Here is a 144,179-nt window from a genome sequence, read left to right as displayed (position 1 = left end):
CCCCACCATGGGCAGGGACACATTCCAGTGGATCAGATTGCTCAGGGCTCCATCCAACCTGGCCTTGAACACTTCCAAGGATGAAGTATCCACAGCCTCTCTGGGCAACCTGTTCCTCTCACAGGCACATCCATTCAGGAGCTCAGCTGTGGTGTGGGTGGCACCAGTTCAGTGGCAGCAGCCCAGTCTCCAGCCAGGCAGCACAGACAACCTGCAGCTGGCTGTAACCTGCCTGGGAGGGCAGGTACCCTCCCTCAGGGCTGCACCAAGCACCCTCCACCCTCAGGCCAAGCTCTTGGCAAAGCCCCCCTCACGTGTTAGCTGTGCTCACAGGCAGGGCTCACATGCACAAACAGCAGCATAAATCCAGCAGCTCCCAGGGTGGGTGAGGTGTCTGCTGCTCTGCCCTAGTGGGACATTGCACACCAGAGCAGAGCAGAGATCTGGCTGGGAAAAGGCTGCTTCAGACAGTGGAGGGTCAGTGTGCTAGGGCAGCCAGCCCTCCTCCAGCAGGGAACCTAGAGATGGGGACAGTCTGATGTAATTGTGACCACAGGACTGCTGCCTTTCCCTGGAAAGACAGGCCTGTCTGCATGCCAGGCCCACCACAGCAGCAGGCAAGCTCATCCCTTACAGTGTACAGACAGCTAGCATTGGACTCGAGGGCTTTGTGGCCACCCAAAGGTGAGGATTCAGCCCTGAATCCATAAACCTAGATGTTGCCTTGAAAATAAAGCAACAATGTACCCCCTCCTCAGGGAAGATGTGAGCTTTGCCATGGCTGACAGCACTGGCTTGTCAGAGGCCACCTTCCTCTTATTTTTAGCGGACACTCAGCTCTGTCCCAAATGTTTGCCTCCTCCTTGAAGGTTTATGGAGAATTGGGCTGGGAAACCTGTATGGTTTCACCTCCAGCTTAGAAATGCCAGAACTCAGACTGCACCAGCTCTGACAGCTTAGCAGGGAGCAAAAGCGCTGAAAATCATTTCTGTGGCTTTTCAGAAGCAGGCATGAAGGACATGACGTGCTTTAGGATTGCTGTCACAGGGGGAAAGGCTGCCTTCATGTCAGCTTAATGCTGGAGAAGCCTGACCAGGTTTTATCGTTGCCCTCAGCACAGCACAAAGTCTGTGCTGCTCTGCCCAGGTGAGAGGTGGTTATTCATTCACCAAACTTCAGATGCTGCAGGAAAGTCATTTAGCCCCCGAGCACATGCACATAAATCAGCAGCCATGTTAAAGAGTATGAGGAGTTTTAAAAAGCACCTTCCCTCCTCCTTGGTGCACAGCAAAGGCAGCACCAGCCTTTGATAAGCATAGAAAGCAACAGCTGGTACAGGCATTGAGTTAATTCTTGGCTACCAGCTTCAGCCCCAGGACTCCACCTTACAACACAGCTTTCTCCTTCAGCCTGTGGAAGCAGAGAGAAAAGAAAACCAAAGTGTTATCCCAGTTTTAATGATAGCCATACCTGGGGGAAGTCTCAGACTGAAGGGAAAGAGCATGGAAAATGCAAGGTGCACCTTCAGGACAAGGTCCCCAGTGCATGTGTCGTAATGACAGCGTGCTCTTGGATTATTTGCCATGTCATTGCTAATGTTACTCCTGCTGTGTCTTCTGCATTGCAGAAAATAAGGGTGGTCTGCAGAAATGAAGGTCACAGATGGGTAGCAGATATCTCTGACACTTAAAGCTTTGGTAGGTGTGAGTGGAGATGGCAGAGTTAGGTGGAACTACAGCATTACAACACTTTCCCTCATCCCACCCAGAACTTATCAGCTAGAGTAGCCTTACAGCTCCCTTTGCCTGCAGGGAAATGTAGCTCTGCTAAAAGGAATATTTTTTACAAGGGCCAACTGCTTTGGTGTTGTTCCCACATTGGACAGCCTTGAAACAAAGTGCAAAACCAGTCCCAAGAGAAAGTTGTTCTGTCTCTGTGCACAATCCAAAGGCCCACTGCTGAAAGCAGGGAACCCCCCCAAAAGCCTTCTGCAGATTTGAACTGAGTTATTCAGGAGAGAGAAAAATGGTTATTTCCATGCATCAACTTCTCCCTGTTACATGGGCAAAAGGTGACAAATAAATCTCCATAATGGCACAACCACCTACATGGCACCCCCTCTTTGACTAGAAAATCATCCCTTATGGTCTCTGCTTTGTCAGTGGCTGAGAACAAAATAATAGAGGCACAGTAGGATGTCCCTGCCACCCAGCTGGGTTATGGCTGACCAGGGCTATTGCAGAAGAGATGGAGGGTTTATGGATCAAATCAAATCCTGCTTCTCCTTACTCAAGGCAACAAACCATCCTTACTCTGAGTGACGGAGAGGAAAGATTCCAGATGTCCAACTTTTTTGTTTCTTGGGAAAATTTTGCCTGTAGGAGCTCATTTTCCCACACAATTAAACTTACGGCCTTTATAGTTTAGGTGTCATTCCCTCTATGGGAATTTCAGAGGACTGAAGGGAAGATGAAAATAGAATGAATCCCGTAGGCCAGGGAGGAAGCCAAACCACGGTTGTGTGACAGCAACTTTCTTGGCACTCACTTGGATGTGAGGAAGGTCTTCTAGACAGAAAGCAAGAAGTGCTCTAATATTCTTGGCAGTGTTAGGTTCATGGTTGGACTTGATGATCTTAGATACCTTTTCTAACCAAAATAATTCTATGATTGTATGAGTGTAAGAATTTGGCATCTACTACTGCACCCCAGAAAACCTCAGCTCTTCCAGCTGGTAAACTGGCACTCCCCATATGCATAATATAAAACAAAGCAGACCCTTTCTGAGGGTGGATAAGGCTTTCCACACTTTTCTTCTTCCCTCTGTTGTCACAAAATCATAGAATACTTTGAGTTGGAAGGGACCCACAAAGATCACATGTCCAACTCTGAAATGAATGGCCCATAGAGGGATCAAACTCACAAGGTTGGTGTTATCAGCACCATGCTCTGACCAGCTGAGCCAATCTCAGTCATGATAAAACCAACCCAGTACCTCATCTCCATGGCTTTTGTGTTTGACAGTAAGCATCTGTCTACATATCTCAGCTGAAGAGAGGTTTTTCTTCCTGTCAGGCTGGCTATGTACAAAGGAAAGCTTACCCGGGCCTTTACAGGTCTTCATTTTTCTGTTACACTTGCAATATCACAAGTTTCATCACTAAACCAAAACCCAAGGCATTTCTTGTGGCATCCAAGCTGCAAATTGGAATGTCAAGTAAAATGAAGACTTATAGGGTTGTAATTCCCCAGGACAAAAGAGGGGCCGCTTCTACAAAGCACTTCTGTCAGCTCCATGGAAATCCTTCCAGCAGGCTTAGCCTATGAAGGAGGAATTTACAAGCGGGTGGTGATTAAAAGCCAGAATTGTGAAAACGGCAAGCCGGCCTTGCTTAAGGGGCTAATTTGATCCAAGGCAATAATAGCATATCTAATGGAAAGGCAGTTTTTATTCAATACATCATTCCATCCTCTCTCAAAAATGCAGGGATAAGCTCCACCACAATTCTGGATACTCATTCTGATCACAAGTTGCAGATCTGTCACTCCACATCAGCACCTATTACCTCTCAGATTCCTTTCCAAGGAATATTTGGGGCCTGGCACATACCTGGTTAACAGTGCGAAAAAGGGGAGAAATACAAAACAAATGTCCAGATTCTGCCTTCCTTATATTCAGGTCTGGTTTCAGCACTGAATAAAGGAGCAGAATCTGGCCTTGGGGGTCTCAAAAGTACTGCAAGGGAAGGCAGAGCCTGAACTGACTCTACCCACTGCTAGTTTCCTTTGCATGTGACTGCAGTCATGCAGTGTTCCCCAAATAGAAGTTCATACCTTTTCACCTTCAGAGCTGGCCTATTTCTGCTCTCTGGTACTCAAAAACAAGTTTCTCTCCATCCCAGGAAGGAGCCATGCTATAAATATCTCCAAGTAAGTTTCCTAAGTCCCAATGTTTCTCACAGAAGGGTGCAGCTCCTTGTGCAGAAGCGACAAGCCTGGCTGGGTTCTGCAGTGCCTTTATTAATGTCCTTGTGCTGCTGTGGCTGCAGAGTAGGAATGGAGACATGGGCAGGAGCAGTAGCATTGCTGTAGCCATGGTGGTTTAGACACCAGCAAGACAAAAGTTAGGAAAATCTCTTCAAACTTAATCAGCACTGGTGGGGCCACACCGAGAGCCTTGGGTTCAATTGTGGGGCCCCTCACGACAAGAAAGACATTGAGGTGTTGGAGCATGTCCAGAGAAGGAACACATTGAGGTGTTGGAACTTGTCCAGAAGGGTCTGAAGAACAAGTCTGATGAGGGACCTGGAGAAAAAGAGGCTCATGGGGAACCTTCTCACTCTCTAGAACTCCCTGGAAAGAGGTTATAGCAAAGTGGGGCTCTGTTTCTTCTCCCAAGGAAGATGCGACAGGACAAGAGGGAATGGCCTCAAGTGGCACCAAGAGAGGTTTAAATTGTACATTAGGAAAATTTTCTTCCCTGAAAAGAGGGTCAAACATTGGAACAATACCCAGAAAAGTGGTAGAGTCATCATCCCTGGAAGTGTTCAAAAGACACGTGGATGTCTGTAGGGGGATAGAACATAAGTAACTAAAGGTAGCATAGAAAGTAATCTTAACCCCTAAAGAGTTGCAGCTGAGCCAATTAATAAAGATTAGGAGCAGGCCTGATGTTAACAGGCCACACCTGTAGCCAGTCAGCAGAGTGTTATAAAAGAGTGGATTGGGTGGCTGAGGGGAACTGGAGTCAGTGGCTGCTGTGAGGGCAAGGGAGAGTCAGTGCCTGGAGGAGATGCCTACAAGAAACATCAAGGAGGTATGGAACTCTGGCAATATGGAACCCTTGCAATGTAATGACTATAGAACTCTTTTGCAATATGATGACAACAGATGTCCTGCATCCACATTAGGTTGGGAGCATGGTTTAGCGTTGGACCTGGAAGCATTAGGTTAATGATTTGACTCCATAAACTGAAGGGCCCTTTCCAAGCTTAATGATTCTATGCACTTTAATAAATCAGCTCATACAGGAGGAGGGTTTGGTTGTGAAAAGTGCATTGCCTCAGTGTTTTTAACTGTGCCTTACATTGGCCCTTCAGAAAATAAGACACCAGTTTTCTTAAGAACCTGTTAACTGATGGAAACATTCAGAATCACCTGAGGGGAGAAGGGGCCTGAAGGGATAATATGTCTTACCCAGGGAATCAGCAGCAAGCCCAGGAGTACAGCAGAAGCCTCTTAATGCTATGCAGCAGTGCAATAGCAGACCACACTTTTCTTGCCTGAAAGGGGCTTATTAAAATAATTAAGCAATATAGACACTGTAGAAACAGTGATGCAGGCACATATGAGATTGTAGCCAGTCCCACTGGGGAGAGAGATCAGCTAACTGCTGCATGGCACCTCCACACTCTGAGACACACTGGTAGTGCTATTTCAGGGATTTCTAAATCACCTCCCTGCTTCAAACACTTTTCACATGAAGCTAATCCCAGTAGTATCCATGAGCCAGGCCTGCCAAGAGGGATGCAGATCAGAGCAGATGTTCAGGGTGGCTGAGGCTGTTAGACACAACCAAGCCAATAATGAGGAACTTTTATAAGGAACATTAGCCCTACATCCTTGAGATGTGAAGAGATTGAGGGGGCATTTCACACCCCACTTATTTCTCCTGAAAAAAATGTCTTCACCAGCAAACCCTCCCACCAGCACCTCAGCATGTGCTGCAGTGTCAGAGCCTGTGACTCAGTGACAGCTCCAGAGACTTTGAAATCAGCTGCTGGATTAAAGGGACTGTGTAGAAACATTAGCTTTGGGTAATTCCAAGAAATACAAGCTCTGTGACTAAAAAAAGATGTTCTCAGACTGTTAAATATTTAGCTGCCAGCTGGGGTTACTATGGAGAGAGGTGCCTCTGTTGGTAAAGGACACCAAGGGTAGGATTTAAAGAGCCTATAAGGAAGAAAAGCAGGTTGGACAAAAATACATGTAAGTGTAAGATGGATGGACAGTCACAAGTTCAAGACCTTTCAGGCTGGTCACTTGATGAACATGGTGATATCTCCTTTGCCTTACATTTTCTGGGTCCTGTACACAGCAGGCAGTTGGCTTTCAAAAGGATAAGAAGAAATACTGAGAGAGGAAAAGAAATTATTTTGTGAGTCAGCTATAAAGGAACATAAGGAGAGGGAGAAGAGTCAGGTGTCCCTGGGACCTCCTTGGCCTCATTTACTTCTTATCTTCAAGGGTGAAAACATAAGCAAGGAGAGCTGAGAGTCTCCTCAGCTGTCCAGAAACCACACGGGTGAAGGGCAGGCACGGTGCAGGGAATGTCTGTGGCCAGATAAGAGCTGTGCAGAGAGCCAGATAAAGGTGACATTTCTTATCCAGTTATCAAGCAGTCTGGGAGTTTGACAGCCATGCTATGTGTTTGAAATGAAAGGAGGGGACTCCCCAGTCTCCTCCACTCTGGCTGCTCACTTCCAGCTGATAATCTGCCCGGCCTGGGGGAAATACTGCTGCCTTTGGAGGGGTGGAGTATTTTCCTCTGCTAAAAAATCACATATAGCCAAAACCAAGAAATAAAAAAAAGCTTGTACAACTGCCTCCAAAGCTGATTAAACTGTTGAGCAAGCTTCAAAAAGCACAAGCAGTGCCCTACACACATTTAATCCATGAGTTCACCTAGGAAGAATCCCTTTGTTAGGCCAGTGACTACAGCCTGAGCAGGGAGAGGACACACCTCGGCCTTGACAGTGCAGTTTTGTAGGAGTAATTTGTTGATCTCGAAGCATGAAGCTGAGTTACTGAGGGTGTAGGAGGAATAAATGTTCTGCAGGAGCAGCCCAGCTCCATCAGTTCTAATCAGTAATACTTGCTTGCAGACACTCACCCCTGTTTTTCCTTCCTCACTGAAAACACAAAAAAACAAAGCTGCTTTCCATAAGTGACAGCTGTGGAAAATAAAGTGAATTGTTTTGGCCACAAAAATGAGTGAGCACCGTCAGTGACTCAGCTCCCTGTCACCGTCCCCAGTGCAGGTTTGGCGCTGCAGAGGGCTCAGGGTGTGCTGCACCCTGAGATGGACACAGAGCTGCTCACAGGAGCCCTGGAGCTGTGTTCCCAGGGCTGTGTCCTGCCCTGCACGTGTCCCTGTGTGCCAGGGGGACAGCCTGCAGCTCCCTCAGCTGTCCCCCAAAGCCATGTCTGAGCAGAGGGCGGTGGGGGAGTGGAGTGTGCTATATTTGTGTCTGCATTGCTCCCCATGACAAAAGATTCATCAAGCACAGGCAGAAGGGCTCCACGTGAAGCCAAAAGAAAGGCTGGAGGTAATACTCAAAATTAGTAGTTCTTGCTCGTGATACACGAGGAGATGTTGGGCACGTGCTGCTGCATCAGAGGAACCACGAATCTCTCCTAGTGATGCTCAAGAGAAAAACAGGGACTGAAACCTCTCCATAGGAGAAGTTCAGATGAAAATTTTCCATCTGTAAAGGTGGGAGCATTCACCAGACTCCAGTTCTTCTAAGAACATCTAGGAAAGGGCCAAAACTGGTGCTTGCCAGGACAGAGGACATCTACCTTCTTTCTAAACATGTCAGACTCATGTATGAAGAGTGGAATGGGGAGAACAGTCATGGGCAGACAGGAATGACTGGGAAGTGCACAAGCAAGATGTGAATCCTAGCAACAAACACAACCTTCTCAGCACAGAGGCTTAAATGCTTCCCATTGAGGAACTGATTTGATCCAACAGCTCCTCACAGTTTGTACAGACAGGAAAGATCTGTATTCGGTAATGTAGCAATATGGTTTTCCTATACCAGGGAAAAGGTCCATTAATCTTGGCATATTAATAAATGAACATCTATTAGCAACAAATAGCCTGGAGATCACATTCCAAGTGCAAGGAGGTGATGCTCAGAGCCGCTCTGTGATGCTAGAAGGAGAGGTCAGGAGAGGAAAAAAAAAACCAAAATCTGATGGACTTCCAGAGAGATTTGAGTAATAAGGGACAATCACAGGGAATTAGCGTGCCCTGGGTGTAGAGAACACATAGGCACCCCTGTCTGGGTCCAGGTGGGGTCTGCAGCAAGGAGCAGGGCTCTCAGAGCAGCTGCAAAGTGCAAAGGGGCAGTGCCAGGGACAGCAGGCACTGTGGCTGGGGAGGAGCTTCCAGGCTGGTGTGCCCAGTGGCTTGGTGGGTGGGCTGGGGAGAGTCCTGACCCCTGTGTCTGCTGCAGGGCTGATATCCCGTCTGATCCTGTCCTGCCAGAGGGGCAGGGCTGGAGCAGGAGCCACAGCTGGAGCACATGGATCTCTGTCCATCTCAGTGACAACTGGGGTGCTGCCAGCACTGCACTTTCACACACAGATATCAGAATTAAGTGGCAAAGCAGAAATCAAGTGAAGCTCTCCTGGGTGCTTGGCTGCCATCTGGGAGACAGAAGCATTGTGAGCACACCTCAGTTTTTGAGCTGCACAAAGCTGCACAGAAATAGGTGCAAGACCACAAGCCAGGGAGTCTCATACCCTACAGGTCAGTGAGGACCCTCCCAGTGCAGGACACAGCCACAGCACAGGAAAAGCCATGTCACTGGACAGAGCAAGCTTGGAGAAGGTCCTCTCCTCTGCGCTAGCACCTCGGCTCACTTATCTCCTGTCCCAGGTGTGTGAGGACAGGATTCTCTTGTCACACCTGTGAAACTCACTTATCATCCCTCAATTTAAATAATGCCCTCAGAGTCCAGCAGGATGGAAAGAGGTCAGTTTTGCTCATGCAGGCGTGGTGAGTACCTGTGCAACTGCAGCGTGGTGGGCAGGACAGTCACTGAGACATCCAAGCTGTCCCTCAAAGAAGGGAGACCACTAAACATGGGTCTGCTCAGGAAATAACCTGTGAAACGTGAGTTTGACCTCCTCCCAACTTTGTGAGTGACAGCTAAGCTTTGATGTACACAACCAGTGTAATTTTGGAAGGACCTCAGGAGGTCCCCTGGTTAGGGCTGGGCTAACATTGACATTAGTCCAGGTAAATTGGACTAATGGCATTAATTTCTTCAGAATTCACAGACAGCTTCTATTTGACCAAACCCCTGCTTGGTGACAAACAACACACACAGCAAAGAAAAAGACAAACAACAATCCTGGCTCCCACCAAAGGCTGAGCTTTGCATTCAGTGCTCTGCTCCCCTCGGACACAGCCCCACCTCTGGGTGAAAGGGCTTTGGCTCACAGGGAAAAGAAGGGGTTAACAAACCCCTCAGCAAATGAAGCACCATTAGAAAAAGCTGGACTGCTACTTTCTAGGATCTACAACCTTCAGCCAAGGGAGTCAGCTTGCTGGGAATTGTTCCCAGAGTGCCACGGTAGCCCAGACAGTGTGACTGAGTGCTGGCATGATGCCTGTCACACTGTGAGAGAACTTCTAATCCCGGATTTTGGGTTTGGAGTTTTTTGGTTGATAGTTTTGTTGAGTTTTGTTCTTGCTTTTTTCTTGCTATTAGTGATTTTTATAGCATTATTTTCAGGCACAACAGGAATTGTCTAATTGGAGTTTTATTAAAAAAGGCTGAAGAGCTTCATGCGAGACATTAGGAAATTCTGCAGGACATTCATCAAAGCCACAAATTCTGGAAAATTTAAATCCTGCCAGTATTATGGATGAAATCCCATGAACATAACTAATGTGCACATGGTTTTGCAGACCTACCTTTTGTCCACAAAAATGTCCCCCATCTGTGCTATCCACACTGTTGCTGAGACACCTTGATAACCCTATTGGCAACAGTTCCTTCACCCAGAAAGCCTAAAAGGAATACACGGCCCAACAAATGTTTCTGGACAGGGAAGCAGTCTACACTCAACCTTTACTTGAAGTTGCTTCAGTAAGAGGGCAGTAGGTTTGAGAAGCTGGTGCCTGAAGGCTGGATATGGCCCCAGCTCACTGCAGAACACACAGTGATGCTCAGTGCCACCCAGCAGCAGTGCCAAGAGCTGTCATGGCCGGCCCACTGGCCTCCCCCATTCATTTCATCCAAAAATGCAACAAATTTTGGCATGTGAGCACCTTCTGGGTTGCTTTTCTTCCTTTGTCAACTTTTAAAGCACAGCCACAGGATTGGCTTGCAGAATTAACATGTAAGAATGCATATTTTTCTTGGGTTCTTTAAAACCATTCATGCACAGACTTGACACAGCCTGTTAGTGGAAGAGCTGCAAGTTCTGAGACCAGTGTGTGACTGCTTTATGGAACAGTCATTTGAGAATGCCTAATAAACAATTGTTTTTAATTTTAAACATCTGTATCTACAACAATAGGAGCAGCTGACGTGGCCCTCCCTGGTCCCGGCTCTGGCTGTAGTTGGGTAAGGACTGGCTGCAGCCTGAAAGCGATCTCGTCTGGCCCTGCTGCTTCTCATGCTGTAATTCTAGCCCTCTGCAGCTTGTCCTGGCTGATTTTCCCTTGAAACTTGATCTTTACACGGATCAAAGGAGCAAAAGGAGAAACAAGAAACTTTTGCAGTGAAATTTCAGCCATGGCAGCCTGAGCTGTGTCTCCAGTTCAGTCCCAGCCACCGGCTGCTGCCTGTGGAGTGTGCTGCTGTGTCCAGCCTCTTGTCCTCATCCTGCCAGCAGAGTTTGCCACAGCACAGTCCTGTTGGGAGAAAAGTAACCTGCCAAAGGGAAACCTTGCCCCTAATCACATGAGGAGTTTCACCAGTGCAACAAAAATCATGCTGACATGGAATGACTCTGCTGATAAACTGACCTTCTGAGACAAACCAGAATAATCCCAAAATTTAACAAGGGGTTCAGGAGATTAACATCACCAGCAGAGTGAATCAATGCATTATTTACAATTTGTCTGCTCTATGGTATTAGGGAGACCATCTCCCTGCAAGGTGAATGTGCACCAGCCCTTAGAGACATGGCAGGAGAGGGCTGGCACCAAACACACCCACCCTCAGCTACCTGAGGGCAGCTGCCCTGGGCCCTCCACAGCATTTGCACACCTTCAGCATGGTGTTGGTAGCAGTCAGCCAGGGAAGAAACCCTCCTTCCATGGGCATTTCTGCAGGGTGTGCAGAGAAATGGGGGTCCCTAAATCTGCCAGGCAACTGCACCCAGCTCAGGGGCCCAGCATAGACTCCTTTCAATGACTGTGGTCATTAGTTTCTTGTGATCAGATGGAAGAAATATGTCTGACTTATTCTTTTGCCTAGTTTGTGAGATGTAAAATTACAAACATTTAGGTTTCAAATACATGCTTAGCCTAAGGAGAGTAAAAAGTGTCTGGAACCAATGTCTTGGAGTACATATTACAACTGCCACAGTAACGTCAGTCTAAGAGTGCAAGTGAAACATCCTGCCATCCTTACTTAGCTGCTTCTCTGGATTGATGAAGAATTAAAAGCATTTCTAGATGAAAAATGTGCAGAGGAATGGCTTTTTATTAAACCCAGAGGTACCGCTGGAAAAGACAGAGAATGCCTCAGGAATCAAAGCCCTTCTTCCCAGTCTGAAATCTTCCCGGATGAATACAGGTTGGGAACACTTGCTCTGAATTTCACACATTTCACACGATGGTGTTAGATCTGAGCCCACCCAAGAGGAGAGGCCACCGGTGTCTGGGAGCCAGGGCTGTTAGCAAAGAGCTCAGGCATTAGGCACACCTTCGCTAAATTCCTGGCTGCAAGATAATTACTGCAATTTGCTTTCCTTGTCACCACTTTACTGGTGTGTGTCTGTGTGTGTCTGTGTGTCTTCTTCCAGCCTCTCATTTCAGTAATCATTGGGAGTGTTTTGAGTGAAATGCAGCAATCACTGCCAATGCAAAGTGTTCTGTCACCATCAAGAAGGAATGAGCTCCCCAGCTGAAGGACACCTTGTTTGGGAACACTTCCATAAAGAGACAATCCTCCTGCCCATCCTCTCAACGTGGGAAGGTGTGCTGGTACACAGTGTCTTGACATGAGCTCTCTCCCATCCGGTTCCTTGTGCCTCCAGATGCCAACATCTTACTGTCCCTCCAAGAGGACTGTCAGAGAAAATGGAAATTAATTGTGAGTACCTTTAGAAAGCAGTATTTAGAAACTTGGAGTTTCTTTCAGACACTCATGGTTGGTTGGTTTAAACCCCCAAAAAGATATATATATATATCTTTGTCTTTTTTATGTTCTTACACTTGCACACCAGGCAGTGATTCTCCTCAAAATTTTCCAAGCTGATCATGTGTCAAAAATACAATTGTCCAGATACTCTTGTAAGAACCTTGAAAGCAAAAGCCTGGATTTTAATCTTTTTATACATTTACACAAGTAGTGTGACTACATCTAGCTTTGCACACACCTTATGAAAAACCCCTGGTCTAAAATTCACTCTGTTTTCACCGGATGAGAAAGTTTCCTGTCAGCAGGAAGGGTCAGGCTGCTGCCATCAGGCCCCAGAGAATCCAGCAAAGCCGGACCGGATCCTGCAGTCCCGACTTGTGCTGCTGCACCCAGGGGGAAGAGCCCCACAGAGCAAGGGCTGTAGGGTCAAACTTCGCGGTGTAAAAACCCCACTGCACAAAAGCTTAGGAGCAGAGCAAAGGCTCTTCCAGAGAGCCCTGGCAGATCCTGCCTCCCGCTTCCCCATGCCCTGGGCCCTCTCCAGGCCCTGGGGGCTCCCCAGTGCCACCACCACCCTCCTGTCCCTGCAGCCGGGAGGGAAGGGGACATTCGCATGCAAATGAGGGTGATTTCCCACCAGGAAACCCCCTTTGTTTCCAAATCCATATTTACAGTCATGCCAGAGTGAACTTTGAATGCAGAAGCGGATGAATGACCTAAAAACAACGGAACTAAGCATTTAGCATAAAATCCCACCCACTGGTCCCCTTTACTGGAAAGCAAGATTTAGCAACACAGACAAAACCCACACAGACTGGCAAGTGAGGAGGGAAATGTACACACCGAGTTAGCTGGTGCTGTAGCCACGGTCTAATGCTCTTATTCTGCAGCTCCAGCTCAGTGTAAGGTACCACATCAGTGCCCCCGGCTCTGACCCCCCTGTAACAACCCCACCTTTCAGCACCAGTGTGATGATCATGGAAGGAATGCAGACATGCCCGCAGCTGTTACTACACCAAATGGTAAAAACTTCTGAGTTATGGATGGATAATACACTGCTGGCACACACACCTCTCACAGGTGACTTTCAAAGCCTCTCACTTCATGGCCCCCCTATGAGAGAGCTGGAGAGAGGCCTGCCTGTCCTGTGCACAGTGTGCATGGCCACAAAACTGAATTTACCTGTCTGCTACTTTTCACAGACTGTGGCTTACCACTGGCTTACCACCCCGTTACTGTGGCCACTGGGATCAAGCCTGAAGAAAACTCTCTCAACAAAAAATTGGACAAATTCAAGGGGGGAAGAGGAAAGTGCAACTCATTCTTTCCTCTAGTAGCATTGAAGAAAATGTCTACCCATTACATCAGGCTGCTCAAATCATGCACTTAAAAACATAAACCATGGAAACATAGGGTGGTTTGTGTTGGAAAGGACCTTAAACATCATCTAGTTCTGCAGCCAAGGAATAAAATCTGTGACTGAAATACTGTTAGTGACACTGATTTGAGTAAAACACTCATGAAGTCCCTTAGAGTAAATTTTTTTAAGTCTTTTACTGCAGGGGTTTGTGTCAATTCTTTACTTGATGCCTTGAGAGGCTACCTAGAACAGAGGCTGGACAGTGATAAGGGAATAAAGTAGGTATTTATTAAAAGGCTTTCAAAGGATACACCTTGGGCAGTACAAGAGCCTGGCCATGGCTCTGCCCAAGAAGGATTCCGGGTCATGTGTTTTCACACTTTTATAAGTTTTGGTCCATTTACATATTGGGGTCAATTGTCCAATTACAGCTCCAGGTTATGCAGTCCCATTCTCCCAGACTGTTCTCTTCAACTTGCTGTTGTTGATACTTTTTGGGCCTGAAGCTGCAAGGGTGTCCTTGGTTCTTGGCTGGAAAAGGATTGGTTTGTCTGACTAAACTGTGAGGAGAACTTCTAACACTTTATATGAAGTTCAGAGTTATATACTAATGCAGTACAGAATCTGGAAAATATGAAAGACAAAACTTAAGGCATCATACTGAGTTGCTAAAAAAGATTTGTAACCTATCCAACATAATGCAAGGCAAATGGAGCTAAACTAATTTATTGTTGCAAACCCAGAAAGCCATTAAGAGGACATTGCTTTAAAGTCTGCAATTGCACTTGTGCAAACCCCCTGGAGTGTGTGGAGTTATGTAAGGGTTAAAAAAATGAGCAAGCATAAAGAGCCTAACTCCAATGCATAACAAGTGCTTCAACAAATATTCTGCCAGAAGTACCAAGGAGATTGAATTACTTCTTTCTCCCACCAAAGATGACTTATTCTGCATTTGACATACCCTATGGAGTGTGCTTTCCACACAGAGATCCTCTATTTGATCATGCAAGGGCTACTTACAGCTGCTGTGGGTAAAAAGTGAAGAGCAAAAGATGTTTCTGACTTTCCCTGGGTGGCTTCATCTTCAGTCTGCCCTGACAAGACACCCTCACACTGCCAGAGGGCTCAGCCTGGAACCTTGTGGGAGGGCACAAGTGGTCTCCTCTCTTGAATGGAGAATGATGGAGATGATGAATGAGCCTTTCAGCAAGGTGCCTCTGCATTTCCAGAGTTTGCTGCTAAGGAAGTGACAGCACCATCACAGGGTTCTGGCTTGCATGAGAAGAAACAACTTTAGCAGAAGCTGAACTCATCTTGAGCAGAATCAGGGAAGGTACAACTTTCCTCAACTTACTCATCCGTGTAGTGTGTGGACACAGCTGGCAAAAGCCCCCGTGCCCAGCAGTGTGCACAGGGACTGAGTCAATGCTTGATCTTCCTTTGATGCTCTGACTTGCTCAGCATCTCTGCTTCTCCTGTCAAAAGGTTACAGCAGACAGATGGGGATCAGATGAATATGAATTAGGGGGCCAGATGAAGATAACCAGATGAAACCAATCCTCTGTCTGAATACAGGGTGTAGGTTGTCAGACACCTGTCCTGAGCTCAGGTGCCTGCCTGGCCCCAGTGGTGCAGGATCCTCTGGGTACACTTGGGGGGATGCAGCTGTGGGGTGGAATTGGTCAGTGTGACATCCCCACACTGTGGGCTGACAGCCTGGCCCTGTCTGGTGTCAGATGGAGGTGGTCAGTGTGACACTCTCACACTGTGGGGTGTCAGAGGGAGGTGGTCAGTGTGACACTCACACTGTGGGGTGTCAGAGGGAGGTGGTCAGTGTGACACTCACACTGTGGGATGTCAGAGGGAGGTGGTCAGTGTGACACACTCACATTGTGGGGTGTCAGCCTGACCCTGTCTGGTGTCAGAGGGAGGTGGTCAGTGTGACACTCTCACACTGTGGGGTGTCAGATGGAGGTGGTCAGTGTGACACTCTCACACTGTGGGGTGTCAGATGGAGGTGGTCAGTGTGACACACATTGTGGGGTGTCAGATGGAGGTGGTCAGTGTGACACTCTCACACTGTGGGGTGTCAGAGGGAGGTGGTCAGTGTGACACTCACACTGTGGGGTGTCAGAGGGAGGTGGTCAGTGTGACACTCACGCTGTGGGGTGTCAGATGGAGGTGGTCAGTGTGACACTCTCACACTGTGGGGTGTCAGATGGAGGTGGTCAGTGTGACACACATTGTGGGGTGTCAGATGGAGGTGGTCAGTGTGACACTCTCACACTGTGGGGTGTCAGAGGGAGGTGGTCAGTGTGACACTCTCACACTGTGCAGTGCTGCCCTGGCCTTGTCTGGGTGTTTGAGTCATGAAGGGTGGGATGTGCCACACCTCATGTTTCCCCTCCACCAAAGCAAGCCCAGCAATGTGACACAAATAAAGGAGTCAGAGCTCTGATCCCACTATCTGACCCCAATGGGTGGACTCCCACAGTGATCTCACCCTCACGCCTTACTCAGCATCACGGGTAGCAGAGAAAGGTCATTCTCGGCTAAAACCAAAATGTGCGTTCTTGCAGCTTTTCCCCCTTGGGGCAGAGGCTGTATCCCTGACTTGGGCAAAGATCCAATTGGAAATAATGAATGTAATTACCTTGTAAGCACCTCAGTGGAAAATATTGGTACAGTTAATTATACAGGGATGCAATGCTAACCCATTTCCTAGTGTTTAAAATACAAATATTAATGCTTTCTCCTTTGGGGTTTTGAGATTAGTTATTGCTGCAGTCTAACTGAATTGATAAGGTTTTCAGCTAATGCAATCATTTTAATGAAAAGGTTTCCAGTGTAGGTTTAACATCAATGGCTGGCATCAGGTGTAAGAGTGTTACTCTGCACAGAGCTGAGTGCCCCTGCAAGAATGAGGGCCCCTTTGGTCGTGGCCCTTTAAGCATCCAAAACTGAGATCTCTTCCAAAAGAAGTTTCTTAGTGTTCTCAAACTGAAGATAAGAAACTCACACATTGACTATCCAGAGAACTGAAATTTAAATTTGAGTATCAGGAGAATTGAGAAGGATATCCAAACCCTAGGACTTCAGTACCTTTCAAGAAATCCTGATTAAATTGGCTATGTGAAAATGAGTCTGTCTTTTGTTAAGGGTCATAGGAAACAGTGTAATAAACTCACAGCATGGACAGAGCATGTATTCCAATATTTTCACATTATGGCTGATTGACTTCCCACGTGTTGAACAAGGAACCTGTTATTTCTATGTCAGTCTGCCTGAAAAGCCCCATCACTTTCAGCCCTCTGTGAGTAAATGAGCAAAAGCCACTCCATGTGTCTCCCTTGCTTTGGTATTTGTTAACATTTGTTAACATTTCTGAACTGTATGTACCCTAGCAGATATTCATAGGTCAAAACCAGAAAAAGCTCAACTCTCTTCTCACATCTCTGCAAAAGTAGTGGAGAAGATTATGAAAATAGAAACCTGTCCTGAGATTTCTCTTGAATATCTCAGAGGAAATTTTTCCAGGGAAAAACAAAAATAGGAGACATCAGCACTTTGGGCACAGGTCTTATTGTTCAGCAACAATCACATTTTGCTTGAGGCCAACTCTTCCTGCCAGGAGGCAAAGCCACAGGCAGCAGCAGCACAGGGCCTCGGGCACCTGCCCAGGCAAGAGGAGGGAAGGGACAGGCACAATGCCCTGCTGGGGATCCCTGACAGGAGAGGCCCAGAGTTCTCAGGTTGCCATGGGAATTAATGAGGCCAGCAATTGGGAAATCCACCCAGGTAGCTCTGGAGACTCCTGTTTCAACAGAGAGCAGTGTTTGCCCCCATGCCCTGCTGCAGCAAGTGAGGCCATGCACTTCAGGCAAAGGGGAGACCACTAATAAAAACTGCTTTTATCCAAATACTTCCTTGAAAAATAATCCTTACAGCTGGTGCTGTTTTTCAGCTTTGTGCCTGTTCTGCTGCACCAGCAGCTCACTGGGAGCCCAAGCACAAGCCACAGAGGCTGCCCGTGCTCAAAGCAACAAGGATGGATTAGTCACCACCTCGACTTTTTGAGTACATTTCCATATGCCACACACAGAAAAAAACACTAAGGAAGCAGCTCCCCCAAAGGGAACTAAAACCACCATCCTCTAAAAGCTGCCAGACAGGTATTTCAGCCAGTGGAAAAAAGCCAAATAAAAGCATGTGTAGGCAAGGGGCAAACTCTGGTCTAGTTCAGCTCTATCCAGGGGTACTGCTGCAACCAGGACTGTCTCCATGAATCACAATACTGCTCGCACAAGTGTCAGCATAGAATCTTTTAATACTTTACATAAAAAACTGCATACACTATAGTTTTATGTAAACATCATATACATCTCAGTTTTTGCCATGTCAGTTTATTAAAAACAGTCTCAGTACCACTGTTGAGGGAAGAGGGAGAAAAGTAAACAAACATAAATGGATACATTTGTTCTCTGAACCAGAGAAACAGAAAATTATTTTCACCCAGGTTGGCCACCTTGTGAAAATAAGTTTTAAATAAAACTTGATTCTTTAAACTGCCCTTTAGTACTAAAGTCTGATGTACTCACTGCATAAGTAACAGTGCTTTCACCCATTTTTTTTTCCAAGGCAAAAATATACAGTGGTTTTATTTTTTGTCTTGTGTTGAAATCAGTTTTAAACAAGACCCAGATGAGGTTACTGAGTAAGAATGTTTCCAATGCTACAGTGTTGTATGCAGATGATGAGTGCATTGAGTGTTTAATTTAAACATAAAAAAATCCACCGAGTTGTGCAAAGTAACATCTTTTGAAAATAAACTTTTAAATAAATCCAAATCAACACACTTGCAGGAGACAACATTAAAAGTAAGGAGCAGGCACCAAAATCATAATATGGCAATATCATCCCCTTGCTCACCCTGCCTCATCTGTCAGGAGGTGGATATCCAGCAAGCAGGACAGTTCAGCTTTACTTTCTGGCCTGGTGGCTTCTGCAGCTGGAGTCAGTTCATGGCTCCTGTTATCAGCAGGCATCAGTCACTCAGGGCAAGTTCCTTTGCACAACACAAGTCCCACCTGGGCACCCCCTCCCCACCTCACTTCAAATAAGCACCCCCTGGACTACCCCAGTTTGCACAAGACAAAAAAAGGTAACATATATACAGGCTTCGCTTGGGATGACCCTCCCTTCCCCTCCCAGTCTCGGTCTTCAGGGCACTAATTTCCACAGCAGGTCAGGCTCAGGCTGAAACACATGAGGGAGAAGCAAGGATGCCGCAGGCAGCCTGGGAGAGGCAGCCCCTTTCCCCAGCTCGCCTGGGTGGAGGCACATGCAGGCAGGAGGCAGAAGTCCCTTCGAGCATCTCCGCTCCACCGCCCTCCTCTTGCAAAAGAGAGGAGGCTGCCCGGGAGCAGGGAGCAGCAGGTGTTGGCAAAGGGGCAGAACCGGGTGCAACGATCGCTCAGTCCAGTCTCAGCAGCTTTTTGTTGTTGAGTCCACGACTAACTCGCAGGGGTCAGTGGTAGGAGAAAGCTTCTCCCCACTGTTTTCCCAAGACTCAGGGCATGCAATCCCCCCCTCCCTCCGTCCCCACGGCTGAGCAAGCACAACCCTTTTTGGCCGAGGCTCAAGGAGCGTGCTCCCTCCCTCAGCCCCCACCCCATGCACAGCCAGTCCCTAGCGGAGGGGACGGGCAGATGCCGTGTGCGTGTAGAACCCAGCTCCTCTCCACCTGCCAACAGGTGACCCGGGCGCCGTGCCCAGCGCCGCGCTCCAGACACGCCCTATAGCACTTTGCAGCAGTTGATGCAGCCGTTCTGGGTGCCGTAGCGCTTCTGCAGGGCTGCCCGGGTGGCAGTCTCGAAGACCTCCCGGACACCCTCCTTGGTCTTGGCCGAGCACTCCAGGTAGTCGTAGGCCTGGATGCGAATGGCCATGGCCCGGCCGTCCTCGGTGCGCACCGGCTCCTGCTTCATGCGGGCCAGCTCGTTCCGAACGTGCTCGTCGTTCCGCAGGTCCTTCTTGTTGGCCACCAGGATGATGGGGACATTGGGGCAGAAGTGCTTGACTTCGGGCACCCACTTCTCCGGGATGTTCTCCAGCGAGTCCGGGCTGTCCACAGAGAAGCACATGAGGATGACATCGGTGTCCGGGTAGGAAAGGGGACGCAGGCGGTCATAGTCCTCCTGGCCGGCCGTGTCCCACAGGGCCAGCTCCACCTGCTTGCCGTCCACCTCGATGTCCGCCACGTAGTTCTCGAAGACGGTGGGCACGTAGACCTCGGGAAACTCGTCCTTGCTGAAGACGATGAGGAGGCAAGTCTTGCCACAGGCACCGTCCCCCACCACCACCAGTTTCTTGCGGATGGCAGCCATGGCCAGGCTCGCCAAGCTGGCCTTGCCGTGCAGCAGGACGATGGCAGCGCCCTCCTCCCCGCGGCCGCCGCCTCCCGCTCCCTCTCGCTTCTCACAGGGCACCGTGGCGAGCCGGCCCGCGCAGGCAGGCGGGCGCACCCTGCTCTCTTTGCTCACCGGCACCGCGCCGTCGTACTCTGCCTCGCGGGAGCGCTACGGCCGCAGGCAGCGTCGCTGGCCCCGGAGCTCTGCGGTGGAAGCGGTGCCGCCGTTCTCGCCCTCACAGCAAACACCGGCACAAGACCGACTCAGCGCAGCCACTGCCGCAAGCTGCGGCCCGGCGCCGCTATTTAAAGGCGCTCGCGACTTTCTTAATATAGCTGGCCAATGGGAAGGCAAGGAGTGAGGTCATCCCCGGCGGAGAGCGCTGCGATTGGCGGGCGGCCGCGGGCGGGAGGCGGGGCCGAGGCGGGCGGGGAGCGGCCGGGCCGGGGCGGCGGGCCCGGGGTCGCGGCGAGGGCGGCCGGGAGCTCCCTACCCCCGGACGGAGCCCTCCGGCCCCGGGGGATCCCGGCTCGGCGCCAGCACAGGGCAGGGCCGGTGCCCGCCGCAGTCTCCCCGCTCAGGATGGCCGGTGTGAAGACGCTGGGCGGGCACCCGAGAGGAACGGGAGGCACCGCTGCGTCCCTGGTGCTGCTTTTAAAGCCCGGGCAAAGTGAGCAGAGAGTATTGCAGGCGGCTGAATAAAATGCAATTAAAGCGTCCGCTGGGTGCTACTGGAAAAGCGCTCGACTCCCTTCCTTAAAAAAATCATCATGTTCACCTCTTGGCCAAAAGGGAGTGGAGCAATTGTAAACCGGGAGAAGCAGGCTCCAGTTCAGGCTTGAAATGAACTGGCGTTTGGGTCTCGGTTTACAGGGAATCGGAAGTCACAGCAATGATAAAACGAAATGGAAAATAAAGGGGCGCAAAGTGCTGCAGTGCGGGGTTACTGGGAGGGCAGGGTGCGAGTCCCTCCACGGGAGGAGCTGGGCTGGCCTGGGCCGGGCCGGGCCGGCCGCAGTGCCGGGGGACACACGGACACCGCGGGCAGCGACGCGCTCGGTCCCTGGTGCAGCCGTCGCTGCTCAGCCGGGTGTCCCAAACTTCTTCCCTGCGAGCTTTCCCACACAGGCGATGTCCTGCGGCTACTGCCTCTCGGGGCTGGATTCAAAGTGTCTCGTTTTCCTAGCCAGCACTGGTATTAGTGAATGGAACAAAAATGAGTGGTTTGTACAATACTGTTGTTATTAAAATTGTATTTTGAAATACCCACTTGGAAAGTGAATGCATCACTGAATACATCAAATTGCCTGACAAGTTACTTGCAGCAGACTGTTACAGAGGGGTGTGTGTCAATAGGGCAAAAGGTTTATTTAATCCTAGACATTGAAATAAAATTCTTTTTCTGTTAGATTTTTGTAATATCTGTTACTCCCAGTCAAAAGAGCACATCCCCAGACACTGACGGATGAATTTGTACCTTGATCTTACAGGAGTTTGTACAGCATATTTTATGTGAACATGATCAATTCAAACTGACTTTTTAAAGAATCCAGCAAAGTGTAGACATAGACATGGATGTTCTTCAGTACTTGTGGCCTTCGAGCAGGCCAAATTTCTGGCGTGCATCATCCCTTTAAATCCTGTCACAGCTCACAGGCTTCAATTCTTCACGAAACTGTGTGGAAATCATCCCCATGCTGCCGTGTCCTCTGGCAGTGGTACACTGGCAGCTTGTAGCTATTTTCTCCCCAGTCCCAAGCAGCTTGATTTCGCTCGGGGAGGCGGACAGAGGGAATTTGCCGTGCATTCCCGTTCCACGGACACCCCACGGACCCGCCGCTCCCGCCGGCTGCGCCGACCAGGCTCACCGCGGGGCCACAGCGCCCTCTGGCGGCCGCGCTGCGCCCTGCACCGCCCTGCGCCTGCTCCGGGAGGCCCGCAGCTGAAATAACCCACGGCTGGAATAACCCACAGCTGGAATAACCCACAGCTGGAATAACCCACGGGTGCAAAAATCCACCACTGCAAAAATCCTCCTCTGCAGCGGCAGCAGGAGAAGCTGCAACTGCTTCATCCGGCGTGAAAGGTGCTGCTTAAATATGCTTCTGATTCCGCTTGTATTTGACTTTTGAATCACACCTGGGTGTTTGGTGTTGTCTTTTCAGGAGCAAAACTTTTTGTTAAATAGAAATAGGAATAATGCAAATGACCAGTTACTTTGATCGACTCATCTGTGCTGTGCCACGGAAGGCAGGTAAATAAGCAGCTTATTCATTTCAAAGCACACGGCTCTGTTGTTGCCCAGAGTGCTGCTGGCATTTGCCGGGTGCCTCAAGTGTCCCACATTCATACTACTTAACTCTTTAAAGGCTTCAAAGCAGGGTGACCTCATCCAAATTGTCTGCTGGTTCCAGATTCTAAATTGTGCAAAGGAATTACTCCACAAATGTCCAGCTAACCCAAGTTAAATCCATAGCATGATCTTTTTTCTTGTAAATGAGCAGTACACATATATTTGCAGCAACCAATTATTGTCTGAGCCCTATTATGCTTCATTTTCAAGTGAAGTCTCACATCTCTAGTCTTCCCCACATTTGCACTGAAAGCAAAGTGCCTGATGTTTCATCTCTCACCTTGCAGGACAGACTTCAGCAAAGGCTGTGTAACTCCTTGACCAAGGGTTTCAAATGCTTTATATGTATTTTTTCCAGAAGCTTTATATTATGAGACTCAGCCCTGGGACCAACTCAGGCTGAGATCACTCATTTCACTGTTCTGGGGTGCACTCCAGCAACAGCCTCCATGGGGAACATCTAAGTCACTGTGGTTATTACACATCTGTAATTAGTGATGTATCCAGCTCATGTATTTTAGGGCTGAATTTTAAGTTATGTTGCAGCTTTTAAATTTTCTGCATGAATCCCCATGATATGCTGAACTATAGTTCTTTAAGCAGATTGAATCTTCTCTTCTAGTTATCCCAAAATGTGCACTCTAAGTACAGCATTAGTTCTGCTGCACCACATAGATCTGTATGATTGATGAAGAAAACATGAAGTAGGAGAAAGAAGACTCCACTTGTTTGCTTTTATTGCTTGTGCTGATGGTTTTGAGATTAAAACTCAGATTTTGTTGGGGTTTTTTTATTATTTAATTGAAGTGGCATTTTTTTTGTTGAGAAGACAATTCCTACCAATTACTGGAGATTGTTTGCAGATTATATTCCCCCCTGCTCCTCTTCTAAGCAGATTTTCTAAAGGGCATGTCTGTAACTCAGATAATTTGTGTTCAAGCATAAATCTGTACCAAAAGCACGAAAGCTCAGTGGGGAAGGCAATCTTGCTCCCTTTTGTCAATAAGTAGGCAAGTAAGTACATTGCCTGCTGTGGCATAACATGCTGAGGGAGCCATGTGTCCTCCAATGGCACACAAAGTCCTGCATGCTGGCTTGTAATGCAGGCATCAGGAATCCTGCAGTCCTCGTGCAGGCAAAGCTTCTCAGCAAACTGAGGAAGGCAGGAGGCAGTGACATATGAGCAGTTCACAGGCTAGTGAAAAAGCACAAGAAAAGCTCTGGGTAGATGTGAGAGAACAGGCAGAAATGGTGAGTATCTGTGTCCCTAAGATAAAGAGTTTGTGGCACATTTAGGAACCAGACCTTGCTGTGTGTCACTGCAGGTCCGTGGCTTTCCAGCGTTCCTGGAGAAAAGCAGAGTTAAACTCTCAGAGCCTCTTGGGATCAGTGGCCTCAGCAGACAATCCAGATTGATCTACCTGGAAACTGGAATGCCAAGGCACAGCAGGAGAAGGTGAAATGAACTCTCTGTGTTCATGCAGAGGTTTATGCTAAGTACAGTGCACATGAAAGCACACCATCCCAAAAATGAAATGCTTTCATGACTAAGAGCTGTATGGGATCCACTGGCGTTGCTCTTCCAGGGAATAAGAGAGGTCACTTGGAAGCTATTGGTTTTAATTTTTTTCCAGTTCTTATAGCAGGACTGTAAAATTCATAGTTTAATAGGACTCAGGAAATATAGGTTGGCAGAGTAAAATTATACCACTGCAGTAAATTAAAATGGCCTTTTGTCTCCAGCTGAGTTCAGATTAAATAAAAGCAAGTGCCTCATCCTTAGGCTAGAATTTTTAGGCCTACAACCCCTCATCTCAGTTGAAGAACTCTTCTGTAGCTGAATGAAATAAATGAGCTGACCACATAATTATTATGGATACTAATCATGTTACATATCTACATCACCAATAATGCCTTTGGAAACAGTTCTCTCTGCAGAGAGACCAAACTTGTCACCCTCTGGTTCCCTTTGTTCTCAGATTTTACTGACTGCAGACACCTTGCAGTCTTTGTCAACCAGGAAAACGGAGACAGTTAAAATTGCTTTTCCAATGCCATCAAGATAGTGGGAATTCAGTCTCTCTATCTGGAGTTCAAGATAATATCCTTAACAGTGGGAAGTTCTTTATCCTTAGACTCTCCAGTGGATGTACTTCTTTCCACTTCTTTCAGGATGGTCAGACACTGGAAAAGGCTGCCCACCGAGACTGTGGAGTCTCCATCCTTGGGCATATTCAAAACCCAGCTGGACGCAGTCCTGAGCAACCTGCTGTAGTTGATCTGCTCTGAGCAGGGCAGGGTGGAGCAGATAACCCCTCCTCACCTCATCCATTCTTTGATTCTGCAACTCATGTATTTCTGATGCCTCAGGAGATCTGAAAAGTGATGTTTGGAGGGTCTCTCTGGCAGGTGTGCTCCTGTTTCACACTCCAGCACTGTCAGCCCACATTCCCACATTCCACCAGGGAGTTTGGCACACTCAGCTCTGAGGTGCTCACACAGGATGAGTCTTTCGCAATAGGAACAAGGAAACTTCTGAAGTCAACATGTTGTGATTTGTTAATGATTTGTGTAATTCCCACTTCATTGGCAGTAAAGTAGATTTCTTTAAAAAACAATGATGTCATGTGGTTCTCCATGTAGATTTATTTGTTATATTAAGATACATTAACCTATTCCTTTCATTACTGTGGTGTTCTTTCAAGTGTGGTGGTCGGTTCTCTCTGCAGGGGAACCCATGACTTGAGGAAGCTGAGGCAGCAACAATATTGGAAAAAACTGATCTGAGGGAAGGGAGTTGATGGTGGAAATTACTATCCTGTAAGTAACAAACTTCTATTTCATATAAATTAACCATGACTCTATGAAGACTGAGAACACTTTCTTAATTCCCACTTGATAACTGATCTGTGAGCAAAAGCAGCATGGGTGCACACAGAAGAGCTATTGCCACTGTAGAGAATTCCACTAACAGATAATGGCAGGAAAAATGTCAATAAAACCAATCTGGAAAGTTATTCACTACAGCATTTTGCATTCCATCTCACACACAAAATTAAGTCAGTCAATTAAAAAAAATTTAAATCTGTTATAGACTAGGCACTGACCATAAGCAGTATCTGAGATGATAAAACAGAAGTATAGGGTACTGCAGGAGTCTTGATTACATACAGATTTGGCTTATACCTTTTTTTTTTATTATTTATAATATTAGGCAAGAACAGGGTAGTCACAATGTCAGAAGAGTCTGATGTCAGAGAAATTAAAAGATGGAAAAAATAGGGAAGAAAGGTAAGAGAGGAGTATGGGGAGGAAAAAGCAGATAAGGGAAATGCCAAACTAATGGAATTTCTCTCCTCTCCTCATTCTACCCTTCACAAAAGCTTTAAAAAAAGAAAGAAAAAAACCAAAAAAACTCAAACACATCCTGGGAATATGTAATTTTGTACTTCATCTTTATTTTCAAGGAGTGGCTGCTTTTAGGAGAAAGTTAGCAGTAGCTGGAGATTACCCCTGTGGTAGAATGTGCTTCCTCTTTGCTCTGTGCCATGAACACATTCCCAAGTGCTATGAGCCAATGTTGACACTAGTGACACAGAGATAGAAGGGGAAGAGATGAGACCCATTCTCCTGAATGTGCCAGGGAAGGACAAAGTGGGTTACTGAGACCTCTGCCCAGTGTTCCACAAGGATGTAGACATCTACAGATGTTACTTTAATGTGCTTCTTTGTGGACAGGACTGGCTTACGGCAAAACATCCTTGATTTTTGGGTTCTACAAATCAAAGTGTTCTGCCTCACAGTACCTATTGTTCCAGTGGCTGCCAAGATAGAACTAAGGCATTAAGAAGAAACTACTCCAGGCAAGGAGACAATTAATACCACAGAAGGAAAAGCTTAGGCTGCCAGCGTTGGGCATATGCTTGCTTACCTGGGCTGTTCTGCCAAGACAGAAGAAGGTGATGATAGAGGCCTGGAGATCATTAACCAAGTGCATTACATGAGGAAAGGAGGAGAAAAAAAACACTACAGGCACTGCCAAATTTTGTGAGAAGGGAACATTATTTTGTGGTTGGATTTCATCATGTCTAAAGGTAAGCAGGTATCTTTGTTGCTGTTGTGTTGGTGCTGTAAAGGCTGCTTATGTGTTATAGGAGGAAAACATCCCTTATCTGCAAAGCACCACACTTGAAAGCTGGATTTATTTCTTTCTCCACCTCCAATAGAGGCTGAAGAGAACAATTCTAGGTTGGAGATGTGGAACCAGGCCTGAGAAATAGAAATGACCAAGCTACCATTATCTATGGAGGGTTTTTTAAAGGGAGTTACACAGAGGCTAGGACAGAAACCTAAACCAGCACTACTGGGACAAGCACAAGAACATGTGTTTTTGTGAATCTTATCCCAGGTTCTTGGTAGTAGGACTCAGTGGCAAACAGCTGTGCTGACACAGTTTCCTTCCATACACTTCATTGAAGGGTGTCCTTAGGGAAGGGAGTCACTACACAAGTATCCAATAGTCTGCTGTGCTAATGGCAGCAGGTTTCTGACTGGCAGAGCAGGTCTGACTTTCTCTAGGATTCATTTGTAGAGCTGGCCCAGGCTTGGTTCCATATATGCATCAGGAATGCAATGTATAGCATAGAGTACAATGGAGGCAGTGCTATCTCCACCTCTCCTTCAGGCACAGGTGAATAAACTGGGGTAAATCAGCCTGGATCTGGGGTAGGATAGTCCAGTTCATGATTGAATTCCTACCTTAAAAGTAGAAGAAAAGACTAGACTTAAATCTCTTCACCTCTTTGTTCTTCTAATCTGAATGTATGTTAAATTTTTTTGTCTTTCCCCAGCACTTGCAGGCAGAGGACATAAAGAAGAGGGAATGCCAGCAACCATGCTGTCAACTTTGCAAGTCATTAACAATCTGGAAAGAGACTGAGACATACTGTCAACTTAAGCAGAACATCTCAGAGTGGCACAGAGATGGACAAAAATGAGAAGATTTTGGGTGCAACTCCCCAGTCCTCCCTTCTGAGAAGCAGTGAGTCCTGGCAGCACAAAGAACTGAATTATGAACTGAGATTAAAGGCACAAGACTGGAAGCAGGCAAGCAATGTGACTGCAGGGTTTGAAGGCACGTGCTGAAACACAGAAATGGACAGAGACATATTCTAAGGTAAACCCCTTCTGATCCTGAAGGTACAGCACTAATTGAGTGTAACTGTCATGAACTAGGAAAACATGGAAATCTGTCCCTTTGTTTTGCTCCTTCCTTGATGCTGGTGTCATCACTCTGGCAGCCTGGTTAAAGTTTCCCAGGAGGAAACAAAATGAGAACAAAGACAAATTTCTAAACTGATTGTGCACCTGGAGCTGTACACTTTGCAAATGAGCTTTTCCACGTGAGAGACATGGCAAAATACACAATTAAGATTTTTTTTCTTACCCATCTTCCCACCATTATTTGTCTATTGATGATATCATGGGTAGAAATGCTGGGGCTGGCCAAGTATGCAGTATTGGATGGATTGCTGCTTTCCTCCTACATCACTTTTTGGTAGCAGTTTGAAGTCCACAATCACACTGTGCCATAACAACAAATGCTTCAAGGATGACATTTCCAAAAGTACCTTTCTTCCAAGAATCTCTGAGTGCTTTTCAACATGAATTACCAGCCCATCTCTTGGTGATAAGTAGGTGTTATTTCAGTCTTGAAACTGAGAAACTGCTGCCTAAAGTAACCGTGAATCATCTACTTCCTGGAGTTTTCTTTTTCCTGTTTTCCATACCCTTTCCCTTTTGTCTCCTGGGCCATTCTTAACCGCAATTTCCTCTCCCCTCTGTCTATAATAATCCCCTCGATGCAATCTGATGTTGTACCCAAACTTTAAAACTCTCCCCCCCTGCCCCCTGCATGCAACTTGGGCGTGTGTGTGCTGTGCATAAGTGCTCTCCTCATTCAGGTAGAAGCATCAATTGAGCCCTTCAAAGAGCTGTATTTATGTAGATGGGTTTAAATTGTTATTTCCATCCTGTATGTGCATGTGTGGGTGGGGAGAATTAGTCTGCAGATAAGTTGAAGAGCACAGGTGTCTCAGGTGCCTCTGATGTGGAGCACTGAACCGGAGAGAGGCAGTTTTGCAAAGATTCTCAGCACTTACTGCTCCTCCTGCTTGGAAAGTTCAGAGCACTTGGGTGAATCAGAGCTCACAATACCTGGTGCTTAGGAGGACACTGGGCAGCACATTGGCTGGTGTCTGTTTTCAGTCTAAATAAACAAGTGCTTTCCTCCAGAAGGGTGTTTTGTTCAAGATGAGGGTAACTGGTTTTACTCCCAGTATTCACTGTACATATCTCTGAATTAAACTGTTGTTACACTGACCTTAGTTTCTGTTTCTTAACATTAATCTTTTAATTGTTTTTTTTTAATTGGGAAATATAAAGTTGGCAATCTGTTTACACTGTATACTCCTCTGCAACTGGAAAAGAGAAACTCAGGGGAGGTTTTTCATAATCTTTTCTTAACCTGTATAAATTCTCTTTTTTGCCACTTCTATGAAAAAAATCAACAGTCTTCCTCTGTATCTGTCTCAGAGCACTTCTTCAAAAGATGTTTACTATGTGGCTAAGAAATTGATTTGGCTGAAGTCCATATTTTAGGGCATCTGTCTCCCAAGAGAAATCCAGGCTGGATAGTTTCCTGTTCTGTATTTTAGCACTGTTCTGTGTATTGTCCTAAGGCTTCTGTGTCTGGGGTTGCTTCTCTATTCCACCTCAGGCTGTATCTGCGTGGCTGTACACAAGAGGATGTGCATGTCTGCCCTGCCAAGTAGCTGGAAAGAAGCAGAGCCCCATGGCAGGGAGTGCTAGCTCACCTTTCCCACTTAGCAGTGTGTCCCCTGTGGGGGTCCCAGTTGCTGGTTTCTCTAGGTATGGATTAAAGGCACTTGAGACAGTAATTCATGTTTGGACTCAAGTGTTTATTATTTCTTATCTGTAAAACAGTCTCACTACTGTGAGTTCAGCAGCTTTTCTTTAGAAGGCACAAAATGGCTAACAATCTCTTGTTACACAGTTTTTTAAGACTAAACTATCCAATTAAGAACTGACACATAGATTATTTTCCCTTTTAACCCAAAGAGCCCATAATGGGGACTTTTCTGCCAAATTACAAAATGCCACCCAAACCCATGAAGAAGGAGGAAGAAGAAGCATGAAGAAGAAACCCAGGACAACACCCTGTGCCCTCCATCTTGCTTCCATCCACAACATACTAAAAATCCCCAAACCTAAATTTCTCACCAAGTGATACACCTACACTACTCTCTATAATCTATTTCACACTTTTGTGGATTCTAGTGTATCTTGGAGTCTAGGAAACATTCTCCATGAATGAGGGTCAAAGTCAGTGCTCCCCTGGGGGTCAGGGCACCCCAGAGCAGACAGAGAAATATTCCTGGTGCCCTGGGTTTCCACATCCCAGGACCCTGTGCAGCCCCCAGTGCAGGGACACCTGCCACCCACAGCCCTGCTGGCATGGGCATTGTACCCACTCATGGGAGGAACTCAGGCTTTACCCGTGGATGAGCTCAGACATCAGCCATTGAAGAGCTGGAAAGTCTGCAGGAGACCGATATTTGGAAAGTGATACATGCCTGTATCTTAAGCTTGGAACAAAAATGAATAGTGATGAATCCATACAGAAGCAAACTGCCAGCAGGCAATACCCAGGCTAAGCTTGAGCCAAAGTGCTCTCCTCTAATATAAGTCATGCTGCCAGTGTTGAAGGGGAAAGGAGAAGAAAGAGAGGGAGAGGGAACTGTTTTATTAACCTTTTTTTTCCATACTTTTATGTATTTAAATATTAAACATGAGTATTTATTAGGAAAATAAAAAACAAAGGAAAGAAGTACTATGGAACAGAAGATGGAAATTAAAATGAAGCTCATCTATCATTCAACAGGGCCATTTCTAAGATGAAAAACAGTATTTGCTCCCCATCACCACAGTTGTCCAATTGAAACAGCAGGGGAATTCATACTATATTAGATTAATATGATGTTATACAGTACAATTTGGGATTTCAGTGAAGCAAATATGCATAAAAATGCTATTGATGTATTCAGTCGAAATAAGACTAAATAAATAAATAAATAAAGTACATAACAATAAGAAAAGAGTATGTGAGAGCAATTTTCAATTTTCATTGCAGAGATACTTTATTCATTCCATGAAATAGTGTTGTAGTGGCCTGCATGCTTAAGAATGTCATCAAGGCAAGGTTTGTAGACAAGCTGACTTTGTTGGGAAAAGAACAAACAAGTTCTTGGACACTTATGTCTTCGAACACCTCCTCCAGATCCTGTTTGATAAAGGACCTGACTCCCCCCCATAGAGCCCTACAGCCCATGATAAGCCACAAAAGCCATGACAATCTAGAATGTGTTTTGTGCAGAGATGTAGGAGGAACCTGTAGGCTTCAGAGACATCTACAAAGTGATATATCAGCAGTGCTTTAACAAAAACCTCCCTGCACAGCACCAGTGCAGGGCTTTGGAAGGAGGAGCAGTGTGGAACTAAAAAAGCCCCATGTGTTCTCTCCTTTTCATTGCCTGTTTTGCAGATGCAGGGGAGAGAGGGTAATATGTCTTGCTTAGCAAGACCAATCTCCATTTTGCATCAGTTTCTTATGTAAATAGGTCTTCCTAGTAGACAATCTATCAGTCTACCTACTCATTCATCTGTTTACTCAAAATTATCTTCAGACAGGAAGCATGTTCTCTTTTATGAAAATAGATTCTCTTAGGCTTTTGTCTCAATTTTCTTCATAATGTCTTGCCACTCAATCAAATTCATTTTGTGAAATGTACTGCATCTGTTTTAAATAATTCATCATCTTGTACCTCTGCAATCACTTGGAGAATGTCAAAGTTATACAAGAGCCTGGAATTTGTTATTATATTTTGATGGAGATACAGGGTTGGATCATGGTATTCCTCCACAGCAACTCAGAATAGCATACGAAAAGGAGGAAAGACTGCAAGTTTTTGCCAAAACTAAATTCTGTGTGTCTCTAAGGCCTTGAAAGATTCATCTCTGCTAGTGGACTTGTCCAGCACTGCACTGTTGATGTGTTCACATTTCAATCTGCTCAGTTGCCCAAGACATGTTTCATGACAGCTACCTCCTGTGTCAGGGTGATACAGCTTTTGGAGAGGACTTGTCCCAGCACATCCCTCGGGCTGTGCCTGTTGAGGGGACAGATTGGTAGACAAACATTCAGCTCATGAATCACACCCATGACTGGTTTCTGAGCAGTGTGGTGCCATTGGGAGCAACTTTGCCAGCTCAGGTGCGGCTGAGCCAAGCAGTGTTGCAAGCTGTATATGCCTGGGTGCTGGGAATGGGGGATTTAGCTGCCTCTCATCATCCAGCCTTGACTGGGAGGGAGTTTGTAAGCTTGAAGACATTAAAAGGAGCATTATTTTTCTCTTTCTACCCTTTTGCTCAGGCAGTAGGACAGCCTTGGCAGAGACTTTCCTTGGCTCCCACCCAAATGCAGGCCCAAGTGAACAGGTCACTATCACAGGCTGACAAATCCAGTGGCCCAGTAGAGGCAAGGCTGCTGCAGGTCCCTGGCCCCAGGGCCAGATGTCAGTGGGGCTCAGTGTGTGTTCCCAGTGGGCACAGGAGCACAAACACACACTCACTCATATCTGGGTACACATGTGATCTGTTCCACAGAAACACTCAACACACACACAAACACAACCAGCTCCAAGGGCCTCATCCTGTTCTGCTCTCTGGCAGATCATGATGAAAGCCCATCAATTAAAAAAATTATAGTTATAGTTATAGTTATAGTTATAGTTATAGTTATAGTTATAGTTATAGTTATAGTTATAGTTATAGTTATAGTTATAGTTATAGTTATAGTTATATAGTTATATTTACATCTATACAGTGTGGATCCCTCCAGCCACTATCCTGAAACACTCAAGTCTACACAGTAGCTGGTCCCTAAATGCTCTCATCTCCACTTGGCTCTTGCACAGACACACACAGTCAGGTCTCTCAGCTGACTTCCAGGCTCCATAATACCCCCAGTAGCTGGCCAGGACCCCCTGGTCCTTCCAGTAGCCAATACAGAGATCTCTGGTGCCTCCAACATCCTGACCAGGCTTATGGTTGCTTTGGTACATGTCTGCTAAAGCCTTTTATCCCACTCACCTGTTATTCCAGATTGACATTCACCAGTGGTTCCCCTAGACTCCCAACACACATGTGCACACAGAGCAGAGTCTCTCACCCATGAAAAGCCTCTGAAGTGGAGTTCAAGGAGAAGACAAGCCCTTCTGACCAGGTGCAGGGCACGGCCAGCCAGACAAAGCAACCAACCAACCCTTGACATGCCTCTGGTCCCTTTTATCCCCTTATCATTGTGGTTTTCCACCCTTATTCCTTTACAAACCACCAAGATCCCTCCCTTTCCCCCTGAATTGTTCCTCCTCTAAAGATCCCATAGTAAGTCTTGTGCAATTCCAAGGTGCTCCTCCTCTGTGTCCCATACTGTGTCCTGTATCCCTTGCCCCTCTCAGTCCACACAGTCTTTCCCTTTAGCTCGGGAGTGCCCCAGGCTGAGACCCCCAGAACAGCCCTGAGAGGGGCTGCACTGGGGCTCATGTCCCCTACTGAGGTTTCTGGGGTTCCCCCTGTCAGCACCCAGGACATTCCTCTGACTGCCCTGGGTGATTTGAGACCCTGGCAGGGGGCTCAGAGACCTTGGTACAGTGTCAAAAACACCTGTGCCTTCGATTTTAGTCCATGGAAACAATTACCAACTTTGTGTGAGGATTTATAAGCCACAAGAGTTTGAGTAGAATGATAGTTTATTTGTCACAGGGTAGAAAAAGTAGAATTTTGGGGTTTTAGAATGGGGGTTCAAGAAGAAAGATGGAGGAATCTGGGCATGTCCTGTCTTTCTTCTCCTTCTTGTCCTCCATCTTCTGCTGTGATGGTGACATTTTTTAATTGGTTTAGAGTAGAGACAGACTGTCTAACATAGGTGATAGGTATTGGAAAATTATTGTAAATAAAGTACACATAGTTTGTAATATAAAAAGTTAACACCACCCCAAGGGCAGTCATGGTGCCACAACCCAACCTGCTGAACAGATCCCAGCAGGTCAGAGGAAGAATGTAATAGATAAGAGAAAATAAACAACCTTGAAAAGCAGAACCGACGAATCTCGACTTCTTCTTCAGTCATGGGACTGGGAGAAAAGAGTTTCTAATACCTTGGGGCTCATCTCAACCACAGAAACCCAAGACCTCCCACTGCCTCTGATCCACATGTTCCTGTGTCACACTCCCCAGCCACCAAGGGAAGAGACTTTTGGGTGTGCACACAGGCTCTGCCCATCAAGAACAGCTGCCCGCCAGCACTTACCCTGGAGGGAAGTGAAATGTAGCTGTGCTTAAAGCCTTTGGCAGGTTAAAGCCTAAATAAATATTTATGAACGGCCAGAGGTAGAAGAGAGAGATAATAAAAATACATCTTTTGGAAGGCTCCCTGTCCAGTTTTCTGCAGGAAGGTAAATTTAAATTAATGTTGCACTTAAGCATTGCTTTGCTTTTAAAAACAATGAATGGGCCTGGGTACATTTCCAGTGACCTGCTGTAAACCTGGCACACACTGAATCAGTAGTAAATTGCCAACAGATAATGATGCCCTGAAAATATAAGGGAGGCAGCTCAGACTTTTTCTTCTCTTCATCCCAGTCTCATTGGAAAGAGCACACTGGCTTCTTTCCCAGCAGCTGGAGATCAAGACCCACAGGACTTGGTCTGTCTCTGCCACGGTTGTCAGAGCATCCCCATGGTCCCCCTCACTAAACCAACACTTCAACCTCATGCAGGAACCACGGAGGAAAGGGTGAGGGACTGGGGATGAGCGGGATCCAACATCACAAAAACAAGCTTTTTATTTTCTTCCACTGCAACCCAGACAGCTGGATTCCCTTTATAATTAGGCAGACATGGAAAAGCCTCATGATAACCCCTACCAGCCTTTTTGGACACACTTCTGTGATGACTGCCATATGGAACAAGAGATGAGATTGCAAACTCAGCACTGCCTTTTTGTTTTGTGTTCATACAGTGCCAAACATGAGGGGCTGTATCAACCCAGAGCAGAGGGAAGTGCCCCTGATGGTGACAGTGTTTCCTGATGTCCTTTGTTTGTCTGGCCACAACCCAGCTGCTTTAAGACCATGACAAATCATCACACCTGATAAGCTCTGTTAACCAGAGATCTCCCCAGATTCTCAGACTGTCAAGAAAAGACAATGATACATTGCCATTACCACAGGGCTTCCCTGTGTGGTCATCCAGCAAGACCCCTGGGGAAAGAGAGAGCCCTGGAACAATCTTTACTCACTTTGACTCATTGGGAAGCCATCCACCCAGTGCAGGATCTGGTCTTGGCACTTAGTCTGCTGCCTCATCTCAGCTACAAATTGGTGTTAAACATAAATGTTATTTATTTCTAATTAATTATTAAGGCAATGTGTAACAGCACTTAGGAAAGATCATATTGGTGTGTGTCTGGATGCAACTCAGCCCTCCCTAAATCACTCTGAAAGCTGACTTCCCTCCTGCTGTAAGCAGATTACTTCAGTCTCAGTGTTGGTACATGAGAAGATTTGTCACCCTTCTGGAAAATCAATAGGCTCTTGGCAAACTGGCTTCAGCGCTGTTAATCATCCTGATGGCACCATCTGCCCATCTACCAAACTGCAGCAGGAGAACCACCCTGCCTGAGGACCCTCTCAGAGCCCTGGCACAGCTGGGTTTGCACCTCTCGCTGCATTTGAGCCAAGCCCAGCTGAAGGTACAGGAGGATCTGGGGACTGGGAGTGCAGAGTTCATGGAGGGCTCTGTCATGCCTCCTCTGTATTTCTGTTCCATGTCTGGGGGCAGGGCCTCTGCCTGGTGCACAAAGCCAGCTGAATGTTCACAGGAAAAACAGAGGAGTCAAAAATACTGAAAATTCCAGATGCCTGAGGCATCACTGCTGGTGCGTGCAGCTCCTCAGCGCCTCATCAACATGCAGAGGATGGAGAAGAGCTCACTGACTGTCACTTGTCACCATATGAGGCTTGGTGTGAGTGCCCCACCTGCCCTGCGAGGAAGGGTCTCCTCCTCATCCTCCTAACCCAGCTCAGTGCTGCTCCAACAGACAGGAGCAACAATCTGTGGGAAAACCTTCTGTGCAGGCCCAGGGCAGGCTGGAGAGGCTGGACCGAGCTCCAGCAAAGGATGCAGGAGATGACAGACAATCTGTAGCACGAGCAAAGAGCTCTGGCCAGGCTCACAGGGCATTGCTGCAGCACCAGTCCTGGCTGCTGCCTCTGGAGAGGTGCTCAGAGTGCAGCTGCTGACATGGGGAAGGGATGGGGCAGGACCCTCACACTGCTGCTGTGGCTTCCCATCCTGTCTGCCCAGCCTCTGCATTCCTCCCGTGGAGAATCATCATGTAGGACCTGCAGAGAGCCAGGCTGGGGACACGGGCAGGGACACGGGCAGGGGACAGGGGCAGGGGCAGTGCCTGACTTCCTCCCTCTCTGTATTACTCAGTGCTTTTCTGAATCACAGACCTGCTTTGGCTGTGGGATATCAACTATGAGATTCAGAAATTAATTCAGCTTGGGAGCTTTGGATGACTCAGACTGCTATGAAAACACCCCAGGGCAGAAATGAGAAGTAGGGAAAATTCGCCCTGGGGGTATCTCTCAATAGACTTTAACTGGGGACAAATTTAATTTGCAGAACTGAAGCATATTTTATTTACTTTTTTAAACTAGCATTTTAAATTGAAATATTCAAATAGGTAATCAAGATGCTTTTAATGGGCTGCTTTTATTGAAAGAGAGTTTGTTTGAAATTCCTCAGCCTTGGAGTCCCAGACATATTTCCTTCCCCCAAGTGAATTCTCTCTTGAATTTCTCTACTGTATTAATTATGAAAATCAGAATTCACCAAATAAACAGACAAGATGATACAGCACTGATGTTAGGCTGCCCACAGCCCAACCCGTGATTCTGCTGGAAGTTGTCTGTAAGTCTCAATGGAAAAGCAGTATGCAGTAGTCATATGTGCTTTTAGGAGTTTGTAAAGACAGAGCTCTTTCTCATGCATCACTGGGCTCCCAAAGATGGGGCTAAGTTATAACAACCCTTAGAGTTCACTTAACTCTGCTGCCAAATGTCTGCCTGAGAGGAAAAAAACCATACATTTTTGTAGCTGGAAAAATATTGAGGCAAAGGATTTGAAACACTGAGCCATATGGATTCCTGCCTCAGCTCTCTTAGTGCAGCAATGCTTCATTGCAATCAATAAATATTTCATCATCATTTCTGGTGCAGGGAGGCTTTAAGGCGCCCAGGCTCCGTTCTTGGCTCCACTGTCTGCTCACTGTGAGCTTTAAGCTTCGTGTCATGTCAGTACAGCAGGACTCAGTGCCCTGTTTTCTTCATGGAATGCAGGCTGTGTGCTGGGGACTCCCAAGGAAGAATCAAAATCAGGATCAGAGCAGTTTGGCCTGGAAGGAACCTTTAAAAGCCATCTAGTCCAACCCTCCTGCCATGAGCAGGGACACCTTCAACTAGATCAGGGTGCTCAGAGCAGCTGTCGCTGCTCAGCTTGACCTTGGATGTTTCCAGGGGTAGGGCACCCACCATCTCTCTGGGAGACCTGTGCCAGTGTTTCTCAATACCTTATTTAAAAGCTTTCTTCTTTATACCTGAATTGATCCTCCTTCAGCTTAAAACCATTGCCTCTTATCCCATTGCAACAAGCCCCTACTAAAATGTTTGTCCTCATCTTGCAGTACCCTTTAGGTACTGGAGGTTGTTATAAGGTCTCCCTGGAACCTTCACTTCTCCAGGCTGAACAACCCCAACTCTCTCAGCCTGGAGAAGTGTTTGAGCCCTCTGATTATTTTTGTGGCCTCTTCTGGCCTCACTCCAACAGGTTGATTTCCTTCCTGTGCTGGAGCCCCCAGAGCTGGATGCAGGAGTGTGGGTGAGGGCTCACCAGAGCGGAGCAGAGAGGCAGAATCCCCTCCCTGGCCCTGCTCCCCACTCAGCTTTAGATGCATCCCAGGATGTGGTTGGCATTCTGAAGTGGTGTGGGGTGTTCAGGACAGCTCAGGGTGCTCCAGTCCCTGTGTGTAGGGGATGACAGGCAGCAGACTGTGGCAATGGAAAGGAGCAGGCAAAATTTTGACCATGACTTCACCCTGGGAATCCAGGGCTGATGACTGGCAGCTGAAGGGAAGCTGCTGTACATGATATGAAAGAAACCCTGAGAGCAAAATCTGGGGAAAGATGTGGGGAAACTCCTTCCAAAAGCAAGGCCCTGTGCTGGAGGACCCATCTGGATCCCATTTGTTGTCCATTGTCTCTGGAGATGCATCAGATTGTTTGAAAGCTCCCCGTGACCCATCCAGCCTGTGAGACACAAGAGCTGGATCTGGCTGTGTTTTCGTAGACTAAAGCCTGGGATGTGACCAGGGCTGAAATTCACTTGGGGGAAGGAGTTCAGAGAGGCCTGTGTGTCTTGCACTGGGCTTTGAGAGAACCTTAGCAGAAAGTGAGGGGCAGTTTGGCCACATCTGCCCCCAATATGGCACTTCTGCAACAGTGGGAGCGATTTTAAGGCTTTGTGCTTAATAATGCAGTTTTTATATCAGGTTGATTTTCTTGCTTTACTGATGGCTGTGCCTGGTCCTCCCTTACACCCCTAGCCAGTCTAAGCCAAAGCCATCCCCACAAAATGCTAAGGTAGTGTTATGGACAGTGTGGATCCTCTCTTGGAAAGGATGGTCATTATCTCAGGGGCAACATGGGTCACAGGACACTGGCTTGAGAAAATCCAGGTAATGGAACCTAAAATAACCCTGAAGAAATTGCTTCTCTGTGTAGTAACAAAGAGACAATTGTTGAAGCAACCTGCTAATATTCAAAGTGCTTTTAGGAATTAATTAGCTATTACTGATGTCATTTGTGACTGACTACATCTGCCTGGGATGTTGTCAGAGCCATCAGCCAAAGTTTTTGCCCTTCTGAACTTTATTTTCTATAACCTCTTACAAGCTGGAGCAGGTATAGTGCTTTACATGTATCATTTCCTTTGAAAGATTTATGATATGGGCTAGATATCTTCATTTCTGCTTAAAGCCATTGAAAACACCTCTGTGGCTGCTGACACACCATGAGCATGAATCCAGGTATTCCCTACAGGGGATGCAGGACAAGGAGATACATCCTTGTGGACAAGCCCAGTTGGTGAACTGACAGCTCTGTTTTTCTTCTGCCCCAGGAGGAATGTGCTCCCCTGCTGTCCTGCCTGAGGGAATGCTGGAAAAGGAAAACTGAGTTTGTTTGCCAGTCCCACCTCTTCTGAGAAAACTCTCCTGGAGGGAGCACTATCCCACAAAGCATTTCCATGGGTCACACTTTGCAAAGGTGTTCCAGGGTGTAAACTGCATTTATTTAAAACACAGATGTGCTTCTTCTGCACAGTTCAGGCATTGTATAGCAGAGTTATGCTGAGATGGTCTCTGGCAAATGGTTTAATTTTAGAGGGGACTTCTGTATATGTACAGCAAAATGCAGGTCCTAACTCAGTTACAGCTTCTTTGTGTTAGGGACCAACACATCTTAAATAAATGATAACATTCTTCCACCCATACTCCATCTGCAGAAAAAACATATGTAATTAACCCTTCCCCATTATCCTCTGTGTTTATCTGTTTGCACTCACCTTGAATAATGGAAAAGCCATATTCACTTTGTGCTCAGTTACACAGCTTGAGCCTTGAGTTTGACTCTCTGGGTTTCCAGCAGGCCCTGAGCTCAGCAGGGCAAGGTGCTGCCTGCTCTGGGAGGTGGCTCCTGCTTGCCAACCAGCTTTGCTCTTAAGACAAGACAAAGAGCCAGGTTCTTAAAATGCACTATAAAAGTACCTCTAGGGATATCCAACTGCAGCACAAAAGCATTTCATCTGGATTTCCAAAATGGCAGGGTGATGGATATGTTTTGAATACAGTGATGAATAATTCAGTTTTCATGTATTTGCCTGACTTCCCAAGGACTCATCCTGATTTCAGCCTGAAAGCTGCCTTCTTTTCTAATCACTACTGCTTCAAGAAAAAAAGTCATGGCCCTGGGGACAATCCCTGTTCCAGGGCCATGAGTTGCTGCAGCCCAAGAGGAGTGTCCCCCATGATGTTCAGCAGGTGGCTCTGGTGGGTGCTGCATTGTGGATATCTGGGGTAGAGACACAGGGACAGATGGGCACAGGAACCAGAAGGCCACTACTGCAGAGGGCAGGACTCATTGCCTTTATATCATTTCACTTCCAGCCCCAGGACTGCCCTCTCCCTTGCTCCAGAAGTGTTTGATCTCACTCTCCTGCCCCAAAAGGAGCTTTTCTGTTGCCAGTGGAGAAGCTGGCTCTGGGTGAGCAGGGGCTGCATGCAGCTGTCCATTGCAGCACAGTGAAACCCCTCCCTGGGCACCACCAACACCATTTGTCATCTCAGCTCTTTGTCCTGCCCAGCCGCAGGGCGGGAGAGGCTGATGCTGCTGAGCTCTTCATCACCTGACTGCCCCTGCCACCTGCCAGCCCCACGGTCCCCTGCCATGTCACCTCCCTGCCCCTCAGCTCCCAGGACCCTCTCACCTGCCCTGGGCACAGCAGACACAGGAACTTGCCTCAGCTTAGGGGAGACCTTTCTGCTCTCTACAAGTACCTGAGAGGAGTCCTAAAGAGATGTGAGTCTCTTCTTTCAAGTAACAAGCACAGGATGGAAGGAAATGGCCTCAAGTTGTTCCCGAGAAGGTTTAGATCAGATATTAGGACATATTTCTTCACTGAAAGGGTTATCAAGTGTAGGGAGATAGAACATAAGCAAATAAAGGTAGCATAGAAAGTAATCTTACCTCCAAAAGAGTTGCAGCTGAGCCAATTACTAAGGATTAGGAGCAGGCCTGATGCTAACAGGCCGCAGCTGCAGCCAGTCAGCAGAGTGTTATAAAAGAGTGGATTGGGTGGCTGAGGGGAACTGGAGTCAGTGGCTGCTGTGAGGACAAGGGAGAGACAGTGCCTGGAGGAGTTGCCTACAAGAAACATCAAGGAGGTATGGAACTCTGGTAATATGGAGTCTTTGTAATGTAATGACTATAGAACTCTTGCACTATAGTGATAACAGTCAAGCATTGAAACAGGTTGCCCACCTATGTGGTGGAATCACCATCCCTGGAGAGGTTTTTTAGATGTGTAGATATGCTTAGGGACATGGTTTAGTGGTGGCTTGGCCATGCTGTGTTAATGGTTGGACTGATGATAATGATCATAGAGGTCTTTTCCTACCTAAATGATTCTGTGATTTTAAAGAAGCCAACCTTAAACTGAGGTTCCAGCTGAAAATGATTGCAAAGGCTTCCCCACCATTCCTGTATGTGCCAATGTCTATTCCAAATCCCTCCATCCCTGTCCTTTGCCCATATTCAAGATTCCTGAGTAAAGTAATTTGGTGCTGTCTGAGGGTTATTTTGCATTTGTAAATCGGAGGAATGCTACTTTTATCAGAAAGTAAACTAAACGAGAGTGGAAAAACAGACAGGGGTTTGGGGTTTGCTGGGCAGGTTGCCAGCACAGCCCTCAGGGCAGGAGGAGCAGGAAAGCTTGATCCAAGGGAATATGGGGTGAGAGGACCCTTTGGGAAGCTGATGAAGACTGCAGGGGATTTTTTAAGGACTATTTCTGCTGCCACAGTGGCCTGGAGTCCAGGCAGCTCCAAGGGAATGAAAAGTCACCATATGCTTCTTTACCCATGGCCCTACTCATGTGTCTGGTACCAAAGAATCCTGGTAGGAACCTGCAGCAGGATCTGGTCCAAGCTTTTTGTCTTGCTCCAAAGGACACTCTGCAGGTTTTGGGGTTCCCAAGGGCCCTGGTATTTGGGATGGTTTGCAGCATCACCTGAGTGTGCTCAAATACATCCACACTCCTCTGTCCTTTCTTGCTGGGCATGAGGCATGGCTCCTGCCTGCAGAGTGCCCACATGGCCCAGGGAACTGGGAGCCATCCAGGGACACCAAAGGGGTGGCTCAGCTGGTACAACTTACAGAGTGGCCCCTCAGCCAGAATAACACTCTCTGTATTTTCTGCAGCTGCTGCACACTTAATATAGATTGTAGAAGTATAGGTAAGAGGGACTACTTGGCCTAGGAAGAAAGATTATTGGCATCATTTGATCCTCCTGCTTCCTCTTCAGTGAGATGAAATTTCCTTTTATTTACAAATGTGAATGAACTAAAATTCACAACAGCTCAGACAGGCTGAAGTCTCAACCCAATTTTAAACAGAGTGGGATGTGAGTGGAAAACTGAGCACTCAGAGCCCTGGAGTAAGGCCACAGTAAAGGGAAGAGGACAGCAGATCCAATACCCTGAGAGGTCTTGGGGACAGCTCTGGATTCCTAATTCAGGAACTGGTGGTGCTCCTTGTGCCAGGGTCTGTACCTTCTACTGGAAATCTGTGTGCATTCTGGTGCCCTCCCTTCAAGGGAATCATGACCTGTTGGTGATGTTTGGCAACCACTGACAGAGCAATGAAAAAAGGCTGGCCTGTTGCTCTACTTTGTTAATGACACAGTTATGGTGTGGGAAAAACAGATTGTGAACTGAAGAACAGGCCCAGAATGTACAAACAGAAAGGAAATCAATTACTGCTAAGCAAAAAAAAAAAAAAAAAAAGTGCCCAGAACTTTTGAAATGACAGAATATGTCTTTGCTGTTTGGGTGTTGTCCATGTCTGGATTTTACATAGGTAATTCAGACAGACAAGCCAAGACTTGTAATGTATAGTAATTCTCTTTCAAGCTACTTCTCATTTTCCCTGTCTTCAGCTCCCCTGCTGCCTTTCATGTCACTGCATGGAAAGCAGGGCATAGTCCATTAAATTAAACAGTAACAACTGATGACCAAGCTTTAGAAGGAAAAGATGGTCATTTATCTGCCAGACACTCAAACCATAGGGTTCACTGTCTCTGAGGACAAACATGACATGGTAGCTTGATTCCAGAAACAGATGGGCTATTTCACTAGCCATTAATCTCACTGCTAGCTCACAAACATAAGACCACCCATTCATTGTATGACTGTGGGTGTGCATCCTTTTTTAGCAAAAGCACTCCTTCATGAGGAATGAGTCACATGCATAAAGACCCTGAGAGTATCCAACTAACTCATCAATAAATGGTAAAGTGCAAGATGTAGATCCCCCTGCACTGCTAGACTGAGTCATCCTGATGCTGGATTTATCACAGCCTAGACAAAGTTTCTAATAAGAGCACCAGCTGTACAAAGTAAGGGTTTTCCATTGCCTTCAACTCAGTCAGCTGAAGCTCTCAGAAGTGACTGACTGAAAGGGTTACACATAGTGGCCTGCATTAGGAAAGGTGCCTAAGCAGACTAAGGGATGTCAGTGTCTCTGTAGACTTGACACCTGTGGAGGCACACTTGGAATGTTGTATTCAATTTTCTGACCCTTTCCCAGTTTAAAAGGAAGGCAGAGGAACTGGAGGGAGTTCAGCAAAGAGCTCCCAAGACAGAGGTCCAGATCACTTTGCCTACATGAGACAGCTTCTTGAGTTGGGCTTTTTGAGTCTGGCCAAAAGAGGCAACATAACAGCAGCCTACAGCTCCACAAAAGAGAGTTTCAAAAAGGATAGAACCAACCACAACCACCTTTGGCAGTAAAAGGCGATACAGGGAAGGGCAACAGCCACAAGCTGCAGATTGAGATGCTCATATTGAACTTCAGGAAAATTTCTTTATCCAGAGAGTGGTGCAGAGATGGTGGGCTCTCCATCCTCATTGTTTTCCAAAACATGAAGAGACAGAGGCACAGGTAAACAGCCTTACATGATAATAGTCCTGCTTTGAGAAGGAAGTTGGACATGAGACCTCCAGAGGTCAGTTCCAACCCACACTGGAGTTGTCTGTGATTCCCAAAGCTGACTATATTTATTTCATCCCCTAAGTGTGATGACCTGGAGAGCAAATTAACCCTGCTGAGGGAGTTCAGTGAGGTCTTTTTTATTTCCTATGTCCCAGTAAAGAGCAAGAGAGACTAAACACCAAATCCTCCGGCTGAGAACTGTTCAGATAAACCCACTCAGTCTAAGTGGGTGAACTGTGTTTCTTGAACAGAGGAAAATTAAAGTTATTTTGAATTCTGCTCTGTCCCACCCAATCAGAAAATTGTCCTCAATCACGACATATGGCAATCATTTGAACTTGGGCATATGAGCATGACTGACTAGAAGATCACCAAAGGAGGATTTTCTGTGCTCTCTCACACACTGGACTGTCCTTTACTGTCCCTAGGTGTAGTCCATCTCTGATGCTTCTGAAGAAATCAGGAAAAAGCCCAGAATACATTCAGCTTTGTGCACCAAAGTAAAGTTCCCAACAGGTTGTTGCAGGTTGCCAGCTGAAGGATGGGACTCAATTATACTCAGGGTCTAGTGGTGAAGTAGAGATCTTATGATTATCTTGGGGTCAATGCTGATAGTCCATTTTTCCTCTGAGCCCATGAAGAAAGGGTCTAAGCATAGGTCACAGGGATCTGGAGCTTTGGAAAAAGACAGGACCAATAAGATCTTGTAGGATAACCTGTAGAAGCTGCAGGTACAGAGCTCAGTCCACTGTCACATTGTCACTGTGCTGCAGGAATAAATGGTAAGGATGTGTTGCCTCTTCCTGGCACTTCCATTGTAAATGTCTCATGAAGGAAAAAGGGATTCCAATTTACATATCCTGGGGTTGAATAGATAAGCAATCATTTTGAAAAATGAGTGTACACACATATAAACACCCACGCATGTTGTTAAACCTTCTGACCAAGGAGAGATAAGCCTGATGCTGATTGTTTATGATCATGCAGTAAAATTTCTATGGAATTGTTTTTCTTGGGTGAGAAACAGAAACATTAACTCACTTCATTGTAATGCCCATTTTATTGTAATTATCTTTCAACTCCCTGAGCTTTCAGCATCTTGTTTTGGCATTATAAACACCTGCAAATCCTAGGCAACATAAATAAAAAAGAACATCTTGTTACAATAATATCTATAGAAAATGAGATAGGTGCAGAGTATGATATTTGCAGCTTTCCAGCTCCCCTATATCCATTCACAAACCAATAACACATAAAGGCTATCTATTCAAAGTGCTAAGTCTTTTCATGTTCTTTATTAGAGCACAGCCTCGTGTGATAGGCTTCATAAATAGGTAAGAAAATGATTGTTTCAAAAAGATTATGATCTGAGAAATTGTATTATTCTAATTTTTAGGTAAGTAGCTGAGATGCAGCTCCTTTAAGAAGCTTCCCTGACATCAGATGAAGAGCCTGGGGCAGTGGGAGGAAGGCAACCTAGAGCTCCTAACCTCATCAGTCCTTCTGAGAACATCCCCTCCTTTAAGAGACACATCCCAAGAATTTTATATTGTCAAGGGATTCAGGAGGAAAAATTGTCCCCTCACTAGCCTTTCTTGGCAACTCCAGTAAAAATCAGTGGAAGGAAATCCTCCCAAACACTGTGCAAGCTAAGGATTTGGATGAGCGGCATCTGGCCTATCCATTATCATACCTAACCCTTGGAAAAACAGACTGTGGGTGCATTCCTGTAGCTGCTGATATCACCACTCAGAGGAGCAGGAGGAGTGACATTGCAGAATGAGATTGTAATCAGATACACAACTCTGAGATGGGCTGGAAGAGGCCTGGAGGATCAAGTAACCTGTGTTCTAGGATCATAGCAGCTTAGGTAAAAAGTAGCAGGCTTGTAGCAGGTTCTATAGAAGAATGCTGACAGAAAGTTAACTTTCAGTACTTTAACAAGGCATTTTAGGGATTAACTCCTAGACCTTTTTACCTTATGACAGGTATCATCCTGCAACCATCTGGGAAAATGTGAAGAAAACAGCTTATAATACCTCTCCCTCCCTGAGAGCAGGAAAAAAAACAGCTGTGCTTCAGGATAATGGGAAACAAGAGTGACTTCAGTGTGCTAGGTGTGGGTGAGAGCACAGCCTGTGACTTTTGTGCAGTGCATTTAGAATCATAGAAATTGGTGGAAATGGCTGTGGTAGAAAATGCAAGGGAGTTGAGATCTCCCCACCTCTCTGCACACTGCTCCAACACTACACTGCCCTCATGGGGCACATTTCCCTAAGTCCAGCCTGAACATCTCAAGCCACAGCTTGTGACCCCTGCTCTGAGCTGCCATTATAAAGAAGGGCCCAGGTGGTCTTTACAACTCCACTTTGAGCAGCAGGGCCCAACACCAGATGCATGATTTCAGGGGTTGAGTCCAAAGAGACAGAGTGTTTCCTTGCTCTGCTGGCTACACTTCTCCTACATAGCTCAGTATGTAGTTTTTTTAATTCCTAGTCAGAGTATTTTGCTGGTACATATGCTCTAGGGTTTTTTGGTGGGTTTTTTTCCCCTCACTTTGTCACAAAATAAGGTTTTTTCCTTCAGGGCGATCACAGGAAGGACATGGGTGAATGTTGGCACTTGAGTGATGTTGCCTGCATCCTCATAATGAATGGATGGATCCCAGATGACAAGTGCATTCTCAATGAGTAAACTGACAGAGCTTTAAAGCACTTCTTGTCTCATGTCAGAGGGTTTTCTGTGGGATGGTTTCTGAGACAGAGAAAGGACTGTTGTCACTGTGCGCCTGGAACTGGAAGAAGCATAATCTTTCCAGAATGAACACCTGAGTGAAAAAGGGTTTATTTCTTGTGGCCACAGTGAACCCTTGCTTTATTGAGAAGCTCTGCAGTCACAGTGGGCAGAACTAGGTGTAAATAATTAAAGGCATTGCCAGAAATGGCTATGGGACTCAGCCTGCTGTAGGAATAATATTTCATTGTCTCTCTTTTGTTACATTTTATCTTGAAATAAGAGATAAGATCTTGAGAAACAGCCCTTTTTGGGATGAAAAATACAAATGTAATGCCAAGGCAATGCTGAAAAGGAGAAAAACATGTCCCCAGAATTTTAGGGAAACGTAAGGAGTCATAGCTGCAGTCCATCTCACCTGGACATTTAGTGTCACTCGCATTCCACTCATTGCTCTTTACAGAAGAATATTTTCTGAGCCTTGAAAACCTAGGGATAAACCATGAGGTGCAGCCAGCCACATGAAGGATGGATGTTATCTCAGTTTGCATCCCTGGTAGTTGGAGCAACTTCCAGCAACAACTGGAGGTGCAAAGTGATTCTCTGTAAGAAGCGAGGGTGGTACTTGAAGCGAACCAGTGGAAAATAAAAAATGATGCCACTGAAAATGAACAGGACGATGTAGAGGATCTCTATTTGGGGCTGATCAATGATGGGAGCTAACACCAGGTACACAGCTGCCATCAGCACAATTATGGGGATGATAATTGGGACCTGTGAAAGCAAAACATCAGCATAAAGACTCATGTAATTCTGGGCTTCTGCGTGTCTGGATAACCCTGGAACTTCTGCAGAAGGCTTTGTAAATGAAACCTTTCTGCAACCTGAGGTATTACCTAGAAATACCAATTAATCCAGACATCCTGTTTCCCAGCCTACCCCCACCCCAAGGCTGAACATCCCTGCAAGAGCTACACCACCATATCACACCTTAACCCCTCTTTCCTGCCCTCCTAGACCTGAAGATGCAAACTACGGGGTTTAGTGCCAGGCCTGTTCTTGGTCTCCCTACTATCTTGCATCTCAAAGCCAAGCTGTAGACAAAACACAGAGCAATTGTACTCAAATCAACTGTGCCTTAGCACCCCTGCACAAAAAGTTTTATCTGTGTATTGAAGACAGGTGGACAGGCAATCTCAGAGGCAGTTTCTGTAAGCCTGATCAGAAAGCATTTAAACTTCAATTTGAAGCCACCCTTCCTCAAAGGAGGGTGGCTTGTGCATTCATTAATAATCCTCAGTCACTGAGGAAACACTGAATATCAGCTCACTCATGACATCAGGGGAAGAACATGTGACTCTTCATTTCCCTCCTTTTATCTGTTTTGTGGGGAACAAATCTGTCCCTACGTCATCTCAAAGAACTTGGGGCACTCCACCTAAGTTATTTTTCCCTCTGCAAGGTTCTTACACCTGGGCTACCCTCCAAGGAGTTTGCCCAGTCTGTGAGCATAAACAGGTGATTACAATGTTGATCAGAATTATCCTTCATTTACCACTTAAATCTTTTAGAAAGAAAGAGGATATGGTAGATATATTTTCATAGTGAGGAGGCAGAGCATTATTAGCTTATCAAGGCAGAGAATTCAACCTTGACTTCTGCCTGTATGTTCACACTGTCTCATCCCTTGTTGACGTTGCTGACGCAAAACCACATTGAATCTGTAAGCCACCAGTGCTCGCTCTTTTCTCTAAATGTTCTCATAGTCATTTGAACAATATAGGAAAATATTTGAGAGTTTTATGTTATTACTTTACCTTGTAAGATCTTGGCAGTTCTGGTTTCTTGATTTTTAAATACAGGAGCCCAGAAATAGTCATTCCATAGAAAAGCCATGCAATAAAACTAGAAGAAAAAAAAAATTAGCATTAAACTTGGGGTGAGATCACCCAGAAATGTCAGTCCTGCCTTGCAGATTCCAGATGTTCATATCTCCAAATAAAAAAGTGAATATTGATATAAATTTAGTAATTCCTCCATTAATTTCCTTTCTAGCACAAACAATGAGAACTTTAGAATTATCTGAACATTACTGATTCAATGGGGATGAATCACATTAAGTCTCCCTAGTGACAGAAGCATTCATGCATTGCAAAGGTGTTGGTTCCCAATCTCTTTTTTTTCCTTCTTCCCTCCTCCTCTCCCCAGTATTGGTTAGAAAGCAATAGCCCAGGCTCAAAAGGATAATGCAAGAAAATACTTATAAACAATGTAAAACCCAGGAGCACAGGGGATGCAAACAGAAACCCCTACACACACATACCTGAAGAAGTTGACAATGCTGGTGAAGCTCCCTGATATTATCATTACTAAAGACATGGCAGATGTGAACAGTAGAGCAGGGGCGGGCGTGAGGCGTCGCACATGAGCCATGGACAGAATGTCTGGCTGAAAAAGAAAGCAAAGCATCATCATTTCATGGACTCAGAGCTCCTTACTCATCCCCCTCAGCTGCTGGTGGGAGCTTTGCCTGCAGCCAGAGCCATTCAGAATCAGCAAATAAGCACTATATACAACCACACCAACTCCAAGGAGTGTAAATACAGGGAACTCCTTCAAGGGTATTTTTATTGTGTCTCACTGGTTTCATATCAAGCATGATCAGTTTGAGAAGGCAAAATGAGGTTTTCAAACTACTGATGTGACAGAATGAGTCAAATTAGAGCTTTCCTGACCACCATCAGGACCTTTTGCCATGGGCCCACTCTTCTGCCCTCTGTCATGTCTCTCTGGGCTTGACTTCTCTTGGGATGACTGCAAAATGAGACAAGAACTAGTCCTGAAACATTTATGTGAATATAAATTACACCAGGATTTGTTTCAGGATTAGTAGCCTCTTTATTGTTTGTTTCATTGGCAAAGTTTAATGAGAAAGGCTGCTTTTAAAATTTTATTTTATTTTATTTTTAATTCCCAACCAAAATATGATGAAGGACCTTTGCTAGAGGTGAGTGTTTGAGAAATGGCATAAGCATTCAGCTCAGTCTGGTATGGTCAGATTCAGACCATCTGTGCACTTCTCAGCACAGAGCTTGCCATGATAGAGCAGGCATTATCCTGAGAGAGAGACGTTGAGGAACCAGTAACCACTGAAATCAGGAACCACCAAAACCAGCAACCACCATTCCAGTCATCTCCACCAACCTGGACATTCATATGCATAAAAGATTCCCTGCTATGAACCAGGAGCAGAGTTGGTGGGGAATCACAGATTCATAGAATGATTTGGGTTGGAAGGAATCTTAAAGATCATCTAACTCCAACACCCTGCTGTAGGCAGAGACACCTTTCACTAGATCAGGCTGCTCATAGCCCCATCAAGCCTGGCTTCAAACTTCCAGGGATTGGGCATCCACAAACTCTGTGTGCAACCTATCTCAGTGCTTTCACACTTGAGGACAGAAATGCCAGATGCTGTGGGTGGGAAGGACCAAAAAAAAGCAAAGAGATTCAGAAGGAACACAAGAGGCCTGCTCAAAACAGAGGACAAATGCAGCTCAGCGTTTTTTCTCCTCCTTGTGGAGCAGTGTGGTTAAGTGTGTGTGGAGGTGTTCCTGTGAGTGAGTGGGGTCTGTATCAGCAGCTGGGATGTGGCAGCAACCTTGGGGGACTTGTTAGCCTAGATAGCAGCAACTGGGGAGACTGGGATCCAGGGGCTGAGTATCTGAGCCCAGCTGCTGGAGGGACCCACACAGTACATGTGTTTTATTTATATTTCTCACTAACAGACCCCTGATCAGCCAGAGAGGGAATGAAAGGCCCTTGGTGTTGTTAGTGCTGGTGTTTGTGTGAGCCCCAGGTATGCCTGTATGTGGAGCTCTGTGTTCCCTGCTGGCTCTGAATGCATACACAGATACACAGGTATGTATGTATGTGTCTATATAAATATGTTTGATACCTGTATTTGTGTGTGTGTGGCTGCTGGGAATACATGCTGGACTTATTGGTTGGACCAGGGAGGAGGGAACTGCAGCAGCCTGACCTCCACTGGGTTACCAGATTTGGCCCACCTAACAAAACCAATGATAAACCCAAGCTAGGAGAGATGTAAGGCTTGCTATCACCTTGTAATTGCTACGAAGCTTGAAGAGCAGAGATATCCTATGCTGCATCTAAGCTGGACTACCCATGTGAAGGCTGGATCACCCCTGAGACCAACCTGTATAGTCAGTATAACAGCTGCAAAGGCAGCTGGCTGGTGCTGGGCTGCCCTCCCAGTGCAAGCAAAGGTGCTTTGTAACACACAAGCATGGCCAGATTCTCCTTTCCTGGCAGGTATATTGACTAGCTCACCCCACAGCCTCTACCTGGTGCTCCAATGCAGCCATTTTTTGAGTGGTTCATTTCAAAGCTGTTCTTAAAATTCAGACTAGATATGAATATGTTATCTTTTTGAAAGCACTTAACTGAAAAAGAAAGCCCAGAGACAACATACACTGTGGTATTTTCAGGGTCCCCAAGACGAAGGAGCAATTGAGAATCTGACTCCCTGTTCTTAGAAGGCTATTATATTATATTATATTATATTATATTATATTATATTATATTATATTATATTATATTATATTATATTATATTATATTATATTATATTATATTATATTATATCTAAACTAAAGAATAGAGAAAGGATCCTTACAGAAGGCTTAACAAAATACTATAGTAAAACTCGTGACCTCTTCCGGAGTCCCAACACAGCCAGATGGTGATTGGTCATTAAGTAAAAACAATTCACATGAAACCAATCAAACAATCTCCAGACCACATTCCAAAGCAGCAAAACACAGGAGAAGCAATTAGATAATTATTATTTTCTTTTTTTTTCTGAGGCCTCAGCTTCCTAGGAGAATAATCCTGGGCAAAGGGATTTTTCAGAAAATACGACAGTGACAAGACACCTTACATTTGAAAGAGATGGGGATTAATGAGCAAGGAACAAACCCCCTCTAGAGCTATCACTCTTCCAGTTGAACATACACAGTGTTTTCCTCTCTGCTTTCGCGTCACAGGAAGGTGAAGTGGCTCAAAGCAAGCCAGACCCCCTTCTTTGTGCTCACCATGTGGCCCTCCCTGGCAGCAATGTAGCACACGCGGCCTCCGCTGAAGAACGTCCCATTCGAGGAACCAAACGTGGACAGGGCCACCGACAGGGAGATGAGCCATGCCCAGCTGCCCAGGACTTTGTCCCTGAGGTGGGAAAGAGTTCACAGCACAAGATGCAGTTCATAAATGTATTGAATACTCACTGTAGAACCAGACAGGTTACATCCCTCCAGTGTTTCTGTATTGTACAGAATATTTTTCTGAAGTCTTTCTAATGATTTAAAGTCTTCTTGCAATTCCCATAATATTTAGTGACTTGGAAGTTTGTCTTGTCTGACAGCTTTTCTTCCTGCTATATATATGTTCTGTCTGCACTGCAATGGTGTACAAAGAGGTCACAACAGGCAAAACCACCTTTTTTGTGTACTGAAGCTGTGGCAAAACACCTGAAGATACTGCTATCACAACCAATAATATTAGCTCAGAAATCACAGAAAAATTGTTCCCATCGCATTGGAAGAAATATTCTGCATTACAACCTCTTCCTGAATATGCATAGGATTTTAACCCTTGAATCCCACATGCACCTAATACTGCTCTTCTGTGAATTTGACTTAAGCCAAAAAAAATTATTTGAATTCCAGATGTTTGGTTCTACAACATGTTCAGACATTTCTGTTTCTACTTAACAGAAAAAGTAGCAGAGTTACAGAGTTCAAGGTAAATATTTGGAAGGAATGATAATTTTCTCACCTAAAAGTGAAGATTGTCTTCTGGAATGAAGCAGCATTAAGAATATTAATTGAGTAATATATGCTGGTGTTTGGGGTAATTATCACATACACAAACACTGTTTATCTAATTGGCAAAAAGCCAAAACTCAAATGTTTTTTTAGATCACTTTATTTACAAGCAAACTGAAACCTGTGGTTGCTGTTCAATCGCTGTCATCAAAGAAACACTGGGAAGAGTTTCCTGAGCTCCTTTTGTGGCTGCACCTCTCACCACTGAACAATGTTTCTTTCTGGCAGTTTTCCTCTTATGTAGGGAATAAATGCATTTAAATGTGACAAGTCCTCCTCTGGCTTCTTTATGCTTCTCCCATTCTTTCTTAATGGCCTGAATAGCTGCATGTCTTGTTTGTGAGCCACAAACTTCACCTCCTCCTCAGACTGGCTTCCTACCTGTTCCCCAGCCTTTGAGTGCCCAGATTTCCTGTCACTAGTTCAATATTTCTTCCTGAATTGCACTTTTGGGTGAAAAGGTTAATCAGGCAGGAAAAGGAGATGCCTTACAAAGGAGGAAGCTCACAAATAACTTGTTAATTAGGAATGATGGGAAAGGAAGTGCAGGGAAAGTTCGTGACACTGCAGCTTAGTGAGGCTTTGTGACATGCTCAAACAAAGCACTAGATCTTTAAAAGCTCCTACTCATAATGATGTGAAAGGCTATTAGAGAACACATCCAGCAAGAGCTCAGTCAGATCTTCAAATGGGAGATCTTGTGAAATGCACACAGAAGCAAAGCTGCTGCTGACTTTTTAGGAAGAGCAGCACATAATCTGTGGACACACCATGTCATCATTTCTCTCTGACAACTCATTTAGTGCTATCAGGGATTCTGTGCCTTTGGAAATATTTAGAATAAGGCTGGATGTTCTGGTGGAAGATCATTGATGATGTCTATACCTCTCATGATGGTCCCTTCCTTCTCTTCCTAAATTCCTCATCTTGTACAGAAACTGTTTAATGTCACCAAATACTTCAGGTTGAGGAAAGGCAGAAATTGTTTCTGTGCAGCTCTGGAAAAACACAAGCCAATTGAAGTTGCAGTTACCAAAGGCTACCTAACCTGTGTATAACAGCTCTCAAAGGTGTTGAGATCAGTGCAATTTTCCATTTCCCCACAGAAGGAGAAACTGAGACAAAAGACTCTGATCTGCTCTAAATTCCAGGTGCCAAGTAGAGAGCATTCAGCCAGTTGACTCCTGTCTCACTCCCAACCCACTGCCTCTGCATTAGCAGGATAGCACATTGCCCTCTCAGTTTTCCTGGAAATATCTAAAATGTGCAAAATTTCTCAGTTTCAAGTCTGGATATGTACCCTCGCTGCATTCCCAGTGTTTGTGGGGAGATGCTCCTGGTGTGACCTTCACCTCTCCCTTAGGGACACTTTCCATGAGGTAAAACATGAGTTGGGGGAGTTACAGGTTCCCAGTGTAAACAAAGGGAATGGGGAGTAAGGAATGTACCATCTTGGCAGCCTAGATGCACCTTGGAAACCATGGCCAGATGGAGCTGGTCAGCCTTGGCCTCATAGAACCCTAGAATTATAGAACAATTTGGAATGGACCTTGAAGATCATTCTCTTCTAAGCCCTTGCCATGGGCAGGGGTACCTTCCACTAGACCAGGTTGCTCAAAGCCCCTTCAACCTGACCTTGAATGTTTCCAGGGATGGAGCACCCACAGCTTCTCTAGGCAACCTGTGCCAGTGCCTCACCACCCTCACAGTAAATAATTTCTTCCTTAGGTCTAATCTAAACCTACTCTCTTTCAATTTGAAGCCATTCCTGCTTGTCCTACTTCTACATGCCCTGGTAAAAACTTCCTTTCCAGCTCTCTTGTAGCCCCTTTAGGCACTGGAAAATGCTGTAAGGTCTCCCTGGAGCTTTCTCTCTCCAGGCTGAACAGCCCCAGCTCTCTCAGACAGCAACGTGATTCAGCCCTCTGAGCACCTTAGTCACCCTTTTCTTTTCTGTAACATGGCCTGACCAATGCAGTGCTGCCATTCCCTCTGGGAATAACATTTAGATCTCCTGAAACTCAGGAGAGAACCAGTGTATCTCAGAGCTGCGCTGCCCATGCTGCCGCACGCAGAGCTCACCCCCAGGTGACGGCCACAGCTCCTGAAGACAGCAGCTCAGTGGGAGTCATGGCTGCCAGGTAGCTCACGTTTACCAGCAAATACAGGCACGTAACCAAAGGAATGGCAATCATCAGAGCTCTGGGAAGGGTCACCTGGAAAAGGGATGACAGCAGTGTTAGGTGCAGCACTGTGCTTTTTTTGTTTGATTTGGTTTTGCCACCACCCACATCTCTCATTGAAATTCCTCCACTTCCTAAACCTTTCCTCAGAACAAGACATAGATCCAGATTCACATGGCAGCTTTCACAGCAGTCAAAGTTAGTCTGAAAAAACCCACAACCAACCAAACAAAATAATTCAAACAAAAAGAACCCACCAAATCTTATTAAAAAGATTTGGATTTGTAGCTGCCTAAGATGCCTTTTGCATATTTCTTGATTATTTTAATATTGATTTATTTGTTATTAGTATGTTATGTCTCCTGGTGTGCTGCATCTCCCCATAAACACCTCACTGCCCTGGACAAAGTTCCACTGTATGTTGTATTACATTTAACTACTCTACAGTTTAAATCAAAACAGGGGTTTCATCTCAAAATCTCAAAGGGGATTTGCACTAGGAAGGAAATATTTATTTTTTCTTAGTGGCAGGATTGTGTCTTAGAACACCACAGGATCATTTTAAGATTCAATAAAATCAACAGTGTCTTATGCAACTGAAAATACTGGGAAATGGCAACTGTATGCATCTAAGAACCTGAAATATCAGGTTTTTCATTCCCCATTCTCAACACAGGACAAGATACAGCAATTCCTAATGGTGGTGTCTCCACTCTGGAAGGGCCTGAATATCAGCGCTCACAATCTTATGGGAGAGAGTGGCCCTGGGATCTTTGCTGCCATATAGGTTAATATTTAACTGTGTATTTGCATTTGATCTGTAGGATCTCGTGGGCTGCACTGGTACACAGCACACTCTATAAACTCGGCACTCACGCAACTCTTGCAAAATAAGAGTTGTTCACTGCTGCAGTGTTTGATCTGTGAAAATGGGTAATATGGCACAGAGAAGGTGATGTGAGATGCAGATGAGCTACTTCAGTGCCTATATCATGGACTGCACAATGCTAAAATATAGATGTTTAAAGATGGGGATTGTTCACAGAGTTAGATTCCCTTTCCAGTGAGGCTTGGCTTGCTCTGAAGTTGCCCCTTGATGGAACAGAGAGAGACAAAGTAGTTTTCTAAAGCATAGATTATGGATCAAGTCTTTAAGAAAATACATGTTGTTAAGAATCCTTTATGGATTATAGCAGTGAGTGCTTTTCTGAATAAATCTAGGTGTCTACAGTGAGATCCTCTAAACACTAAGAAAAAACTTCATCTCCAAAGCATCCAAGTGCTGCCTAATAATTTCTTTCCAGTCAATGGGTTATTTTAGGACTTTTATAGGACCTCAAGATCGTTTGGATTGGAAGGGACCTTAAAGATTATCTAGTTTAAATCTCCATGTAATGAACAGGTGTTCCTTCCACTACACCAAATTGCTCAAAGCCCCACACAAGCTGGCTTTGAACACTTCTGGGGATGGGGCATCCTCACTGTAAATCCCTTGATTACCACTCTTAACACAATCACAGATAGAATCAAACATATTAACAGCAGGATTAAGTAAGTAAAACCCAGCTTGCTCACTCATTCACTCACCTCAGGCTTCTTCAGTTCCTCAGTTACATAATTTAGGTTGTTCCATCCATCATAGGACCAGAGCCCCTGGTAAAACGCCACTCCAACTGCCCCAATACCTGCAGTGGTGCCTTGAAAACCATTCTGAAAACTCTGAGTTTGTCCCTTGGCAAGCAGCACCAACCCACCCACCACGATCACCAACAAAGCCAAGAGTTTGGCAGCTGTAAAAACGTTCATAACAGATGTTGCCAGCCTCACGTTGAGGCAGTTGATGATAGTTAAAATCAGGATGCAGGCAGCAGCTGTACATTTGACGGCAGCCTGCGGAGATGAGCACCCTGGGTAGAACGGCGCAATGGCGTACTCAGCAAAGCTCAGACAGACAGCTGCCAAACCAGCTGGTCTCACCAGGATGACAGAAGTGTAGGCGAAAAGGAAAGCAGGAAAGGAACCAAAAATCCTCAAAATGTAAATATATTCTCCTCCAGACTCTTTAATTATTGTTCCAAGCTCAGCGTACGACAAGGCTCCAAACATGGCCAGGAGACCGCATGCTGCCCAGATCAGCAGGCTGCTGGCAGGGTTCCCCATGTGGTGCAGTACCCACTCAGGGGACATAAAGATCCCTGAGCCTATCATGGTACCTGCAATTAATGACACGCTGCTAATCAGGCCGACCTCTTGTTTCAGTCTTAACTTCTCCTTCCCTTCAGTCAGATCTGTGGATGAATGGAGTGGATCTGTTGCCTTCCTTTCCCTCATTGTGGAAATGTTAGGAGACAGGAGATGTTGTAAGGAGAGAATCTGAAAAAGGATTAAGGCATTTGAATAAGGACTACCTCAGGCTTTAAGGTTTAGTTAATAATTACAAAAGTCACACTGAACGCTGTTGAGAAGCACAAACCTATCTTCTGCACTTCACATTCTTTCATTACCCATCTTATCTTGGTAATTTATTATGCCAAGTTTGATTATCCCTGAATCTCATTGCAAGCAATAGTAATGGATAGTATCAGGAACGACCTCAAAATCACTCAGCACATTGCTGGACTGTGATCCTGGTTATCTCTCCTTTAAATCATGCCTCAAACAGCATGTGAAATAAGGATCAGGTAAGCAAAGTCCCCATGCAAATCTGTACTTTATTGTTTGATGAAAAGTCAATGTACAAGCACTTGCCTCAGTGCTCAATCGTATTTTCATTCTTCACCGTAACATGATCAAACAAACAAGTCTGCTGGCCAACATGCTAAGGCTTTGCTCAACAAGGAACATTTCCAGTGTCTTGATCAAAGAAACAAAGGTTTTGCCAAACACAGTCCAGAGACACTTTTTCTGCACTGCAGTAGGGGGCAATATGAGCTTTTTCCAACTTTAGGAAGTGGAGGTGGAGAAACGTGAAAAGGCTACAATTACATTTTTCCAGGGCTTTTTTACCATTGTACATAAGGTGTGCACACTCCTACCAGACCACAATCTTCAGAGCACTTTGTCACAGCTCATTTTACACACATTTCAATGCACACATGACAGAAACATGGTACAAGCTTTTGAAGATACCTCTGACCCTTACTTAGATACCTAACACATAAAATTCCAGACCTTGAGGCAGGTTCTGCCATAAATATGACTATTACAGTGCATGAGGGTGTATGTTGTGATCTGAGATGTGTACGAAGTAGAGTGGAAGGGAACTTCCACATGGATTCCTTGAACATGAACTAAACTTTACTGGACAGTTACTGTCCTTGGAGGTCTCTTCCAAACTTCTGTTGTCATAAGTACCAGCAGTGACACCTTTCTTTGCCCTTCACAGCAACCACAGATCTTGAATCTTTAAAACTATCTGTTCTCAAATATTTGAGCTAAAAAAAGCATGACTATAATCAGAGCAGTATTTATATTGTTTCTCTAAAAATTTCTTCTAAATCATTTGGACTTCTCTTTCTTTGCCTTTTCGCAAAAAAAAAAAAAAAAAAAAAAAAAAAAAAAAAAAAAAAATTCTAACTAGCTTTGCAATTCTCTGCAAGAAGAGTCCAGGGTAACTCCTGGACCCTTAATAGAACTCATGGGTCCACAACAAAAGCAACAGATACAACTCATACAGTTTTTCATGCTAAGGCAAATAAAGGTGCTCAAATTTTATAATCAGGTTCAAGGACTTCAGGTTCTCTAAAGAAGAAAAAAAGCTCTCAAATCTCATTAAAAAGTATAGGGGTTTAGAGTACAAATGTTATTATTAGATTAAGGAAACAATGAAAAAAATTTGCTGGGTTTCGTAAAGGATTTCAGGAGCTATTCCTACATCACCTCTCTAGTATTAACTAGGAAATGGATACCAGCTGGTTTTCTCCTAATTTCAAAGTCCCTTATAGAAATTCACAGCTGATCAAGGGGTAGCTGCAACAAAAGTGAAAGCTTATACTTTATCTGTCAAGTAGGTTTTTTAAGCTTTCCCAGCAAAGGTGTGAGTTCTGAGAATAAACATACACCTTGTACTGCAAGGGTGCAAATTAACACATTTCAAGTTAATGGTTTGCAAAGTGGTTGAGAACTTGGAGGGAGGCATCCCAGTAATGCAGAGTATTTTGGTTTGTTTTTGCTAAGTGACAGTGCTCTTCTTGTCTGGTTTAGCTATTTGTAGTGTATTCTTCTTTAAATTGCAAATGACACTGTGAGGCAATGCAGGAATCCTTTAGGGGTTCAAAGGTCTAGGTTTTTTTCCTGCACTACTGACACTCCTGTGTGCATCAACACATGTATTATGTATACCAATCCTTACTGAAAACAAAGGCACAAAATATGGTTAAAACAACGCTAAAGGAAAATTTCATATGACTACTGCTAGTTAAGTGTCCTTCTAGTAAAGTTATCCTTGTATTTCTCTAACTCTTCTCCTGTTTTAATGAAGGAACTTCTGTTCTGAAGTGTAAATGCAAGGTGCTTGGAGGGGATTTTTTCAAACCTTTAGTGTTCTTGCTCCTGGAAATGAATAACTTTTAATCTAATGTTGTAGGGGGAAAAAAAATAGAATGTCTTCCAACTTGATCATGTAAAAAAAAATTCTGTAAGGCCTCTCATATAATGAGAATTAATTAACTGGTATGTCAATAGCCTCAGTCAATTCCTAGAGGGAAGTATATTTCCAATCCCAGATTCATTGTTACTGAGTTCTAACTGCTTCCACCTAAAGTAATAAGGAATCTAATTAATAATGATAAGAACTTGAGGCTATTCCTGTGGAAGCTAAGGTAGTCTAATAAATGCAGTCTAATGCTTTGGACTTTTTTTTTTTTTTCATTGTCTTGTTCTTTTTTTGACTGATATTAGCAGCAAGGAGCAGCCTCAGATAGTTTACTCAAATGAATTGTCACAATTATAATTTGTCAAAACTGAGTATGGAAAACTCACTGCTCCCTTCCCAAACGGAGAGGTATAAGAAGAAGTAAAAAATACAAGTTCTGCCTTCTCCTCGTGTGGAGCAGCAGAGCTTTGCTGCTCAAGCTGTCGCCTAATACATCGCCTACCTGAACAATTCTCACTTACCTTTGACACTGCAAGGGGTGGTTGCCATCTACTGGTCCCGAGCAATAATGCAGCATGGCTCAGTCCGCATTTGGGTTTGGTATTTCGCATTCCTGCCTGAAAAGAAAGCCCACTGTACATATTACTTCTTCAACATTAAGACAGCACAAATAGACTATATTCGAGCTGGGAATGAACAGTCTCCTTAATGTCTTTATGGTTTTTTTTTTTTTTTTTGTCTCAGGAGTAACTATGAGGACTAATTTAAAGTAAAGGTCAATGTCAGTGGTAAAAACTAGGCAAAACATGCGGACAAATATTTTGCAATATTTAATTTTAGGTCCCAGGAGTGATATTTGGAACACAGTTATGGGCTTGGTTTCCCTGTCCCATGCTTGGAAAAGAGTTACAAATCTCTAGATGGGATTAAAAATAACCTGTAATCTGAGAGTGGAGTGGCCAAAACCATCGCCCATAGCTTTCTTTGGAGGTAGACACCAATACTAATAAATTTGTGCAGAGATCAAGATTTTTTCTTTTTTAATTAAGAAAAAAACACCAAACAACAAACATCAAGTTGGATGAGAGGTACTAATGGTTAGAGAATGAATTCAGGACATAAAATGTGGGTTTGATGGCCTCCTCTACTTAAGAACATGGAAACCCACAAATTCAGCTTGAATACTCTCACCTCCAAAATGCAAGATTTGAACTGCAGTTGCAGGCAGATCTTGATGCCTGTGCTTGCCATATAAGTAGGGATGCCTGACTGAAAACAGAGAGGAAATAAAGGCCAGGAAAGTGGAGTTCTGAAATACATCTCAAGGCCAGAAGAAAAATTGGGGCAGACAGACAACATACCCCAGATATCCTGTGTGAAAACAAAGGAAAGAGGATGCATTGAGAGGCATCTGCCTGGGGAACAGGTGCCCCATGGGTTTGACTCTAATGCTCTACATCCCCAGTGCATCCTGGCTCTTCTCACATCTGAGCCTTGAAAGAGTGCAGCTTTGGGCCTCCATCCCTGCGGAGTTGGCCTGGACCCACCAGCTTCTTTCATGATGTGCCCAGGGGCCAGCAGTGTGTGGCTGCCCCCAAGGCAACAGTGCCTCTGGCATAAAAACAGGGCTCCTTGTGCAGCAGAGCTCTGGCTGGGATTTTAAAAATGCCAATGTGAGCTGCAGCTAGCAAAACAGAAACACAGCTTGGGCTACTGGGAGTACGGTGGTGGGGTAGAAATGACATTTCTGAGGATGCAGGATAGCCCTAGGGCTCACAACAGGAATCATCACTAAAACTGAGCTTGTTTGTATTTAGAGTAACTGCCTTTCCCTGTCATGTTACAACAGCAGATCTGAAGTTGGGGGGTTAAGAGTGAATCTTAAACCCAATAATTTACCATGAGCTGAGTTAGTGCTCCCTGTCTGGGTCTGCAAACAGCCTGCAGCTGAGCTTGAGCCTCCCTGCTCCTGCCAAGCAAGTGCTCAGCATATTCTGGCTCTGCAGCTATTAGACTTTGAAAGGCTTGCTTTTGTTTTATAGATATTCTTTCTTAAAATTTATTTGGTATCTCATGTTTCCAATTAGGCACTGAATATTATATGTTCAAGAGGAAGCTGCTAGTGTCATACTGAACTCCTTAAAAACAATGGGATTCAGGTAGAAGGAAATCTCAAAAGCTCAGGAGCAAGCTGTCCCTATGTGCCAAAAGATGAGTCAGTGGGAAAGAAAACCAGCCTGACTGAAAAGGGAGGTTTTGATGAAACTCAGGTAAAAAAAAAAAAAAAAAAAGAGAGAGAGTTTATGACCTTTGGAAGAAGGGGCAGGCAACTCAGGAAGAATACAAGAATGTCATTGGGTCATGTAGAGAGAAAATCAGGAAGGTGAAAGCTCAGCTAGAACTCAATCTAGCCACCACTGTGAAAGATAATAAAGAGTGTTGAGGATGAGAGGAAATGGCCACAGCTGCATCAAAGAAAGTCAACACTGGTTATCATGAAGAATTTTTTCACCTTTTTGAACATGTGGTTAAGCACTGGAATGGGCTGCAGAGGGAAGTGGTGGAGTCACCATCCCTGGTGCTGACTAAGAAACAACTGGTTGTGGCACTTAGTGCTAGGGTTTAGGTGGCCTGGTGGTGTTTGGTCAAAGGTTGGACTTGATGGTCTTGGAGGTCCAGCCTTAATGATTCTGTGACAATAGCTGCTCTAGAAGATACTGGTGGAGTAAGATGAAACACTGATGAAATGAGAACCACAGCTGAAAAGAAATAATTACAACTTGGGAAAAGTACTGATCCCACTGCTTCTTGCACAGGTCGAGATAATCTATCAAGGGCTATTGATACTTTTTCTTTCAGCAACTGAAGAAAAATATACTAATTTCTTCATTCTGTATTTCCTGGGTTTATATCTATCTATATATATATACATACACACAATATATGTGTGTGTGTGTGTGTGTGTGTGTGTGTGTGTGTGTGTGTGTGTTGTACACACACACACAATATGTCCTGTTTTCTTTTCCTAGCAATTTAGCCTTAATAATTTATTTGCATTACTTTGTACTCTTAAGAATGCCTTTTAAATGTTGGAATTAAGTTTAATTTATTTATTAAGCTTAATTCAAGATTAGATTATCTTGTCCTACACAAAGTCTTTATCAAATTAATGCTATCATTACCAGAATACAAATAAACATTTTCATGAAAACTTTTTAGGAAACAAGTTTAAAAATAGAACTTAAACATGCCAAAATTCTATTTAATCACTGAAATGCATTCCTACATTTCTGAGTAGATGCACAATAATACCTTCACTAACACAAGATAGTTTTATTATTTTTAGGATAAACTTTTGCAACACATGTTTAGAGCTTAACCTGATAATCTATATTCATTCTGTTAGGTAGCATTCTATAATAAAATTGTTTTCTCTGTACAATTTTTGTGAGAAACATCATAATTACATTGACCCAAGTAATTCCAGTTTTCCTCAGGTGAAAAGGGGATATAGTAACTGCAGGTACTAAACTGAGTTCCTTAAAATCTTCATGAAAACTGATCCTTATTTTTGGGATCAGAAGTGACATTTAGGGCACACAGAAGGCAGCTCCCTTCCCCAGCCTGCCCCACTGCTGCCACGTCTTCCCAATAAGCCTGAAGACTGAAGGGGGTTTGCCCACCTGCCTCTTTTCTTCTTCTTAGTCACAAAAGTGAGGGAAGCACCAGCTTTGGTAGTGTGGCACAGCAGAGGACGTGCCCTGCTACTAGGAGACTAGTAGGGAAAGCACATGGAGAACAACAGCCAGGAAGGAAAATAGGGTAAGGTAGGTTGCAGCGCTGGTGAAAGTTTTGTGAGTTGCCTCCACCTGTTTGCTTTCCCTGGGCCAGAGTTGGGAGTGCAGGGTGGGGCTGGGTGGCTTATCCCTGCCTGGCACTGCTGCTGTCAACACGTGTGAGGCAGATCACCCTTGCACTGCTCTCCCCCCACGCAGGGGTGGGATGTGCTTCAGCTCGCAGTCAGGGCCAGCATGAGGCCAGGGTTTGCCCCTACATGCCCAAAACACTTTCTTTGTGGAGTGGCTATAAGCTGTATGATGGGCTCTGGGCCAGCCATGCTTTCAGCCCTGTGAAGTTATCTCCTGGGATGAGCTTAGTCAGGATCAAGGGGGCTCAGCCAGTGTCCAGTAACTGCCTAGCTTCTCAAAGACCTAGGACAAGGGGGTAATTTTAATGCTGTTTAACTAAAACATCACTTAGACTGTCAAATATAAAGGGAAAACCAATGTTTGCCTGGAAAAGTCAAGTAAGTTATGGCACTCTTTAGTATCTCTGGCTGCTGCTTTGTGAAGTTGCAACAAACGTGTATTTTTCCAACTAATGCTTCATCTTGTGCATTTTTACCAACAGACGAACTAATGATCTTGGGAAGATAGTGATGTGTTGAGACTAATTCCTCCCATCTGTATGCTTTGGTTAAAGCTAAAAATATATATAAATAAAAGGGAGGATGAAATGGATTAAGCATCTTTTCTTGGCCTTCCAGGGGAAGTATGTGTGGGAGATGGGAACCAGGTTTTCATTCCACTTGGTAAATTTTCACTTGAGATCTTATGAAGGAAAGAACTGTGCTAAAAGGTTTGGAGAACTCTTCCTGGCCTAGAGATCATAGCTCCTTAATCGCCCTTGTCAATGATGCAGTCAGCATGATGTAACATGGATGTACAGGAATCACTCTTAAGTAGCATTGTTCTCTTGAATGAAAATTGGATGCATCTACAGATGATGTCCTCTAATTCTTAGACCTTAGCCAAAATGAGTGGAAAGGCACCTCTTATTTACACATGAAAACTTCCTGATTTGCAATCCACTAACAGGATGTATTACAAGGGAAGAAGTTTTCCAGACAAACTGGATTTCTGTCTGGAGCCAGCTCAAGCCAGTAGGCAAAGCAAGCTGCAGGGTGTGGTCTCATGCCTACTTTTCCTGTGCCTTTCCTGTGCCGGGGAAATGGGAATTGATTATTCCCATTTGATGAAGAGCTAATCTCTGCTTCCCACTTGCAGAGCTCTTCCTTCCAGGTGTCACAGAGACAGCAAAGGTACAGCTGGCTGGGTGGTGGAGTCCTTCCCCAGCAGCTCCCACAGGAAAACAAAGCATTTCTCTTCCCTCTCACCCTGCCTTTTCCATTTTCTGCTCCAGATGCTGGCTCACCCTTGGGTCCCCACCCCAGCACTGGGGGTGCAGATGCACAAACAGCTGTTGGGCCCTGATAATAGATTAGCTGAAGACAAGGGTCCTGTGCTACAAGAGGGTGAGCTGACTCACAAAAAGAACTTGAATTTTGTAATATTTAAAAACACATTGTTTCAGCTCAATGAATTTCAAATTTTGTTCTGTATTTGACTAACTGCCTAGGAAGAAGGGTGCATCAGAAACAAGAGAAGTACTTTAGAAGTCTGTAAAACCTGCAGATATAATTAAAGGTAAGCCCACAGAGGTATGAAAACACTGTTATTATTTATGTAATATGTGCATGACATTGGCACCTGCTTTTCAGTATTACAGTGCTCAACCATTTGTTTATGCTCAGGAAGCAAGATGGAATTTCCCTTCCTCAGTCTGTGTCTGGCATTCTATACTCACTGTGCTGTGCCTTGCTGCTCTGAAGGCATGTTTGGCACAGAAGGAGGTTTGGGTTCTCTGTGTGGAAATGGGAACCAGTGGGTATGTCTTCATGCTACAATGATGAGTCAGAACAGAGGTCTGAACTAGCTCTGAGCTGATACATCTGTGCTCCAGTTTGGTATTTAAATGACGTGTCCAGTCATCTTGTTGCTTGTGGTTGGGCCCCCTTGACACTGTATAAGAACAGGAAATTCTTGTGAGCTTCAGGTGCAGTTAAGATAGAAGAAAAAATTATAGCCTAGCAATTACACCAGAAGAGCAGAGATGACTGCAGATGTCCAAATGTTACCCAAGCAAAGTCCACTTGGTGTCAAGGCTGCTGGTTCAGAGCCCTGTCAGAAGAACCTTTGGCAATTGGGAGGATCAGTATTTGATATGGCAAGAGGTAGAAGGGTGTAAATGAACCTAAGACATGAAATTATGTAAGTCAAAGTACTGTTGCAGATCTTTCTTCTAGTTTATCCTTTGCACTACAGCTTCGCATTTTTGAAGATACAAAGAAGCTCTAGCTCATGCAAGTTAAGTTAGAGAAACTTGATGCAAAAAAATCCAAATTTGTGGATATGCTCTTAGGGTTCTTAAAATGTATTTCCCTAGGAGAGAAAAAAAAATGCATTCTTCCCACTCTTCCTTGCTCTGATATGGCTGAATTATGTCATCCTAAGTGTGCAACAAAAAAAACCCTCCCTATTACTCAGAGTTCTTGTGCTTGCTTCCATTGCTTCGGATATTTCTTTGAACTTTTCTCCCCCTTTTAGAAATTACAATGTTTACTCATTACTACTTAATATATGAAATGAGTGACAATTAATTTGATGCCCAACTCTGAGGTTTCATTCTTGGTACTATCATATTCAATCTTCAGCTCTAAGAGCCACAGACTGCTTCTATCATGGGGAGTTCCTGTAATTTAATTCTCCACTGGAAAGAAAAATATACTTTCATTGAGACATGTAGGCTCTTTCTTTAAAGATAAGCATTGATGCTACTCTGTTGTGAATGAAGAGAATGTCAATAAAAAAACTAGCTGGCATTATTTCTGGCTTTGCTCTCCACACCTATTGACATTCATTAATGTACATGAGGTGATGCCATTAATGACTCTTGTTGTATTACAGTAGCAGTCTCTGGTGGCTGTGACTCTGAGGTATGTTTATGAAGTTTGTTCAGACCTCAGCCAATTATGAGGGGATGAATGACTTGGAGACCAAAGCCATCCTTCAAGAGAAACAAGTCTCCTCCACCATTATAGCATAGACTTACTTAGCAAAGCATTTCCAGGAGAGACTTTTCATTCTTGGGACAAGTTCATGATGATCTGTGCTGCAGGGCTGTGCACGCCACTCACTGACACCTCCTCTAATGCATCTCTTTTAAATATCTTGTTCTTGTTCTTGCAGAATTATTATCTTGCTAATAATGTCTACAGGAGCAATGGCCATGTGTGCAATGGAATGGCAAGCCAGCATTTTAGAACAGTAGTATAGTAATGAGTCATTCAAAAATGGGATTTGTGACAAAATTTACTATAATACAATTGTGAATTTTCTGTAGCTGCTAAACTAATGTGCACTAGCTCAGTATGTTATGTCAGTTGCTGTCTAGTCCAGAAAAAAACAGATCATGTGGCCTTCCTTGAAAAAATTTACAGGTGGTGCATACAGCTAGGGGGAAACAAATGGAAATAATACCACAATTTTGAGGAATAGAGCAGACTGGCCTTTTCAGCATACTCAGAGGCTGGCTGTTGTCAAATGAGTTTATGGGAATAATACTAGGGGAAGGCCTTTTTGTACCAGTTTTTGTGTTAAATGGGAAATTTGAAGGATAAGTAACTCAGAAGTGTTCTTCCCACATATGGCATTAAAAGCTTAAAACGTGTCGTTTTAAACATTAAAACTAGACAATGGATGCAATTGCATAAAGTGGGTCAAACGTTTCCATATCAGAAGAGAGGGTTGAGACAGGCTGTGAAGATAGAGGGAACTCAGACAACAGTATCAGTACAAGGAGGAGCTGCAGAACTTGAGGCTGAGCAGAGGCTGGGCAGGTTAGTGGTCAGTAGCAATAGAACAGAAGCTCAGCCCTGACATGGCACATAAATGGCTGTGACAGGGAAAGGCTGTGCTTGTGAAGCAATGGTGGGGCAAAACCATGCAGGAATGGGAAAGTCTCACTGTGAAAAGAGTCTGCAGCTCCTAAGCCTGTTTGTCTGAGGCTCTGGCTACAGATTACCCAAGGGGAAGCCTTGCCTCACTGGGATAGAGTTCTTACTGCAGTAAATCTGCCTATGTATTATGGTCACTGCCAGACTAAAACATGAAATACAAACTAATTCCTACAGCAATGCATCTAGCAGCATGTCTAGTGACTGCAGCATTTCAGACTCATTGATTTTATTAATTAAGTCTCTTGACAAAATAGAATGCAGAACCCAATGCATTGGGTGCCTAGATTTGGTATGCAGTAGTGATGTGGGAAAGTTAACTTCAGGATGGGATCTGCTCCTGCAAATGCATGAAACATACATCCAGATCATCCTACTTTATCAAGATGTAGCTCACAAGGGACATGCTAAGGATATAAAGCACCATTCCAAGGCCCTGCTCTGGAACTTGGACACACAGCTCCAGTGGCTCCCGAGCTGCAGGGCTGTCCCTCAGGGAAGGTGTAGGTAGTTAACTGCAGCTGCTGTTTCACAGAACTCAGAGGTTCACACATCCATGACTGCTCCTCTTAAGATGCAGGATGACAGCCAGACTGGGGATTAGTCAGGGGATAGTTAGACTTGGGGTTTGGACTAGAGGGTCATTAAATCCCTTCTAACCCAAACAACTCGATCCTTCTCTGACTGCAAGGCCAGCAAGCAGAAGATCTGAGATGAACATATGGACTGCTTTCCTGCAGAACAGACCAGCTGCAGCAGAGGGCAGCCAAAGTAGGCTGCTGATCTGGGGACTCTTTCCAAGGAAGTAATGCCAGTAAATCTTGAGCAAAGGAATCAAATCTGGGTGCTCCCCCCATCCTGGGAGTGAAGGATGTCACAAACTCTGTTTTAAAAGAGTGCAAGCTGCATTTTTTGTGGAGATGCTTTGAGAGAGTCTGCCACACCTAGTTGTTTCATTTTCATGGCAGAATACCTTTGTTTTAATTAATGCAGGTTAAATATTTGCTACTCTGATAGATCCAACAGCGCCATTTGTCAAAACTGCTGGGGGACATAAATGTCATGGCACAGCACGATAAATTCTGTTTATGTCCAGAGTTTTAGGTCCTGAAGTTAGAGAATGTAGACCTCTTCATGATTAGGCACTAGCTGAGCAGGGGTGGTTCGAGCTGCAGTTTTCAGTTTCTGTGAGTGCCCCTCAGTTAAGTGCCTTACCCAGGATGTCAGAGGAAGACTCTGGAGGAAGGCAATGGCATCCAGGCTTTCTATATCCTTGGCTACTGTCTTAAACTGTAGACTGTGTACCTTTTTAGTATTTTTCATTAAGGATACTTATTCACAGAAACTTAGCATTACTGTGTTGGAGGAGTTTATCTGAAACGTCTGGAGTGTAAGCAGAGCCCAGACAGCTGTGAATACATCCTTAGCAAGAGGAATAGCTACGAAAAACATTTTGTAATGGACTGATATCAAGTAAAACTATCTAAAGCATTAAGTATTTTTAAAGTTTCCACTCAGAACAAAGGTAAGAGAGAAAGGCATTTATTGAACTATTTTAGCATGAGTCAAAAACTTTAGTGCCACTATCAAATTGTGAGATGTGTCGGGGTCGAATTGTTTTATTCTTTTTTTAAAAAAAGATACTTTAGAAAATAATCAAATAATTGTATTTATCAGATCAAATCCCAAACCAATTGCACTTAGACATTTTTCTGTTTCATGATCAGGTTGGGTTTTTCTGAGAAAAAGCACACTGAGAAGCCCACTGATGTGGAAATCATTCAAGCTTATGCTTTTCAAATGCATGTTGAGTTCTTTGTGAAGATTTGATGCGTTACATAAACACTGATTATAATTATTGAGGACAAACAGGGTCCCCAGAAGGGTAAGAGCTGGAGAGCTGGTATAATGTAGACCAGCTGCTGTAAGTGTTCAAGATGCCAAGAGCATAACAGGGTTTCCTTCAGTCCCAGCTGGTCTGCATGAAGGGAAGGGCTGGCTTGGAGGCTGTGACTTAGAGGCCTTCTCTCCTCAGTAAGCTCAGGAATTGGCTTTCCAGCCCTGCAGCCTCCCTGGAGACAGCCCCAGGTGGCAGTGGGATGGGACACTGGGGATCACAGAGATTAGCCACGTGAGTGGCAGCAGGCTGCAGACATCCGAGCATTTAGCTGACTAGTATTAGACTCAAGAAATCATTTTCATTTCTTGCAGAAATGTTTCTATCTTTATCAGGAGCTGGGAACTTTTATGTTCTTAACCATGTCTATAAATACTGAAAACAGTGAGGATTTTCTCCTTTGAGACATCTCTATTTTTAAGAACACAGTTGGTAGTCACAGACATCTCATCCACACAAGTGCTGTGCCAGCAGTAGCACCAGTTCAGGTGCTATTCCTGCAGCCCCGCTCGGGGCCTGGAGTCCCTGCGACAGCGGGGCCTGGCTCCGCCCTGCCCGCACAGCCAGGGGTGGGTCAGCAGCAGCAGCGGCGGTGCAGTGCCCACGGCACCCAGAGCCACGTTTGGTCTGAAGGTTTGATCAGGGGATGGTATCTGTCACTGTTTGCTGCAATGGAGCATTCTGTAACCAGGCTCTTGAAGAATGGCTAAAAAGGCAAAATAGGGGATTTTCTTGTGAAATGCAGGTTTTAAAATGTCACTGACATGCAGAGATCCCTCTGATTTCTAGGGGCTGCTGAATATGCAGAATTTATGCTCATCATGATTGAGGTTATGAACACGCAGTGCTACCAGCACCAGAACTGTATTTACCAACAGCACCTCCCTGCTGTACCAGCGATGCCATCTTTAACACTCTCATGAGAAGAGAATAATTGGCTCTTTGCCCAAAATCACCACACAATTACTATTAGCACAGCAGTTAATAAATTAGTAATTGCTGAGATGCATTTTTGTTTGGTGTAACACATGCAAACACACATCCCATGGGTGGTGTGGGGACCTCAGGAGTCACCAGGGGCCACTGGGGACCCCTCAAACAGGGCTCACCTCCCCTTTGTCTCCCAGGCCCTCAGGTGGGCACCACCTCCCACTGTCACACTTCCTGAAAGGCCTAAATCACAGGATCACAGAACTGTTAGGGTTGTAAGGGACCTCTGGAGATCATCTAGTGCAGGCCCTGCCAAGGCAGGGTCACAGAATGTCTCCAGAGATTAAGATTTCATGGCCTCCCTGGGGAGCCTTTTCCAGTGCTCTGCCACTCTCAATGTAAAGTTCTTCCTCCTGTTGAGGTGAACTTCTTGTGTTTTAGTTCAATGCCACTGCTCCTGTCACTGGGCACCCCTTAGAGTCTGGCACCAGCCAGGCACTTCAGGCTGGAGGAAGAGACTTAAGGCAAGACTTCATTTCAGTCTTCAACATCCTCATGAGGGGAAGTGGAGAGGCAAGCAGCCATGTCTCCTCTCTGGTGACCAGGGACAGGATCCAAGGGAGTGGCTCGAAGCTGAATCAGGGGATGTTTAGGTTACATATCAGGAAAAGGTTTTTCACCCAGAGGTTGGCTGGAACAGGCTCCCCGGGAGTGGTCACAGCACCAAGCCTAAGAGAGTTCAAGAAGCACTTGGACAACATTTTGAGGCACATGGTGTGACTCTTGGAATGTCATCCTATGCAGGGCCAGGAGTTGGACTTCTTGATCCTGATGGGTGCCTTCAAACTCAGCAAATCCTATGATTCTGAGCACCTGCCTTTGACATATTTATATGCATTAACGAGATTCCCCTCTGTTCTTTCATGACTGAACAGGCCCAGCTCCCACAGTGTCTTCTCATACGGGAGATGCTCCCGACCCCACATCATCTTTGTGGCCTCCGCTGGACCCTCTCCATTAGTTCCTTGTCTTTCTTGCACTGAGGATCCCAGAGGTGGGCACAGTAAGTGAGAGTGAGCACAAGCACACAGAGCCGGACACGAATGCAGTCTGCCGGCGGGAAGGGCAGGGACGGGGACATTCCCCTGCCGCGGTGCCCGCGCTGAGGGGCGGCAGGCGGCGCATGCGCGGCGGAAGGGGCCGGGGGCCACCGCCTCCTCCCTCCGCCTCCCCGCGGGCCGGGCCGGGGCGCGCAGGCGCGGCGGGGCCGGGGCGGGCAGGGGCGGCGGGGCCGAGCGGCGGTGGCGGCCGGGGGGAGCGGCCGGGGGGAGCGGCCGGGGAGGTTCAGCCGCGCTCTCGCTGTCCCTGTCCCTCCGCGCCATGTTGTTGTGAGCCTCGGGCGGGCGGGAGGGGAGGCAGGAAGGAGCGGCGCCCAGCGGGAGCGGCAGGAGGAGGAGGAAGGGGCCGGCGGGCGGGCAAGCGTGTCCCAGCGGCCGCTCCGGGTCCATCGCCGCCAGCCAGCCCGTGAGTACCCCCGGGGGGCCGGCGCCGCGCTGGGAAGGCCGCAGGCGGGCGGAGCGGGCGGGCGGGCCCCCCTTCCTCCAGCCCCCTTTTGTCTGCGGGCTCGGCTGCGCGCCGAGGGAGGGGAGAGGGAGGGGAGGAGGAGGGGGAGGAGGAGGAGGAGGAGGAGGGAGGGGGCCATGTTGTGGCAGGTCACCGGGCGGCGCGGGGCCTGCGCGGCGGCCTCGCCGCCTTTGTGTCCGCCCGGGAGCGGCGCCGAGGTGGGGACAGCGAGCGCCGTGAGGGGCGGTGGCGCCGGGGGTGCGGGCGAGGGAGGGGCGGCATTGTGCGCTCGGAGGGGCTCGGGGGGGACCGACCCCGGCCCGGCGGGGTGTGCGGGGCCGCGGTGGTGCTCGGGGGAGCCTCGAGGGCCCGGGGCAGACGGGGGCGGACGCAGCACCGGGGCTACAATGGGCTCCGGCTCGGGGGGGAGCGGAGACGGGGGCGGCGCTCGGACCCCACGGGCCATTGCGTGGCTGGGATCACACGGGCTTTGTTCGAACGTACGAAAAACTTGTGTTATTTTTTTAGTGCTCTTAAAGATAATAACCGCTTCCTGAGAGAGCAGCGAGAAGGCCGAATGCCTTTGGTAGCTGGTGGCACACAATGAAGCGCTAGGGTTTGATTCTGCTTCAAACCTGCCCGTGCAGACCACAAAAACAAAAAGTTGAGGAAAATGCCTCCTGTCCTGAGTGGATCGTGCGTACAGCGAACAGTTTGGGGTTAATCTCAGTGGCAGTTATTGTGCAAAGATTTTTGGGGTTTGTTTTGGCATTGTTTTCTTCGTGTATTTTCTAAGGTCAGATCCTTGTTTCTTTGAGAGGAAATATTTTGGGACGGTTTATATTCTTCTCGTTTACAGTTTGTAGCAAGATGGCTTAATACCAAAATGTGCAGCGTGTTTGAGGTGTGATAAAGAGGTTCTTATCACCTGATTTCGGGATGCTTTTTTCTGAGCAATTGGATGTGTATGAGCAATGTGAATCAGTAAAACTCTTAATTCGCCTAATATTCCCTATATATGCTGCCTGTTAACAAAATACTTTGAGGTTTATTTTACTTTTTCTTTGTTGCATCTCCACCGAGAGGTCAGGCCTTCATAGTTTCAGTGAGCTGGTGGTGTAGCTCTTCAGGTATGTGGGATATGAATGCATTTGAAATATAATAACTATGCCATGTTACCGTTTTTACACATAAAGCATGGTTTTGTGTTATATTTAGTGACGTCTAGATTTAGAACCAGATGTTAACAACAGTCGCAGTTTTGTTGAGAAGCTGAGGGAAATGTTGCCTGATTTGCTCAACAACTCTGTGTCAACACGAGTATAAATATGCTAGGGAAGTGGGAGAAGGAAACTCACATTAAAAGGGAAATGCTAATTTAGTGGTGGTGTAGTTTGGGTTATATGGGTGGAAATGACACCAAATCACCTGACAGTTTCTGAAGTGTTCAGAGTTGAAAATTTGGAATTTGGCCCAGCAGAATGGTTAGTAGGCAAATGCATGTGAGAAACTGCTTGATAATGCACATTCTGCAGTTTATTATGTGGATGTTGTGCATAGGAAAGTCCATGTTATTTGAATACTCTTTTTTTCTGCATTAATAACAATGGTTTGTTTTTATTTTTTTCCTGGAGTGTCACTCTGTAGTAAAAAATCTTCTGTGTTCGGGATGTTGGCACAGCTCTGAGGCAATTGTAATTGTATCTGCTGTCGTGATTGAGCTAATGGTGCAAGCAGTTGGCTGAAAGAGCTGGGCTCGCCTCCCTTTTTTTGAGAAGATGCCTCTTGTTATGACAGTTTATATTAAATCTCACAGTGGATTGTGGAGTACACTGAAGGCTCTATGTAGCTGTTTTCCTTGGGTGTTCCTCTGCAATGCTCTCGGTGGGCCAGATGTTGTGCATGTTTAGGGCAAGTGTGTTGACAGAACATCAGCTTGCTGAAAATGTGAACTAGATCTGATTTTTGAACAGCACTTTCTAGCTCTTGCCCTTTTAGATATTGCCCCCTCTCCTTCATTTAGTGATATTTGAGTGTACTCTGAATAATCAGTGTGTGTAGAAGCATTCTCCTTGATAATTTCATCTTTTGCTTGGTTTCCAAAATCCCCAAATTATTAGACCAAGTTTTTATACACAGAGGCAAGTAAGCCAGTAGAAGGTTTGAATTCCTGCTTGTATGTCTTCCTGCTTTTTTTTTTTTAATGTGGAATTATATGAAAATCAGCTGTCTGTTGCACTAAGAAGAAACCTAAATTCTCTTGAATGTTAAATTATTTGTTGAGAATCTCCTGTAAAATGAGGATTAATACATTGAATTTTCTTTTTACAAAGTTTGATAGAAACTCTACAGAGGAGACAATATAAGACAGTAGACATGATGTGTAAGTGCTTCTCACTGTGTGTGTCAAAAGTGTAGGCATGTAAGAGAGTTATCTGTCTTCTTTCTCTTCGAGTAATTCAAGTGAAAATGTTTGCCTCATTGAATTGGGATTTCCCCACCCATAACACAACTGTTGTCTTGCTTATTGCACATAAGCCAGTGCCTCTTACAATGAGGAAAGAAATCTTTCCTTTAAAAGCTCCTGTAACAAATAATACCAATTGTGTCGTGTTGCTAATAATGAAGTCGGAGGCACTTTACCATCATATAGTGGAAAAGCATTTCAAATTGCATCAAAACATGTAAAGAATTCAGTTCTAGCTGCTTCAGTGTCATTTCAAACAAGTTATATACAGTTTATACAATGGCTTGCATGCTGAAACTTTACAGCAAGGTTTAGTTTCGATCTCGCTCAGAGTACCTGCTGTGGCTTTTAGAATAGTAGGCAAGAGCTGATATGTGAAATGTTTAGCTTATAAATAAAGACTACTTTTCTCCAAAGATTATATTTCATTATTGCTGAACAGATACTTTTTCTAAACATGGTTATTTAAGAGCAGTTGTGGGTATGTAGAAGAAATACATCTGAGGAGGTTATGACAACCATCTTAGGAGTTAAGAGGAAAATGCCTAACTCCATAGCAAAAGCATCTCAGTAATGAGCCACACTAGATTTTTTTTGCCAGTTCTCTGTATATGCATCTCTTTGCACTAAACTTGAGCGGTGATATGATCTGCTGTCCTCTGCAGGCTCTGCTAAAAACACATCTGCAGCCTTTCTAGGCAGGTTTATTTTTTGACACCAAATATTTGTGTACCTTGGACTAAATAGTCTGGTTTACATTTTGTAATTGTGATTATTTTTAATTTAATTTTTCATACAACTCCAGGATAGGTTGCCTCTTGCTTCACAGAGGTGTTGGCAAAAGTCTCAGTTACAGGTAATAGATCTGGTTGTCTGTCTTTCCGTATAATGCTTTCAGTATTAAATCCTGGTGGAAGTAAGTGGAGTCATGTCAGATGTATGTGTTCATAACTTTGCTCTTAGATTTCATCCATGTTTTTTTAGGAAGAATTTTGGGTGATGGATTGAACTAGTCATCTAGTCATTTTGCATGGCTGATAGGAAGTTTTATGTAGAATTAGGTCATAAATCTCTTCAAAGAGGAAGTGAGTTTTTAAAAGCTGCATTAATTCTGTAACTCTTCACATGTGTGTATTGATTAAATACAAAGCTAGACTTGCTGGAAATGACTTTGTGTAGTTGATCTAAACATGAGAAGTCTAGCTTGACTCCTATATTTCAAGTATCTTCTGCTTGTCTCCTCTATGATATATATTGCTTAAATTGTAGTTCTGGCATGGCACAATGATGAGTTAATCACATAGTCTGAAGAAGTTGCAGAACTTCTGTTACTACAGTATTTTGACAATAAGCAAATACCTACTGTAACAGTACTGATAAGACAAAGTAGGTTCATATCTTGCATTACTCACAAAACCAAGATTGCTCAAGACTAAAAAAAATACTACCATATAACTGTCTATATATTATATTTTTCCTTAAAGATGTGACATTTGGTAGTCTGTAAGATTCCATGAATAAGGTAGAACTGTGTAGAGGGATTAAAGGACTGGTTTATTTTGTCTATATTTGGGATCTAAGTGTTGTAGTCTGATTGAATATCTATCCACATATGTTAGATTTTAATTGGACTTGCCATTTTCCTCTAGCATGAAAAAATAAGACATTTCTAAGAGTTGAATTTTTTTTTCTCCCTTAAGTACTTATCTGAGGTTGTAGGTGGTATTTTGTGCTTTATTTATGTCCATTCAGATACCAAGAGGCTGAGAATACATCAGTTCTGGTAGATTAGGAATGTGGAGATCATTAAGTGTGGGTGTTCAGGCAGGGACAGGTGCTTTTTCCTGACAAGGTTTTGTCAATACCAGAGTGTTTTGCTGCTGTCATTTATAATTGTTTTAAGACAAGTCTTAAATGTTTCACAAGTGAGCTGTTGAATTTAATTTTAATCTGAGTCTGAAATCTTTGTTTTGTGAAGACCCCCACATGTACTGTTGTGTGGGTTAGAGACCTTTAATGTCAATTACTGTGTTAGAATGTTGTGTGGCTTAACACATTTGAAAGAGCAATTGAGACTGTGCTGTAAGAGTGAGATGTAGTTCCCATAGAAAAGTTAGTTTTCTGTGCTACTTTGATACATAGTCTCCTAATTATAGAATCAGACATAGCAGTATAACAGAATTAGTGGTTTTACACATTATGAGTAATAATGTAAAAGAAACTGCTGCCTTTGTGATTGAAAACTGTATTTTGATTTTTTTAGCAAGGAAATACGTGGGCTAGCATTTATAATGTATGGAGCTGTACCATTTTAATATACTATTTTGTAAAAACCTCTGTGGTGCTTTTTTTTTTTCCTTGTAGAGTCGTAGTTTGGCAGTGGCATTTAAGATTTAAAGTTTAAATCAGTAAACATATTTCCCAATAAGTATTGTTCTTGTATTGCTTGGACTTCTTTTGTTTTTTTCCAGTCATAATTTATTAGAGCTATATATTTAAAGATATGTAGGAGGGCCTTTTTTGTTATTAAAAGTTTTTCTTTTTAGCTTCCTATGTGGAATGAGCATTTTTTGTGTCCTGCTAGGCATGGATGAAGTGTCCTGGCTGGAGATGAGGGGAATGATGCATTGGTGTGGAAGCCAGTGGGGCTGGAGTAGGGGTTGCCCCACCTGAAGCAGTAGCTGCAGCAACAGCAGGGCCCAGTTCAGGTGGAAACACTCCTTACACCATCCCTGTAACTCAGGTGTCAGCTGCTTCCAGTGCCCAGGTACCCCTCAGTGAAGGTTCCCCATGCCACAGTTGGAATTTCTTCCAGCAGCAGGCTGGAGGCAGCTGTGCCTGGCAAACCCTGCTGGCCCACAGGAGATGGGGTTCATGTAAGTCATCCAGGAGGTCGTAGATTTGTTTTTCATTGAAACAGTTGCTGTGTTTTGTGTCAAATCCACATCTTTAAGAACAATATGTGTGAATTAAGCTGATTTTTCAATACTGTAATAATACAACCTAAAACTTACCATTCATTTTGTTAAAGCAGTTATACATTTAACTGCATAAAAATAATTTTAAAATGTTCAGTTGGAACCATTTTTTAACTTGCATAGGCATATCATATTTCTCTGAGTGCCCGTTTTTTATCAGAACATGATAAAATAATTAGTTTTGAATTTATGCAAAGCAATTGGTTCAGTTTGAAAAGGCATTCTCTCCTGGTAGGCTTTATGAGAAGTAATATGCATTTAGTATTGAGTCTTAGTTGTTACACTTAGAGATAAGAATGTTTTTTTCAGGTGAAGTAGAAATAGAATTATGTAGAAATAAGAATTAAGTACATTAAATAAAATGTAACTCTCCTTTTGCATATGGTAACCAAGAAGAAAAACAAAATCCAGTTTTAAGTCTTTTGCCCTCAAATGTTTGACACAGCTTCCCAAGTTTCTTTTAAAAACTTTTGTTTGGATTTAAAGGTAGGAATTGCTTCCTCCCCCAGGATTCTGGTAGCATGGTGCAGTTTAGGTCCACAAGGAACTTCTTACACCTTCCCAAGTACCTAGGGACTGTACATAAAAAATGTAGTAAGTACTGGAGCAAATGTAAATAAGCAAAATTTGCTGACCTCACAAGCAGGAATGCCTGTTGAGTCTTCATCTTCTTCTTCATCTGTTCTTTCTCATTCTTTGATTCTTTTGGTGTTTTGTTTCTGGCTTTCCCTTTTACTGCTTTCTTCCTCTTATATTGACCTACATAGCAAAATAGAAAACCTTTTACCTGATGTCCTGTTCATGCTGTATGCCATTCTTTATTACTTGTGCAGAAGCCATAAAGCTGTTTTGTAAATCTAAAATTTGACAATATTTTATTTGTCCATTTGGATACACTTAGTGAGAATGAAAAGGATGAGTTTTTCCTCACTAGTGGAAGTTGCACAAGTAATGGTTCTGATTTTCACTAGCATTTCTCAAGGCTGATAGGTTGTGTAGGTAAAATTATTCCCAGATAAGTAAGTGCTGAATAACAGTTGCATCTCCCTTCTGCCATCTGCTTTCCATCCCTGGTGATCAGTCATGCCTTTTTCAGAAGCTTTCTTTAGTTCAGTTAGGTCCATCCAAATACTTCTGGATGCCTCTTGCAGGTGACTGCCATGAACCTCCTATGTGTTTTCTGGTAACTTGAATGGGGGATGCAGAGGAGCTAGTCTTAATTTTTGAAGTGCTTCACTGGTTCTGTGTGTTATGAAGATTTGGTGAAGGGGAAGCTGCTCTTTGCTGTGCATTATCCATGTGGGAATAGTAGTTTTCACCTTACTGTCATCATCATCTTACTGTTGTGCCATTTTTTGCCTCATTTGCTCTCCTTCTTCAGTAGCAATATAAACCAGCAGAAATCAAGGACAGATTAGGGGACTTCTCCATTTCAATTTTTTGAATTCTGTATACCAGTGTTCTTTGGGATTTAGTTAAGATGAAGGTTACTGTTTTGTTCGAGGTGTTTCTGGTTTTTCTGGATTTGTTTTTTTTTTTTTTTTTTGTGGGGGTTGTTTGTTTGTTGTTTTTGTTGTTGTTTTGGGGGGTTTTGTTTTTGAAAACTATGGAGTTAGATGTACCAAAGAAATGGGTTTTCTAAAATCTGTATTTATGCAAACAGTGGAAGGAGTTTAGCTAGGATTATGTTCTGTGTCTACTACACAGACTGTGTAGGTTAAAATACTAAAAATAGAAATTTTTGTGCATTTAAAGAAAAAATGGAAAGAAAACTAATAGAAGCAAATATAGTAGATAAATATCTTGTAATGTCTGATGTTCAAAGAATCACTGGGTAGTTTGGGTTGGAAGGGACATTAAAGATCATCCAGTTCCAACCCCCCCACCCTGCCATGGGCAGGAACACATTCCCCTAGATCAGGTTGCTCAAAGGCCCATCCAGCCTGGCCTTGAACACTTCCAAGGATAGGGAAGCTTCCCTGGGTGCTGATGCCAGCAGTGCCTCACCATCCTCATGGTAAACAATTTCTTCCAAATACCTGCTGTAAACCTGCCCTCTGCCAGTTTAAAGCCATTTACCCTTGCCCTATCCCTCCATGCCTTGGTCCAGCTTTCCTGTAACCCCTCTGGGTACTGAGGTACACTAAGGTCTCCTCAGAGCCTTCTCTCCTCCAGGCTGACCAACCCCAGCTCTCCACCAAAACTCCAAGAACTTCTCCCCGGCATTGTGCTCCATGCAGTTTTTCAGGGATGTGTTGCAGGGTGGTAGAAGTGCTGCAGCCTTCTTTGAAGTGTCTCCTTGAGAAGCTGCTCAGAGTAAGGCCACAGGAGCAGCCATTTCAAGCCTTGCACACACATAGGCCCGGGTAGCTCAGCAGAGGGACAGGAAGGATCCTTGTGTGATGTACTCCAGCCAGGGTTTATTGCATCTGCAGCGCCACAGGGAGCAGGGACAAAGCCAGCAAGGTTAAGTGGGGGGACACAGGGGCAGTGCAAAGGGCAGTGGCTTACGGGGGAGACTGGGCTGGCCACCAGGGCTACCACAACCAGTGAGGAAACCAGGAAAAGAGAAACCAGGGGAAGTTTGGGGAAAGGAACTGGGATGGATCAGTGTTAAGCAGGAGTCCATGGGGGAGTCCTTTCCGTCTGCCCAGGTAGGAAAACTCTATGGTAAGTCTCTCCTAGGCAATGCTCTGGGGATTTCCCTGAGGGGGAGGGATTCAGAGGATTCTACAGGAATAGTCTTCTGTCAAGTAAGTCCCATGAGCCTGAGGCCTTAATTGGGAATTTGAAGTTAGTAGAGAATGTGGAAAAACCTTATATCCACTTTGATACTAGAAGATACCTGATACTTTCTGAATGACACGGTGATACTTAGAAGTGAGTTGAAAGAGTTGTTGCAAGCAATTAGACAAACAGGCCAACTTGGTTGGAATCACTAATGGATTGTGAAGAGTCTTCAAATTAGTTAAAATGCCAAAGAATCTCTGTAGGAAAATAGGAAGTTGATAAATATACTTCATTAACTGCAAGAAATGAATTCCTGGGAAGACTACTGGAACATTATGTTGGTCTTCTGAAAGCCATCTGAAATAACTTCAGAACTGAACATAAGGCAGCCAACGTCTTTAGTAAAGATAATTACTTGTCTACTAGGACATTTAATTTTTACTGTGGTTAAAGACTGAGGAGTTACTTGTCAGTGTCCCTGATAAGGAGTTATTGAGGGATGAACTGTGGGAATTATCACTGAAGTGTCAATAGTTGGAAGGCAGTTCATGCCATTAATAAGATGCTTTAACTTTTGGTCAGCTCTGAAGTGATCAAGTAGTTGGATTAGATGATTCCTTCCAGCTGAAATACTCTAAGTCAATTCACAGTAGCATTGTAGGCATTTGATTGCTCAGAGAAAGATCAAATGGGTTCTCCTGGAGATCCATGGTGGTATTGAGGCTTAGTGTACCTGAATTTGGAAATTACCAAGACTAATGAAAGAACTCCAGGTGGCACAAACATTTAAAAGAAGAGGAGGAAACTCAAACACACCACAAGTGGATTCAACACTTGGTTGAAATGGAAAATTCTTTTGCCAAGTGTCCACTTGACACATTGGTGTCCAGATTAACCAACCACTGGCTCAGAACTAACATCATTGTCTTACAGAACATTTCAGCATAAGAGGCACAGAAACATGCCAGTTGTTATTATTCTCAGTCTGATGTGTTTATCTATATCTGCTTCAGCTGCACAATAAAAATTGAAGCGGTAGACAACAGTTACTGGTGGCTGACACTTCAGAGACTTGAACTATTTTGCAGGCAGAGGGGAAGTCTGTAAACAATAATTTGCAGCACAGAAGAGAGCAGAGGCTGGAGGAGCATGCTTTGCATGAGAGGTAATAGCCAAAAACCTTTGGACACTCAGTTGAATAGTCGTGCATGCAGAACTCCTCAGTACAAGATGTCAAAGCCAGCACTGTTAATTTGAGTTGGGACACCACCATTGACATCTTCCATATTAAAACAGTAGTGACGATCCAGTCACTGACAAGTTTAAGTATAAACTCCTTAACCTAGAGATAATCATCCCTGATTGTCATTAATCTTTCTTTAAAATATTGAATAGTGAAAAGAGTTATAAAGGATAACAAGCTGAGTAGGAAAGATATTTCACTTGAGTCTTTGACATTTTTTTCTTTCCCTCAACATCAAAAAAGCATTTCAGTCTCTGGTAGCAGAGCATTTGAGGAAGACTGCTGTGTGCTGTGGCATCATCCTTTTGTTCACATCCCCATGGGGCTGCAAATAGGTTAGTGATTTGTTTGTCATAAATTCACATCATTTCAGGAATGAAGAATTGTCTAGGATAGAAAGGTTTAGTGATTATCAATCAGTATGTAATATTTGGATTTACAGACAAGAAGTTTTTTGTAAAGTCAGGATGTATTTTCTAGGATGTCAGACTACTTGCAGATGTTCTTCCACATGCTGAAGCAAGCAGCTACAGCAGTGTGATACTGCTCAGGCTACTTGTCCTGTCTTCCTATTCAACTCCATCTACTTCCCTCCCTCATGGCAAAGGTAGTTAAACACTTCATTAGTTTAATCTGAATACTTTAGGTTGTGAATTTTAACATAACCTGGGTGTTTTTGTGTCTTGCTTTTGAAGAAGCGAGAGGTGATAGGCAAGACTGACAGAGAAAAGCTTTGGCTGTTGCAGCCTTTTCCAAAAGTCTAAAGGGTAGTGGTGCTATAAACAAAAGAACATAAATTGTGTCTTTGCCCAAAGTTTCAATTGAGCTGCAGTTGCTGCAACTCATTTGTGTTAGAATTGACAAACATCTCAAAGTTTTGTGAGTAGCTGCTGTAACAAAGAAAAACTCTTCCTTGGAGGGGAAGAGGAGAGAACAAAGGAAAGAGTCTTACTTAGTTCAAGAGCTTTTTGGTAATTCTGTGGTCTGGAAGAGAAGCTGTATGTTTCAGTATTTGTAAGTATCCATCCTGACTTCTGTGGGGGTCTATTAGAACTAATATAGCCATGAGAAAATGTGTAGATGCTATTAAACCAGCAAAATGTGCAGGTACTTAACAGGATGAAACAGACAATTCCTACCAAGAATTCTGCCTTGGTTTTTTAATAAGATTATTTTGTTTGTTTTTCAAATAAGGTAGACTAATATGTTTGTGCAATAGAAATTGGGAAAGCATTTTCCCATATGAGACCTCACAGTCATGTAGCCATTCCTTGAAACAATGAACATAATTTCTTCATTCAAATTGAAAACTACATAATCTGTTTCCTGACCTTACAGTGGGAATTGCATTTCCTCAATCATTAGTTCTTCCTTTTATAAATTTTACTTAAAACTGTCCCTAGAAATCTAAATATGCTTGCAGTCCATTTTTTTTTATTTCCAATCTTTTTTTGCAACTTTTACTTGAGCTTAAAAGTGAAGTGTAGTTGTGAAATATAACAATTTTAAAGTGATTTCAAACATATTTTCATCAACAGATTTTTAAGACTTTTTCAAGTGTTAATCACCTATACAACACACAAATACTTTGTTAGTTTTTCATTGTAATAGCTCAAGTTTAATCTTAGCTGATTGCTGGGGTGGTTCTCCCTGTAAACATAACATCTCTCTGAAGCTGTTTGGAAGATCATTTATTTCTGTTTCTGCAAGCAACAAGTTCTCTAAAAACTTTTTTAAAGTATTATCTTTGCGTGCTTGGGTTTGCTTTGGTTTAATTTTGAATTTGCCATTGTCATCAATTAGTTCCAGTAGCATTTAGCTCCACCAAACTAGAAACTCAGATTATGGTTGTTGAATGTATGATTTAAGCAGCTTCTCAAACTTGCAAATAACTAAAACTTTCCAAGCCTCACAAACTAGGAGAAGAAATCTTAGACTGGCAGGATTTTCCATTGTGCCTAGAGGAGAGCTGAGGGGGGAGGGACTTTGATTCCTGTTTTGGAAAATCTGTTCCCTGTTAAAAAACCTTGTTCAATAAATTCTTGGAGAGATTTTTCTGTCATAGTAGTGTTGTATGAGATGGGGCAAATACTGTGAGGTTTTTGAGTGAATTGTAAGGTTGGAGGGTTTTTTTCTGTTAAAATATTAAATGTCTTGCAACTTGATTAGTGAGCTATCACCTTATTGCCTGCTTGCTTGTGACTGTCAGTTTGGATAGCAGACATGGCTGGAAAGAGGAAATATGTCTGTCTTTCCCCTCTCTTTGATTTGAAGTAGCTGAAGAAGGAGTATTTTGTGATGTATTGCACGTGGTTTCATGTACTTGGACTGAAAGAAAAGCACTGAGAAATTTTTGGTGATATGCTTTAAAGCACTTCCCTAGATAGAGAAAGGAAAATTACAGTGCTGAATTTTGCAGATACTTGGGTTGTATTTTTAGTATTTTCCAGCATGTAGTGCATGGAATAGGCAGCTTAATGTGAACTGTCATCAGGGCAAGGAAAAGGAGAGTTATTGCAGTCACCTGACTGTGCAAGCAAGTTTGTTCCGTGTGACTTCTGTTCTTTAGAGACTTTTTCTTAATCACTCCTTCCAGTCACATTTGCTGGTTCTGTGCGTCTGGACAGTTTCTGACCTTTTCAGCAGCATTTCAAACTGCAGGTGATGGTTTCTGCCAGTGAGTAACTTGACTACTTCCCCTCCACTGCAGATTGTCCCATGTGGTGTCAGGTGGTGAGCTGCTACCTCCTGCACGTGGACTTTGTGTCAGTTGTGTCTTTATTAAATATCTTCACCAGTGTCCTTGTGCTGTCCAGCATACTCCTTTATAGTTCCACCTGCCTTGATGTCTCCAAATAGCTGGCAAGCATTGTCAAACGTCTTCATGTGAATGACTGCTTCATCTCACTTCACCTATTTGGTTTCTTGTTGTATCAGTCTTTGTAATATGTCTTACACTTACAGTTCTTTGAAGCAGAGTCCTTCATACTTTAGTGCTTATTCAGTAATTAGCAGAGGGAGAGCCTGGTTTGATATTACAGCAAACAAATGACATGTGGTCAACTGTGCATTATCTTATTTACATATAGATAAACTTTGGTGTGGGTTGTGCAGCAGTGGCTCTGCACAGAGTCCATTCAGGTCTGTGAGGAGTTACTGGCAGCAGCATGAACCTGAACTGTAGTGCTGCTTCCAGAGGGGTGTGGGCTGGGAGCGGCCTTGGAGCACTGCAGGGGAACCAGAGACCTGAGCTGGTGGCGTGTGGAGCCAGCTGGAATTCTTTGGCATTCATTCCCATGTGCTCCAGGTTCTAGGTGAGATTGTGAGTGAGGCCTTGTTCTAAAAATTGTTACTGTGTAGTTGTGGAATTTTGTCCTAAAGTTAAAACTTGTTTTAGGCATTCTAGGAGAGTTTTGCATGACATCCAGGTGGTGGGAACCAGAAAACCTGGCTAAAAAGGCTTGCATATAGGATTTTAAGCCTTTTGCATTTCCAGCAAATTTCTTGATAAGTTCTTATTAATTTCCTTGCATTATTCATGGTGTCAAGAAAATAGAAATGTGGCTTAGTGTTAGTTCTTTTGCTTAATCTAAGTTCTTATCTGTGGGTTTAGAATGCTGTTTACCTTTTTTAAATGTGATTTAAAATTGGTGGTTTTAAAAATATGACGCTGCTGTATCGCACAGAGGAGCTGCATTTAGCTTTCTGAACTACCTTGACTTGGTACCATGACATTGAACTCAGGGTGAAGAAGGCCCTTGTGTGTCTTTGTGAAGAGTTATGTGAAAGCTTTTTTCTCTTCAGTGTAAAGACGAAGAGAAAAGCAAAGTGGATAAATAGTGAAGGGAAGCCTGTAGTTGGGTGGATGATATCAGAGAATGCTGTATTTTGTCTGAAGATGAATAATCTGGAATTTAGACATCTAATCAGAGATTTTGCTCATAAAATCACTGTCTGATTTTTTTTAGATGATAATTCAAATGTGGGTTGTTTCTGTTCACAATTTCTGCTTTTGCCTGCCCTACATATTTTGTCTGTTCATGTACCAATAGCGGCATTTACATGTAACTGCTCTTAATTTTTTGGCTTCTTAAATGAAAAACTTGAAGTATTTGGATTTAAATCCATTGAAGCACAGATGTATCAATAGCAGTCTTTGAAGCCTGATTTATTTTTTTAATTTTGTTTACTGTCATTAAAGGTATAAAGTCTTTGATGTTATTTTAGACTGTCTTTTAATTTCTTTGGAGGACTATGCTAGCCAGCACTTAATGAGATATTAATGTCCAAAGCTAGGCTGCAACTCTTAGTGAATTAGAAGTGATGCTTACTGAGGTAAAAGTAGTCTCTAGTTGTGTTTTTTTTAGAGTTGGCTGGGTTTTCCAGCTTTTAGGCAATTTTAGAAATCTACGGGTAGTTTAAATGCATGTTGCCCAAAGAGAACATCCTTAGAAAACAGCTGAAATCATTGATAACAGCAATTTCTTTAAATGTCCGTTCACCTGCTGTGGGCAGATAAGGAGAAGACACATATACTTCCCTGTAGCAAGGGAGGAACTAAAAAATACACTAAAAATGGTTAGTTTTACTGTTCCCTGGCTCTCCTTGAAGTTATGCAGAGTTTAAAAGCACAGAAAAGTTCAAGGTGGATTTTGAAGCAGACTGACACTTGAAACCTTGGAGTTTTTCACTGTTGTTTTATGCTGGGGATACAGAGAAGTTGTGTGTCATGTCAGCACCTTTCTTTGCAAAAGCTAGTTATTTGTAGTGGAATGAGTAGTCTGAAAATTCCAGGATTTTTGTTCGTTTGGGGTTTTTTTTGAGCTATCAGCTGTTCAATTAATTGCATAAGAACTAAGTAGTTTCATCTTTGGTTGTAGCACCCACTTGGAGAAGATCAGACTGTGTTGGTATTACCTAGTTTCTTCTTGCCTGCTCAAGAGGGGAAAAAAGAAAGCAAAACTGAAAGGCCACCATTTAGTTCAAATGGTACTGGGTCGTGAGGGAGAATTCATAATGCTGGAAACTTCTGAGCAGAATTACTGGGAGAATTTCAGTTTTTCCATGTAATGTTACTGAAAACAAAATCCTTGAGAAATTAATATTCTGTGTGGCAAATGAGTCTTCCATATTCTGGAGGAAACAAAATGAAAGTAAATGCTCTGAAGAAGAGGATTGTCACTTGTCAGTTGTTGGAGGTGGGAGGAATGTTTGTGATACCAGCTCTACAATAACACAAAATAAAACTGTTTCCTGCAAATTGTGTTAGAGTCACCTCTGGGATTTCCTCAGCCCCACTTTTAATAGGTGTGGTGTCCATGTGTATGTACATACAAATGAAATCAATTTTCTTCATATAAATGATACTATGTATAAATGAGTTCTATTCCATAGGATTCCTTAGAGTCACATTAAGATAGTGTTAAAACCCCGTAATTTGTCAAACCGAAATTTAAAGTCTGGGGGTTTTTTTTAACTTTTCAGACATTTGTGTATGGGAGATGTTCTGTTTCAGATTCTTTGGTAATAAACAGAAAAGTGAAGATAGTTGAGATTTCTAAAGAAAACACATCAGCAAAAAGAATATTGATTAAAATGTAGAAAATTAATTTATGGAAGTTTTACTAGATTCGAGGCCTGTGGATTCCAGAGTTCCAATTCTTGTTAACAGATTTAAGACAAGCTTGTTGACTCTATCAGAATGAAAGCTATGTTTCATTAATCATTACAAAATACAGCAAGATAAATTGTCCCTAGTTCCTGCTTGTGTGTAGATATCTTTTAGAGCTTATACAGAGTTTTCATCTTCAGAAAAGGCAAAGTTTTAAGCCTTTTTTTAATAGTATATTGCCTAGAAAGCATTCAAGGGTTTTTTTAAAGTTTTTTTACTAAATAAAGTTTTTGAATGAGAGCAAATGATGAAGTAATGAAAGCTGATGTCTCAGAACAGCAGCACATCAAATTAATGTCACGCTTCTGTATAGAAGTGGATTGTTATTACTCACTGACGGAGCCGTTCTGTGTAGAACAGGATAATAATGGTTAGAAATTTGACTCTTAAATTCCTCTAAACTTCTGTTACACCACTTGTAGCACTTGCTACTGCTACCAGAAAGGGGATGCTGACTAACCAGCTTAACAAGAAGTAGATATTTATAATTAGGAAAAAAAGAGTTTAGTCATATGCATATAAGTAATCATCACCAATTAAATTAAGCATGTTTAGACAGAAACTGCAACTCCTATTTCATTTCACAGCTTTATTTTCATATTTCTGAATATATTTAGTGTCTTCCTTTTTTGTTTCTGGTATGCTTATGAAGGATCATTGGAGTGAGAGTTGCAGAATTATGTGTGCAGCAAAGGAGGGTGAAGAGTCTCACCAAACTACATGGAATTTGTACCTAAACTATTTCATATTGATAATTAAACCTGTGTGAAAAAAAATTTCTTGTGTGAAAAATAGTTCTTCAGTTTGATTTCTGAGCAGTAAGGGACCAGTCAGCCCCTTCTGAAGAATTACTTTTTCTTGTAGCTCATTTAAATAATCTAAAAGGTGTATGGGAAATATTATTTTAATCACTTGTTCTAATTAAATTTTTTAAAATAATTTCCTGTTTACAGAAGCTGTCACTGGACAAGTTTTTATGGGCTTTTTCTTCCATTTTTTAAAATTATGTTACATTTTATCACATTTCTGGATTTTTATTTTGCAAACTTCCATTACCCTCCCTGCTGTGCTGTACGTTTCTTAGAAACTCTTTTGAATGGATTACTAAGTACACAGTTAAAAAACTGAGAAACCTGCTAAGGTTATTTAGTCTAAACTATATGCCCTGTTAATGTAGGAATATATCACTTCAGCTTTTCAAATGGTGCAAACAGTGTAACTGTTACCAATGGTTATGAAATCTGGTTTCAGTACAAAGACATTAATTTTTGTGAGCCTGGTAGCTCTGCCAGTATTTGGCTGTACAGATTAAAATCCTGAGCTTGAGGACTTTTGACAGTACTTTAGAAAAACTTGTACAAACAGTTCTGCCAGTCTTAGGGCAAAGCTTGAACTGGTTGGGTGGGAAAGAGAATCATGAAAGCCTGTGCAAAGAAGAGGCAAATTTCTTATGTGATGGAAGAGTTCATTTTTAGGGGGAGCAAGTGCAATGTCTTAGAATCCTTAGCTGGCTTTGAATGAACCATTGTGTAGTTCTGAAACAGGGGGCAAGATGTCCATAATTTTCCTCTGCTTTTCTTTGTGGATAGTGATGATATAATAATAATTTCTCAGTATCATCTGTTGGCAGAAGACTATGCTAAGTGAAGACTATTTACTAAATAAATCAGTATTTTCCAAACTTGATGGTGACTTGTGAGATACTATCCAGCATACTTTGATATATATATAACACATAGATGCATTTTATACATGCTGTTGATAAAAACCTACAGAATTCATTTCTCCTCTGTGCAGGCTTCGAGGTTATTGATATTCCTGTTGGAAACAAACAGACAAAGAATGTGAGTTGGCTTTTTCAGCAGGCTGGACTCTGCTTTGCCTGAGGGTGTTCCCCTGCCCCTTTAATGTGCTGCAGAAACTCCACCCCAAGATCTGCTCTTTTCTGTCATTGTCAGCGTTCTCAGTGCTGCTAGGATTGCTTCTCAAACTACAGTACAAAGCTCACAAGGAAAAAAAGCACAAGAGCCTTAAGATCCAGAGTGATTGCTGAGCCAAGCCCACTAAACTGAGAAGTTTGATCTTGTTAGAATATTTGGATGTACTAGGAGTCATGGAGTGCAGAAGTGTAGTACTGCTCAGTCTGAGAATGACTTAAGAAGCCAAAAATACCACAGTTGAAGGATAATTCACTTCCTTGCAGAAGTTTTGGTTGGTTTTAGAGCACTCTTATTTTAACACAGTGAAAATTAAGTGCTCACTGGAGGAAGATGCACTGTTGAGATTGTAGCCGTATAAATATGTGTTAGAACTTAAAATTGGTTGCCTGAGTGCCTTATAGCTTCTTTGTTTGGACTGCTCAAGGAGCATGGACGTTTTGGAGTATTGTGAAATTTTCGGTTGTGTTACTCTTCCGTGTGGCCCTCAGCAAACCTTGCCTCTTATCAAAACGCAGCACCTGTTGACTTTAAATTACTTGGGAGCAGCAACTTTCATTAACCAGTTTGGTAGTAAGTGAACCTCTGGTTCTCTGATTCTTCCAGGAGTTATGAGAAGATGAATCTACTCAAAAGCAGCTTTAATCAAACAAATGTCTTGTTTTCTTTTAATGTTACAGAAAATCGTTGGTGCTTAGGGGACAGAACAGTTCAGTTGTGCTTCTCGTAGTTTCCTGTTCAGCTACTCAACAGCTTTTGTTGTCTGGGTGCACTGTGGGTTGGCCTCTTAATCAAAGTAAGGATGTTTTATGTCATTTTGGCAAAAACATTATAGAGTAGAAATCTCATAACAGGTTTGACGATGTGCAGTTTAGGCTGCTTGTATAGTTATTCTTTCTTGTCCTTTGTTATGAATCTGTTCTAGATTTCTGTCTAATGTTTGTATCAAAAATACTATTTTTATTTCATAATTTCAAGTTGGCCACCTATCTAAAAGGTTTTTGTTGAGCTGTCTTTTTGGGAGCTTTTTAAATGTCACGTGTCTGACTTGGCTTTACAATACAGTGTTCAGCTTCATGGAGGATTGGCAGAATTGCTATGTATTGGGTATCCAAAGTAGTTTAAGTTGATCATAATGTTAAGTCTCTGCCATAAGCATATATATTGCATAAGATAAATGCTACAGAAGAACTACCCCTGTAGAAAGCTGCTGGAAAGGTATTTTGCATTGAAGACATTCAGTAAAACTAAGAAAAAAGCAGAAGCATTTGCAGTGTAAACAGCTTCCCTTTCTTTGCAGTCCCAGTGCTGTAATACCAAGTGTTCTGTGTTGAATTTCTGGCCTAGGATGCAACTTCAGCTGCAAAATATTTCTTCTTTGTCACAGTGGTAAGGGTATTCACCTGAGAGGGGAAGGATGGCATTTGGCGTTTCTTAATGCAGAAAAAGTGGTTTTCTTACTTTCTGGTCATCTGGTTTAACCACTTTTGAGCTATAAAATAAAGTCATATTTTTCTCTTTGATACTGTATTTTTTGTTACTATTTTCCACAGGCTTTTTTTCAAAGAAGGGGCTGTTCTTTGCTTTTGCAAGAAAATGGTTACAAGCTTATTTCTGTCGAGATTCAGGGTTATTTGAGAGAGTAGCTGTCCCAAGATCTGGATGTCTGGATTTCAGAAATGGAAATTACTGGAAGCAGTGTTTCTTGTGGTAGTCCTAGATGATTTCCTGTCAAGAGTCTGCCTCCTTAAGTCTGCCTGGAGTTAAGGAGGGCACAGTTTCACCTTTCTGGTTGAGTTACCATGTAGGCAGCACTGAGCAGATGCTCCTGTCCCACCTCACTCCACATCAGCTTCTCCTTGTTGCTCTTGTCAAATCTAGTGTCCTCTTCCCTGTGGTGTTTTAGTCTAGTGGTCTCTTCTCTGGATGATCTGGTGAAATTCTCATGCATGGAAAAGGAGTGAAAAAACCTTCTGAATCAGTTACCTCGATGGTTACCAAGTTCATTTAGGGCAAGTGCTGAAAACTCTTGGGTGAAGGGTGGCAGGACTGTCGTCTACAAGGTCTCAACAGAGTAAAGGAACGGGTTTTGTGTCAGCCTCTAGATTTATGAGAAAGTATTTAAATATCAATGAGAGAGAGGAAGTGTAAACTTTAGAAAGAAAGAGTCTACTAAGACATAATTTTGTTTTTAAACAGAAATTTTGTGTTAAAATCTCATTGCTAATGCTGCAATGAGAAATGGACTGAAATGTGCTGGTATGTTGTATCTAGAGCCTGTAGAAGAAGATGAGAATTTTCTGTTGGTGTGTTAAGGGAGAAGAAATCATGAATGCTTATGCCATTCTACTTACTTACCTGCAGTATGTGAGGAACTCTTTTACCTAAAGACAGCTCAGTGTGTAATATCTCTTTGTGTGTAATTTGGGGGCCCTGTGGAATGATCTGCTGTGTTCTGGAAGTTTGAAGCCATTGTCCAACCGTGGGCAGGGACACCTTCTGTTAGACCGGGTTGCTGAGATCCCTGTCCAGCCTGGCCTTGAGCAGTTCCAGGGATGAGGCATTGATGTAATCAAACAGAACCAGAAAAAAAACCTTGTAAATGTTGAGCAGTATGTTCCCCAGGCCTCTTTTGGACTTATGAATTATTCTGTATAACAGGGTATGAATAAAAATAGAAAAAGGGGGTGGGTTAATGTTGTGAATTTGTGTTTTAAAAAGTATTAAAATGTTTATTTCTGGAACCTATGAGTTAAGTTAATGCTGGTATTGAGTTAGAGAAAATAAAACTCCTTAGTAATAGAGGTAATCCCAACCAAAGTTTCTCCTTTGGGGAAAGGGCATGTCATTGTACATAGGAGATCCAGCTGGGTGGCATTCTGGATGTTTTCTTCTGCTGCTGTAATGATAGGGCTGGGTTAGTGTTGAAGAAAGGCATGGAGACACTGGTGCTGCCTGTGCTTTCTCCAGTTTTAAATGATCTGTGAAACAGAAATTTGTGCTGTGGGGCAAGATCTTGTGGGCTGTTGTTTCTGGTGGAAAAAAGGACTGTATTTTTTTCTTGCTGCTGGTTAGCAATAGATAACGCTAACTTAAATTTTAGTTTTTTAGGAAGGAGGCCGGTGAGCAAAATTAATGCTCATTGTGCTAAAATATATTTACAGTTTCATAAAACTTCAGTTTCTTATAATGCTCTTGGGACAGCTTAGAGGAAAAAAGGAGTTAGCTGTCTCTTACCCTGATTCTTGGATTGTCTTTTCTCAGAGATGGGGAAGGAGGGGTGGTCATGGTTTTGGACTTCCCTGAATTGGGAAAAATAAGCATTTCTTATTAGATCTTGTAACACCAGAAAAACGCAAACAAATAAAACCACCACCACTGAAAGTTAAAACCAACAAAAAAACTCAAACAACAAACCCCAAACAATCCACCCAAAAACCACTACAACCAAAAAAATGATGCCTCTTTCAAGCTTGGTTGTTATCTAACAGGGATTTGGGTAGTGTTTATGGTAAATATAATTTGGGGAGCTTTACCTGCATATTTGTTTAGAGATCATTAGATCAAAACTACATATTGAGACAGAAATACCTAAATTGATATTGGTTTGTCATTGAAACTGAAGTGCATGACCTCAGCACGAAAAGTGGCCCAGCTAGGTAAGATAATCAGCTCTCTCAGCAATCTAGAAGAAGTTATGTTTTCAGAAACTGTAGTATTCAAATTCAGAAGTGTTCAAGGTTTGATTTTCTAATTTTTCTTTTGAAGTAATTGCTCTTGTACTGCTATATTTTCTGTGTGCATGCACAAATATTTGATTATCCCTTACAGCTAATAAAAGTTTTGCATTAAATATGAATCTGTTTTTTAAAACACTAATTTGAAGAAAAATTTTAGCTTTTTAAAGGCTATGTTAAAATCTGCTTTCAGTTTTTAAAAAACTAAAATCAACCTAATTAAGTGTCAGCTTCACTGGAATAAACTCAGTGTGCTGATGTGCATACCCCATAATTCAGTCTGAAACTAAATTTGCTCTTCAGTATCTCAATGAAATTGTTGGAAAGTTATTTCAGACTCCATCTTAACTAAAATATTGTTCTTCTTGAGGGAATATTTGAGCTATTAAATTTCTTTGTTAAAAGCAGAGAGACAGTCTCTCAGAAGTTAATGGCTTAGAATGATTGAGGCAATAACAATGGTTTGAGAGTAAATTTTTGAGAATGGAGTATCTATTGGCCACTTTTCCAATCCTAAGAAAGAGTTGTTTGTGCCAGAATGTGGAAAGCACCAGATTGTTTCTTTGCCTAGTATTTGAGCATCTATTGAAAAGTGTTAGGTATGTGTTATCAGCTGTGTGGAATAACATCAGTTTGGTTTATTGGCTGGTGTAAACAGATGGATTTACTGGTGAAAGTAACTCCTCAAGAGAGTGGTGTAGGGAGGGAAATTCATTTTACTTTGAACTTGAATAACTTTGCCTGCTGGATGTCACTATTGGGGGAGAAGAGAAGGGAAAGAAATAACTCTGAATTTCCTTATTTTATTTGTTTTTCTAAACTTATCCTGGCTTTGAAAATTCCTTATGGAAACCATTTTCTCAGAAAAGAATGAGCCCAGTGCATTGTGTCTGTGCCATGGAAAAAGGAGGTGGTTTGTTGCAGCAGCAACTCTTACTTTAGTAAAAATCCTTTCATATTTACAACAATTAAAAAAAAAAACAAAGCAAACACCAACCTGTGGTGAAGGAAAAATGTGATTTCCTGGAAGAAAACATGAGGAATTGTGATAATGCACTCAGTTACTAGATTTTAAAAGCGACACATTTCTAGTAGGTTTTGTGACCTGCCATGTGAGCTTTTCTTTGTTTGCTGCCAGGTGTATTCAGTAACGGTGTGCAACAGTTCCTCTCCTTTCTAAAGGATTTTATATGGCCAGATCTTTAATTTCACCTCTTTCTTTCACATTCATTGCAAAGGTGCTATTGGCTACCGTTCCTATAGTGAGCAATATCTGTACAGATATGTGGAGATTAAATTGTTTAAGTCTCTTGGAATTTCTTGCATGTCATTATATTAGCAGGGTACATTAAATTGGTCACTAACTGTATCTGGTAATGAAATCCAGACTTATGTAGAGACTGAATGGGGAATCACATTTTTTGTGTGCTTTCAATATGCAGAAATCTTCAGGAATACTGAAAACTCTTAACTTTTGTAAAGATATTTGACTAATGGATTTTTCTTTTGGTTTTTCCTCTGCAGGTTCGATCTGTGGATGAGATGAATCATGAGTTTCAAGCTCTTGCCCTAGAATCTCGGGGAATGGGAGAGGTAATTACTGAGGGCTGAAAATCCAGTTAGTGATTTGGAATTGTTGGTGCAGTTTAAGAAGTCTAAATAATACAATGTGAAGCAAAGAGCTTGTCTTAAGAACAAGTTAATCGTTTCTGTCTTAGGTGAAGGGAAACTAATTACATTAAAAGAATGTTGGGATTGTTATTGACTGGTTCTGCTGTTCTGTGTCATTCTTCTTAGATGAGTGATAGTTCTAGGGAACTGAAAGGGTTAGTTTTTGTAAGAGTGTACAATTCTATGAAAGGAGGCGCGTTTTCAGTCTCACTGTATCTAAGCTAGTGGAACTTGCTACTCCTGAGAAGCCAGGGAAACTGGGATTTGGAAAATAGATTTGGCTCCAGAAAAATGAACTGGCATACCCAGCAGAAATGTGTGGTAATTTACTATTTTTTCACTGGTAATTACTCCTTAAAAGATTTTAACTAGGCTGAAGAGTGCTGTTATGTAATTTAGCTGGAGGGAAGAAGGAATATTTCTTTTGACTGATTTGATTTGTTTGGGTTTTTTTAAGTCAGTGTACTTTAAGGTTGGGGTAAGGAATTTCAGAACATGCAGGATGACTTGGCTCCTTCAAGAGCAGTTCCCTGAACTGTTTAGAAGGTAATTGACACATATTAGAATTATTTGCCCTGACAGGAACCTGGTAAAGAAACTCATGTTGAACTAAGATTTCAAATGTGGATCCTTTAGTCTTGCTGGATATTTACCTAATTCAATTGATGGTTGAACCTATTTGGTTCAATAACCAATATTGCAGCCTAACTTTCTTAAAATGATGGTAGGAGTCTTTATGGAAGCCATAATTACTGATGAAAAATAAATGCTGTGCTCTAGTTGCTAAGTGTTTCTGAGCTGACACATGGGCATTCCTGCTTGATTTTCTTTATTTTAATGAAGCATTCAAGCTATCGCTTGGCTTTTCAGCAATTTTTGCTTCATCCAGAGTTGTCTTTGCACCATCCCCCATTTGAAAAAAATAATAGATGGAGCCCTGTTCTTTAGAAAGCTGAGTAGCCACCCTGCTCCCCTCCCAGTTCTTAAAGCTCCTTTTGAAAAGTAAAAGTGTTAGTGAAGTATCTGTGATAGTACCAACAGTGTGATAGAGTGGATGGGTGAAATTCATGGTGGTATTTGGTCTTTTGACACCCACAAAGTACCCAAAAGATTGAAAGCTGTAAAAAGTGAGAGTGAAGGATGGCACAAATGCCTGGGAATTAATTACAATATATATGACTGTTCATACCAGTCTTTATTTTAGGTTATCTCAGATGGAGGGAGGTATTTCTGCATGATTAGAATTCTTTTGGTTTGTTTTCATGGCATTCAGTGGATCTATAAAGATGTTTAAAAAAACTGCACACAAAGAGTCAGAGTTTTGGTACAGTACTGCAGCATCAGAAATTGATACTAAATTGTGACCCTGCACTCACCAGGTTATTTTGTCTTTTGTTTCAATGGTGTCTTCCAGGTATCTTGAGGTAATACAGGTTCACATAGCTAGGTTGACTTACTCAGTAATTTTCTTGATGTATTGCACAACAATAAAGTAGCTCTGGGATACATTCCATGGCTGTTTTAATCTTCCTTTTGATTATAGCCTTCTAGAATATTAAAGGAAACGTCCTTATAAAGTAAGCTGGAATTGGTGGAGGCTCCTACATGCTCCCCTCTGTATGCTTTGAAAGGTGTCAAAGAGAGGTCAAGTCAAGTGAACTGTTTCTAGCTATTGGGAAATTATGTTCCTTGTTTTCTCTGCCAGGATTTTTCTCTGAACTGAAATTAATTTTTTTTTCATAACTCTAATCCTTACTGATACTTTTCTTCGCAACTGGGTATCAATACCTAGCTGTTAAATCTGTTGCAGACATCTTTCTCTAAATGTGTTTCACAATTTTAGTTTGGGTAAATTGTTACATTTATTATTCACAGATGATGCTTCTGGCTCCAGCTCCCAAAATCTATGGTGACCTGTAAGGTCACTTCATATTCTGAAGAAATAAGAACACATGGTGTTGTTTCTCTCTAGGCATCTGTTTGCTGTATCAGGACAAGCCAGAATGGTCTGCAGGACTTTAGTGTGACCCACTACAGCCACACAAAACTTAGTGCCAAACAGCACAGAAAACTAAATCTTCTTTTGATAATGTCTGTTGGTTTAACTTACAGGATCGAAGCACACAGAGTTCATTTAAGGAACAAAGTATTCATTTCCAGTGTCAAAACTTCTTTTAGAGAAATTCAGCTGAGATGTTCTTTGAGCTCTGTAGGAATAGATAAAGATCTTAAAGATAATTTTAAAAAATAATTTTAAGATCATTCGAGAGTCAGTAATGGAGACTGCAGTTTCATGTCAGAGAGCTGTTTAAGAGACAGCATTAGCATAACTGCTTGTTATTATTTGTGTGTAGTAAAGGGCTTTGTTGGGCTTTGTCTGGCAAACACCTAACAGGGATCAGTGCTGGTACTGAAAAGGACACATTTAGTGTACTTTTGGGAGAGCAGTAGTAGTAAGAAATATTACAACCTACTCCATTATTTTTACTTATAATTGGATGTATCTTTGTAAAGTTTGTGTTTTATTACACTAAATGCAGGAAATGTTGAGGAAAACACGTGCTAGCAGAGTAAAGCACAATGATTTTAACTATCTGTATTGATTTGAGATGACTTCTAGATTAAGTCTTTTTTGGTAGAACTAATCAAACACATTGTTTTTCCTGTCTGTTTCATTTTTCTGAAAAGTACTTATTTTATTTGACTTCCACAATTAAAAGAATTGACAACTGATAGGGTGGTTTATTTGACAATTCAAGAGCTAATACCTTCATTTAAAAAGAGCATAGTGCATGTCATACCCATCTGTCAAAATAAATAATAAATGTAAATCAGTGGCTCTCAGGGAGTCGCAGCATTGTTAACTTTGTAAAATTGCGTTTATTTAAATATTTGAGGGACTTTGTTGTATAGAAAGTTTGTGCAAATCATTTCAGTAAATCTGTTTAATCTTCATAGTTTAAATTTAGCCTCTCAGTATGGATCATGCATTATGTTTTGTGTTAAAGATACTTTATATTCTTTGTCTACCAAAGTACGACTGAAAGCAGTTGAATTTGTCTGTTTGAAATTTGAGCGTAAGTAGTTTTAAAAAAAAGGCAAACCTCAAAAAACCCAAAACAAACCTTAAAAAGCCCACACAAACAACAACAGCAGCAAAATCCCCCCCACCAACAACTTGTACTTTTGCAGTGAGTGTTACTGCTTCTTTCTTCCAGGGGACAGTTTTCCCTTTCATACAAATCACATCAATGAGTTTTTATATCAAAACCAGTATTGCAGTGTGTTCTGCTCTAAATTTGCTTATTTCTTAACACTGAGTTGTCTGAACATACCTGTCTGATAGTAGAATTTACTAATTTCTGGGTGAGCATAGTTCAGGTAATTCTCATTTTGTGGCACTTGAGATATTACTAGATCTGTTTTATTCGGACAGGGTTGTGTGAGGTGGTGACACCTTCACTTAGGTGTTTCAAAGCTCTCAGCTGGACACATATTTGAAATTGGCTTAGGCAGCATTTAAAATAGAACATGATTCCCAAAAGCAAGATTTTGTAGATAACATTAAATGCTTGCTTCCTGTTCTACCACTCTCCTACAAAGTGAAAATTAAGCAGTATTGCAAGCCTGTTACAAATAGAAAGCTAAAAAAGATGTGTATATTCCATAGGCTGATCTGGATTTTGTAATCTTCTGCTTTTAGCTGAAAAGCAGCTGTAAGGTTCCATTAATCTATTTCTCTGCCTTCAGATGGCTAACTTCAGCCCTTAAATTTGAGGTAAACTTATATCCTGCTGCTCACAAATTGTTTGGTTGACACCTGGTGGTGATTCTCCAGTGCATTTGGGAGTGGACATCTCTGTCAGGGCAGATCACAACAGTACAGCACTTCCTGCAAGCATAACATTCTCCTGTGGTTTTATTGAGCTTTGGCTGTTGATCATCTTCCAACCTAAATCCTTCTCTGTTAATGAATTTCTGGAAGGAACCCAGGGATTTGAGTTTAACCAGTCAGACACCTTCATTTCTGGTGAGAGCTCTGGGCAGCACAGAAAACCAGCAATCCTCAATTTGTCCAGAGGAGCTCTTGCCATCACCTCTGTTGCACTGTTAGTGCTGGGGCTGCAAGTGGCAATCTTATCCACCTCCTCTTGAGGCTGTTTTCACAAGCGCTTTCAGTGTCATGCTAAGAAATATCTATATTATATACTGACTCCTGTTACTAGATTCATCAAGGCTCATACTAACCAGCTGTGAAGTTCAGAAGAGTTTTTAGTCACTTAAGTTACAGAAGAAGCAAATTTCCAGAATGTATGCATTTATTGCAGACAGCTTCATCTGATTACGTTTGGTTTTTTTTAATTTCACAAAATTTAAAATGCTGAGTACAGCATTACATTATGCAGAATCTGATGGAATGTGCAGGTTTCTTCTTCCCTACAAGTTTCTTCTTCCCTGCAAGTTGTTTTCACTTTCCTTTCTGTTGATGTACCTTGTAAAGTACCTATCCTGTCTAAGAATACAGTTTTTTAGTTACATGTAAGGAAAATATGACATGTAGGGTTTGGCAGTTCTACTGTTTCTGATGGGAAAAGGTACAGGAATAAACTAGTAAAATCAGAGCAAAAAGGATGCTAGTATTTGAGGAATTCTTGTTTGTGTAGTGCTTCTGTCATGTCACACTAAGTGTTTCTGCTGTTGAAGACAGTACAAGAAGTGATACTGATCTAACATGACACTTTCTGTTTTACAAGTAGGAATGAAAAAAACCATACATCTAAATAACAGTGTTGGTATGTGGAACTTCACATATGAATGTCACAGATTTTTAACAGCCCTATGGTCTTAAGGAGCTGACTTGCTACCATATGCATTAGTCACTTTCTAAAATTTGGAACATGATGCATTTCCAAGGGAAGAGAACTTCACAATGAACTGCAGCTCTTTCTGGTTATCACAGTATTGGTTAACAGCCAAACTTCTGAGTCTTTGGCAGGAAGGCACTGTTAGTTAAAGCTTCTGAGAAGACTATCTTGACTTAACACAGGGATTAATTTGATTTGCTTTTTTCACAGCTGCTTCTACATTCTGTATTTCTTCCTCATAACTTCAGAATTTCAATACTGTTGGAGTTACTTTAGCAATTCCTTTTTTACAAAAAAAGAGACAGAGCAAATTTTTACAAGGGCAGATAGGGGTAGAATGAGGGAAAGTGGTTTTAAATTAAAAGAAGAGAGATTTTTGATTAGATATAAGGAAGTAATTCTTTACTTTGTGGGTGGTGAGGCACTGGAACAGGCTGCACAGAGAAGCTCTGGCTGCCCTATCCATGGAAGTGCTCAAGACCAGGTCAGATGAGGCCCTGAGTAACCTGCTTCAGTAAGTGGCAATCCTGCCCATGGCAAGGAAGTTGGAATTAGATGATCTTTAAGATCCCTCCCAACCCAAACCATTCTGTGATTCCACGATGTAAAACTAATTACTTGCATATCCTCTTAATATCCTCTTGCTATTTTTGTCCATCTATAAGCATATTTCAGTAAAACAATAATCTTCTTTTTTAACAGCTTTTACCTGCCAAAAAGTTTTGGGAACCTGATGATTCAGCAAAAGATGGACAAAAAGGGATATTCCTTGGTGACGAGTGGAGAGAGACTGCATGGGGAACTCCTCGTAAGTGATTGTTGTACATGTACTGAAAATCAGTCATGATTACTGAATGGTATTCAAAACAAATTTTGTAACTGAATCTTAAATTTTATTTTCCTTTCATTTTAGTTGTGAAAATGTAAACTGCATGGTGATTGTATTTCAATAGCACTTTTTGAAAGTTTGATTTGGAATTTTTTTTTAATGTTTTGTTTTAATATTTCTGTTATGATGAAATGCAGAAACATTACAAGCTGTATTTTAAAAAATACTATAGTTTTATTTATTTGTTTGTTTTTAACAGACCATTCTATGTCCCAGCCTATTATGGTACAGAGAAAGCCTGGACAGGGTTTTCATGGAAACAGTGAAGTAAATGCTGTATTGTCTCCACGATCAGAAAGTGGTGGCCTTGGAGTGAGCATGGTAGAATATGTGTTAAGTTCCTCTCCAGCTGATAAATTGGATTCCCGGTTTAGGAAAGGAGCTTTTGTAAGTAATACAGTGTGTTAAGCTTGACTGGTTACCTGCTGTGGTCTTTGTTACATGGTTATATTTTCAGTTCTCTTTGTCTGTTTTTAATTTTTAACTCTTTAGAAGGAAGTAGTTGCTATCTGTCTGTCTTCCTTGGTTGGAGGGGGCAGAAGAGGGAAGTGGTTTGGGAATTTTAACTAAATAGCTGTCTTAAAGTGCTTTCCTAAAAACCTTATTTAAAGGTAGGGGAAAGACTGCAAATTGCTTAATTTATGATGTGTGATGAGCTTTATTCTAGATCTTCTATGTTTTCATGTGGGTTTGTTTTGTAACTGGATGTTTTAATTGTATAATATAAACTTTTCTCTAATTCAGAGTGTTACTGCTTTAACAGCACCGCTATAGTTAAGGTTGAGTTAGCTCTTCCATTATAAATCTTGGCATTCCTTTTCACATTTTGGCAGTTATTAATTGCATGTGGTTGAAACTTGATGATCAAGTGACCCACCAAATGCAATTTCATTGACAACAAACTGTTTGTGTTGTTTACGTGCATTGTAGTGTAGAATTAGGTCACCTTGTGGTGCTCCTATTGTGTTCTGTTCAATATTCAGAATCAAACAGATTCTTTTTCCTCAGGGCACTAGAGATGCTGAAACAGATGGACCTGAGAAAGGAGATCAGAAAGGCAAGGCTTCTCCATTTGAGGAGGACAAAAACAGAGATCTTAAACAAGGAGATGATGAGGATGTTACTAAAATAAATGGCAGAGGTTTGCCAAATGGAATGGATGCCGATTGCAAAGATTTTAAGTAAGCTTTTAACTGTTTCTCAAGAAGACAAGCATGTCTCTTAAGGGCATTATTACAGTTCTGGTTTGTGTGTCAGCTTTAAACATTACCCAGCTGCAGACTGATTCTTCCCCTCTCAAGTCCTCCCTTTCCCACCGTGCCACATGTTTCTTAGGATGTCATTAATGTGTGTGTCACTTCTCATGAGACAAATTCATCTTAACATAGTAACTATTAAAAGTAAATGGGTACCTTCTGAATGTGGTGCATTAAAGAGGGATGAAAACTTTAACCCTTTTAATGTCAAACTAAATTTCTTTCTCTCTCTGCTTCTTTTTAATGCTCTTTTGCATCTGAGTGTTGTAGAGAGTAAGTCCTACAGAATTTTAACTTTCCTTCTGATTTTGCTAGTGGATACCACAGCCTAACACAACAAATCCTTTCCCCATAAGTCTTTATAGAAGCCATATCTTTGACAAAGGTGGAGCAATGTTATTTTCCTATTCATATAATTAAATGTCCCCCATGGAATGGTGTTGCGGTTTTGTTGTTTTTTTAGGGAAAAATAGATTGGACTAAGCTCAAGCTTTTGAACAGTCAACTCTTACATGACAGCACAGCCAGTCTGGTTTTTTTTCTAACACTAAACTGCATTTTAAATTGAGTACTTTTTAAGGGCTGATCCTTCTTTCTTGAATGACTGTGATGCATTTGTAAATGTCATACAGGAGAATTAAAAAGATAGAGAACTAGAGTGCTGCTCATAAATTTATATTAATGTGATAAACATGACCAGATAGTTGTGGTTTCATTAGTTCATTACTGAGCAAGTATAATAAAATGCATGCTTGAATCCCATACATAAGTATTTCCTACCCTTTAAAAATGCATTTACCTGAGGCTAAAGAGGGATTCTTGAGGTTTGTTTTTCAAGATGTATCATTGAAAATAATACAATTCCAAGCATACCAGAGAGCTCACATTGTCTCCTTTCAGTTGTGTGCTGCAATATACACAATAAACAAAGTTACCTTCATTGTTACCCATAGCAAATGCAGAATAACTTCTGTCCTGCTTTTCTTCACCAGTATCTATTTCAATTTTGAAATAGGTGTTTGTGAAGTACCTTCTGTATTATTTAAAGAGAGAAGTTATTGAAAAATACACAAATGCAAAAAAGCATCCAAAGCCAGTAAACCTCTCAGAAAAATAAAAAAATAAGGCCATCTAAATGAAATGGGCCATATAAAGTGGTGGTATAGAGCCCTCCAAACTGAGGTTTATAATTGAAGTATTGACACAACTTTAACTATAGCAACAGAACAGCACCAATGTAAGGAGCAACCTGTATTAGCTAACCATAAGTATTAACAAAGAAACTTCATCCTGTCCTCCTCATTGTATTTTTATTGTACTTGTAGCATTTTTAAACTAAGTATGTACTGAAATAACTGCCTTTTTTCCTTTTGTTCTTCACTTTGTTTATGCTGTATTTCACTTGGGAAAAATAGGGAATATTAAATGGCTTTAAACTCAAGTTTTCAGCAAGACATGGTTGCTTGCTAGGATACTTAGATGGTAAGCCAGCATGTTATATGCAATCCTCATGGGGTTGCTTTTTACATTAAAAAAAACCTCTTGTCAAAAACCTCTTCCTTTCTTTGACATATTTTGTCCAGAGTAATAAATCATACCGTGTTGCTGCAATAAACTCCCTAAAAGGCTGATTTCTAGCTGTACAGACCTAAGTGTTGTTATCAGCCATTACATAAGTGCTAGTAGATTTCTTTGCATTAGTCATGGGCTTCAGTGAGGAACAGATACTTTGGCTCTGGAGCCCTGAAGAGGAAGCAGAACAGGTAGTACTGAGGCTGTGTCTCTGACCTAGAATTAGCAGTACAGCAGACTGGTCTGGCTCTGTACTGCTGGAATAAACATAGGTTCTTCCTGCAAGATGGCATTTGGTTTTTGAGCCCAGTTTTCACAAGTAAAGCCAGCTAAACTTGAAGTTCTGCAATTCCTGAGAAACAATATATAATCATAAAGTTCTGCCAACACAATAATGTTAGTGGATCATAGATTTTCTCACACAACTCTTTCTTAGAAGTTAACTTAGATTTTTGCCTGTAAAAATTGATAGTCTAAACAATATGGCCTCCCACAGAAGGTGGGATACCACTCAAGGTGTCCTAAATCTAACCAAATAGTGTTGGGAATCTCTTTAGAATGTTACTCTGTTGACATCTCACCTCATCAGTTTGCCTATAGATGTTTATAGGTGTACAAAAAGTCCCCTGTAGACTGCCAGTCAGAAGAGAAAGCAATTCAGCTTTTATATATAATACTGTATCTTTGATAAAAGATACAATAGAATACTGTGTGTTCTATTCAGGGTTATATTAGAAACCCTTTTCCCCCACCTGTCATCACTGTAGTATACTCTATTAAATGAGTTGTGTAGGAAATGAAATGTTTTAGTCATATGCTAAATGAAGTGATTATTAGTTCATTTTACTCAAGGTAAAAATATATTGCTTGCTTTTCAGATGTGAAAAATGGTTACTGTATTGTATGTTTGTCTTTTCCAGTTGAAATTTTGCTGTGTCTTTCTGTTCTTTGGCATGAAATGCCCTTAGCCATTTCTTTCTTTAAAATTTCTCTGCAGTACCTTTCACATCACTACCAAAATACAATAAAGAGACATCCCAAAATTCACAGGTGACCACAGTTCACTCTCTTTGACTCAAAACAGCCTCACAAATCAGTTTATTTTTCTCACAAGTTATTTGAAGAGCTCTGTAGTCAATCTTACCAAAAAAACCAAATAAAATTATGCTTTAGAGTTAAATGCATCCTTTATCTTGAGCTATCAGTGCATGCTGGTTGAAAATGATAAAATTAGTCTGTCACTTCCCTTTGTAAAGTCTGTTGAGTTCAGAGCTGCTTTGAAAGTAGAAATACCGTTCTCTGTCCATGGACAGCTTTATTTAAGACTGAAGAGTCTGTCTTAAATTCCTTCTGAACAGTCGTACCCCTGGAAGTCGACAAGCCTCCCCAACAGAAGTAGCTGAACGCCTGGGCCCCAATCCCAGCACCACAGAAGGATTAGGTCCACTTCCCAATCCTACAGCCCACAAGCCTCTGGTAGAAGAATTTTCAAATCCAGAAAATCAGAATCTAGATGCCATGGAACAAGTTGGTCTGGATTCTCTACAGTTTGACTATCCTGGCAATCAGGTACAAATGGACTCTTCAGGAGCTACTGTAGGACTTTTTGACTACAATTCTCAGCAGCAGGTTAGTAATGGCCTGTGGAAAATTGATCCTCTAAGTTGTTGATTGTCCTCTTGATAATTCGTCATTTCAACATGCAGTGCATTGAATATTATTTTGTCTGTGACTTAGTAAAGGGCAAATAACTGCATAATTAGTCTAGAAGAATATTATTGCATAATTTTCTAGTTTAGTAACTTGCTATTACGGAAGCTTGGTTTGACTTTTTTTTTTTCCCCGTAAGCAAATCCAAGTATATTATAGCCCTGACTTTGGACAACTGAAATGCATATTTTTTTCTTTTTTTTTCTTCCCAATAGCTTTTCCAGAGGACTAATGCTCTGACTGTTCAGCAGTTGACAGCAGCCCAGCAGCAGCAATATGCACTGGCTGCAGCTCAGCAGCCACACATAGGTGAGGTTTCTGCACAATGCAGCGTCCCTGGCAAAAGTGGGTGTGTTGTTTTGACAGACTCCTTTCAATTTACCCAGTCTTCTCATTCAAATAGATACTGATCACTTGGCCCGTTGCAATGGTTCTCATGAAAACTGCTCAGAATGACTGCCTATGACTGTACTGTCCTTAGTGGATGTTTTCTGTTGTAAATCTCCCCCTTTGGACAGTTGTATATAAAGAAATAAAACTTGTATATTTGCTTCTGTAGCATAACAGTTCAGTGTTGGTGGGAGTAAAAGTTAAAAATGCTTACTGCTATAAGCAGTAATAGAAACACTAGCTTTATATACTAAACTCCAGTAAGCAATTCTAAGATTCTATTGCAGTTTAATATTTTTAGTAATCCAGTTAAAAACCATTGCACAGTAGAATTTTGAAATCATATTGTTGTGTTGATTAAGTTTTAATTTTTCCTTGTTAATGGCACCATTTAAACAGTTCTTTCTTCTTGCAGGTACCCTAATGAGCTAATTCTTTAGCAGGCATTTTTTCAGTCCCTTTAGTTCAGTGAGTTAGTTAAATACACCAAGTTCTTCAAGTGCTGCAACTCAACAAGGAGCCTTCATTTCAGTGACAGCAATTTTATGTTCCACTGTGGAGAAGCTGTTGGTGTTTAGGGGAGGGAGGTTGGAACACACATGGAAGCAATTCCTTGTTTAAGGAAGGGAGGTAGTTGGGGTTTAAAGATTTCTACCCTCTCCACTGGGCTTTCCTCTGAGAAAAAAAGGATTCTCAGGATCAGATGGGCAGGCAGAAGTAGGAACTATCTCCAGTGGCTTGTGTCCATGCTCTCCTGCAAATAAGTTTTCCCACCAGTTTGTTGTTTAGGTAGGTTGTGAGGTCTCAGACTGGGATCAGCAGCCTATAGCTGGGATTGAAAAGTGGCAGCTCTTCACAAATACAGGCTGAGAGCTGAAAGCATAGCAGATTGAGATGTTTGTGTGAGTCTACAGGTCCTGTCTTTGGCTTCTAAACTTTGGAGAAGCCTCTACTTTGTATGAAGTGCTGACTGAGTAGTCAGCTGAAGTTTTTCTCTTTAAAATGCAGCCTCTTCTCATGTGCATATTAATAGAAATTTATCAAGAAAAATTTGGAAGGAGTGACATAGTTTGATGTGCCTTGCTTGCTGCAACTGTTGGATATAAAGTACATGAACCCAACTGACTGGGGAAGCTCTGGGTAGTGATGCTTTGTTTGCTGAGTTTCTGCAATTGTCTCTGCAACTGTCAGTTCTGCAGTTGGAATTCCATTGCAATTCCTATATCAAATTAGGATTCTTGGGAAGTAAGATTAGCATGTCATATCTGGCTGTTTAAAAGCTAGGTATCTGACTTAAACTATCTGGTTAAATTTTTTCCTAATTGTCAGTGAAGAGAGATTTTTGTCTCTAGCAGGTGGTTTATTTCATCTGGCTGATTCACTTCACGCACTAGATGACTTGTCTGCTACAGATTTCCTTGCAAGATCAGTTTAACTTTCAGATAGTTAAAGTTGGGCAAGATAAATTCCACTTTGAATAATCCCTTCTGTGTAAGGATGGATAGACACAAATGAGGTAAAGCTCCTTGGAGTCTTACAAAACAAAACAAAGCTGTTAGCCTTTGGGATTAGTAAGAAAGGACTGATGAGAAGACATAGAAGTGTTGATTTCTGTACTTACGTACCTGGTCTTAAGAGCTTCCAAAGTACAAGCAGTTCTGATTTTAACAGATAGGCTGTGTGATTTGGGTGGTGTGAATATGATGATGCTTGCTAAGAATGTTGGCTGTAATGAAGCTCTGTTTGTTACTGCAGCAGGCGTGTTCTCTGCAGGCTTGGCCCCAGCTGCTTTTGTGCCAAACCCCTACATTATCAGCGCTGCTCCTCCAGGGACTGACCCGTACACCGCAGCTGGATTAGCTGCAGCAGCTACCCTGGCAGGTAACTGAACACTGCAAGTGTCTGTCTTGATAATGCAACCAAACAAAAAGAGAAAAAAAATTGAAATCTGTCCTGTTTATTCTCTGCAAATGTAGTTCTGGGAAGGAGAGACTTGTAAAAAAATGAATACTGCCATTTTGAAAATTCTTACTACAATAGAAAGAATTTCAGTTTGTTATATATGGATTCCAAATTTCTCTTGCCGCGGACTTTCATATACAAAATTTAGGGCTTTTTTTCTGTTCTAAAAGTGTTTATCCTTAATAAGGTGAATCTGACTTTGACAGTATGTATTATTTTCAAAAGATGTGACAGCTAGCCTTTCCTTGTATATTTTTACTCAGTGCATTAATTTTCTAATTCTAGCTTTTCTCATTCTCAGTAGGCATGAGAATAAAGATGGTCTCCAGCATGCTAAAAGGCCCAGACAACAGAGAAGCATAAGAGATCTCTTAAGTTACTAGATGTCACTGTGAAACACCATGACTGAGTATTCAAGTCCTAGCTAGTGCTCAGACGTGTGCATAACATTAAAAAAAAAAAACAAAAAACATACTCCTTTGTTTCCACATGGTGTTTCACAGGGAAGGCAGTAGAAAAAACTAAAAGACATGTATACATAATGGTTTATATGTACAGTCCCATGATACAGAGGGATTATTCTTCTACAGGTTCCTCAGCAATAGACTGGAAGAGTTAAGTGTGCCCACTTTGAAGAGCATCATGTATATGCAGGGGAGGCACAGGCAATAGTGTTTCTAAGCAAGGGCATCATACAGAAGGGAGGAATCATAGATTATCAAAGTCTCAGTACATCACTATCAGGAGGATAAATTTTGTTCATACTGTGATGTTCTGAAATGATCTTTTCTTCCAACCATGAAAACTGTTTTTGAATGTTCTTTGGTACACAGACTCTGAATGCTTTAAGGTTTTTCTTTGTCATCTGAGTCTCACAAGGGTATTCATTTTTTCATAAAGATATGGCTTGTTGTGAATTTTTAAAATTACCTCATTTGTATTCATGTGTCATTTTAGCTAATGTGGGATTTTTTTCTTTTTAATACTGATTTCTCTTCTGTATCTGAGAAGATGGATCAGTGAGGGATTCTACAAACAGTATTTTAAGCAGTTGCACTAGATGGAATAATCATGCTTTCTGGTTTTAGGTCCTGCTGTGGTTCCACCTCAGTATTATGGTGTTCCATGGGGGGTGTATCCAGCCAATTTATTCCAGCAGCAAGCTGCAGCAGCAAATACCACAGCAAATCAGCAAGCAGCTTCCCAGGCACAGCAGGGACAGCAACCGGTATGTTCAGCATGAAAAGCAGAGCTGCCTTACCTTAACATCCCAGTGTGTAAGGGTCAGCTGCTGGAAAATTGTACATCATTCAGATATTGCATTTTATTGTATAATGAATGAATGTTAAAAACTCTCAATTTCCTTATTCATTGTCACTGTCTCACACCATGTTAAAGTTATTTTACAGTCTTGTTTCTTAAAACAATAAGCGTTTAAAATGGTTCCTTTCTTCCAGTTGCTGTTATGTGTGTAGGTGATGCTTCCTGTGTAGTAAATTAATGTAAAGTTTAATGTAGAAAACTGACATAAGGGGATGAAAAGATACATTCTGGTAATTTTAGGAGGATATTGTTTCTTTTAAGCTTGGGGAAAAACAGATCTGTGTTTTCATGAATTAGTTGGAAGATTGAATGTTACACATTTTTCTGTCCCTTTGAAAAGTAGGGAAATAAAGGTGTTACCAGTAGTTTTGTTGCTTCACAGGAAGGAAGGATTGCCCAGCTTATTTTTCTGTGACATTAATTGTATTGCAGCATCACCATGTGCCATTTGGTGTTTTTGTCTTGGTGAAGCAAGACTAAGCAATTGTTACGAGAATCTGTTGAAAACTCAGTTTCTTTAAGTATTTCTTGAAAAATGCTAAGTTTCTATTGTTACTCTGGATACATTTTTAAACTATTGTATGAGTTTTCAGTATAAATGAATGGCAATTTTGACAAAGGAAAACCCCAAATTTTACAATAACTTTACACTTGAATGAATGCAAGCCTTTCAAATTTTTTACCAGCAGTATGTTTAATTGCAATTCTTAAAAATGTAACTTAAGAAGTCTGAAATGCCTTTAATTCCAGAGGTTTCATCACTGTTTTTATGTTCAAGTGGATATTTCTTTCTAGTGATTGTTTTTTATCAGTGACCTGCCTTGGTAACTGAATATATATTGTCTCTGCAGTTTCTTTTTGTTTTCTCTATAAAGTTAATACTGATTTATGCAAATAACATATACGGTTCTTTGTGGGAATATATTGTGAGTTGCATTTTTCCCTTATTTCGAACCTGAAAAAGCTGATTTTAACCAAGAGGAATAGAGTAGTTGCAAGGATTTAGATTGCTTTTCAATCAGATTCCCGGAGATTTGCTGTCAGAACATAATAAAATATGCCTGTGTTGCATGGTGATGGAGTGTTATGTGAATGTTTAAAACTTAGTGGGTGCATTATTTACAGCACTGTTGGCAGTGGAGTGTTAATTATTTAGACAAGTTACTACAAGTGCTGAAATACTCAGATTTACATCATTTAGTTGCCTGGAAGTAATGTCAACAAATGTGTTTATCGAGGAAGGACAGGTGTTCAGTTAATAAATAATGTAGGTTGTAAAATGTATCACTCTTACAGATTTTCTGCCTTCCTGTATACTCATTACCATTGATGGAACATACCTGAGTCCTGATGTCCAAAGCAGGGCAGATATTTTATGGTCACATTGGTCAACAAAGTGGTGTATACCTTTTATTCTTTGTATGTGTATATTCTGGAAACCAACGAGGTGCAGGATTCCCAAAGTGAAAATCAGGGCTGAGAGGCATCAGATACTCAGAGCAACTGTTCTAGACCTTTGTTAGCACATAATAGATTGGCTTCCTTACCTTTTAAGGAAGGGATGTTGTGTTGGCCTTTTCCAGGTCCTGCGAGCTGGAGCAACTCAGCGCCCGCTCACTCCCAACCAGGGGCAGCAAGGGCAGCAGGCAGAGTCACTTGCAGCAGCTGCAGCAGCAAATCCAGCTTTGGCTTTTGGTCAGGGTCTTGCTACAGGCATGCCAGGTATGTATGTTATCAGTGGATTAAGAGACTCACAGAAAGTAAGAATATTGGTGCTATTAGGTAACAGATTGACAAAGTGCTGTTCCATTTACAATAAGCTGCTTAGAATTGAGTTTTATAGTTTTGTGTTATTCAGTTGGTTTAAAATACTGGCACAGTTGTTTTAGAGCACAAGAAGCTCCTCTAGCATTTGTTATTTGGAACATTTTCTCTGCATTTGCTGTTGTAAATGTATGCATAAGAAATTAAGATTTTTTGCTAGGTAATTTCATATATAGTGAAGCAACTACATGCTGTCTTAAAAGTCTTTTGTTCTCTGGTTCCTCTGCAACAGGAAGTATTATGTTTTGCTAGAATAACTTTTTGGGGGGGGGCATAATAATATCTAAAATTCAGAATCCAAAACTAAGACATTTTTAAAAAATTGCTACTTGATCATATCTGAAGATCACAAAATGCTTGGAAACACTCCGAATGTTGGAGCCTCAGATTCTTCTAGTGTTCATGGCTTCTGACTTCCTGAGAAGTGGTTCATGTGTTGTGGAGTGGTTAGGTTGAAGTTCAATATCTAAGTGTTTGGTACAGTTACCCGAGCAAGAGCAGTTTCAGTATACTTGGCCATTCCTCAGTATGAAAGTTAAGGTTTTTGCATAGTTGAGTTAAATCATGTTGATCCATTCCTTTGACCTGTGCAAGTTCTCTCCTTGGTTGACACCACTGTGAGATGTTCTGCAGCCTGGAGCCATAGTTGTTCGCTATGTGCTCTGGGGCTGCATCGTGCACTTGGCCTCCCATTAGCACATTTTTGATTCTAGCTGCAGAGCAGACTGGCTATGGTGTTTTTCTTGTCTGTTTTCTTTTATAACTGCAATTTCTATTTCTTCTCATGCAGTAGTTATCTTCAGCTTTTAGCATCTTTCTCCTAAAAGTGAGGAATCAGCAAAGTACAGTCCTGGTACCTGCCACCTGCCAGGTGGTACTTCTGCACCTCACCGAAGCAGTGAATAAGGGTACAAACACTAAGGCATGTAAGAGATGTTATAAATCATCTTTGCACAAGCCTCAAAGGCTTAGCTATAAAACTTTTGGTTTTGAGAGGGGGTGTGGTGTACATTTTTTTATGGTTACTTGTTAGTTCTTTGGATCTGGAGTAGTTAGTAGCTGTTTTAAGAGCAGTTCTTAAAACCCGTAAACCCCACCCAGATGGATGATTGAAAGTAATACTGAGTGGTCAGATACATAACCTCAGTAGTGCAAGAGCCTGTCCTTTGAAGGTACTTGAAGACTTTTTTTCCTCTTCCACAAGTCCTAAAAGGTTTTCCATGAGGGCAGGAGCCTTTTTATTCAGTTTCTGTTGTAGGCTCCTGCTTTGTCCCATCTGATGCTTCAAGCCTGGATGGCCAGAGAAGAACTTTATTCTTCTGAATATATTTCAGACTGTTGTATGATAGGAATTGTGTGCAACTGACTTAAGCTTTACCAACCACACTATTACAGGGAATAGAGCTGAAAATATAAAGACATTTTTTCAGTCATCATCAGATGGATTTGTAGTGACTCAGGAGTGCTGGTGATTCCTCTTTTTAGGTTAAGAAGAATATAAAATGAGGAAATGAAATATGTGGGAATCTTGTTACTTCAGCTCTTCTTGAGAGAGATGCTTTGGCTCCATTTATAAGCAAAGAGAAATAGGAACTTTTACTCTTGATTTGTCTGCCTCTGTTTTAGTTTCCTGATTTAGGATAAAGTGAGTTTGGCTCCAGAGATGCCTTTTTCTATTACCTTACTGTAAAATAGAATCTGGATGACTAAATAATACCTAGATACCAAAATGTGGATTCAATGAATCCCAGATAGCAGCCACTGAGCAACACCTGTAATAAACAAGATTTTGTGTGGAATTCATGTTTCAATGGACTAAGATGTTTTACAAGAATATGAAGGTCCAAATTGAGTTTCAAGCTTTTAAATACTCTTTACAGAAAGGATATTTGTAGTTTGCTTCACTGTGAACTAGCAAATCAGAATATATTGTTCAGCTTGTCCGTGCTGCTGTCTTGAAATTATTTTAGCTGCTTTCTCCTTGTCACAGCCTTTGTGTTGGATGAAATTCATGTTATCCCAACTATTTGAAGGCTTTATTTTGAAATTTGATGTTTCAGGTATTTCTTTGTTAGCTGTTAAGAAAGATGTATTCCTGTGTCACTTAAGGTACCTATCTCATTCAGTGTGGAAAGAGAAGGGGCCTGAAATCCAGGTTACTTTTTCACATAATGGTACTGTTAGGTCTCCTTTCAGAAATCATAGAAGGATAGAATGGTTTGGAGTGGAAGGGCCCTTATAGATCATCTCGTTCTAACCCTTTGCCATGGACAGGGAACTTTCCACTAGACGAGGTTTCTCAGAGCCCCATCCACCCTGGTTTTGAACACCTCCAGGGATGAGGTGGCAACAGCCTCTATGGGCAACTGTTCCAGTGCCTCACCACCCTCACAGTAAAGAATTTGTTTCTGATATCCCATGCAGAACTGCACTCTTTCATTTGGAAGCCATTCCCTCCTGTTCTATCACTTAATGCTCTTGGAAAAAGTCTCCAGCCTTCCTGTAGGCCCCTCTGGGTACTGGAAGGCTGATAAAAGGTGAAACTTAAGGTTCTTTTTAAAAATCACTTAATGTGAAATGTATTTTGCATTGAAGTTACACAATACCATTTTAAATTCTTCCTATCCTAATTGAGTGAGTCATTCAATAACAAAGATTCTTTAAAAATAGAGTGTTTCTGCCTTAATGTATGTGTGCAGAAAATATCAGAGGGTATTCCCAAATTCATAGGGCAATTAGTGTACATTCTGCTTATGAGTAAAACCAGTGCTTATCACAGGCAACTTCTGGACTTGGCTTTATCATCCAAAGTCAGAAGTCTACTTGAGACTACAGCTGTCTTAAGGAGTCAGTGGAGATCTTCCTTGTGCAGTTGCTGTAAAGAGACTGCAGAGCTGCTCAGCTTACCCAGAAATAGATGTCTGACAGCAGGCCAGCCAAATCCCACCAGAGGCTCCACTGACTGCACTGGCTAGGTCAGATGCAACTTGGTTTTATGGAGCTCACACAGTAAAGCTGTCATGGTGCATCTGGCTTGCAGGTGGACATGTAAAGTGAGTAGTCTGGGAAAAAACACCCAAGTAAAAAGCATTAAAATCAACAGTTTCTGTCCATTGGCATAGCATTTTTTGGTTTTATTACCTAGAGGAATTTGAAGTGTGACATTGCAGTGGGAAGTATGAAATAGAAGTCAGATTTCATTGTGTCAGATATACAGTGTAGGCAAAGTTACAGTGGTTATAGAAAGTATAAATGGGTTACTACCTGGATGGTAAGTTCTGAATTTGATTTGTGGGAGGATGTGCAGAGATAAGGCTGAGCATGTCTTCCTCAGTACAAGCAAAAGGGTTATAGGGGTTCAGGTTTTGGACAAAGAGGATTGGGGAGGGTAGAGGATGGCGTTTTTAAAAGGAGCAGATAATTGAGTTGGCAGTAAGGAGTGTCACAGCTGTTAAACTGTGTAGAGACAAGTGGCAAACTGGCATAGCTTGGGATGTCATCACTGAGGGAAGTTGCACTGCTGGATGGATAAGGGCAGTACTAAGGATGAGCTGCATGAGCCAAGAGAACAGATTTCATTTCCTCTCATTCTGTAGGTATATTCAAGGTTTGTGTGATAAGAATCAAAAAGTTTTTCAGAGTCTGGTTTCTGGAGACATTTAGAAATCATTTCAGCAAAACACCATAGTTTTAAACTAGATTGTTTATTTTCACATTCCCTGCTGATACAGAGACAGTAAGTATAGATAGAGCAATTGAACTCTAAAATAAAAGGTGTGATTAGGAACTGATTAGGAAACAGTATGTTTTAGTTTTCTCACTGCATGGGAACACTACAGAGAACTTGAATATGAAGGCACTGAAGTAAGATTGATAATTGTTAATTTTGAGGGGAAATTGCACATCCACAGGGAGAGATGATGATGTGATGGAAGGTAATAAAATCTGAAACAGGAAGAGGGAATTAGAGAAGAGAACTGCCAAGTCATCACCTTATCTCTGATAAGAGAGAAGGCAGGGGAAGTTTCTAGATTTGTGCGCAGATTTCTGGGATGAGGCACAATTTGTGGAATAGTGGAAAGGAAAGGAGAAACTCTTAAGTTTGTTGTGAGAGCTCTTCTTCAGTTACTTAATTTGATCTTGGATGGTCTCTCTGAAATTTTATTTTTGATATCAAAGCAAAAAATTTTATACCTTTGAGGCTGCAGATTCACTTAGCAAGGTTTTAGCAATTTCACAAATAGCCAGTCCTATGTTGCTTTGTTGTGGTAGATTTCAGTAGAAAGCTGAGGCCTATTTTCAGAATTTTACATTTTCAGAATGTAATCCAGAAATTGGAAACAGAAATGAACCCATCAGTTCTCATTCATATCTTGAACCTTCTGTGGCAGTATCTGGATGCTATTGACCTAGCTTATCATGACTTATTTTAAATGTACTGTCTGTGGGTGGATCACAAATTCATATAATGTCAGGGAAGTATCAAGAGGGCTTGGTCATCTTTTAGTGTAAAGAGCAAGGGCAAATTGCTTCAACTTTTTAATTTAGCAGTCATATGAGTAAATTAGTTTAGAAAATCTAATATTAATTAGATAATAATGCATTAGTATTAATTTCAGTAAATTTAATTTATGCAAAGTGCAAGTTATTTCCCCTGCCCCCCCTCCAGGTATTTTGCATTGAATAATAGGCTTGTTAACATTGTGGGCTTGAAGTCATATAAAAAGCTGTTAGCTTCAGATGAGTGGAAGGGTGTAAACATAAAATCAGTGGGTGTTTTATGCAGTTATACTTCAACAGTTACAGCATTATCCATAGGTTTGTGCATTTGAAGAGGGTAGGTGGGCAGAGTAAATACTGCTAAGCATTAGCCAATTCTGGGTTCTGAAAAAGTGGTTTTATAAGATACAGCAGGAACAAACAGCAGAACCAACATGTTGTTATCAGTTCAACTTGCTACGAGTAGAAGCAGAAATTATGTAGGTACTAGTAATTAACATGGCTAATGTGTGCAGGAACATGTGTTATTATAATGAGCTTTTGTACTGTGTCGCTAATCTCATATTTTGTGTTATCTGCAGAACTACAGTGAAACCTTTCTTTGTCACCTTTCCCTACCTTGGGAATGTAGCAACTTTTCTTAGTAGTGGAAGGGGTAGAGCAGAGCATGTTTTTGTAGGTGGAAGAGGCAGTGGCACCTCTAGCAAAGTATTTCCATCTAGTTCAAGTGTAAGAACGTGTTTTGGTTGGTTTTAACTGGCCAAATTTTCAGACAAATTATGTGGAAGGCAACTGTCTTCTTGTGCTGTTGGTGGGAAAGAGAAGGTAGATGTGCCTGGAATGCAAAGCGAGTAGAGAGCAGTGAGAACAAACAGGTTTAGAATTAGAGCAATGATGATTTTTCATAACAAGTATAATGCATTCACTTCCAGAACTGTGAATTGAACCTAAAAATCTGGATTTTCATTGCTCCTGTCCTGTTGAGTGCTGCCTGAGTCTCCTTCATATCTTCATGTTATCTTATCTTAGTGTGTGAGAATTTGGACCTTTGTATCCATCTTCCCTGCAGAGCACTGCAACCACCAGGCCAGAAGGCAGATGATGTTTCCACCTCTTTTTTTGGATTGTATCTAGGCAGAGGAGATCAGAGATGTTTTAGAAATTGAGGATGAGAAAATATGACTTGGAAGGCTGGTGATTGTGGTACTCACCTTAAATCAGAGGTCCAGTTATGTTTAGGTCCATATGTATTTCAGAGAGAAATCTGCTAGACCTAGTTCTGAACATACAAGGCAACTGATGGGAACAGCTGACTTAAAATAGAATGCAAAATCTTTGTTCTTACATGTACAAAAATAGATGTGTGACTTTTGCAATCTTGTCTTTTTTCTTAATACTGTTAGTATATATTTGAACATGGGAGGAATATTGAAATTCCATTGGGTTTTATTTCATTGCTTCATAATAATACTCTACCTAACAACTAGAAATTGTTGTATTTTAAATATCAGCACCCTTTCTTAGATTGTCGTAACTTGTCTTCCATTTTTGAGGGATTTTTATTCCAGTTCATCTATTTCACGATAAAGTGTCAAGAGCTTTAAAATTAATTCTCTTGCTCTAGTTCTAAATAAAGGGGTTTTTTTGCTTGGCTTTCTTTTGGATCTTTTGCTTTTCTTCATTCATATATTGTATCCTGTATTCCTTCGAACTGCTTGCTTTTCTTCTTTTTCAACTCCTCCTCCCTTTCTTCATCAATTCCAGTTCTTAACTGTCAACTGAATGAAGTGTTAGGCTTGGATTACAGTCTTTTTTATTCCTGTGAAACTGGCTGGTCCAAGGTACTCCTGCACACACAGCATTCCTTTCCTAATGTGTTTTTTGCAGATGGACTTGAAGTGTGGTTAGGTAATGTGTGGAATTGCCAGACTTGCATTTAGCTTAGCCTTTTAATTGTAGTCATCTCAAGAGCTTCTCCATGTGCAGAGGAGTACAAAAGTATTTTAAACTACTGAAAGAAATTGATTTGATAATGGTCCAAATCTGCCAGTTGTGTTGTACCTGTACCTCCTCACTATGGTGTTAGAAACTTTAACCTTGACAGTAAGTTCAACTTTAGACTACTAATTTTAGCAGTTATTTTAGTTGTAAAAAATAGCTTGAAGCATTTCTAAATCTTACTTTATCCCAGTATTTTATGATCTTTATTGCGTTTGCTTTGATGTCCAGTTGATATTCAGAGACTGTGGCAGGAATGCTGGTTGGTAGTTCGTGGTTAGAATATTTCAAGGAGAGAGGAAATGCTGGCTGTGTGAGCCTGTGTGTAGCACTGATCCTTGTCTCCTGTGTGGTGCAGGTTACCAGGTGCTGGCTCCCACTGCCTATTATGATCAGACTGGTGCCTTAGTCGTAGGCCCTGGAGCGAGAACTGGCCTTGGCGCACCGGTCAGATTGGTGGCCTCAACTCCTGTGCTCATCAGTTCTGCAGCAGCACAAGCAGGTAAATATTTAATCCTGCACAGAGGTTTCTTTCACTTCTCTACTGAATCTTAACAGTAATGTTGATTAATATTTGACATTGTGTTTTTCTGTGCATCTGTGAAGTTTTCTAGTTATGAGGGATATATTGTGCATGCTTGCTTTTTTATTCTGTCTTCTGTTCTTTCTCACAGATGGGATTTTCCATTTTTAATTGGAATTTACAGTCCTCTTCCCATACATACACAGGCATGTTTCTGCAAATGTTACTTGTCAGATAGGAACATTTTCTCCTTCCTCTCCCCATACATTATAACATGCACTTCTCATCAGTCCCCCTAAATGGTGTCCTCTAGGTAGCATCATTTCATTGCTTCGGCCTGACAGAAGATGGACTGCCCTGGAACCTTGCTATGCTTTTCTCATGAAACTTCTTTTCTCCTGAAAAATGTGGCAAGGAGAAAGCTATGTATAGAATGGAAAGCAAAAGAGAAGAATTAGTTTTATCAAAACTCTCTAGTTGCCTACATTTTTACCAGTTGTAAGATCTAGTATTACTTTACTGAACCATTTATTGCATTTGTTAAATTAAAATCTAGAATATTAATCCTGGATTAATTAACTTAATCTGTTCAGAAAATTAGATTTTAAGTTAATCTATCAGCTTCTTTCTCTGTGCAGAACTTGCTTCTGACAGTAGCTGAAGAGGTCTTTGAATGACTCTTAGCTGCAATTCTGCCACTGCAATTTTGGATATAAAAAGTTTAGTAAACAGTAATGTCTTACATGTTTACACTGGAAGTTCCCTCAATTACATTAACAGTTCTGCAGCCTTGATTAGCCTAAAAACATGTGTTGTCTTCACCCTTTTTCTTTGAGTAATTAAGATTGTGTAATACTATTAAGTCACTTTAGTCCTTTAATATGTGAATTTCTGCTTGTTTTAAGAGGGCTTCAATAAAATACAATTTAGTTCTGAATAATCTATTTTCAGTCAGAAATGTTCAAGAGAGTAATTGTGATTGAAAACGTGTGTTTTACAGCTGCAGCTGCTTCAGCTGGAGGAACAGCAAACAATCTCGCGGGAGCCACGAACGGTCTGTTTCGGCCCCTTGGTGCCCAGCCACAGCAACAGCAACAGCAAACAAATAGTAGCCTACAATCCAATTCATTTTATGGCAGTAACTCTTTGACCAATAACTCCCAGAGCAGTTCCCTTTTTTCACATGGTCCTGGCCAACCAGGAAGCACATCTCTTGGCTTTGGAAGTAGCAGCTCTTTAGGAGCAGCTATCGGCTCTGCACTTGGTGGATTTGGCTCATCAGGTAGGTTGTTAATATAGTGAGGACATTCTGTGAGACTTTTGTGCTAAGCAAAAAAATGTATCTGTATCAGGCATCATATATATACATACATTTCTAAAAAGAATGCAAAAATAGATTATATAAGGTTAAAGCAAATTAGAGGGAGAAATAAAAGAAGTTTTTAAGATTTACTTGGGTTCTGTATAGAAGATGCATTTTTGAACAATATCTTGTAGTCACAGGAATCTCCAAAATACTTTTCCATACTGATCACCGAACTGTGCCCCAGAAGTTTGTTACTGTTTCTGTAAGCTGCTTTTGTTTTCAAGAAGGTCTTCATTCTATGGTTAAAGTAACAATTGATGATAGTGTAGATATACATTCTTTTGTTTTAATAATTATATCAGAAAAATTCCTAATTTTCTTACAGCCTATGACTTTCAAAATTTGATCTAATATCAAAGTGCTTGTTTCCATAACTTTTTTAAAGTATTTATAAAACAAAAACACCTAATACCAAAGAATAGTCCTTGTTAGCTCTAGCAGGTTTAATCTTGGATACAGTTGAGCTAAATAGTTCTGTGCGTGTTTGGGGCCTTTAATTATTTCAACAGATACTCCTAAATACTACCAACCTGTTTATATTTTAAAAAAATCATTCTGTCACATTTCTGCTCTTAAGCAGAAATTTCATATTCACAGTTTTTAAACATGCAAGGTAGGTTTGTTATATTTCAAATTCAGTTTCAGTAAAGCAAGATAAACATTTTTTAAGAAATCGCCTTTTGCTATTAATCTCAAAGTTCACAGCACCGAATTGCTTCTTATTACTAATATTATTTTAATGAAATCAGGGGAGCATGTTTCATCTTGCATATCTTGCAAATGGGTAGAAATTGGGGGAATTTTATGCATTCTAACAATTCTTTGCAAAATTAAGGAAAACTAGTGCTAAAGAAAGCAACTTTTATAAAATTACAAAATGGCCTAATATATGGGGGAGAAAAAACAGAAGGAAAAGCACACCCTTCAGTGTTAAGTCATGGTAGTTGTTTGGTGACAGTGTGACTAGTGACATCAAATGTGTTGCATACCAACACAGTTTTTTTCTCAGTGTTAATTTTCATAAAATAATCAGAAAAATTATTTACTTTAACAAAACTAATGTTAGGAAGTCCAAAATCAGGTTTTTACACTGATCCTGTCCAGTATCTGATTTTAAAGAAGAGACCGGAAACATGCCATGTTCAATTAAAAAAAAAATAAATTGAGGCTATTCAGTAGTGTAGGTTTTCTTAATTTTTCCTTAATTTACAGCAAGTAAATTTTATTTACAAAATTGTGCTATCCAATATTACATAATATAACTTGGCCAGAGCTATTTGTAAGGTTTCAGTGAATCCTTAGCAGCTGTGTTTCACTCTAGGGACGGTTTCATTACAGTGGTAGATAGTCATAATAAATATATATATTTAATACCATGCAACTATTTAAGGTCTCTAGATAGAATAGATATAAGTCATAAAAGTTTTTATCCTGAATTATCTGAAGAACCTCCATAGAACACAAATTTCAGTTGTGTCTCTACTTAAGAAAATCAGCATAGCTTTTTCTGGCACAGGAGATTAAGCCTTTTTCTTGTAGCAAAGGTCAGTTACAGAGCTTTATCCAAAGCCCTCAGCACAGAGAGCACATGCTGAAATCTTGGAGCAGTATCCAGGGTGATTTAATTAGCATGGCAGTTTGCACAGGGAAGCAGGAACCCTATGCTTTTGCAGTTTGAGAAGTGCTGATGAAAGGTGCTATCTAAACCTGAAATATTTTTCATCATATTATTAGAATAAAAGTATATTGAAAGTGCCCTTCTGCCAAGTATAAATTGTACTTGCCCTAATAGCCACTTAAAAATGCTTCCTGATTATTTTTTTTTTTTTTTTAGAATTCTGGCCTGTGTGTATATATGAATTGAGTTTCACAAATTAGCACTTAAACAAGTGGTATTCATGCATATTGAGGCTAATTAAAAGTTTAATTTTTTCTGTGCCATGGTTTCAGCTTCTTTGTAACTCCCATCAGTGTGTTGAAAATGTTGAATTTCAGTTAAAATATAGCCATGAAGACTGATAGATGGCAGAACACATTTTGCCCTTATGTTTTCAGTTTTTGCAGGGGGCAAAAATAGCTGCAAAAAATGTGAAGGTGAGCATGTTCTAGCTTGAATGACTGAACAAAGTAACAGCTGAAAGCAGCAAACATACCATATAAATGACTGTATGTACTCACAGTCTCTGTTCTTTTATAATAAAGTTATTCATACTCCATTTTAAAGGTTTAGGTACATGATGATAAGTCACTGCAGCTTAACAGGTAGCCAAGAATTAGATCAACTGTGGCAGCTTTCCAGATGCCGCCTTCTGGCTTGTAACAGCTGTAAAGGAATTGGATTAGATAGTGAGGGGGGAAGAGGAGTAAGCTAATGCAATTTATCTTCTGTGTTTTGTGAGCTTTGCTTGTTTTGTGTGTGAAAATGCAGCTCGGCTGCTTTGTGGTAACTTGTTAAGCTGCAGTAATTTAGCCGAATAAGAAACGCTGAAAGATGGAAAAATGGCAGTCCATCATGTAGTATTGTATTAACATTGATATGGTTCACTGAGCCAGAGCCTGTAGAGCTGGTCTCAGAGCTTGAGACTTCTTTCAACTGTTGCCTTAATTTGCTCTTCTGGTTTCTTATTCTCAGTCTCCTTGCCTAGTTAGTCCAGTATCTTTTCCTTCTGGTTTCTCCTCTAGTATGTCTTCCTTCCCAGTTTCCAGGCAACATTTATCTCCTGCTTCCCTCCTAAGTATGTTTCTGTTTCTACTTGTACTGTGTGGTGTTCCCATCATCAGCTTACTATTCAGTCTTTTTGCCCCACAGTCACATACACCTTCTGCAGCCTAACTTTTCTTCAGATCTGCTTTCTTCTCATCCTCAGTCCCACTGAAAGTGCTTGCCACTTTTTCTTGCAGTCTCTTTGTTGCCTCCTTTGTCTTACCTTTCTCGCTTCCTTCTGGTTTCCTTTTTTCTCTTTCCCCTCTCCCTAGTCTACTTCTTGTGTTTGGCTTTTGTCTCCCTGCCACTTGAAATAGAAAACTTCCTTTCCTCATTGCCTCATGGGCCTTTCCAACACAAGGTGGAATCTTGGACAGCAGTTTCACTGTCTGTTTTTGACATGACACGCTGAAGTTCAGTTGCAGGCACAACCTTAATCAACCATCTCAGACGAGCTGTGTATGGTCAGGAGTTTAAGTTTTCAGCTATGAGTCTGTAGCAGATCCGTGCTGAACTTGGGTGAACTATGATTTTGCAAAGATTTTTAGTCTAGTCTAAGAGTGTGAAAATAAAGGTCTCCTGTTGCTGGCATATTTGGTCTGAGTGCATGAAAGCATCAACTTCTTAAAGAGGTAGCTAGATCATTTTGGTAAAGATAAAGCACCTTTCTTTGCCAGTATTTCTGAAATGGCAGTGTTTAGACAAAAGTTCTATTAAAAAATTTATCCAGGCAAGTTCCTGCCATGAAAAATATTAGCCAAGTTGTTCATGTTATGAGAAAACAAATTAGTGTCTTAAAAATGGAAAGTTTCAGGCGACCTTTATATTGTTCCATGCTGCCAGCTTTAGTAGGAAAGTACTTGAAAAGGACAAAGGTGATGGAAGTAAAAATTGTGACCTTTCCTTTTTAAGTTGAAATAGTCAATAGTAGTAATCAATTTTCCAAATTCAGCTAAGAAAGATATTCGTTGTTAAAATATCCATAATCTTAGTTTGATTCATGATTATAATAATGTTCAATGTTTAAAACAGGGACTCTGGTTTAATACTTCACTAGTATGCAGCAGATACTAGAATTTAACATTTCTAAAAGCTTTTTATTGTTCTCCTAATTTGTCCTAGACTGCTCATCGCCCTGCTGAACGCTGCTGTGCAGGATAACCAGTCCTTCACTAATACACTGTTATCCAAAGCCTCTAGTCTAATTTGACTTTCAGAAACACTGATAGCAGTAAAATCATGTTTTTAATTTCTCACTTAATTTTCCTATCTCTGCTGTGCTTCTCATCTTCTTTCTTGGCCTATTCCCTCTTTATAGTATCTTTTCAAAACACTTCTTTGAGAGCCATAATTCTCATAGGGAATTTAAAGTAGTCATTTTTTTCCTACAGGTGAGGGGTTCACAAACAGGGAAGTTCAGAAACAGCTGAACATCAACATAAATTATTTTGTGAACCCTTAAACAACAACAAATTTCCTCTAGACTTTTTCCTGAAATGAGCATCACTGTCTGACTAATAATTTATGGTGGAAAAAAAAATTATCAAATAATTTAGCGGCAATATTTTTAGAATCATTTATCCAATAAAGTGACAGTGTAATCTAATCTTATAAATTCCATATTTGTCCCAAAGCCTGAAGTCAGGCATTTAAAACAGAGTACTGCAATATTACTGTGAGAAGTCTAGTGTGAAATGTTGAAAGACATGGACATTGGTGAAATTATTTGCCAGTGGTATGTTTATACCCACTTAGTTTTACTTAAACGCATGTGTGGTTATCACAGTGATTGTCTTTGTCATAACGATTGCTGTAATTATTGTGATCGCATCTGTTGTTGCCCAGCTGTAGTTGGGGATAGGTTTTATTCAGTTGACACTGTGTAATTAGGGTCTTTTTATTTCTTCTTCAGTTGGCAGTTCTGCAAGTAGTAGTGCCACAAGGAGAGATTCTCTATCTACTAGCTCTGACTTGTACAAAAGATCTAGTAGCAGCCTAGCACCCATAGGGCAGCCATTTTACAATAGTCTGGGATTTTCCTCCTCTCCAAGTCCAATAGGCATGCCTCTGCCAAGCCAAACGCCAGGACATTCACTTACGCCACCGCCATCACTTTCATCACATGGATCCTCATCCAGTTTGCATTTAGGTAAAAAAAACAAAAACAAAAACCAAAAAAACACTTTTTGTTTGTATGTGTGTATGTATTTCTATGTGTAAAATATATGTTGCATAAGAGATGTCACATTACCTTTGCTGTTAAACAGTTTTGTAATGAAGAGGGGCCATTCTTGATGGTGAAGAGCATGTTCAGATGCTCATTGATTTGACAGTGGAGGGCACTCAGCTTTTGGCAGTATCGGGCCAACAACTGGTTTTTCTTCCCTTGTAGAAGCCCAGTAAGAATTATTGGTCCTTTTTCTATTATGTTTCCACAGTATGACAAGCAAAGGTGCATTATTTTTGTTTCTCCTCCACTGTGTTGCCGCTTTAAGGACATTGTAGATGATGTGTTTAACAGTGAAGTGACTTTCATTAATGCCCCTTGCCATGATAAAGTAGAAAAGTGAGCAGTGCTCTCTCTCAATGTAAAATGTATTGAAAGGTGATTTTTGAATCAGTTAACCTCATGGCCCAATTACTTTGCCAGGAAGACATTAATTTATCACCAGACTGATGGAAGGAGACAAAAAAAAAAAATTGTCAAAGAAGTAGTAAAGGCATTGTTAGTGGTGGCTCTCTGTTATCAGATGTATTTTTTTAAGGAATGCTGAAAATAATTTCTTGAATTTTTTTTTTGGCTAGTAAGAAAACATGGGAGCTCAACCTTTCTTTAAAAAAAAGTTTAAAAAAATAAAGGATCTAAAGAAACCCCACCACAGTATACAGTATATTTAGAAGATAATGCCTCTAACCCGAGGTTACCTGATACAGTTTTTCCTTTTCTGCTGCGAATATTTGCAGTCATTTAATTTAGATGCTAAAATCATACAGTGGAACTGGATTTAATTCAAGATTGAGTTGTCAGTTGCTCCAGTAATTGTTCAATGCACAGTTCCATGCTTGCAATAGGCAGCACAATCCCCTATACCTCTTAGTGCAAATAAAACAGGAAACAAAAATTTTAAATGCCTACCATAATACACCTATAGTGAAAAAAAATATGACTAATTTGTATAACAAAGGTGAATAATTAAAGTATATTACATTTGCAGTACAGTATCCCCTTCAAGGTTAAGTGCTGAATACCCGAAATAAAACTGGGCAAGGGGATGTTTCAGCACGTTTTATTTTTTTTTACTTACCTTTTTTCCTTTTTCAGGTCTACAAAGTGCACCTTTGGGCTGAGACCAAGCATGGAAAGTTTCAGCCCAAATGGAGGCTTTTGAGAAAGTTCTGAACATCTGACAATGGGGTTATCATGGAAATCTTTTTCTTTCTTTCTTTTCAAAGTACTCTCACCATAGTTTTCATATTGCTGAAAACTATACTTAAACCAAATTTTGGAAGGCATTATCTAAAATTTTAAATCTTCAAAGTTTTGTTTGTTTCACATTTGATAAATGTTAAAAGACTTTTTTTCAGTTCTGATAAAATAGGCTGTGATCAGTACAGAGGATTGCCTCTGTCAGCAGAAATTGTTAAATACTGACTTTGACCCATTTTGAACTGTTTGGCAGTGTCAACTAAGCCTAATACCTTGTTAAAATCATGTACTAGATCAGTGTGTAACTGCCAGAATATACAGTTGTACTCTGAAAATTGACACAACCTTGTTGGCTTCCATGTGTCCTCTTCATCATCCAAATGAAGTGGACCTTGATTACTGATAAAAACTTTTTGCTATATTACAAAATCAGCCTGAAATTTGGAAATGGAGGACTTTTGGATATTTGCTTTCAGAAAAAATGCAGAAAAATACAGTAATCTTTTTTAGCCTTTCTGCCCTGTGCCATATTTTTGCACAGTTGCATGCAAAGTGTACCATGTAAGAGTTTAAGGTTATTTCTGAAGTCAATTGTCTGTCTTGTTATATTTATTCTGGTGTGTTCATCAACCACTCTTGGAAGCATGTTTTGTTCTCACATACAAAAAATGAAAAAATCAGAGGTTTCTCACCAAGTGAGAAGTTATACCTGAAATCAAACAGGGAGTCTACTTTAATAAGGGGTATGGTTACCATGTAGTCACTTTTCAGAGTAGAACAACATTGTAAGTTCATGTCTGCATGCAGTTTCCATTGGTATTCTGATAATGCCTGTCAAATGCAGCTCTCCCTCCACCTTCCAAACTTGTCCTGCCTGCTTGTATCAACAGGTTCAGCTAAGTTTAACTCTTGTTTTAAAATGGGCATCAAACTCAGTTGCTCCTGTTTCAGCCACCAGAATCTAGAGCACTACACTGGGAAAGGGTGCATGGTTTTATAACCCCTTTGTCAGACACTGCTGCAATTTGTAGCTTAAAAGAGCAATTTCCCTTTTACAAGAAATTTGTGATATTTTGCTGTTTTTATCTCTTCTCACCAACTTTTATCCAACATCCTAAAATAGGAATGTGCTAATAACTTTGTGCTAGTGTCAGTTTTCCTGTATTTGAAGGGATTTGTCAGTTGTCTGTAACTGCTTCTTTACTGTAATCAGCTGGAGCAGTAAGGTCATGAATTTGAACTACCCTTTCACTCCCAAGTACAAGGAACTGCAAGAGGAAGTGGTTTTCCATTGTCATAAAAAACCCTTTTAGATTTGTAGTCCTTACCCTGTTTGATGATACATTGCAGCATTTTGAGAATAGAGTTCTGGTGTAGAGTAGGATTTCTAAAATCTGGGCTTTTGGAGGTAATTGTTTCCTGTGTGTTGGGAGCCAGTCTTGTTAGCAGTTGGGATTGCTGTTTCACCTTCAGAGATGGTCATTGTGGGTAAGAGTAAAGGCCCCTTGGCAAGGCAGTGTGGGGAGCTTTGCATTGCCTCAGCTGTGCCCCTCCTCTGTAGGGCTGCAGGGAACCAGTCATTATAAACACGTGCATTGATTCCTGAAGTATACATAGATCTGTGTAATTCTGTTTTCCATATGAAAATGAAACTTTAAACTTATAGTGAGCTGAAGCTGCTTTTTTACAGATGAGCAAATACTTAATAGAAATTAAGTTTAAAGCATTTACATACATGTATGTGTGTTGCTAGAAAAAACTGCTGACACGTGTAAATAAGTTACTCTGCAGTAGACGTATTTTCTGTCTTTATTAGAAATAATTGAAAAATACTTTGATAAATACTAACAGACTAATGCTGTCAAAATAAATGTGCCTGGATCTAATTTTTAATGTTTTTTCATGTTCTCCTTAACACTAAATGTGTTAAGGAGTCAATAATTTAACATGCTTTGTGTCCTTGAAACTAGGCTCTGATTTAGATGATCTATATCCCCTTTATATCTCTCTGCCTTTTCCTCCCTATGGATTAGCCATGGGGGGTTTAAGTTCAATTAAACTGTAAAACCATGTTAGTATTATTCAGTGCTTTGGAGATCTTTGTTTTATGAGATCAGAAGTAGTAGCTAATTGATTATCTGAAGAACGAACAGCACACTTCGTTCCCCCAGGAGTTTGGAATTGTGTGCCTATACTGATGTATAGTAAGTACTTGAATTTTTTAGTGCTTTATTCAATAGGGTATGTTCCCCATATAACTGACAAGATACAGGCTATTACTTTCCTAGTTTGGTGAAGAAAATAGGCCATTGTACTCACAATTATATCTGCATGTAATAAGTATCTAAGATAATATGCCTTTATTTTGGGAGTTTTACTGTTTTTCAAATCTGCAGAGTTGCCACTGAGCCCTAACATTGCTGTAATTAAAGGTTATGTGAAAATAAAAGCTAATTACTAATTAAATTACTCTTTTTTATAATAGTATCCGGTGTTTTAGAAGGTTCTGCTTTCTGAGTACCACAGGTTTTTCTGGGCACAATGGATGTGCTTTGTTAGTACAGCCTTCCTGTATTATTGTCCTGCTTAATGTGATTGTCTGAAATAGTCTCACAGGCTAGACAGGAGCCTCCCAGTTGCAGCATAGTTATCTTACTAGTCTTAAAAAGTGATGGTTCCCAAATTAGACTGAAAAAGGCTTAATAATTCTCAGAAGGAAATGCATATTACACATAAATAGCACATTTGTTAAAAGCTACCAAATTTCTATTTTACTTGCTGGATAAATTGTTTCATTTAATTTAAAGAAATGAAGGCTCATTAAAAAAAAAAAAAAAACAAGCTGAAACAATTCCTGATTCACATGTTCAGTTCTGTGACCATGTATGTTGACTGAGCATATGATCAAAACTGCCCTATTAGTTTCTGGCACACAATTGAGCATGTGAGCAGTGGAGTAATAGTGATCCTGCAACAGGAAAGCAGCCTGTAAGTTCCTTTCAGCAGATGGGCTCTGGTGCCCTCTCGTGATACTAAATAGTGTTACTGCACAGCACCTACAGGGGAGCCAGGATTGCACTGCTGTGCAGTATTTACATAGTCCAGATGAGAAATACCATCATTTCAGCTGCATAACTTTTTTTTTTCTGTAGAAGTCCATTCCTAGAGGAGGAATTATGGCAGACCATCACTCTGCACACTGCTTCACCTGCAGAATCTTGGGTGTTTCTTTTCTTTTTTCTTTTTTTCTTTTTTTTTGTTGTTGTTAGTACCATAGTGTTTGTCAATGGAAACTAAAAACTATAGTTACAAAAATTTTATTTTTCTGGCTGTAGAGAATTAAGAGTCCTTAATTTAAAAGAAAACCTAGTGATTTTTGAAAGGTACTATGGGACATAAAGTATTTATTGATGTTTATCACAGAATTTTGAAGACTTAATTATAAAAAAAAGTACTAATTATTTCTGTTTTAGGGCCTAGTACTATATAGTGCAATAAATGTTATGCTTGATGTGTCTTGCAGAGCACTAACATTTCAGATTCTGGTACTAGAATTTCACCTTTTGAGAAAGATAACTTCACCATCAATACATAGCCAGTCCACTGTAACACTGCTGTTGCCTGGCCTTATAAATACTTGGAACCAAATGAAGGATTGGCTAGGGCACGGTCAGCTGGGTTTTTCTTTATTTTTTCTTTTTTTCCTTTTCCTTTTTTTTGCCTTTTTTAAAAATTAGGTTTATACTAGAGCACCATTCAAACAGCACGTACTGCAATTTGTTTTAAATTCAAATGTAGATATTTATTCTGTTGACTTTGAAAGGGCTTTGATTACAATGTTACTTCCTAGACAGGGAGACACAATGCTTTCCTTTTCCAATTCATAGTCAATACTTTCAGGGAGTGTTTGGTTTTTTCTTTCCTTAGTTTGGTTTTAGTAGTAGAATTGAGGTTTCTATGTAGGAATCGCCTTTGAGTATTTCTGCTTGTAGTATAGTAAGAGTATTTCCCTGAAAAATCATACAGCAGTTGGAAAAATGCTTTGGATGTGTTTTATGATAATTGCTGCCTTTTGTAGAGTGGAGGGAAGAGGCATGCTGGAGTTCAGAGTGACACACACTGATCAGAGAGCAGGGTGTGAGGAGACATGCACAGGACTGTAGAGTGACAGGAGCTGTAGGTGGAATCACTAGCAAACAGGAGCAGGACATAGACACAGGAAGGCGATTCAGTGCTTAGAAAGCGAGGAAGGATGAAGTGAGAGTGTTTGTGCAGTGAGGAAAGGACTTCATGTTTCTAAAAGGAGTTTCACTTTGATATATCTGTGGTTGTTGGATAATTAAGTAGAGCATCCTTAGTTACCTGGTTGGAAATGTGACATATTTATTGCTGAGGAGAGGTACCACATTGAAAGCTTAGGATGCTGAAGTCATCAAATAACCTGCAGGACAGGTACAGCTGGCAAGAGGCACCACATGTGCCTCCCCAAAAATGCCTTTAACGTGCTGTAAGCTGGAAAGGTATCTCAGTAGGGACTGAAGGGTAGTTCAGATTTCATGGTCCATTTTGACACAATTGGCTAACTTCAAGACTACTAACAAGGGTATAAGCCAGTATGACTCGCGAAGTGGAAATCTGCCCACTAAGCCTAAGGCCCACCCAGTTCTAAAGTTTCTGTAAGGCTGAGTGGGTGCTCACTTTACCTACCTTGATATATTCTTCTAATGACATTTCTTTTCCTGGTGCCCTTCACATAAAAATGAGGAGGATAATGGTTTTATTTATTGCAAGATAAAGCTATCTAACTCCTCTGACCACAATGAGGTAAATACAAATAACAAGACAGCACTGTTATTTTCTTTGGCTCCAGGGTGTATCGGTAGTTTTAGTTCACTTGCTGTTTTGCTGTTGCTTACTTCCCTCTCATGGCTGTGACTGACAGAGCTGCTTCCTTGTAGGAGGACTGACAAATGGTAGTGGTCGCTATATTTCTGCAGCCCCCGGAGCCGAAGCCAAGTATCGCAGTGCGGCCAGCACCTCCAGCCTCTTTAGCTCCAGCAGCCAGCTCTTCCCTCCCTCGCGCCTCCGCTACAGCAGGTCTGACATTATGCCTTCCGGACGCAGCCGGCTGCTGGAAGATTTCAGGAACAATCGTTTCCCTAACCTTCAGCTAAGGGACCTTGTTGGGCATATTGTTGAATTTTCCCAAGACCAGCACGGTTCTAGGTAATTATTATAAGAATAGTTAATAATATTGGACTGCTTTGATATTGTTTTATTAATATGAAAGTTTTGAATGAGGTGCTTGTCATTTTACCTCAAAGCATCTTAATTGGAGCACGCACTCTTAGGCTGACCTTCTCTTAAGAAATTTCATTGTAAAAGTAGTATTAATTTAGCTGCCTGTAGAAATTCTCAGTGTAGAAATAGCCTCATAACTAGACTTGTAAACTCAAGTATTAAGGTATCAAAGAGGCCTTGATTAAGAAAACAAAATATGTGGCATCTGGAATGTACAACTATTTTTGTCAGTACATCATCAGGTACTTAGTTGCTGTTATTCTTTTCTTCTTTAATGCTTTTCAAATTAAAGTTTTCAAGTCCTAATTTTACTAAAATGTATCCTTTTATATGCAGAGGCACTACTTTCATTTTAATAAATTTTATGAATGTTGACTGCTTTCTTTAGAGTCTTGAGGTGTCTCATTGAAACAGTGTTTGAGAGGTTTTCCTGTTGTTGATGCAAAGCATAATGTACCTTTTTTTTGCACTTAGGTTTATACAGCAAAAGCTGGAGCGAGCTACTCCAGCTGAGCGCCAGATGGTATTTAATGAGATCCTGCAAGCAGCCTATCAGTTGATGACTGATGTATTTGGAAACTATGTAATACAGAAGTTCTTTGAGGTAAGCATAGCACTAAGTGTATGGATGGACATGCAGATGAGGTGCTATAAATCTGATTAAATTTAACTGGTCTTTTCTTAACACCATAGCAGAATTCTGCATGACTTCCACACAACTCAGGTGTGTCATTCTGCATGGGTGTTTTCTGTTCTCTACCCAGTGGTTTTTGCCATAATGGACACAGTTTCTCCTTATACTGGTAGTGCATGAACGCTGTGCACATTGAGGCTTCACAAACCTCTGAGGAGAACTTAGAGAGACTTTCAGCAGATGAAAGGGAACATAAATATTTTAAAAATGCTTTTTATTGGTTACTGCATCATGGTACAGAATGGTCTGGACGATGCACTTGAGCTCAACCAGCTGTGTGAACTTCATCCAGGGCTGTGTATGAGGAAACTCCCATAAAATGTACAAAGGCAGAAGAATTTTGAGTAAGAGGTATCCATCATAAGATATATCCAATATTACTACAACTAGTATTTAAAACAGATTTGTCTTCTCTTAAAAATCATATGGTAAAAAAAAAAAAAAAAAAAAGGCTTAATCAAAGAATTACAAGATTTGGCTTGCAGAGAGAAGAAAAAAGTAATACCTCTGTCCTGGGAAAAGTTATATGTGGGAAAGGTATCTAGTATACTGTACTTTAAATCAAGGGCCATATCAAAGACTTGTGGCAAGAAGGTGGTGCTGGAAAATGTCCAGTAAGAAATAAGATACTTGCTGTAAAAAACAAGAATGTAATTTTTTCAATAATCTATAAAATAATGTCCTCATTTTTTACTTCTTTTTTAATAGCCAGTCAAAATATCTTCTGTAAAGTGTCACTGACGTATGATATACAAGATCTTGATTTTGCTTAAGGGTCATCATTTGCTATTTTTTCCATAATGTTAAGGTGGATGAATACACAGTTAATCATTGGTAGCTGAATGTTTTCATCTTAATTCTGCAGAACACTTCTCAAGAAAAGTTCATGTGACCTTACATGTAATAGGGGACCTCATTTTACTGTATAGGTAGGTAGGTGAAGTTGTTGGTCAGGCTTTCTTCAGAGCTGACTACAGGTGTGGAGTTTGACCATTCTCAGCAATGCTGCAAGAATATTGCTGTGACATCAGCTGGTTGTCCAGCTGGTCACTTCTGTGTCCTCTCTTACAAGATGCGAGATACATTACACAAGTTTTGAGATAGAAAATTGGTTTGGATTCATGCATAATAGTGACCTGTGATCAGTTTGCCAGTATAATTTATTTGAAAAAGTGGTTTATTGCACTTAAATATTCCTACAGACAGGCAAATATAAACTGTATTATTTCTTCTGTTGTCTTTCAAGGTCATGCATTTGATAGCAGGTATGTGAACTGGATGTGGAATATTACAAAATGTTGCATTTAGAAAAGAAAAGCTTCTGGTAAATATCCCCACTAAAATACAAAGTGAAAAATTATTCAAATGTTACAGTCATGTACATCCTGACAGTACTTACTCTGACATGTAAATTCCAGCATGCTGCAGTATGTCTTAATTTGTTAACAGGATATTTATTTGCTTTCAGTTTGGAAGCCTGGATCAGAAGTTAGCCCTAGCAACACGCATCCGTGGTCACGTCCTGCCCTTGGCCCTGCAGATGTATGGCTGTCGTGTCATCCAGAAAGCTCTCGAGTCAATCTCACCTGACCAGCAGGTAATTGTAAGTTAGAGCAATGCTTTTTTCATTTTATTTATTTTTATTGTATCCCTCTTTTTACTTGATTAAATTGATGATTATTCCCTTCATCATGAAATATGCTGGGTGGCTAAAATAGTTGTTTAAATGAAAGTACTGAGGTACACAGTTAACACCAGTGAATATGAAGGTTGGAGTCAGGATGAAATTAAATTTTTTCCCATTTAAAGAAGGCGGGGTGGGGGAAATACCATCATTATCATAAAGGATAATCTTTGTTTTTCCAGAATGAAATGGTGAAAGAGCTGGATGGCCATGTTCTGAAATGTGTGAAGGATCAAAATGGAAACCACGTCGTACAAAAATGCATTGAGTGTGTTCAGCCCCAGTCACTCCAGTTCATCATTGATGCATTCAAAGGACAGGTAGTGCCAATTGTTCATTTCCTCTTTGCAGGTTGCTTAGATTTCACGGAAGAAGATTTGCAGGTTTTTCTCCATCATTTGCATGTACAAGATAGCATTTGCCGCTTTGCACTCAGCTTATTTTAAATAGAATGAAAAAGGGAATGATGGCATGGAAAAGCTGTTGGAGAGGCAGTTAACATGCTGTAAAAAAAATTAATTTGTTGGACATAAGGCTCTAGAAAGACATGTTTGTATGCATTATAAATAATAATAAATATTTATGTAATAAAAAGACATAAAAGGGACTTTGCATGCCCAGGCTTTGTGTTTGTGTGTTGTGATAGCACCATTTCACATTTCCTTCACAGCTCTTGGCAGGGCCATTTTTTATACAATAATAACAACATACATGCTCTCTAGTATACATTTTTCATTAAAAATTACATTTTCCTGTCCTGTTGCACGTGTGTCTTTCAATGTTTCCCAATGAATGTCAGTCCTTAAGGAACTGCAGTGATGAAATTCACTAATCTGTTCCCTACATATGGACTAGTGTGAAGGAGGTGTAGTATTTGTTTACTTCAGATTGAGGTTTTTGTTTTGTTTCCCAAAAAGCATTATTACCATAAGATTGATATTGTGCTGCAGGCTAGTGAATGTGCTGCAGCTAAATAGCATTTTAATCCTCTGAGACAAGCGTGTACTTTTATAGTCTTGAGAAGAATTGTAAATAGAATAGTAAAAATCTTACTAACTTGGCTATATAACTAAATTTTACTTTAATGGATTGCCAAATGTATTTCCTAATAAAATCTACAATATCTTTCTCATTTTACACAACAGCAATACCTGAATTATTGTTGTACATAGTACTAAATTGCATACCAAGGTTTCTAGGGTTTGGTCTTTTTACACCAAAAGTGTGTATGAGGGTGTATGAGGTACATGAGATGCATTTTTTAAACTGTAAATAGAGCCCCTTGACTAAAGTGTGAGTTTATGTACTGAACATCCATCCTAAGCACCAGGTAATTAAATGTAGAAAATAGTAGCTAATGTGAAATGGCAAATGAAAAATGTTACACTTGTGACATTACTTGTAATTTTCTCCTGCATTTTGAGTTGATGCCTAATCATACAAGATTCTGTGTTCAGTTCTGACCAACAATGAAGTTTTTGTAATTAACCCCCAAATCACAAATGTAGCTTCAGGAGAAGCAAGCAGAAGGAATAAGCAAGATTTGGCTGTATGTTTTGAGTAGTTACTTACAAACTTTGTATCTGTAACTGGGAGCTTATTGTGTATACTGGAACATGAAATTGGTGAAAATCAGCCATTGTTACTGAATTCCTTTTTATAAGTGTCAAAGTCTTGAAATTTGATAAGAAAGTAAAAAGGAAAGCTTTAAATTCGAACAGCAGTTACCTAAGGGTCATACTTCCAGGTTTTCCTCTGCAGCTATGTAGGCTAGAAACATTGTAATGAGTACTTGGGTTCTTGTATGTTTTCTGGAGTCCTTGACACACAAAAACCTGCTTTTTCATCTTTTCCTGACTTTCCCTGGAAGTGGAATTCTGGTCTGAGCAGACAAAACTTTTTTTTAGTAGTAGTTGGTGTGTTCAGTTCCATTTTGAATGCAGCAATATTGCAATAGATGTGAGTTTCAGTTGGTTTAATTCAGTTTGCAATCCTGTTTTCAAGGTATTTGTGCTTTCAACTCATCCATATGGTTGTAGAGTAATCCAGCGTATTCTGGAGCACTGCACTGCTGAGCAGACTCTGCCAATCTTAGAAGAGCTGCATCAACACACAGAGCAGCTGGTGCAGGTCAGTGCACGTAGGCTCATTGTCAATGCACTTCAGAGCTTTTTGTTATCATCACTTACTCCTGTATCCTAGTTTAAATGCATTTGACTCTTTTTAGTTTTGTAGACATTGTTTTGTTTTTTTTTTTCTTTCCTTCTATAGTTTTAATGAAAATGAATGTGGAAGTTGGGAGGCAAAGAAGATATAAAAAGCATTTTTCTTACCCTTTCACTGTAGCTTGGTGTTCAGGGGAATATTACAGCTGTTAAGAAAGTATGATGATCTTAAATTTGAGGACTTCTTTCTTTAAGAGGATAAAAGATGCTCTAGCAAAACACTGGTTTTACAAATTACTTACATTTTTCATGTGAAATTTGTGGTCCATTAAGTAATTCTTGATGAAATATTTCTTACATCTGCTTACATTTGCTTCTATAATTTTGACATTGTTTTTTCCTTATATCCATGCAAAGAGTAATTTCATACTTTATGCTTATGTACAACAGCTGTCAGTATTCGTTATTTGGTGTGAACACAAGAGAAAATTTAAGTCCTCTTATTTTCAGGATCAATATGGAAATTACGTTATTCAACATGTACTGGAGCATGGTCGTCCTGAAGACAAAAGCAAAATCGTTTCAGAAATAAGAGGAAAAGTTCTAGCTCTGAGTCAGCACAAATTTGCCAGGTATTGCATAACTTTCATATACTAAAGATTCATTAACCTTGTAAAGTTGTAATACTGGATTTATTTCTTGTGTTACTAAAGGGATACAATAATTTTTTTTTATTATCTTACCTCCTGAAATTACATATTCTTACAGAGATGAATGGTAGTGATATTTTTATACTAGGTTTGGGGAAGGGAAGAGACAAATGTTCTGTAGCAAAACAAAGGAGGTTCTGTGGGTTTATGAGATGGCTTTTGTTCACTTTGTGCAAGTGCAGGGAACGTGTTCCAGGTTTTCACGTAAGGATGCCCAGAGCCAGGTGAAAAGCTCTGCTGGAACTTGAGTGATTTGCTGATGACAATGAGCTGGGACCTGCTGACTCTCAATCCTGCCTAGCAATTTGCAAGTATAACAAGGCTAGCTTTAAAAAATGGTAGTTCAGTCTGACAAGGATTTTCTGTATTAGAAAGTCTGAAAGACTGCTGTAGGAGGACTCAACTATTCTGAAATTGGAACCTACAACTCCTCCTTTTGTGCTTTTTGCTGAAATATGGATTATGTGCCTTTTGTGAAAGAAAAATACACCTGAGAATTCATTCTAGGTGATTTAGTGAGAGTAACCTTATCATCAAAATGACGTAGAAATGCACTGTGACTTTATGGGGGCATTTGTTTTTAAAACCACTAGCGAACTAGTTTATTTGGATGTTTGTTTTTTTTTTTGGGCTGAATAGAACTCTTCAAAATCCTCTAACTTGCTAATTTTTAAAGCACTGATTTAGGACTGGGATCATTTTGCTATGTTACAAGCTTTGATGGCCTTTCCTGCTTCTGAAATAAACTGGAAGGTCAGAGGCTTGCTCTACAGAAGAATATTTGATGGAATCTCTGATGTAGGCATGCTCTTGGAAAGTGCCTTTATTCACAAAGTAGGAGTCTTCATTCCTGGCATTCTCTGTTGGGTCTTCAAAGGGCCCACAACCAAAATAGATGTGCTAGAACACATCTGCAGCCTGAAGTCCAGTACACCTATGTAGTTTCAGTGGAAAAGTCTCTCCTACCAGATAATCAGAAAATAACTCTGTCACATGGATGAAGTAGTAGTGATGTGGTGACTAACTTCCTCAGTCATTAGACTGGAGATTTGGAAATGAGGAATTGATGCATTCATTTGTAATATGTACTTCACTGGCATTAAGAACCCTGAAGAACTGATAAAGTTCCAGAGAAATTGATAGTAGTTACCTGAAAAAATGTTACACCTCCAGTCCTGTCGGAAATCAAGGTAACCCCAACAAAGGGAGGAAATTACGCATCTGACTCCATTGATATCAGAAGGCTAAATAATTACTTTATTATACTATATTATTCCATACTACATTACACTACATCTAAGCTGAATCTGCACAAGCACTCAGCTCAACTGAACAGAATCCTGTGACTGTCAGCCGACAGTCCTGACACACACACGTGGATTCAATAGGTCAGTGAATCAAAACGCACCAGAATTCAATCACCAATTCCCTTCAGGTAGACAATCTTCCACAACATTCCACATATTCCAAAACAGGAGCAGTAAATGAGATAAGAATTGGTTTTTTCTTTCTCTGAGGTTCCTTGCTGCAATTCCCAGAACTTATCCTTGGGAAGCTGTGCCTTGCTTTTCTCTGTGAGGAGAAATGCGGCCACACAGTCCCACCGTGGACTTGCCCTCTTTTTCAGCAACGTGGTGGAGAAGTGCGTGACGCACGCGTCGCGCGCGGAGCGAGCCCTGCTGATCGACGAGGTGTGCTGCCAGAACGACGGCCCGCACAGTGCCTTATACACCATGATGAAGGACCAGTACGCCAACTACGTCGTGCAGAAGATGATCGACATGGCCGAGCCCGCCCAGAGGAAGATCATCATGCACAAGGTATGGGTGTGCGTGCTTGCAGGGATTCAGAAACACGGCTGGGAGCTGTTCTGCCACAGCACCTTCCCCTGCAGGTGTAAAACTCAACGCTTCTGTAATCTAGAGCTTGGTGACATTCACCAAGCTCCATGACATTCAGTGGAGCTTGGTAAAGGAGAAAACATTCAGGTCTCTGAGCACTGAGCTAAAAAAGGAAAGTTTTAGTAGTTGGATTTCATCTTCTGTCTTCATGCCAGCTTTTATGTGAAAATACTTGTAACAGGAAAATGTAGTATCTGTCATCACTATTAATATAACAGGAGAAATATGGTTTTCTCTTTTTATTTCCTGGTTGTGGCTATAAATTCACTCTGCAGTTCCCCCAAAAAGAGATTGCCACACTTCTAGCATACAGGCACATTTCTACTTAAGAATATCCAGACATGGAGAAGTGTACTGTTGCCATAATGGCCAGAGGCTATTTAACACAGGGCCCAAGATATTCCTGCAGGAGCTCTGTTTCCCCCAGTCACCAACAGGGCTCTCCCACAAAGTACTGCCTCCGTTTTCCTGCAGTAGGAACATCAGTTATTTGATGAGTCAAAATCACCAGTTTTACATCTTTCCAGAAACTTCCAGCACTTTGAAATACAGGCTTCTGACATCTTTTTGCATAATTTTTTCAAAGTGTAGTCACCTCTGCTTAAAAGTCTGGATGTTAAAAAAGCCAAACGTGTTTCTTATTACAGATCCGACCCCACATCACGACTCTGCGTAAATACACCTATGGCAAACACATTCTGGCCAAGCTGGAGAAGTATTACCTGAAGAACAGTGCTGATCTGGGGCCAATTGGTGGACCACCAAATGGGATGCTGTAAAAGACAAAGAGAAACAGAAGAAAAATTAAATTGTGAATTATCAAAACCTACAACTTAACTCTAAATGTTCTGATTTTTTTAAATCTATTTATTGACTTTGTTCATCCATTTGTAAAATTTTTATTCTTGTGTATATTTTTGGGGAGTGAATTGTTAAAAAAAATCTCCAGCCCTGATCCGGAGACCTATCAGATTGGATGGCTGGCAAAGCACAGAATGCCTGTATATGATGTAATTGTATCAAAATAGCTGTCACATATTTTGTAAATTTTTACCTTGTAAAGTCACTGAAATAGTTTTTAAAGGGAAAAAGTACAGTATTCTTTTAATACACTGGCTTGCAATCTGGTAGGTCTACCCAGCATCATAGCACAACAGGTTTATAGAGTTGTATATAGAATTAATCCTTATTTTTCCCTTTTGTGTGAAGTCTTTTATACCAGATTAAAATTGATCAGCTGCATAAACATCATTTAACATGTTGAAAAGTTAAGTTGTATTTTGGTGGTTCACAACATCCTATCCAAATAACAAACAGGGCACAGCAAATTAAAGTAGGGAAGAACAAAACGATGGAAACTTTAAAAGATTAGGTTTTGGCACTTGCTGTGGATACAGGTTTTTTTAAATCATGCCCTAAGGTTTTCTCTAGCTATGTATTAAAAATAAAGTGCTGTATATACTTATATATTTAATTGTTGTACAAGGTAGAGGGATTAAAATGATGGTGGTACTTCCATTCAGCAAAGTACTCTGTTGGAAAAGGAGTGAACCTGTATTAACTTTACAGTCAGTTTTACAATGCAGGAAGAGTAGAGATATGTATTTTTTTATTTTGCATATAGAATTGTAAGGATTTGAAAGTGTTGAGCATTTATTTTGCTTTCTCACTGTAGATGCAAAAAATAGGTAATGATAAAGAGAAGGGGCCACTGAAAAGTAAACTTGATAGCTCAACATTTAAGCATGATTGATTAAATATTCAGATAGCTTTTTGCTTCCTATAAATATATGCATTGTATACGTGTAGTTAATAGGTGTAAGTTTACAGTTTGAAAACAAATCTCTCGTTTCGATGTTTATTACAAAGCCTTGCTAATTTAGTAGTGATGCTTACCTTGGTTGTACAGATGTACATTTGTAAACCTTCATGCTGTAAATGTAATTTGTTTTACTCCTTTTTGGGACAAAAATTTGCATTTTAGTGTATATTCATATCCTCATTCCCTTCTTTCCCCCAGCATATAGTGTTGTATAATGTAAATTTATTTCAGCAAATCAAGAGTGATTTTTTTAAAATTCTATCTTTATATGGTTTCAAAAATATGAACCAGCTTTCTTTTTATCTATTGTGAGAAACATTATGTTTTGTTTATAACATAGCTGTTGAATCTGTTCATATGGACACTTTGGGAAATCAATCTGTTCAAATTTTAAATCAGGATAAATAAGCATAGTAAGAAGTGGACTGAAATATTTGGTTATTACAGAAACCAATGCTTCTTCCATCTTAATAAATGTGGCATGAATTTTTTGTACAGAAGAGTACTGTATTTTTGAATAGCCTTCTCGCAGCGTAAAGCAAATATGTATGATACTGTCGATTTTTTTTCTCTGGACATATGACATTGTAACAGTAACATAAAGATGATGTACATATACAAGCGGCCTTATGTACATTTCCCAATGATCTTTTTAAGGCAGAATTGTGACCATATGTGTATAATTAAAATCCTTTTTAATCCTTTGCCTATGGAAATATTTTGGAAAAAGCTTACTTTGTATATTCAGTTTCTGAAAGATAAAGAAAGTGCTTTGTATGTTGTTGAAGTAAGTATTTTGTGTAAAATGTTCATTTGGATGGCTTAACCTAAAGTTTTGATCAACGTGGTAGTTTGGAAACAATGTCTTGAGCATTGATCAAATAAAAGGCTGTTTTGGTAGGGGTGTGATCATGAGAAAGAAAATAGTAGTGGTACAAACTTGTATGAGGAATTTGTCATGTTACTGTTGGTACCAGGGTTACATAACTGCTGTCTAGCAGACATCTGAGGCACTGCGTTTCTAATGGTAGTGAGAACTCCTTAATAGGCAAATGGCAAAGTCTCTTCCGGCCTACTTCCAGTGCCTGCATGAAGTGAAGTAGGAGGCCTCGTTATTTTGAGTAAGCACAATTCTAATTGCCAAGTAGTTTTTGCATGGCAGTTCACAAAATTCCCCCCCAGAGGTACCAGCCCAGTCATTGGAGCCAGAGCTTTCCTGTAGTCACCCAAAGGATGACTTTGAGCCACTCCCTTGGACACATCAATTCTCAGTGACTGTCTTTACCCTGTGAACCTGTGCCGTGTGTTATAATCCACAGAGCCGGCATTCCTTCAACACCTAAGACAGTACAGCAGGCTTTTGGGGATGTCCAGGCAGAAACTGAAAATGTCTCTGTACTTTGTCCCTGCAGCACTCATGCCATGGTTGAATTCAAACAGTCCTGTAACTGTCATCCTTGGTGCTTTCAATATCTTGAGTATAATCTTCCACTTGCTCTCCTCAGATCATTTGTGCACAAATTCTATCCAGGAACATGAAAATCACTGGATTTCCTTTCAACTATTTTAGGGTTTGGGTAGAACCACTAGACTTTTTGCTCAAGTATTGCTTTTTGATATAGATTGTTTATGGACCAGTTTGATTAGGTTTGACTCCAGGTGGCTCGTATTGAATAATGTAATGTTCACGTGTATATACTGTAAAAATCAAAATGAAAATGTGTGAATAACACTGTGTGAAATATATCTGGTCTTGTGTTTTTCCTGTAGGAAAGCAGCCATATTCTCATGTGACTTACCTGTGTCTGTGGAGCTCAGCTTTGGGAAGGTGCTCGCTCACTTGTTCTGATAGGAACTGGGCAATTATTGAAGAACCCTGGATTAGATCGTTAAATTTGCAGAGGGCATTTTTGAGCAGCTAAACCTTCCTATTTTATGCAATGTCTTTACTGATGCCTAGTGAAGGCTACAGCCTGGTGACAGTTTCTTTTTACATCCCTGCATTCAGGATGAGTTCAGGAGCATTTGAGGGGGTTAGCTTTCAAATGAGAGAAGAAATTGTTAGCTCTCTGTGGCATCCCTGGATCCACACTCATTTCTGTTACTGCCCCGGAGATTTTTCAAAAGTCCATTTTCAGCTGAAGGTGTGAAGTGGACTGACAGCACAGGAAATGAGCCTGGTGGGAAATAACTCACCTAAGGGGCCCCTGTGGACAGAACAGTCATAATGCCCATCCCTCCATCCCTGACTTTTCCATCAGAGCATGGAGAAAATTGAGGTTTTGGGGTCATAATGCTTAGATGTTTTAAAGCGCTGATGCAAATTCAGAAACCAATTTAGTCACTGTTCTCTCTTCTCCAAGGGACGTGCATTTGGAGAGATGCTTATGGCTCACCACAGCACAGCAGCACAACAGTGAAGTTGGGCTCCATGGGAGTGTTTGATGCTCAGCATTCCAATAACTGGGAAAGTGGGTTAACAGTGGGCTGATGACAACTCCCACCATGTCATTCGGGGAAGCTGAGAGAATGCAAAAGCATTTTAACATCTAGTGACTGGTCGTTGAAGCTGCAGATTGCGTGCAAGTCATGCACCTGGGGGGAGAACTCAGGGCAAAGGACAGAGCAGCACTGCCCCTGCAGCCAGGGTGGCCACAGCACTCCAGTGAGGAATTCTGCATGGAGCGGTGCCTGAGCATCCTGTGTCCTGAGAGTGGCAGACCCTGCCCCCGTGGTGACACAGTTCTGCTGCTTGAGGAAGGAAAGGGGAGCACCATGAGCTGTGCGGTCTGAGCTGTTGCAGCCCACGGCAGGGTGGGCTGTTGGTTTGTTAACACAGCGGTTCACGTCATTCCACGCTGCCAGTACCACCTGAAGTCTCATTAGTCTGTGGGCAGCACTGATGTGATGAGCTACAGGCAGTGCTTTACTCAGCCCAAACAGTGTCAGATATACAGGCACTATCTGTGCCCAAAGGATGCTGATTCCAGCACCCCTTGGCTTGGGAATGAGGAAGCTTGGTTCCTGTCAGGGATATATCCCTCTTGGGGCTCTGCTTGGTTCCTGATGTTGGGCTAGGGAGGTGTGGGAGAACTTGACAAGTGCAGATCCTGCCACCCAGGAAGAGACAATCTGAGATGCTGCAGAGTGAGCCTGGGGTGTTTGCTCTCCTGTGCAGCAGAGCACCCCAGGCCTCCCCAACTCCAGAAGGGATTAAAAACCAGCACTGTCATCACAGAAAGAGTCACACGTGGAGAGGATGAAAGGATATTTGTCCATCCAGTGTTGATAGTGCTCCAGAGCTGACACAGAACATGGGCCTTCCTGAGCTAGTGCAGGAAAGGCAGTAACTGCTTTGGCCAGGAGAATGAACCAGATCCCAACATCGCACATTCAGTGTCAGAACACAGAGGCTGTGGGGTGGGGGAGCGACCACCCTGCACCGAGGCAGGGAGGGGTGGGGAAGACCAAGCTCAGGGATGTACCTGAGCTGCTGGTGCTCCTCAGTGAGGAGGTGCACGGGCGTTTCCTCCGTTGGACGGAGCCTGCTCCCTCTGCAGGCTCGCTCTGTGGTTAGGGAACTTGCCCAGCAAACGAGATGCGTGAATTAGTTTCCATTACCAGCCTCAGGGTTTTGAACCCACCTCCCTCACTTCACAGGCATTTTCCTAACCACAAGGAGCTGGGCGGGTTTACTTTCTACTCCTGAATTTGGGCTGGGCTTTTAGCACAGCTCCAACCATTCATTGCATCACAAAGAGCACAAGATGGAGCATGACTCCTAAAGCACGCAGATGGGAGTTGGAAGTTCTGCACCTGAGATCCTTGTCTCCACCTCGATTCTCCCAGACTCACTTAATGCAAAATATATCTCGGGAGCAGCATTCCCCCATCATTATCAGACTGGAAACTTTCCAGAGGCTTTATAAAAGGCAGCTGAAATCCAGGAAGACCTATTCTAAAGACCCTCTTCCTTTCATTACTAAGAACAAACATTGGAATAAAACGTTCAGCTTCTCACCAGCATCAGTACTCTGGGCACAGGAGGCCTTCTGTCTCTTGCTCTTCTGCTTGCACAGTGCCTACCCAACCCCGAACTCCCCAGATCTGCAAACAAGAGCCGGGGCGCATTGCAGGTGACACAGCTGGTGTGCAAGAACATCGGGTGGGCGGGGAGAAACCCCTCACATAGCTGAGCCCTAATGAGCTTCGTTTGAGCTTCAGACCTGCCTGGAGGGCTCAGATTTCCTGGCAGCCGCACAGCACCGCAGCCCTTCCTCAGCCTGGCTGCTGGATGGTTTCCCAGCCCAGCCTCGGGGAGCGAGGCAGCCCTGCCCCAGCACAGCCGTGCTCAGGTGCTGGAGGCGGGGGGAAGGCTGCCTGCTTGTCTGCTGATCACAGGGCAGGTTCACACGCTGCTGCAGCTTCACAAACACTCGCTCTGAGTACTGGCTGCAGGTCGGACCAGCAGAGCTGCCCCAGCTCCTGAGTGCCACAGAGGAGTGTCACTCGTGGGCACTGGGGGGCATTGGCCAAGCCTGCTGAGCTCCCTCTCCTTACAGGTGATGTTGGCTGTGCCTTCTCAGGCTGTGAGGCCACTGTCTGCTCCTGTCAAAGGGCTTCCCTCAGTGCTGGGGAAGCAGAACAGTTGCAGGTGTCAGGTCCCAAAGTAAAGATCCCCAAAGACATACAACTGTTTACTGAGGGCTAATGGGAACCAAGAAGGGAAGTGTTACAGCAAGGGAACACACACAGGTGGTGGCAGAAAGCACTGGCTAGCAAGGGAGATGATGACAGTACATTTCACAGCTATATTCTCTTCTCCCAAATATAGGCACCCCATTCCCTGTCTAAACTGGAGGATCAAACATTAAAGGTTCCCCAGTGGGAATGAAGACTTCTCTTTCTTCCCCCGTATAAATCTTATCTCCCTTTCTCTGAGACAGCTAAAATACAACATCAGAAAGTATTTCCATTCTTCCCTGCACAGGATCAATTCAGGAGGAGAGGTTTTGGGAGGCCATCTGTTCATACAGGCTGGATCTTGGAGAAGGATTCAGCCCCTTCGCCTGGGTCTGCCTAGATGCTGTTCCTTGCTCCACACCAGTGTGGGAACTGGATCCAGAGGCTGGTACAACAACCACAGCAATCACTCAGTAAGCAAGAATGAGAGGGCTGAAGCTGGGCTGAGGAGCTGAGGATGGGCAAACTCAGTGCAAATCACAGAGTCCACTCCAACCCCTTGCATGGAGCGGTGGGATGAATGGAGCAGAGTTCAGCCCTATCAGAGATCCAAGCTATACACTGATCTCTTTCAATAGAGCCATTTGGCTCTTAAAAAGCCTTTTTGTATGAAAGCTCACCATCTTAAGTACTCTAAAACTCACATGATGTCTCCTGTTTCCTTGAAACATCATGTGTCTCATGAGAACTAAGAGTTTGATTATTCATCCCAGTTTGGGAGTCATATAAGTTCACATCCTGCAGGGAAGGGGTCTATCATGCAGCCCTTCCCCATGTGCCACCCCCTCCACATGCAGGGAACCAAAAGTCCAGAGGTCTGATCAGGGTGTTCAAGGTGACCCAGCCCACATTTCTGTGAAGTGCTGCACAGCCCTCACTGGCCACTTGCAGAAGGGATACCCCACAGGGCCATGCAGCTACACCCCACCAGCGAGGCTATGGGGGAAATACCATCCCAGTTTAAAACCAAATCTGTTTAAATGTGGATGCTCCCAGGCAGATTCATCCACTGGGAACAGATCCCGTTGCATCCTAAGGGATCTGGTGCCATTGGAGGAACCCTTGATCATCCAAGACACCTGGGCAGGGCAGGGAAACATTCCCTAGGAGCTTGCCTCAGCCAAACCTTCTATTCCAGCAGAATGTCTTAGATGGCACTGGACACCTTAATATACACAGTTGGTCTCTTCACCTAGAACATACCAGAAATCAGTAAGCAACATTTTAAATCAATGGTTAAAAGGAGGAGGAAGAGAAGGGAGGGAGGGAAGAGAAGGCAGGACTAGGCTCAAAGGGTTTGTTGGGAATGGGAGTGAGAACAACTTTATACTGAAGAATGGAATGGGATGAGAGGTGGTGAAATAAAGCATCTACATCTACACACACACACAAAACTTTTGCAACCACAGTGCAATAAACTACCATAAGGACCTTTTGGATCACAAATAATGGGAGAAGGGATGGGGAAGGCAGAAGGAGCACCTTGAA

General features: G+C 41.8%; 3 protein-coding genes across 11 annotated transcripts; 1 reads left to right on the top strand and 2 right to left on the bottom strand.

Moving 5' to 3' along the window:
- Positions 1-17,779: 17,779 nt before the first annotated feature.
- Positions 17,780-20,152, bottom strand: RHOB (ras homolog family member B). Its single transcript, XM_063150900.1, has one exon. It carries the CDS (start codon positions 19,856-19,858, stop codon positions 19,268-19,270), a length of 591 nt encoding a protein of 196 aa, XP_063006970.1. The 5' UTR covers positions 19,859-20,152; the 3' UTR covers positions 17,780-19,267.
- A 25,936-nt stretch (positions 20,153-46,088) lies between these two features.
- Positions 46,089-56,456, bottom strand: LOC134415477 (b(0,+)-type amino acid transporter 1-like). The gene is made up of 6 exons (XM_063150899.1): positions 55,677-56,456; positions 53,989-54,122; positions 51,118-51,247; positions 48,325-48,449; positions 47,819-47,906; positions 46,089-46,775 (listed from the first exon to the last, which is right to left on the bottom strand). Exons 1-6 carry the CDS (start codon positions 56,418-56,420, stop codon positions 46,542-46,544), a joined length of 1,455 nt encoding a protein of 484 aa, XP_063006969.1. The 5' UTR covers positions 56,421-56,456; the 3' UTR covers positions 46,089-46,541.
- Positions 56,457-70,805: 14,349 nt separating this feature from the next.
- PUM2 (pumilio RNA binding family member 2) lies at positions 70,806-139,694 on the top strand. 9 transcript variants are annotated; one of them, XM_063150898.1, is made up of 21 exons: positions 70,806-70,889; positions 93,216-93,284; positions 98,930-99,035; positions 99,316-99,503; positions 100,125-100,297; positions 103,303-103,573; positions 103,870-103,963; positions 105,818-105,925; positions 107,095-107,234; positions 108,913-109,051; positions 116,010-116,153; positions 117,175-117,456; positions 122,157-122,393; positions 128,630-128,897; positions 129,447-129,576; positions 131,135-131,263; positions 131,533-131,670; positions 133,355-133,480; positions 134,026-134,147; positions 135,853-136,045; positions 136,774-139,694. In XM_063150898.1, the coding sequence occupies exons 2-21, from the start codon at positions 93,234-93,236 to the stop codon at positions 136,903-136,905; spliced, it is 3,171 nt and encodes a 1,056-aa protein (XP_063006968.1). In that variant the 5' UTR covers positions 70,806-70,889; positions 93,216-93,233; the 3' UTR covers positions 136,906-139,694. The 9 variants fall into 9 exon arrangements, with proteins under 9 accessions (XP_063006968.1, XP_063006965.1, XP_063006964.1 ...); XM_063150895.1 differs by having other exon boundaries at positions 131,135-131,269; XM_063150894.1 differs by having other exon boundaries at positions 105,803-105,925.
- Positions 139,695-144,179: the final 4,485 nt, after the last annotated feature.

This window comes from Melospiza melodia, chromosome 3, assembly GCF_035770615.1.
Source record: "Melospiza melodia melodia isolate bMelMel2 chromosome 3, bMelMel2.pri, whole genome shotgun sequence".
Taxonomy (NCBI): domain Eukaryota; kingdom Metazoa; phylum Chordata; class Aves; order Passeriformes; family Passerellidae; genus Melospiza; species Melospiza melodia.
Note: the sequence above shows the minus strand (reverse complement) of the source record. Positions and strands in the feature narration are given on the sequence as shown.

What these genes read in the sequence shown, in the direction of transcription:
- RHOB (XM_063150900.1), bottom strand. Translation starts at nt 19,858, where the DNA reads ATGGCTGCCATCCGCAAGAAACTGGTGGTGGTGGGGGACGGTGCCTGT.
- LOC134415477 (XM_063150899.1), bottom strand. Translation starts at nt 56,420, where the DNA reads ATGAGGGAAAGGAAGGCAACAGATCCACTCCATTCATCCACAGATCTG. An exon ending in GCTGTGGCCGTCACCTGGGG is followed by an intron (nt 51,248 to 53,988) that starts GTGAGCTCTGCG and finishes TTCCCACCTCAG; the next exon opens with GGACAAAGTCCTGGGCAGCT. An exon ending in CTGCCAGGGAGGGCCACATG is followed by an intron (nt 48,450 to 51,117) that starts GTGAGCACAAAG and finishes TTTCTTTTTCAG; the next exon opens with CCAGACATTCTGTCCATGGC.
- PUM2 (XM_063150889.1), top strand. Translation starts at nt 93,234, where the DNA reads ATGAATCATGAGTTTCAAGCTCTTGCCCTAGAATCTCGGGGAATGGGA. An exon ending in AATCTCGGGGAATGGGAGAG is followed by an intron (nt 93,285 to 98,929) that starts GTAATTACTGAG and finishes CTTTTTTAACAG; the next exon opens with CTTTTACCTGCCAAAAAGTT. An exon ending in TAATACAGAAGTTCTTTGAG is followed by an intron (nt 129,577 to 131,134) that starts GTAAGCATAGCA and finishes ATTTGCTTTCAG; the next exon opens with TTTGGAAGCCTGGATCAGAA.